This window comes from Pseudophryne corroboree, chromosome 7 (assembly GCF_028390025.1).
Source record: "Pseudophryne corroboree isolate aPseCor3 chromosome 7, aPseCor3.hap2, whole genome shotgun sequence".
NCBI lineage: Eukaryota > Metazoa > Chordata > Amphibia > Anura > Myobatrachidae > Pseudophryne > Pseudophryne corroboree.
Window position 1 is genome coordinate 335581673 of NC_086450.1, and position 144179 is coordinate 335725851.

Below are 144179 nucleotides of genomic sequence, written 5' to 3' on the forward strand. Positions count from 1 at the left end.
GGAGTTGCTGTGGAGGGACCTGTTTCTCCTGATCAGCTCTGTGCAGTCAGGAAAATTGCGCTGAATGCTGCTGGGTCCGTTCTGAGAAGCTCCGCCCCCAAAATGGCGCTGTCTTCCCGCTCTTCCACTGATTATACTGGCTTGAGGATTGAGTGCTGGCTGAGATCCGAGGACCCCGACAGGCTTTGGGACCAGTGTAGGGTGTAGCGCTGGCTCACAGCGCCCCTCACCATGTACCGCTGAGCTTCCCGGAGCGCAGTTAATACTGCGCTCCTACCCTGCTGCCGCCATCTTCACACCGAACCCCCGCTTGCTAGGGAGGGGGGAGGGTCGGTGTCTCACTCGTCACCGATTCTTCAGCTCTGTATGGGGGTGGCGGCATGCTGCTGGGGCGAGCGATCCCCTGCGGCAGGGAGCAATCTGACCCCTCAGGAACTCAGTGTCCTGTCAGCGGAGTAAGTGGCTCAGACCCCGCAGGGCAGACACTGCTCCCCCCCCTTAATCCCACGAAGCAGGGAGGCTGTTGCCAGCAGCCTCCCTGTAAAATAATGAACTCTAAATAAAACTTTTCTAGGGAAACTCTAGAGAGCTCCCCTAGCTGTGACCGGCTCCTCCGGGCACATTTTCTAAACTGAGTCTGATAGAAGGGGCATAGCGGGAGGAGCCAGCCACACTCTCAAACTCTTAAAGTGCCAATGGCTTGTGGTGGACCAGTCTATACCCCATGGTACTAATGTGGACCCCAGCATCCTCTAGGACGTAAGAGAAAAATAAAACTAAAGAAGCTCAAGGAGCTCCCCTAGCTGTGACCGGTTCCTCCGGGCACATTTTTAAAACTGAGTCTAGTAGGAGGAGCATAGAGGGAGGAGCCAGCCCACACTTTCAAGCTCTTAAAGTGCCAACGGCTTCTAGTGGACCCGTCTATACCCCATGGTACTAATATGGACCCCAGCATCCTCTAGGACGCAAGAGAAAACAGACTGTGCAGGCAAGGCAATTTTGACTATCTAGTACAAAGTATGCCAGTCAAAATCGCACATAACCAATATTGCACTGTGTGTATGGACAATATCGGTGCTTCTGGGCTCTGGGGAAGTTCAAGGGAAATTGCATAATCAAATCAGGCATAGACAATATCTCTTAAGTGGCACGCTTACAGATTTATGTACATTTTCTTTAATTGCTTCAAGTTAGAATACTAATTAACAACACTATCCAACAGCCTTCTTTCTTAACTAGATTCACTCCATATCATAAGGCTCAAGCCCTACTGTCGGAAAGGCACGTTAATACATATGCCAATATCTGGGGAAAGCTACTAAATTACTTTCTGCAGGCTTTAGCCCATCTAGAAGCTTCCATAAATACAATTTTATCCCTATTCAGGCTTGTAAGTACATAAATGTGCAGCACACTCCATCAAAGACACTGATTTAGCAACATAGTATTGTGTTAACTGAAGCTGGGCATACACTGGGGGATACTGAACAATTGCTATATTGCGAGCAGGTCGGTAGATTTGTATACCCGATATAACCGTGAACAACGTTGTTCACAGAAATATTGTATCAGCCCTAAAGTACAGCCGATGCCAATATATTGGTGCGTCTGGCTGTGTGTACAGGCCTTTGGCACACTTGTTGCTGGGACTGGTGTCACTGCTGGGCTGGAAAAATTCAAATGCACGTCCAGCTGTGATATAAGGACCTACATATCGAGTGGCCGATCGGTAAGTATATTTACCGGAATTGGCTGCTCTGTTGGCGCAGCGGCGAGTCCACTGTCAAATCGCTCCAGTGTGTACCAAGTTTTTAGTCTTCAGGTACAGTACCACTTTGTGGTATTTTAGAGAATACATTACAGTGCTTACATTTTTATTCTGCTTTAAAAAAAAAAAAAATTACATAAAAATAAAAAACACCCGAAATTTTATAAATTACATGTAATATAAAAAATACAATACAATACAATACAATACAATACAATACTATACAATACAATACAGGATATAAGTCACAGGTGTAATATTGTAGTGTTATGTGCACTTGGAGTGTGGTACTGGCCCCCAACTTTGTGTGCCACCGAGTATGTGTGACTCCATGGTGCTTGACTGCATCGTTTTCATTGGTTTTGGATAAGTATCTGAAAAGCAAGAACAAAGCAGTATTAAAACATGACACATATTAATGGTTTATTTTCACTTCACTTCACATAAACATACTGGACCATAATCCAGGGGTTGCCAAACTGGGTCCTCAATGCACTTTAATGGTCCATGTTCTAAGTATATCCATGCTTGGCCACAGGTGACTTAATTAGTACCGCAGTCAATAGGATTTAACCACCTGTGCTGAGCCATGGGTATCTTTAAAACCTGCATTGTTAAGGTGCCTTAAGAACAGGGGGGCAGATGTATTAAGCCTGGAGAAGAGTTAAAGCAGTGATAAGTGCAAGGTGATAACGCACCAACCAGTCAGCTCCTGTCAATTTACATATTGGAGCTGATTGGCTGGTGCTTGATCACTGCTTTACATCTTCTCCAGGCTTAATAAATCTGCCCCAGAGTTTGGGAACCTCTACCATAGACTGAAGCAGTGTAAACACCTATTTTACAACTGAACCAATCTTCATGAAAAACACAATCTTATCAATTTCCAAGTGAATACAGGAATCCCCTCTCATCCAGTCTTAGAATTTATAGAACAGAGCAATGTTAATATATAAAAAGTACAGCATTGCTTAGAGCCGTAACTAGACATTTCTCTGACGTCCTAGTGGATGCTGGGAACTCCGTAAGGACCATGGGGAATAGCGGGCTCCGCAGGAGACTGGGCACTCTAAAAGAAAGATTAGGTACTATCTGGTGTGCACTGGCTCCTCCCTCTATGCCCCTCCTCCAGACCTCAGTTAGAATCTGTGCCCGGCCCGAGCTGGTTGCACACTAGGGGCTCTCCTGAGCTCCTAGTAAAGAAAGTATTTGTTAGGTTTTTTATTTTCAGCGAGATCTGCTGGCAACAGACTCACTGCTACGAGGGACTAAGGGGAGAAGAAGCGAACCTACCTGCTTGCAGCTAGCTTGGGCTTCTTAGGCTACTGGACACCATTAGCTCCAGAGGGATCGAACACAGGCCCAGCCTCGGTCGTCTGGTCCCGGAGCCGCGCCGCCGCCCCCCTTACAGAGCCAGAAGCAAGAAGAACGTCCTGGAAATCGGCGGCTGAAGACTTCGGTCTTCATTAAGGTAGCGCACAGCACTGCAGCTGTGCGCCATTGCTCCCTATGCACACCACATACTCCGGTCACTGATGGGTGCAGGGCGCTGGGGGGGGGCGCCCTGGGCTGCAATTAGAGTACCTTAACTTTGGCAAACAACACATAATATAGCCTAATAAGCTATATATGTGTAAAAATCCCCTGCCATAATACAATTATAAGAGCGGGAGAAGTCCGCCGAAAAAGGGGCGGGGCTATCTCCATCAGCACACTGGCGCCATTTTCTCTTCACAGTGCAGCTGGAAGACAGCTCCCCAGGCTCTCCCCTGCAGTTTCCAGGCTCAAAGGGTTAAAAAGAGAGGGGGGGCACTAAATTTAGGCGCAAACTGTATATAAAAAAGCAGCTATATGGATAAATCACTTTCTATTAGTGTAAATCCCTGATTAAATAGCGCTGTGGTGTGTGCTGGCATACTCTCTCTCTGTCTCCCCAAAGGACTTTGTGTGGTCCTGTCCTCAGTCAGAGCATTCCCTGTGTGTGTGCGGTGTGTCGGTACGGCTGTGTCGACTTGTTTGATGAGGAGGCTTATGTGGAGGCGGAGCAGGTGCCGATAAATGTGATGTCACCCCCTGCGGGGCCGACACCAGAGTGGGTGGATATGTGGAAGGTATTAACAGACCAGTGTCAACTCCTTACATAAAAGGCTGGATGACGTAACAGCCATGGGACAGCCGGCTTCTCAGCCCGCGCCTGCCCAGGCGTCTCAAAGGCCATCAGGGGCTCAAAAACGCCCGCTACCTCAGATGGCAGACACAGATGTCGACACGGAGTCTGACTCCAGTGTCGACGAGGTTGAGACATATACAAAATCCACTAGGGGCATCCGTTGCATGATTTCGGCAATAAAAAAAAATGTGTTCCACATTTCTGACATCAACCCAAGTACCACTAAAAAGGGGTTTTATGTTTGGGGAGAAAAAGCAGCCAGTGTTTTGTTCCCCCATCAGATGAATTGAATGAAGTGTGTGAAGAAGCGTGGGTTTCCCCCGATAAGAAACTGGTAATTTCTAAAAAGTTACTGATGGCGTACCCTTTCCCGCCAGCGGATAGGTCACGTTGGGAGATATCCCCTAGGATGGATGAGGCGCTCACACGTTTGTCAAAAAAGGTGGCACTGCCGTCTCAGGATACGGCCACCTTGAAGGAGCCTGCTAATAGAAAGCAGGAGGAAATCCTGAAGTCTGTATATACACACTCAGGTTCTATACTGTGACCTGCAATTGCCTCAGCATGGAGGTGTAGTGCTGCTGCAGCGTGGTCTGATACCCTGTCAGATAATAGTGTTACCCTCGACAGGGATACTATTTTGCTAACCATAAAGCATATTAAAGACATCGTCTTATATATGAGGGATGCACAGAGGGATATTTGCCGGCTGGCATCCAAAATTAATGCAATGTCCGTTTCTGCCAGGAGGGTATTATGGACCCGGCAGTGGACAGGTGATGCTGATTCTAAAAGGCACATGGAGATTCTGCCTTATAAGGGTGAGGAATTGTTTGGGGATGGTCTCTCGGACCTCGTATCCACAGCTACAGCTGGGAAGTCAAAAATTTTACCTCCGGTTCCCTCACAGCCTAAGAAAGCACCGTATTATCAGGTACAGTCCTTTCGGCCTCAGAAAAGCAAGCGGGTCAAAGGCACTTCCTTTCTGCCAGAGGCAAGGGAAGAAGGAAAAAGGCTGCACCAGACAGCCAGTTCCCAGGATCAAAAATCTTCCCCCGCTTCCTCTAAGTCCACCGCATGACGCTGGGGCTCCACAGGCTGAGCCAGGTGCGGTGGGGGCGCGTCTCCGGAACTTCAGCGACCAGTGGGCTCGCTCACAGATGGATCCCTGGGTTCTGCAAGTAGTATCACAGGGATACAAGCTGGAGTTCGAGGCGACTCCCCCTCGCCGTTACCTCAAATCAGCCTTGCCTGCTGACCTCAGAGAAAGGGAGGTAGTACTGGCGGCAATTCACAAGCTGTATCTTCAGCAGGTGATAATCAAGGTACCCCTCCTTCAACAGGGACGGGGTTACTATTCCACAATGTTGTGGTACCGAAACCAGACGGTTCGGTGAGACCCATTCTAAATTTAAAATCCTTGAACATTTATATAAAACAGTTCAAGTTCAAAGTACCTCAAGGTTGTGGTACAGGACTGTCATTACCAATTCCAGACGTTGCCGTCTGGTCTGTCCACGGCACCGTGGGTATTTACCAAGGTAATGGCCGAAATGATGATGCTCCTCCGAAAGAAGGGAGTCATGATTATTCCGTACTTCGACGATCTCCTTATAAAGGCGAGGTCCAAGGAGCAGTTGCTAGTCGGCGTGGCACTATCTCAGGAAGTGCTGCATCAGCACGGCTGGATTCTGAATATCCCAAAGTCACAGCTGATTCCTGCGACGCGTCTGCTGTTCTTGGGCATGATTCTGGACACAGAACAGAAGAATTTCTCCCGGAGGAGAAGGCCCAGGAATTATCATCTCTGGTCAGGGACCTCCTGAAACCAAAGCAGGTGTTGGTGCATCACTGCACGCGAGTCCTGGGAAAGATGGTAGCTTCTTACGAAGCAAGTCCCTTCGGCAGATTCCATGCAAGGATCTTCCAGTGGGATCTGTTGGACAAGTGGTCCGGATCGCATCTCCAGATGCATCGTTTGATTACCCTGTCCCCGAGGGCCAGGGTGTCTCTGCTGTGGTGGCTGCAGAGTGCTCATCTGCTCGAAGGCCGCAGATTCGGCATACATGACTGGGTCCTGGTGACCACGGATTCAAGCCTCCGAGGTTGGGGGGCAGTCACCCAGGGAAGAAACTTCCAAGGAAACTTCCCTACACATAAATATTCTGGAACTAAGGGACATTTACAACGCCCTGAGTCAAGCAGAACCCCTGCTTCAAAAACAACCGGTTCTGATTCAGTCAGACAACATCACAGCGGTCGCCCATGTAAACCGCCAGGGCGGCACAAGAAGCAGGGTAGCAATGGCAGAAGCCACAAGGATTCTTTGATGGCGGAGAATCACGTGATAGCACTGTCAGCAGTGTTCATTCCGGGAGTGGACAACTGGGAAGCAGACTTCCTCAGCAGGCACGACCTCCACCCGGGAGAGTGGGGACTTCATCCAGAAGTCTTCCAGCTGATTGTGAACCGTTGGGAACGGCCACAGGTGGACATGATGGCGTCCCGCCTCACCAAAAAGCTAAAAAGATATTGCGCCAGGTCAAGGGACCCTCAGGCGATAGCTGTGGACGCTCTAGTGACACCGTGGGTGTACCAGTCGGTTTATATGTTTCCCTCCTCTTCCTCTCGTACCCAAGGTACTGAGAATAATAAGGAGAGGAGTAAGAACTATACTCATTGTTCCGGATTGGCCAAGAAGAGCTTGGTACCCAGAACTTCAAGAAATGATCTCAGAGGACCCTCGGCCTCTGCCGCTTAGACAGGACCTGCTACTGCAGGGGCCCTGTCTGTTCCAAGACTTACCGCGGCTGCGTTTGACGGCATGGCGGTTGAACACCGGATCCTAAAGGAAAAGGGCGTTCCGGAGGAAGTCATTCCTACGCTGATTAAAGCTAGGAAGGATGTGACCGCAAAACATTATCACCGCATATGGCGGAAATATGTTGCTTGGTGTGAGGCCTGGAAGGCCCCAACGGAGGAATGTCAGCGGGGTCGATTTCTGCACTTCCTACAGTCAGGGGTGACTATGGGCCTAAAATTGGGTTCCATTAAGGTCCAGATTTTGGCTCGGTCGATTTTCTTCCAAAAAGAACTGGCTTCACTTCCTGAAGTTCGGACTTTTGTTAAAAGGAGTGCTGCATATTCAGCCTCCTTTTGTGCCTCCAGTGGCACCTTGGGATCTCAACGTGGTGTTGGATTTCCTAAAGTCGCATTGGTTGAGCCACTTAAAACCGTGGAGCAAAAATATCTCACGCGGAAAGTGGTTATGCTGTTGGCCTTGGCTTCGGCCAGGCGTGTATCAGAATTGGCGGCTTTCTCATGTAAAAGCCCTTATCTGATTTTTCATATGGATAGGGCGGAATTGAGGACTCATTCCCATTTTCTTCCTAGGTGGTATCAGCGTTTCATTTGAACCACCCTATTGTGGTGCCTGCGGCTACTCGGGACTTGGAGGATTCCAAGTTCTGGACGTAGTCGGGGCCCTGAAAATCTATGTTTCCAGGATGGCTAGACTCAGGAATACTGACTCGCTATTTATCCTGTATGCACCCAACAAGCTGGGTGCTCCTGCTTCAAAGCAGACTATTGCTCGCTGGATCTATAGCACGATTCAACTTGCACATTCTGCGGCTGGACTGCCGCATCCTAAATCAGTAAAAGCCCATTCCACGAGGAAGGTGGGCTCTTCTTGGGCGGCTGCCCGAGGGGTCTCGGCTTTACAGCTTTGCCGAGCTGCTACTTGGTCGGGTTCAAACACATTTGCAAAATTCTACAAGTTTGATACCCTGGCTGAGGAGGACCTTGAGTTTGCTCATTCGGTGCTGCAGAGTCATCCGCACTCTCCCGCCCGTTTGGGAGCTTTGGTATAATCCCCATGGTCCTTACGGAGTTCCCAGCATCCACTAGGACGTCAGAGAAAATAAGAATTTACTCACCGGTAATTCTATTTCTCGTAGTCCGTAGTGGATGTTGGGCGCCCATCCCAAGTGCGGATTGTCTGCAATACTTGTATATAGTTATTGCCTAACTAAAGGGTTATTGTTATGAGCCATCTTTTCGTGAGGCTCAGTTGTTATTCATACTGTTAACTGGGTATAGTATCACGAGTTGTACGGTGTGATTGGTGTGGCTGGTATGAGTCTTACCCGGGATTCCAAATCCTTTCCTTATTGTGTCAGCTCTTCCGGGCACAGGTTCCCTAACTGAGGTCTGGAGGAGGGGCATAGAGGGAGGAGCCAGTGCACACCAGATAGTACCTAATCTTTCTTTTAGAGTGCCCAGTCTCCTGCGAAAGCCCGCTATTCCCCATGGCTCTTACGGAGTTCCCAGCATCCACTACGGACTACGAGAAATAGAATTACCGGTGAGTAAATTCTTATTTTTGGTGCCCTGTGCCAGAAAGAGAATTAGTGCCTCGACCCCCCTCCTCCCCCTCCTCATCCACATGCAAAAATAGGGACAGTACTCACAGAAGGCGCACATCAAAAATATAGGGACATGGCTTCATTGGAAGAGGCGTGGTCACAGAATAGTACCAATTCACATTACACCGCACGTAGTGTCCGTTAATTACATTACACCACACAGTAGCATCCATTATTAACATTACACCACACATAGTACCCTACATGCACGTTATGCTGTACAGTAGTAACTCATATATGATACATCACCGTAGAGCTCCTTTATACACGTTACAGTAGAGAACCTTATACACGTTATGCCAGGTAGAGACCCTTATACTTCATTCCTTCTTGTCATCAATCCTCTCCCCCTTTCAGGGTGAAGTGTCAGTGAGCAGAGCGTATGTGTGAGCTGGGGGGGGGGGGGGGGGGCAGTGTGTGTGTGTGTGTGTGTGTGTGTGTGTGTGTGTGTGTCCAGTAGCCAGGATCAGCTGGCCTTTAGCAATAACAGCTCCCAGCACCCCACCAGCACTCCAGAGCCTAGCCGCTGCGTCTCTCTGCTGTGCCCTGGCTCCCAGCTGACCCCGCAGATGCAGCACCAACAGATACGGCTGTCTCATATGCAAGCAATCTCCCATCTCCCCTGGGGACCGCTTCCTCTCTCATCGGATCTGCTCAGGCCGGATCTTGACACCTGCAACGACGGGCTGAACTTCCATTCGGGGTGTATGCAGATGGTGCACCCACAAGGGCAAATGTGCTGTGTGAAAAGCATCGTCTGTACCACCCTAGCTATGGGCCCTAGCATTGGTGTTCCAAAACTGGTTTGTCTGCTAGTCTTTTTCCTACCTCTTATTTGGGTATCAAAGCAATGTATACTTAAATCCTACACACTAAAAGATGACCAAGAGATATATTTACTGAAGTGCAGGTTTACAGAAGTGGAGATGTTGTCCATAGCAACCAAATTCTACTTGTCATTTATCTTGCACCTTATACAAGATAATAGCTAGAATCTGATTGGTTATGGGCAACCTCTCCACTTCTGTAAACCCACACTTTAGTAAATATACCCACAAGCACGAAAATAGTGTTTTTTTTTTTTTTTTTAAATAAATGGAAAATGTAACCCTTGCATCATATAAACAAAACAAGGGGGAAATCTCAAACATTTCCAAGCCCCCTGTAACATCTTCTCATCAAAATAAAAAAGAAAAACCTACTACAACACACACAGCAATTCTGTGGGACAATCATCTGGGGATAAAGATAGTTTACCTTCATTCCTCATTATAACCAAAGGGTGCTTGGATATTGACTTTGTAGCCCTTTTTACCTCAAACAAAATTATAGGTTAAGCAATGTTAACATGTCTACATCCAGTTGTTGACACTGTGAAAAAGTCAACAATACAAAATTTAGGGTTAGGCTCAATGAACCTATTAAAACATACCAAAACCAAACTGAGGAACTAAACGGGATGCGGTCAGGATGCCGCCGGACGGAATCCCGGTGGTCGAAATACTGACGCCGGAATCCCGACCGCCACAATCCCGACATATTCTCCCTCCGTGGGTGCCCACGACACCCATATAGGGAGAATATAATAGTGTGCCGAGCGTAGCGAGGCACCGTGCCCGCAGCGTGGCGAGCGAAGCGAGCCCGCAAGGGGCTTCGTTCCGCTCACCACCCCTGTCGGGATTGTGTGGTCGGGATTCCGGCGTCGGTATTTCGACTGCCGGGATTCCGACCGGCGGCATTTAGTACTGATCCCAACTAAACATAGCAAACTGCCAAGGGCAACTAATCTGCAGCCCAAATATTTGTATAGTACATGTGTGTTCCCAAAACATACTCTGGTTATAATTGTTAGACAACCAATAAAAGAATACAATAAAGAACACCTGAATAATGTATACACAGAAGTACAGTATGTTTGTAGACCAAAGCAAACTACAGCAGCTATTTGGTTTTGTACAATATAGTTCGGCTTAATGCCTCACAGTTCTGGGGCCATGGGTTCTATTCCAACCAAGGCACGAATGTGTGACGTTTTCCTCTCACAGGCCACACACACATAGATAAGTTATGACTTCAGTCAAAATGAATCTTGGTGTGTGTTCATGTGGCAGAGAATTTAGATTAAAATGGTATAATTTTGAAAAGGTAGTGGTCAACCCTACCACTCCTGGCGCTTAATAGTTTAAAGTGGTAACAATACTGTTAGACCAGTGATGGCTAGCAGTGATGACCAGTGATACTCCAGCTTGACACTCCCTGCTACAGTTTTGTTATTTGGCCATGCTAAAACTGATGCAGGGCATGCTGGGATGTGTAGTTTAACAACAGCTGGAGTGTCAAGGTTAGCCATCACTGTGTTAGACTATATATATGAAATCCACCGTAGCCGCACGTACTGTAATCACTGTTTGAAACGCCAAAGTCTGTTTTAAACTCCAAAAAGACGAGCACATAAACAAGCAAACAGATGAATGATTACTGCGCTTGGTGGATGCTTTCTTCGAAGATATACTAGGGTATTCAATTATCCACAAATTCGCGGCAATTTTTCACCCGAAAAATCGGGCGAAAATTGCCGCGAAAACGCTCCGTTTTTCGACCTATTTAATTCCAAACGTGTTTCACGTGAAAATTCTTGCAGTGAAAAGTGCAGGTGAAAATGAGGAAGTCAGCCTGTACCCCAAAAAATGCTAAACTAACATAGGAAAACAGAAGAGAAGTGTGTTAGAGATCATATTAGAGAGTTTTTGGGGACTTAAATTGTGTAAAATGGCTGTTATATGCATTTTTTTTAAAAATGCAAAAAAAATTATAGAAAAAAAGTTTTTTTGAGCAAAATAAATGCTCATTAAATTTGGGGAACATGAAAATGGGTATAAGTATATATTTGGGTCATTTTAGGGTACTTAAAAAAAAAAAGTGGAAACAGACCGATTACTCCCATCTGCAAGCCTAAAAACACCTGTCCCACTCATAAAGCACCCCAATATACCTGTCCCATACCTTGAACCCCAATTTCCATCACTTTGTACTTTTTCACCCCAAAAATGACATGTCATTATTGGGCAATTAAAAATAATTAAAAACTTCAATGCGCCTAATTAGTCATTAAGGGGGGTGTCCCAGGAGTTCTGTACCATATCCAAACATTTTTACCTTAAAATAGTGATTTTTCCCAACTTTTAACCTGCTTCAGAGTAGGTGAAGTGAAATTAGTGAAAAAATCATCACCGATAAATTTTCCCGGAAAATTTAATAGGCTGTAATTGCGTTTCGCGGGAAAAGTCTGTTTTTTTGCGAAAAAATAAGATTTTACTTACCGATAAATCGATTTCTCGTAGTCCGTAGTGGATGCTGGGGACTCCGTCAGGACCATGGGGAATAGCGGCTCCGCAGGAGACAGGGCACAAAAATAAAGCTTTAGGATCAGGTGGTGTGCACTGGCTCCTCCCCCTATGACCCTCCTCCAAGCCTCAGTTAGGATACTGTGCCCGGACGAGCGTACACAATAAGGAAGGATATTGAATCCCGGGTAAGACTCATACCAGCCACACCAATCACACCGTACAACTTGTGATCTGAACCCAGTTAACAGTATGACAAACGTAGGAGCCTCTGAACAGACGGCTCACAACAATAACAACCCGATTTTTTTGTAACAATAACTATGTACAAGTATTGCAGACAATCCGCACTTGGGATGGGCGCCCAGCATCCACTACGGACTACGAGAAATAGATTTATCGGTAAGTAAAATCTTATTTTCTCTAACGTCCTAAGTGGATGCTGGGGACTCCGTCAGGACCATGGGGATTATACCAAAGCTCCCAAACGGGCGGGAGAGTGCGGATGACCCTGCAGCACCGAATGAGAGACTCCATGTCCTCCTCAGCCAGGGTATCAAATTTGTAGAATTTAGCAAACGTGTTTGCCCCTGACCAAGTAAATGCTCAGCAAAGTTGTAAAGCCGAGACCCCTCAGGCAGTCGCCCAAGATGAGCCCACTTCCTTGTGGAATGGGCTTTTACTGATTTTGGCTGTGGCAAGCCTGCCACAGAATGTGCAAGCTGAATTGTACTACAAATCCAGCGAGCAATCGTCTGCTTAGAAGCAGGAGCACCCATCTTGTTGGGTGCATACAGGCTAAACAGCGAGTCAGATTTTCTGACTCCAGTCGTCCTGGAAACATATATTTTCAGGGCCCTGACAACGTCAAGTAACTTGGAGTCCTCCAAGTCCCTAGTAGCCGCAGGTACCACAATAGGTTGGTTCATGTGAAAAACAGAAACACCTTAAGGAGAAATTGAGGACGAGTCCTCAATTCTGCCCTGTCAGAATGAAAAATTAAGTAAGGGCTTTTATATGATAAAGCCGCCCATTCTGACACACGCCTGGCTGAAGCCAGGGCTAATAAAATATTTCACATGGAAGGTGAAGATTCTAAGTCCACAGTGGTGAGTGGATCAAACCAATGTGACTTTAGGAAACTCAAAACAACATTGAGATCCCAAGGTGCCACTGGGGGCACAAAAGGAGGCTGTATATGCAGTACCCCTTTTACAAACATCTGAACTTCAGGCACTGAAGCCAGTTCTTTCTGGAAGAAATTCGACAGGGTCGAAATTTGAACCTTAATGGACCCTAATTTTAGGCCCATAGACAGTCCTGTTTTCAGGAAATGTAGGAAACGACCCAGTTGGAATTCCTCTGTAGGGACCTTCTTGGCCTCACACCACACAACATATTTTCGCCAATTGCGGTGAAAATGTTTTGCGGTTACATCCTTCCTGGCTTCGACCAGGGTAGGGATGACTTCATCTGGAATGCCCTTTCAGGATCCGGCGTTCAACTGCCATGCCGTCAAACGCAGCCGCGGTAAGTCTTGGAACAGACAAGGCCCCTGCTGGAGCAGGTCCTTTCTTAAAGGTAGAGGCCACGGTTCTTCCGTGAGCATCTCTTGAAGTTCCGGGTACCAAGTCCTTCTTGACCCATCCGGAACCACGAGTATCGTTCTTACTCATCTCCTTCTTATGATTCTCAGTACTTTTGGTATGAGATGCATAGGAGGGAACACATACCATGACTGGTACACCCACAGTGTTACCAGAGCGTCCACCGCTATTGCCTGAGGGTCCCTTGACCTGGCGCAATATCTGTCTAGTTTTTTGTTCAGGCGGGACGCCATCATGTCCACCTTTGGTTTTTCCCAACGGTTTACAATCATGTGGAAGACTTCCCGCTGAAGTCCCCACTCTCCCGGGTGGAGGTTATGCTGAGGAAGTCTGCTTCCCAGTTTTCCACTCCCGGAATTAACACTGCTGAGAGTGTTATCACATGATTTTTCGCCCAGCGAAGAATCCTTGCAGTTTCTGCCATTTCCCTCCTGCTTCTTGTGCCGCCCTGTCTGTTTTCGTGGGCGACTGCCGTGATGTTGTCCCACTGGATCAATACCGGCTGACCTTGAAGCAGAGGTCTTGCTAAGCTTAGAGCCTTGTAAATTGCCCTTAGCTCAAGTATATTTATGTGGAGAGAAGTCTCCAGACTTGATCACACTCCCTGGAAATTTTTTCCTTGTGTGACTGCTCCCCAGCCACTCAGGCTGGCATCCGTGGTCACCAGGACCCAGTCCTGAATGCCGAATCTGCGGCCCTTTCATAGATGAGCACTCTGCAGCCACCGCAGAAGAAACACCCTTGTCCTTGGAGACAGGGTTATCCGCTGATGCATCTGAAGATGCGATCCGGACCATTTTCCCAGCAGATCCCACTGAAAGGTTCTTGCGTGAAATCTACCGAACGGGATCGCTTTGTAAGAAACCACCATTTTTCACAGGACCCTTTGTGCAATGATGCACTGATACTTTTCCTGGTTTTAGGAGGTTCCTGACTAGCTCGGATAACTCCCTGGCTTTCTTCTCCGGGAGAAAACATCCTTTTCTGGACTGTGTCCAGAATCATCCCTAGGAACATTAGACGTGTCGTCGGAAAAAGCTGCGATTTTGGAATATTTAGAATCCACTCGTGCTGTCGTAGAACTACTTGAGATAGTGCTACTCCGACCGCCAACTGTTCTCTGGACCTTGCCCTTATCAGGAAAGCGTCCATATTTCTTTTAGGAAGAATCATCATTTCGGCCATTACCTTGGTAAAGACCCGGGGTGCCGTGGACAATCCAAACGGCAGCGTCTGAACTGATAGTGACAGTTCTGTACCACGAACCTGAGATACCCTTGGTGAGAAGGGCAAAATTTGGACTTGTAGGTAAGCGTCCCTGATATCCAGTGACACCATATCGTCCTGGTTCGCTATCACTGCTCTGAGTGACTCCATCTTGATTTGAACCCTTGTATGTAATTGTTCAAATCTTTTAGATCTCACCGAGCCGTTTGGCTTCAGTACCACAATATAGTGTGGAATAATACCCCTTCCCTTGTTGTAGGAGGGGTACTTTGATTATCACGTGCTGGGAATACAGCCTGTGAATTTTTTTCCAATACTGCCTCCCTGTCGGAGGGAGACGTTGGTAAAGCAGACTTCAGGAACTTGTGAGGGGAAGACGTCTCGAATTTCCAATGTACACCTGGGATACTACGTGTAGGATCCAGGAGTCCACTTGCGAGTGAGCCCACTGCGTGCTGAAACTCTTGAGATGACCCCCCACCGCACCTGAGTCCGCTTGTATGGCCCCAGTGTCATGCTGCGGACTTGGCAGAAGCTGTGGAGGACTTCTGTTCCTGGGAATGGGCTGCCTGTTGCAGTCTTCTTCCCTTTCCTCTAACCCTGGGCAGATATGACTGGCCTTTTGCCCGCCTGCCTTTATGGGTACGAAAGGACTGAGACTGAAAAGACTGTGTCCTTTTCTGCTGAGATGTGACTTGGGGTAACAAAAGTGGATTTTCCAGCTGTTGCCATGGCCACCAGGTCCGATGGACCGCCCCTTTATACGGCAATACTTCTATGTGCCGTCTGGAATCTGCATCACCTGACCACTGTCGTGTCTATAAACATCGTCTGGCAGATATGGACATCACATCTACTCTTGATGCCAGAATGCAAATATCCCTCTGCGCATCTCGCATATATAGAAATGCATCCTTAAAATGCTCTATAGTCAATAAAATATTGTTCCTGTCAAGGGTATCAATATTTTCAGTCAGGAAATCCGACCAAGCCCCCCCAGCGCTGCACATCCAGGCTGAGGCGATTGCTGGTCGTAGTATAACACCAGTATGTGTGTATATACTTCTTAGGATATTTTTCAGCTTCCTATCAGCTGGCTCCTTGAGGGCGGCCGTATCTGGAGACGGTAACGCCACTTGTTTTTATAAGCGTGTGAGCGCCTTATCCACCCTAAGGTGTGTTTCCCAACTCGCCCTCACTTCTGGCGGGAAAGGGTATACCTCCAATAATTTTCTATCGGAGGAAACCCACGTATCATCACACACTTTAATTTATCTGATTCAGGAAAAACTACAAGTAGATTATTCCCACCCTACATAATACCCTTATTTGTGGTACTTGTAGTATCAGAAATATGTAACACCTCCTTCATTGCCCTTAACACGTAACGTGTGGCCCTAAAGGAAAAGACGTTTGTTTCTTCACCGTCGACACTGAAGTCAGTGTCCGTGTCTGTGTCGACCAACTGAGGTAAATGGGCGTTTTTACAAGCCCCTGACGGTGTCTGAGACGCCTGGACAGGTACTAATTTGTTTGCCGGCCGTCTCATGTCGTCAACCGACCTTGCATCGTGTTGACATTATCACGTAATTCCTAAATAAGCCATCCATTCCGGTGTCGACTCCCTAGAGAGTGACATCACCAATACAGGCAATTTGCTCCGCCTCCTCACCAACATCGTCCTCCTACCTGTCGACACACACGTACCGACACACAGCACACACACAGGGAATGCTCTGATAGAGGACAGGACCCCACTAGCCCTTTGGGGAGACAGAGGGAGAGTTTGCCAGCACACACCAAAAACGCTATAATTATACAGGGACAACCCCTTATACAAGTGTTTTCCCTTATAGCATTTTCACATATGTAATCATATCGCCAAATAAGTGCCCCCCCTCTCTGTTTTAACCCTGTTTCTGTAGTGCAGTGCAGGGGAGAGCCTGGGAGCCTTCCTCACAGCAGAGCTGAGCAGGAAAATGGCGCCGTGTGCTGAGGAGAATAGGCCCCGCCCCCTAAAACGGCGGGCTCTTCTCCCGGAGTTTGTGAGATCTGGCAGGGGTTAAATACATCCATATAGCCTCAAGGGCTATATGTGATGTATTTTAGCCATAAAAAAGGTATAATACATTGCTGCCCAGAGCGCCCCCCCCAGCGCCCTGCACCCTCAGTGACCGCTGGTATGAAGTGTGCTGACAACAATGGCGCACAGCTGCAGTGCTGTGCGCTACCTTATGAAGACTGAAAGTCTTCTGCCGCCTGTTTCTGGACCTCTGGACCTCTTCAACTTCGGCATCTGCAAGGGGGGTCGGCGGCACGGCTCCGGGACGAACCCCAGGGTGAGACCTGTGTTCCGACTCCCTCTGGAGCTAATGGTGTCCAGTAGCCTAAGAAGCAAATCCATCCTGCACGCAGATGAGTTTACTTCTCTCCCCTAAGTCCCTCGTAGCAGTGAGCCTGTTGCCAGCAGGACTCACTGAAAATAAAAAACCTAAAAACTTTTTCTAAGCAGCTCTTTAGGAGAGCCACCTAGATTGCACCCTGCTCGGACGGGCACAAAAACCTAACTGAGGCTTGGAGGAGGGTCATAGGGGGAGGAGCCAGTGCACACCACCTGATCCTAAAGCTTTATTTTTGTGCCCTGTCTCCTGCGGAGCCGCTATTCCCCATGGTCCTGACGGAGTCCCCAGCATCCACTTAGGACGTTAGAGAAAAGTCCGTTATCGCTGCTAATTGAATATACCCTATAGTCTTAATTAATAGCTGCATGTTCCCAAAGATTAAAGTAATAGGAAACCGTGCTTAGTCTTAAAACCTTTAATAAAAAGACAAATTAAAACATATAAGTAAGACAAAACGACAATTTAAGACTATGCAAAGTGAAGAGCATAAACAAAAAAACTCCTCTCACAGACAGATAGTACAGATTACAAATGTATTCACAATATGTTATTATTTAACTTTTGGGATGCTCTGTAACAATATAGCCAAACCTCTCCACAGACTCCAATAAAGTACATAGTATAAATCCTCCAAGCTTATATATTTGTCAAGCGGTTGCAACATAAATAAAATGTAGCAGTTGTTAGATTTGTGTTTTTATTAAAGGTTTTAAAACTAAGCACGGGTTTCCTATTACTTAAACTTTGGGGACATGCAGTTATAATTAAGAATTATTATTTATTAATTATTATAATCATCATCCTCCTTTATTTATATGGCGCCACAAGGGTTCCACAGCGCCCAATTACAGAGTACATATGCACATAAATCAAAACAGGAAAACAGTGACTTACAGTTAAAGACAATATAGGACAAGAACAGGGTAACTAAGCATAATTACACCAGTAGACGACAGAGATAAGTTTCAAGGTGGCCAAAAAACTGCATGATTTGGGCAGTTGAGGATTATTAAAGTAAGAAAAGGATAAGCACATGAGGGAAGAGGGCCCTACTGGTGAGAGCTTACATTCTAAAGGGGAGGGGCAGACAGACAGGGGTGACACAGATGGGGTAGACCGAGCATGGGACAGAGGGCTAGGATGAGATTTGGCTGGGTTTGGAAAATAAGATTTTACTTACCGGTAAATCTATTTCTCGTAGTCCGTAGTGGATGCTGGGGACTCCGTAAGGACCATGGGGAATAGACGGGCTCCGCATGAGACATGGGCACTTTAAGAAAGAATTTAGATTCTGGTGTGCTCTGGCTCCTCCCTCTATGTCCCTCCTCCAGACCTCAGTTAGAGAAACTGTGCCCGGAAGAGCTGACAGTACAAGGAAAGGATTTTGGTAATCCAGGGCAAGATACATACCAGCCACACCAATCACACCGTATAACTTGTGATAAACTCACCCAGTCAACAGTATGAACAACAACAGAGCATCAGGTCAACCCTGATGCAACCATAACATAACCCTTATTGCAGCAATAACTATATACAAGTATTGCAGAAGAAGTTCGCACTTGGGACAGGCGCCCAGCATCCACTACGGACTACGAGAAATAGATTTACCGGTAAGTAAAATCTTATTTTCTCTAACGTCCTAGTGGATGCTGGGGACTCCGTAAGGACCATGGGGATTATACCAAAGCTCCCAAACGGGCGGGAGAGTGCGGATGACTCTGCAGCACCGATTGAGCAAACACAAGGTCCTCCTCAGCCAGGGTATCAAACTTACAGAACTTTGCAAAAGTGTTTTAACCTGACCAAGTAGCCGCTCGGCACAGCTGTAATGCAGAGACCCCTCGGGCAGCCGCCCAAGAAGAGCCCATCTTCCTAGTAGAATGGGCCTTAACCGATTTTGGCAGCGGCAATCCAGCCGCAGAATGAGCCTGCTGAATCGTATTACAGATCCAGCGAGCAATAGTTTGCTTTGAAGCAGGCGCCCCAAGCTTGTTGGAAGCATACAGGGTAAACAAAGATTCTGTTTTCCTGACCCTAGCCATTCTGGCTACATAAACCTTCAAAGCCCTGACCACATCAAGTAACTCGGAATCCTCCAAAGTCAGTAGTAGCCACAGGCACCACAATAGGTTGGTTTATATGAAAGGATTAAAACCACTTTCGGCAGAAACTGTGGGCGGGTCCGCAATTCTGCTCTATCCGCATGGAAAACCAGATAGGGGCTTTTATGTGACAAAAGCCGCTAATTCTGAAACACGCCTAGCCGAAGCCAAGGCTAGCAGCATGACCACATTCCACGTGAGACATTTCAATTCCATCGTTTTGAGTGGTTCAAACCAGTGGGATTTCAGGAAACTCAACACCACGTTAAGATCCCAATGTGCCACTGGAGGCACAAAAAGGGGCTGAATATGCAGCACTCCCTTTACAGCGTCTGAACTTCAGGTAGAGAAGTCAACTCCTTTTGAAAGAAAATGGATAGGGCCGAAAGCTGGACCTTAATGGAACCCAATTTTAGGCCAAAATTCACTCCTGACTGTAGGACGTGAAGGAAACGGCCCAGCTGGAATTCCTCCGTAGGGGCATTCCTGGCCTCGCACCAAGCAACATATTTTCGCCATATACGGTGATAATGTGGAGTTGTCACGTCCTTCCTAGCCTTTATCAGCGTAGGAATGACCTAATCCGGAATGCCTTTTTCTGCTAGGATCCGGCGTTCAACCGCCATGCCGTCAAACGCAGCCGCGGTAAGTCTTGGAACAGACAGGGCCCCTGTTGCAACAAGTCCTGTCTTAGAGGCAGAGGCCACGGGTCCTCTGTGAGCATTTCTTGCAGATCTGGATACCAAGTCCTTCTTGGCCAATCCGGAACAAAGAGTATTGTTCTCACTCCTCTTTTTCTTATGATTCTCAGCACCTTGGGAATGAGAGGAAGAGGAGGAAATACATAGACCGACTGAAACACCCACGGCGACACCAGTGCGTCCACAGCTATCGCCTGAGGGTCTCATGACCTGGCGCAATACCTCTGTAGCTTTTTGTTGAGGCGGGATGCCATCATGTCCACCTGTGGCAGTTCCCACCGACTTGCAATCTGCGTGAAGACTTCTTGATGAAGTCCCCACTCTCCCGGGTGGAGGTCGTGCCTGCTGAGGAAGTCTGCTTCCCAGTTGTCCACTCCCGGGATGAACACTGCTGACAGTGCGCTTACGTGATTCTCCGCCTAGCGAAGAATTCTGGTGGCTTCTGACTGAATCAAAACCGGTTGGTCGCGAAGCAGGGTCTCCGCTTGACGTAGGGCGTTGTATACGACCCTTAATTCCAGGATGGTGATGTGAAGGCAAGTCTCCTGACTTGACCACAGACCTTGGAAATTCCTTCCCTGTGCGACTGCTCCCCACCCTCGGAGGCTTGCATCCGTGGTCACCAGGACCCAGTCCTGAATGCCGAATCTGTGGCCCTCGAGAAGGTGAGCACTCTGCAGCCATCACAGTAGAGACACCCTGGCCCTGGGGGATAGGGTGATTAACCGATGCATCTGAAGATGTGATCCGGACCACTTGTCCAGTAAATCCCATTGAAAAGGTCCTCGCATGGAACCTGCCGAAGGGAATGGCCTCTTATGATGCCACCATCTTTCCCAGGACTCGAGTGCAGTGATGCACTGACACCTGTTTTGGTTTTAATAGGTTCCTGACCAGTGTCATGAGCTCCTGAGCTCTCTCTATCGGGAGATAAACCCTTTTCTGGTCTGTGTCTAGAATCATGCCTAGGAAAGGCAGATGAGCCTTAGGAACCAACTGCGACTTTGGAATATTTAGAATCCAGCCGTGTTGCCGTTACACTTCCAGAGAAAGTGATACGCTGTTCAGCAACTGCTCTCTTAATCTCGCTTTTATGAGGAGATCGTCCAAGTACTGGATAATTGTGACACCTTGCTTCCGCAGGAGCACCATCATTTCCGCCATTACCTTGGTGAAGATTCTCGGGGCCGTGGGGAGACCAAACGGCAACGTCTGAAATTGGTAATGACAATCCTGTACCGCAAATCTTAGGTACGCCTGATGAGGTGGATAAATGGGGACATGAAGGTATGCATCCTTTATGTCCAGAGACACCATAAAATCTCCCCCTTTCAGGCTTGCGATGACCGCTCTTAGCGATTCCATCTTGAACTTGAACCTTTTCAGGGATTTTAAATTCAATATGGGTCTGACCGAACCGTCCGGTTTCGGGACTACAACATGGTCGAATAATAACCCCCTCCTTGTTGAAGGAGGGGAACCTTGACTACCACCTGTTGAAGATACAATTTGTGAATTGCAGTTAACACTATTTTCCTCTCGTGGGGGTAAGCCGGCAGGGCCGTCGGTGAGAGGGCATCTCCTCAAAGTCCAGCTTGTATCCCTGAGACACAATATCAATTGCCCAGGGATCAAACATGGAGTGAACCCACTTGTGACTGAAATTACGAAGACGTGCCCTCACCGGGCCTAGCTCCGCCTGTGGAGCCCCAGCGACATGCGGTGGATTTTGTAGAGGCCGGGGAGGACTTCTGTTCCTGGTAACTAGCGGTGTTGTGCAGCTTCTTTCCTCTGCCCCTGCCTCTGGCAAGAAAGGACGCACCTCGGACTTTCTTGTTTCTTTGTGATCGAAAGGCTGCATTTGATAATGTCGTGCTTTCCTAGGCTGTGCAGGAATATAAGGCAAAAGATCAGAATTACCAGCTATAGCTGTGGAGACCAGGTCCGAGATCCCTTCTCCACACAATCCTCAGCCTTCCATATGCCTCTTAAGTCGGCATCACCTGTCCATTGCATATTCTACAGGACACGTCAAGCAGAAATCGACATAGCGTTGACTCTAGAACCCAGTAGACTAATGTCTCTTTGGGGATGTTATATATATATATATATATATATATATATATATATATATCTTAAGACAGCATCTTTAATATTTTATATATATATATATATATATATATATATATATATATATATATATATATATATATATATATATATATATATATATATATATATATATATATATATATATATACACATACATACATACATACATACACACACACACACATATACATACTAGGGTCTCAATCTCTGCTGATAAGGTACCTGACCACGCTGCTACAGCGCTATAAACCCATGCCGACACAATTGCCGGTTTGAGTAGTGTACCAGAATGTGCACGCTATCTGCAGGATCCCTGAGGATAGCTGTTAAGTCAGGGCTACCTTTTGGGCAAACGTGACACCCTAGGGGAAGATTCCCATCGTATCCTGGCCCTAGTAGGGAAAGGATACTCCCTGAGAATTCTTTGTGGGAAACTGCAGTCTCTTGTCTGGAGATTCACGCTCTTTTTCATCATGAGAGGAGGGAAATTTACCTCAGCTTTCTTCCCCTTAAACATGTGTACCCTTGTGTCAGGGACAGATGAGTCATCAGTGATATGCAAATCATCTTTTATTACAATAATCATATTGAATACTTTCCTGCCATTTTGGCTGTAACTTTGCATTATTGTAGTCGTGTCTCCGTGTCGATATCGTGTCTCCGTGTCGATATCAGTGTCTATTATTTTGGATAGTGAGCATTGAGAGACTCTGAAGGTCTCTGCGACATAGGGACAGACATGGGTAGATTACCTGTCTGTTCTCTAATCTTTTGTGCAATAATTTCACCTTAGCACTTAATTACACATATCCAAACAGGTGTCGGCGTTGTCGACGGAGACACCCCTCACACACACACACATTTGCTCCATCTTCTCCTTAGGGGAGCCTTTTACCTCAGACATGTCGACACACACGTACCGACACACCACACACTCAGGGAATGCTCATCTGAAGACAATTCCCCCACAAGGCCCATTGGAAAGACAGAAAGGTATATGCAATAGCGGGCGAAATCGCGGCAATTATCGCCGTTTTTTCAATTCGACCAAATTCGCCAGGTGAATTCCGGAAGGTGGCTTCCGGAATTCACCATATGCAATGAAAAACGGATTCGCCAGGGTCGCGGGCGAAAATCGGCCGATTTGGCGGATTTTGCCGCGATTTTTAAAAACGGGAAAAACCCGAAAAAAAAATGGCGTGGGGTCCCCCCTCCAAAGCATAACCAGCCTCGGGCTCATCGAGCTGGTCCTGGTTCTAAAAATGCAGGGGAAAAATCGGGCAGGGATCCCCCGTATTTTTAAAACCAGCACCGGGCTCTGCGCCTGATGCTGGTGCCAAAAATACGGGGGACAAAACGAGTAGGGGTCCCCCGTATTTTTAACACCAGCATCGGGCTCCACTAGCTGGACAGATAATGCCACAGCCGGGGGTCACTTTTATGCCGTGCCCTGCGGCCGTGGCATCAAATATCCAACTAGTCACCCCTGGCCGGGGTACCCTGGGGGAGTGGGGACCCCTTCAATCAAGGGGTCCCCCCCCCCCAGCCACCCAAGGGCCAGGGGTGAAGCCCGAGGCTGTCCCCCCCCATCCAATGGGCTGCGGATGGGGGGGCTGATAGCCTTTGTGATAATAAAAAGATATTGTTTTTTCCATTAGTACTACAAGTCCCAGCAAGCCTCCCCCGCAAGCTGGTACTTGGAGAACCACAAGTACCAGCATGCGGGAGAAAAACGGGCCCGCTGGTACCTGTAGTACTACTGGGAAAAAAATACCCAAATAAAAACAGGACACACACACCTTGATAGTAAAACTTTATTTCATACGCCGACACACACATACTTACCTGTGTTGACACGCCGACTGCAACGATCTCCGACGATCCGAGGGTACCTGTCAAAAAATTATACTCACCTTCCAGCGTCCAGAGGTCCAGGTCCAGAGGTAAATCCACGTACTTTGTAAAAAAACAAACCGAACACCGAGCCATACCGGACTGAAAGGGGTCCAATGTTTTCACATCAAACCCCTTCCCCCGAATGCCGGGACATCACGCGACTCCTGTCACTGATGTCCCTTCAGCCAATCAGGAAGCGCTACTGCCGTGGCGCTCACCTGATTGGCTGGACGCCGTCTGTACTCTGACAGCGCCTCGCAAAGCCGCTCCATTACTTTCAATGGTGGGAACTTAGCGGCTAGCGGTGGGGTCACCCGCCGGTCAGCCGCTGACCGGCGGGTGACCTCACCGCTAGCCGCTAAGTTCCCACCATTGAATATAATGGAGGGAGCTGTGCGATGCGCTGTCACAGCGATCAGCCAATCAGGTGAGCGCAACGAAGTTGCGCTTCCTGATTGGCTTAGAGACCTGTCAGTGACAGCTGTCACTGACAGATCTTAATCGTGGAAAGGTGTCCCATGTGTCAGCATGGGACCCCTTTCAGTCCGTTTTTGGTGCGGGTAAATGCGTTTTCTTTTTTTGCCAAGTACGTGGATTTATCTCTGGACCCTGGTTAAGGTGAGTATATTGAACTTTGCTTTTCAGGTATCCGTGGATTCTACATGGAGAAGAGGACCGATGTCGGCGTGTGAACATAGGTAAGTATGTGTGTGTCGGTAGTGTGAAATAAAGTTTTACTGTCGACGGTGTGTGTGTCCTGTTTTTATTTGGGTATTTTTTTTCCAGTAGTACTACAGGTACCAGCGGGCCCGTTTTTCTCCCGCATGCTGGTACTTGTGGTTCTCCAAGTACCAGCTTGCGGGGGAGGCTTGCTGGGACTTGTAGTACTAATGGAAAAAACAATATCTTTTTATTATCACAAAGGCTATCAGCCCCCCCATCCGCAGCCCATTGGATGGGGGGGGACAGCCTCGGGCTTCACCCCTGGCCCTTGGGTGGCTGGGGGGGGGGACCCCTTGATTGAATGGGTCCCCACTCCCCCAGGGTACCCCGGCCAGGGGTGACTAGTTGGATATTTGATGCCACGGCCGCAGGGCACGGCATAAAAGTGACCCCCGGCTGTGGCATTATCTGTCCAGCTAGTGGAGCCCGATGCTGGTGTTAAAAATACGGGGGACCCCTACTCGTTTTGTCCCCCGTATTTTTGGCACCAGCATCAGGCGCAGAGCCCGGTGCTGGTTTTAAAAATACGGGGGATCCCCTGTCAATTTTTTCCCCGCATTTTTAGAACCAGGACCAGCTCAATGAGCCCGAGGCTGGTTATGCTTTGGAGGGGGGACCCCACGCCATTTTTTTTTCAGATTTTACCGTTCCAGCAATAAAAAAAAATAAAAATAATATTTTAAAAAATATATAAATAATATTTGTGCCTCCCCCAAAAAAAAAAAAAAAAACCTAATCCCTTCTAATATAAATAGATCTGCTATTCCCAAAAAAAAAAACATGTTTAAAATTTTTTTATTTGTTTTCACCCTCCAAAGTGCGGCGGATTGAAAATCGCGAATTTGCTGTCTAAAAGCACTGCAGGCGAATTTCCAAACTTGAATTGAATATGCTGGAGGCGAATTGCAGCATCTGTACCATTGCAGAAAAGGCGAATGCGGAAAAAGGCGAATGCGGAAAAAGGCGAATTGAGAAAAGGCGAATTTTGACGGTCCGTTTTTTTGCGAAAAAGTACTGCACTGCATAGGCGAATTGATTTTTTGAGGCGAAAACGTTCCGGAATTCGCCTTTTTCTGAAATTCGCCCGCTATTGCATATACCCCAGAGAGAGAGTATGCCAGCACACACCCCAGCGCTATTAACCCAGGAATAACACAGTAACTTAATGTTAACCCAGTAGCTGCTGTTTATATTGATTTTTGCACCTAATTATGTGCCCCCCCTCTCTTTTTACCCTCTTCTACCGTGTATCTGCAGGGGAGAGGCTGGGGAGCTTCCTCTCAGCGGTGCTGTGGAGAAAAAACATGGCGCTGGTGAGTGCTGAGGTAGAAGCCCCGCCCCCCTCGACGGCGGGCTTCTGTCCCGCTTAAAAATACATTTTCTTGGCGGGGGCTCATACATATATACAGTGCCCAACTGTATATATGCTAAACTTTTGCCAAAGAGGTCCCAATTGCTGCCCAGGGCGCCCCCCCTGCGCCCTGCACCCTTACAGTGACCGGAGTATGTGAGGTGTGTGTGGGAGCAATAGCGCACAGCTGCAGTGCTATGCGCTACCTCAGTGAAGAACGGAGTCTTCTGCCGCCGATTTTCGAAGTCTTCTTGCTTCTCATGCTCACCCGGCTTCTGTCTTCCGGCTCTGCGAGGGGGACGGCGGCGCGGCTCTGGGAACGGACGACGAGGGTGAGATCCTGTGTACGATCCCTCTGGATCTAATGGTGTCCAGTAGCCTAAGAAGCAGGACCTATCTTCAGAGAGTAGGGCTGCTTCTCTCCCCTCTGTCTCACGATGCAGGGAGTCTGTTGCCAGCAGAGCTCCCTGAAAATAAAAAACCTAACAAAATACTTTCTTACAGCAAGCTCAGGAGAGCTCACTGAACAGCACCCAGCTCGTCCGGGCACAGATTCAAACTGAGGTCTGGAGGAGGGACATAGAGGGAGGAGCCAGAGCACACCAGAATCTAAATTCTTTCTTAAAGTGCCCATGTATCCTGCAGAGCCCGTCTATTCCCCATGGTCCTTACGGAGTCCCCAGCATCCACTAGGACGTTAGAGAAAATAAGTGGGTCTTAAGAGCCCGTCTGAAGTTCTGTAGGGAGATAAAGAGTCTGAGGGGGAGAGGTAAAGAATTCCAGAGAAAGGGAGCAGCACGTGAAAAATCTTGGAGATAGGAGTGGGAGGAAGTAATGAGAAGACAGGAGAGTCGGCGTGCATTCGCAGAGCGAAGAGGACGGGTGGGAGAGTAAAGGAAGATAAGGTCAGAGATGTAAATGGGAGAGGAGTGGGTGAGTGCTTTGTAAGTGAGTGTGAGAAGTTTGAATTGGATTCTGAAAGGGAAGGGAGCCAGTGAAGGGCCTGCAGGAGAGGGGAGGTGGATGTAGTGCGTTTGGTGAGGAAGATAAGCTGCCCAGGCTGCAGCATTGAGGATAAATTGGAGGGGAGAGAGGTAATTGTCAGGAGGCCAGATAAGAGGAGATTACAGTAGTCCAGTCTGGAAAAATAAGATTTTACTCACCGGTAAATCTATTTCTCGTAGTCCGTAGTGGATGCTGGGAACTCCGAAAGGACCATGGGGAATAGCGGCTCCGCAGGAGACTGGGCACAACTAAAGAAAGCTTTTAGGTCACCTGGTGTGCACTGGCTCCTCCCACTATGACCCTCCTCCAAGCCTCAGTTAGGATACTGTGCCCGGACGAGCTGACATAATAAGGAAGGATTTTGAATCCCGGGTAAGACTCATACCAGCCACACCAATCACACTGTATAACTCGTGATACTATACCCAGTTAACAGTATGACAACAACTGAGCCTCTCAACAGATGGCTCAACAATAACCCTTTAGTTAACAATAACTATGTACAAGTATTGCAGACAATCCGCACTTGGGATGGGCGCCCAGCATCCACTACGGACTACGAGAAATAGATTTACCGGTGAGTAAAATCTTATTTTCTCTGACGTCCTAGTGGATGCTGGGAACTCCGAAAGGACCATGGGGATTATACCAAAGCTCCCAAACGGGCGGGAGAGTGCGGATGACTCTGCAGCACCGAATGAGAGAACTCAAGGTCCTCCTCAGCCAGGGTATCAATTTGTAGAATTTTGCAAACGTGTTTGCCCCTGACCAAGTAGCAGCTCGGCAAAGTTGTAAAGCCGAGACCCCTCGGGCAGCCGCCCAAGAGGAGCCCACCTTCCTTGTGGAATGGGCTTTTACTGATTTAGGATGCGGCAGTCCAGCCGCAGAATGCGCCAGCTGAATTGTGCTACAAATCCAGCGAGCAATAGTCTGCTTAGAAGCAGGAGCACCCAGTTTGTTGGGTGCATACAGGATAAATGGCGAGTCAGTTTTCCTGACTCTAGCCATCCTGGAAACATAAATTTTCAAGGCCCTGACTACGTCCAGTAACTTGGAATCCTCCAAGTCCCTAGTAGCCGCAGGCACCACAATAGGTTGGTTCAAGTGAAAAGCTGATACCACCTTAGGGAGAAACTGGGGACGAGTCCTCAATTCCGCCCTATCCATATGGAAAATCAGATAAGGGCTTTTACATGACAAAGCTGCCAATTCTGACACTCGCCTGGCCGAAGCCAAGGCCAATAACATGACCACTTTCCACGTGAGATATTTTAGATCCACGGTTTCAAGTGGCTCAAACCAATGTGATTTTAAGAAACTCAACACCACGTTGAGATCCCAAGGTGCCACTGGAGGCACAAACGGGGGCTGAATATGCAGCACTCCTTTCACAAACGTCTGAACTTCAGGTAGTGAAGCTAGTTCTTTCTGGAAGAAAATCGACAGAGCCGAGATCTGTACCTTAATGGAGCCTAATTTCAGGCCCATAGTCACTCCTGCTTGTAGGAAATGCAGAAATCGACCTAGTTGAAATTCCTCTGTTGGGGCCTTTTTGGCCTCACACCAAGCAACATATTTCCGCCATATGCGGTGATAATGCTTTGCAGTTACATCTTTCCTGGCTTTAATCAGCGTAGAAATGACTTCCTCCGGAATGCCCTTTTCCTTCAGGATCCGGCGTTCAACCGCCATGCCGTCAAACGCAGCCGCGGTAAGTCTTGGAACAGACAGGGCCCCTGCTGCAGCAGGTCCTGTCTGAGCGGCAGAGGCCATGGGTCCTCTGAGATCATCTCTTGAAGTTCCGGGTACCACGCTCGTCTTGGCCAATCCGGAACCACGAGTATTGTTCTTACTCCTCGTTTTCTTATTATTCTCAGTACCCTTGGTATGAGAGGCAGAGGAGGGAACACATAAACTGACTGGTACACCCACGGTGTCACTAGAGCGTCCACAGCTATCGCCTGAGGGTCCCTTGACCTGGCGCAATCTCTCTCTAGTTTTTTGTTTAGGCGGGACGCCATCATGTCCACCTGTGGCCGTTCCCATCGATTTACAATCAGCGTGAAGACTTCTGGATGAAGTCCCCACTCTCCCGGGTGGAGGTCGTGCCTGCTGAGAAAGTCTGCTTCCCAGTTGTCCACTCCCGGAATGAACACTGCTGACAGTGCTAGTACGTGATTTTCCGCCCATCGGAGAATCCTTGTGGCTTCTGCCATTGCCATCCTGCTTCTTGTGCCGCCCTGTCGATTTACATGGGCGACTGCCGTGATGTTGTCTGACTGGATCAGTACCGGCTGGTGTAGAAGCAGGGATTTTGCCTGACTTAGGGCATTGTAAATGGCCCTTAGTTCCAGAATATTTATGTGTAGGGAAGTCTCCTGACTCGACCATAGGCCTTGGAAGTTTCTTCCCTGTGTGACTGCCCCCCAACCTCGAAGGCTGGCATCCGTGGTCACCAGGACCCAGTCCTGTATGCCGAATCTGCGGCCCTCTAGAAGATGAGCACTCTGCAGCCACCACAGCAGAGACACCCTGGTTCTTGGAGACAGGGTTATTAGGCGATGCATCTGAAGATGCGATCCGGACCATTGGTCCAACAGGTCCCACTGAAAGATTCTGGCATGGAACCTGCCGAAAGGAATTGCTTCGTAAGAAGCCACCATCTTTCCCAGGACCCGCGTGCAGTGATGCACCGATACCTGTTTTGGTTTCAGGAGGTCTCTGACTAGAGATGACAGCTCCTTGGCTTTCTCCTCCGGGAGAAACACTTTTTTCTGGACTGTATCCAGAATCATACCCAGGAACAGTAGACGTGTCGTCGGAACCAGCTGTGATTTTGGAATATTCAGAATCCAACCGTGCTGGTGTAGCACCTCCTGAGATAGTGCTACTCCCACCAACAACTGCTCCTTGGACCTCGCCTTTATTAGGAGATCGTCCAAGTACGGGATAATTAAAACTCCCTTTCTTCGAAGGAGTATCATCATTTCCGCCATTACCTTGGTAAACACCCTCGGTGCCGTGGAGAGTCCAAACGGCAGCGTCTGGAATTGGTAATGGCAATCCTGTACCACAAATCTGAGGTACTCCTGGTGAGGATAGTAAATGGGGACATGCAGGTAAGCATCCTTGATGTCCAGGGATACCATGTAATCCCCCTCGTCCAGGCTTGCAATAACCGCCCTGAGCGATTCCATCTTGAACTTGAATTTTTTTATGTATGTGTTCAAGGATTTCAAATTTAAAATGGGTCTCACCGAACCGTCCGGTTTCGGTACCACAAACAGTGTGGAATAGTAACCCCGTCCTTGTTGAAGTAGGGGCACCTTGATTATCACCTGCTGGGAATACAGCTTGTGAATTGCCGCTAGCACAGCCTCCCTGTCTGAAGGAGTAATCGGCAAGGCAGATTTTAGGAACCGGTGGGGTGGAGACGCCTCGAATTCCAGTTTGTACCCTTGAGATACTATTTGCAGGATCCAGGGATCCACCTGTGAGCGAGCCCACTGATCGCTGAAATTTTTGAGGCGGCCCCCCACCGTACCTGGCTCCGCCTGTGGAGCCCCACCGTCATGCGGCGGACTTGGAAGAAGCGGGGGAGGACTTTTGCTCCTGGGAACCTGCTGTTTGTTGCAGCCTTTTTCCCCTACCTCTGCCTCTGGACAGAAAGGACCCGCCTTTTCCACGCCTGTTTTTCTGAGTCCGAAAGGACTGTACCTGATAAAACGGCGCCTTTTTAGGCTGTGAGGGAACATGGGGTAAAAATGCTGACTTCCCAGCAGTTGCTGTGGAAACTAGGTCCGAGAGACCATCCCCAAATAACTCCTCACCCTTATAAGGCAAAACTTCCATGTGCCTTTTTGAATCTGCATCCCCTGTCCACTGGCGAGTCCATAAGCCTCTCCTAGCAGAAATGGACAATGCACTTATTTTAGATGCCAGCCGGCAGATCTCCCTCTGTGCATCTCTCATGTATAAGACTGAGTCTTTTATATGCTCTATGGTTAGCAGAATAGTGTCCCTGTCTAGGGTGTCAATATTTTCTGACAGGGAATCTGACCACGCAGCGGCAGCACTGCACATCCATTCTGACGCAATAGCTGGTCTAAGTATAATGCCCGAGTGTGTATATACAGACTTCAGGATCGCCTCCTGCTTTCTATCAGCAGGTTCCTTGAGGGCGGCCGTATCCGGAGACGGTAGTGCCACCTTTTTAGACAAACGTGTGAGCGCTTTATCCACCCTAGGGGGTGTCTCCCAACGTGACCGATCCTCTGGCGGGAAAGGGAACGCCATTAGTAACTTCTTAGAGATTACCAATCTTTTATCAGGGAAAGCCCACGCTTCTTCACACACTTCATTTAATTCTTCTGATGGGGGAAAAACTACGGGTAGTTTTTTCTCCCCAAACATATAAACCCAGGTACCACTAAAAAGGGTATTATCAGAAATTTGTAACACCTCTTTCATTGCTTCAATCATGCAACGAATGGCCTTAGTGGACATTAGACTAGACTCATCGTCGTCGACACTGGTGTCAGTATCCGTGTCGACATCCGCGTCTGCCATCTGAGGTAGCGGGCGTTTTAGAGCCCGCGATGGCCTTTGAGACGCCTGGACAGGCACGAGCTGAGAAGCCGGCTGTCCCGCATTTGGCATGTCGTCAAATTTTTTGTGTAAGGAGTCGACACGTGCACGCAATTCCTTCCATAAGTCCATCCACTCAGGTGTCTGCCCCGCAGGGGGTGACATCCCTTCTATAGGCATCTGCTCCGCCTCCACATCATTATCCTCATCAAACATGTGGACACAGCCGTACCGACACACCGCACACACACAGGGAATGCTCTAACAGAGGACAGGACCCACAAAAGCCCTTTGGGGAGACAGAGTGAGAGTATGCCAGCACACACCAGAGCGCTATATAATGCAGGGACTAACTGAATTATGTCCCCTATAGCTGCTGTTATATATACTGCGCCTAAATTTAGTGCCCCCCCCTCTCTTTTTTACCCTTTTCTGTAGTGTAGACTGCAGGGGAGAGCCAGGGAGCTTCCTTCCAGCGGAGCTGTGAGGGAGAAATGGCGCCAGTGTGCTGAAGGAGATAGCTCTGCCCCTTTTTCGCGGACTATTCTCCCGCTTTTTTATGGATTCTGGCAGGGGTAATTATCACATATATAGCCTCTAGGGCTATATATTGTGGTATTTTTGCCAGCCAAGGTGTTTTTATTGCTGCTCAGGGCGCCCCCCCCCAGCGCCCTGCACCCTCAGTGACCGGAGTGTGAAGTGTGTATGAGGAGCAATGGCGCACAGCTGCAGTGCTGTGCGCTACCTTGGTGAAGACTGATGTCTTCTGCCGCCGATTTTCCGGACCTCTTGTTGCTTCTGGCTCTGTAAAGGGGGACGGCGGCGCGGCTCCGGGACCGAACACCAAGGCCAGTTCCATGCGGTCGATCCCTCTGGAGCTAATGGTGTCCAGTAGCCTAAGAAGCCCAAGCTAGCTGCAAGCAGGTAGGTTCGCTTCTTCTCCCCTTAGTCCCTCGCTGCAGTGAGCCTGTTGCCAGCAGGTCTCACTGTAAAATAAAAAACCTAATTATATACTTTCTTTTTAGAAGCTCAGGAGAGCCCCTAGTGTGCATCCAACCTCGGCCGGGCACAAAATCTAACTGAGGCTTGGAGGAGGGTCATAGTGGGAGGAGCCAGTGCACACCAGGTGACCTAAAAGCTTTCTTTAGTTGTGCCCTGTCTCCTGCGGAGCCGCTATTCCCCATGGTCCTTTCGGAGTTCCCAGCATCCACTAGGACGTCAGAGAAATTAAATATATATCTTAGAAGAAAGCATCCACTAAGCGCAGTAATCATTCCTCTAATTGCAGAGAATTTAGATTGTAAGATCTAATGAGGGAAGATACAAATGTACAATAATACACACCGCTAATGGCCATAAGAGCCTAATAATAGCTTAAATGAGGTAAAAGTAACTTGGTAAATGATAGGCACCATGTAAAAGGAAAATAAATAGGTTACTTATAACTACTTAAATTCTAGTTACTCTTGTCAAGAGATTGCTCAGTCGGTGATCACTTCCTTGTTACTCAGATAAAGCAGTTAGTCTAAATAACAAACTTAGTCTGTTTAGCAACTGTGTTGCTAAATATTAAGAACAAAAGTATATATTTCAACTTAGAAGCAGGAGCTGCAAAACAGACTCTTTTATTAAAGTCAAAAGGTCATCAACAGAACAATCTGTTTTCAAAGTTAAGAGGTCCAAAAAAAAGGTGTTCTAGATATACTAGAGCTGGGTACACATCAGATGACCAGCAAACAATGCGATGGTCATCCAAATTTCCCTTTAACTCCCAGACAAATGATATAGGGCCTGGGATCCGGTCTGAAGATCGACAGTGTCTAGGTCGACAATGTTTAGGTCGACCTCTATAGGTCGACAGTCACTAGGTCGACATGGATGGAAGGTCGACAGGGTTTCTAGGTCGACATGTGCTCGGTCGACATGAGTTGCACATTTTTTTTTACTTTTTTTGAATTTTTTCATACTTAACGATCCACGTGGACTACGATTGGAACGGTAAAGTGTGCCGAGCGAAGCGGTAGCGGAGCGAAGGCACCATGCCCGAAGCATGGCGAGCGAAGCGAGCCACGCGAGGGGACGCGGTGCACTAATTTGTGATCCCGGTCACTCTACAAAGAAAACGACACCAAAAAAAAAAAAATCCTCATGTCGACCTTTAGACCTGTCGACCTAGCACATGTCGACCTAGAAACCCTGTTGACCTTCCATTCATGTCGACCTAGTGACTGTCGACCTATAGTGGTCGACCTAAACATTGTCGACCTAGACACTGTCGATTTGATGAACCACACCCATAGGGCCTAATTCAGACCTGATCCCAGCAGCAAATGTTAGCTAATGTGCAAAAACGTGTACTGCAGGGGGGCGGGGGGAGATATAACGGGTGTGGATCATTAGATCGACAGTGTCTAGGTCGACAATGTTTAGGTTGACCACTATAGGTCAACAGGGTCTGAAGGCAGACAGGGTTGCTAGGTCGACATGAGTTTTTCATGTTTTTTTAGTGTCGTTTTCTCCGTACAGTGACCGGGAAGCCCAATTAATGCACCGTGTCCCTTTGCATAGCGAGTGAATTCGGGCAAAGTATGAAAAAGTTCAAAAACAGAAAATAAGAATTTACTTACCGATAATTCTATTTCTCGTAGTCCGTAGTGGATGCTGGGAACTCCGTAAGGACCATGGGGAATAGCGGCTCCGCAGGAGACTGGGCACAAAAGTAAAGCTTTAGGACTACCTGGTGTGCACTGGCTCCTCCCCCTATGACCCTCCTCCAAGCCTCAGTTAGGATACTGTGCCCGGACGAGCGTACACAATAAGGAAGGATTTTGAATCCCGGGTAAGACTCATACCAGCCACACCAATCACAGCGTACAACCTGTGATCTGAACCCAGTTAACAGCATGATAACAGAGGAGCCTCTGAAAAGATGGCTCACAACAATAATAACCCGATTTTTGTAACAATAACTATGTACAAGTATTGCAGACAATCCGCACTTGGGATGGGCGCCCAGCATCCACTACGGACTACGAGAAATAGAATTATCGGTAAGTAAATTCTTATTTTCTCTGACGTCCTAGTGGATGCTGGGAACTCCGTAAGGACCATGGGGATTATACCAAAGCTCCCAAACGGGCGGGAGAGTGCGGATGACTCTGCAGCACCGAATGAGAGAACTCCAGGTCCTCCTCAGCCAGGGTATCAAATTTGTAGAATTTAGCAAACGTGTTTGCCCCTGACCAAGTAGCTGCTCGGCAAAGTTGTAACGCCGAGACCCCTCGGGCAGCCGCCCAAGATGAGCCCACCTTCCTTGTGGAATGGGCTTTTACAGATTTTGGCTGTGGCAGGCCTGCCACAGAATGTGCAAGCTGAATTGTACTACAAATCCAACGAGCAATAGTCTGCTTAGAAGCAGGAGCACCCAGCTTGTTGGGTGCATACAGGATAAACAGCGAGTCAGATCTCCTGACTCCAGCCGTCCTGGAAACATATTTTCAAGGCCCTGACTACGTCCCACAACTTGGAGTCCTCCAAGTCACTAGTAGCCGCAGGTACCACAATAGGTTGGTTCAGATGAAACACTGAAACCACCTTAGGGAGAAAATGAGGACGAGTCCTCAATTCCGCCCTGTCTGAATGGAAGATCAGATAAGGGCTTTTACAGGATAAAGCCCGCCAATTCTGACACGTGCCTGGCCGAGGCCAGGGTCAACAACATGACCACTTTCCATGTGAGATATTTTAACTCCACAGATTCAAGTGGTTCAAACCAATGTGACTTTAGGAACCCCAAAACTACATTGAGATCCCAAGGTGCCACTGGAGGCACAAAAGGAGGCTGTATATGCAGTACCCCTTTTACAGACGTCTGAACTTCAGGTAGTGAAGCTAGTTCTTTAAGGAAGAAAATTGACAGGGCCGAAATTTGAATCCTTAATGGACCCCAATTTTAGGCCCATAGACACTCCTGTTTACAGGAAATGCAGGAATCGACCTAGTTGAAATTCCTCCATCGGGCCTTACTGGCCTCGCACCACGCAACATATTTTCGCCAAATGCGGTGATAATGCTTTGCGGTTACATCCTTCCTGGCTTGACCAGGGTAGGGATGACTTCATCCGGAATGCCTTTTTCCTTCAGGATCCGGCGTTCAACCGCCCTGCCGTCAAACGCAGCCGCGGTAAGTCTTGGAATAGACAGGGTCCTTGCTGGAGCAGGTCCCTTCTTAGAGGTAGAGGCCACGGGTCCTCCGTGAGCATCTCTTGAAGTTCCGGGTACCAAGTCCTTCTTGGCCAATCCGGAGCCACGAGTATAGTTCTTATTCCCCTCCGTCTTATAATTCTCAGTACTTTTGGTATGAGAGGAAGAGGAGGGAACACATACACTGACTGGTACACCCACGGTGTTACCAGAGCGTCCACAGCTATTGCCTGAGGGTCCCTTGACCTGGCGCAATACCTGTCCAATTTTTTGTTTAGGCGGGACGCCATCATGTCCACCTTTGGTTTTTCCCAATGGTTTACAATCATGTGGAAGACTTCTGGGTGAAGTCCCCACTCTCCCGGGTGGAGGTCGTGCCTGCTGAGGAAGTCTGCTTCCCAGTTGTCCACTCCCGGAATGAACACTGCTGACAGTGCTATCACATGATTTTCCGCCCAGCGAAAAATCCTTGCAGCTTCTGCCATTGCCCTCCTGCTTCTTGTGCCGCCCTGTCTGTATACGTGGGCGACTGCCGTGATGTTGTCCGACTGGATCAGCACCGGCTGAACTTGAAGCAGAGGTCTTGCTTGGCTTAGGGCATTGTAAATGGCCCTTAGCTCCAAAATATTTATGTGAAGTGATGTCTCCAGGCTTGACCACAAGCCCTGGAAATTTCTTCCCTGTGTGACTGCTCCCCAGCCTCGCAGGCTGGCATCCGTGGTCACCAGGACCCAGTCCTGAATGCCGAATCTGCGGCCCTCTAGAAGATGAGCACTCTGCAACCAACACAGGAGAGACACCCTTGTCTTTGGTGACAGGGTTATCCGCTGATGCATCTGAAGATGCGATCCGGACCATTTGTCCAGCAGGTCCCACTGGAAAGTTCTTGCGTGGAATCTGCCGAATGGAATTGCTTCGTAGGAAGCCACCATTTTTCCCAGGACCCTTGTGCACTGATGCACTGACACTTGGCCTGGTTTTAGGAGGTTTCTGACTAGTTCGGATAACTCCCTGGCTTTCTCCTCCGGGAGAAAACACCTTTTTCTGGACTGTGTCCAGGATCATCCCTAGGAATAGAAGACGTGTCGTCGGGATCAGCTACGATTTTGGAATACTGAGAATCCAACCGTGCTGCCGCAGCACTATCTGAGATAGTGCTACCCCGACTTCCAATTGTTCCCTGGATCTTGCCCTTATCAGGAGATCGTCCAAGTAAGGGATAACTAAAACGCCCTTCTTTCGAAGGAGTATCATCATTTCGGCCATTACCTTGGTAAAGACCCGGGGTGCCGTGGACAATCCAAACGGCAGCGTCTGAAACGGATAGTGACAGTTCTGTACCACAAACCTGAGGTACCCTTGGTGAGAAGGGTAAATTGGGACATGTAGGTAAGCATCTTTGATGTCCAGAGAGACCATATAGTCCCCTTCTTCCAGGTTTGCAATCACTGCTCTGAGTGACTCCATCTTGAATTTGAATCTTTGTATGTAAGTGTTCAAGGATTTTAGATTTAAAATTGGTCTCACCGAGCCGTCCGGCTTCGGTACCACAAATAGTGTGGAATAGTACCCCTTTCCCTGTTGCAGGAGGGGTACCTTGATTATCACCTGCTGGGAATGGCTTGCAATACTGTCTCCCTGTCTGAGGGAGACGTCGGTAAAGCAGACTCTATAAAACGGCGAGGGGGAGACGTCTCAAATTTCTTGAGACGGGCCCCCACCGTGCCTGAGACCGCTAGTAAAGCCCCAGCGTCATGCTGAGGACTTTGCGGAGGCGGGAGAGGGCTTTTGTTCCTGGGAATTGGCTGTTTGCTGCAGCCTATTTCCTCTCCCTCTGCCACGGGGCAGAAATGAGGCGCCTTTTGCCCGCTTGCCCTTATGGGGCCGAAAGGACTGCGCCTGATAATATGGCGTCTTCTTAGGTTGAGAAGCTACCTGGGGTAAAAATGTGGATTTTCCAGCCGTTGCCGTGGCCACCAGGTCTGTTAGACCTACCCCAAATAACTCCTCCCTTTTATAAGGCGATACTTCCATATGCCTTTTGGAATCAGCATCACCTGACCACTGTCTTGTCCATAACCCTCTTCTGGCAGAAATGGACAGCGCACTTACTCTTGATGCCAGTCGGCAAATATCCCTCTGTGCATCACGCATATATAGAAATGCATCCTTTAAAATGCTCTATAGTTAGTAATATACTGTCCCTATCTAGGGTATCAATATTGTCAGTCAGGGAATCCGACCAAGCCACCCCAGCACTGCACATCCAGGCTGAGGCGATTGCTGGTCGCAGTATCACACCCGTGTGAGTGTATATACATTTTAGGATATTTTACCGCTTTCTGTCAGCAGGTTCCTTAAGGGCGGCCGTATCCGGGGACGGTAGTGCCACCTGTTTAGACAAGCGTGTGAGCGCTTTATTCACCCTAAGGGGCGTTTCCCAACGTGCCCTATCCTCTGGCGGGAAGGGGTATGATGCTAATAACTTTTTAGGAATTAACAGTTTTTATCGGGGGAAACCCACGCATCATCACACACTTCATTTAATTCCTCAGATGCAGGAAAAACTACAGGCAGTTTTTTCTCACCCAACATAATACCCTTTTTAGTGGTACTGGTATTATCAGAAATGTGTAAAAACATTTTCCATAGCCTCAATCATGTAACGTGTGGCCCTACTGGAAGTCACATTCGTCTCTTAATCGTCGACACTGGAGTCAGTATCCGTGTCGGCGTCTGTATCTGCCATCTGCGATAACGGGCGTTTTAGAGCCCCAGATGGCTTTTGAGACACCTGGACAGGCACAGGCTGAGTCGCCGGCTGTCTCATGTCATCAATCTTTTGTAAAGAGCTGACACTGTCACATAATTCCTTCCATAAGCTCATCCACTCAGGTGTCGACTCCTTAGGGGGTGACATCTGTTACAGGCAATTGCTCCGCCTCCACCTCATTTACCTCCTCATACATGTCGACACAACGTACCGACACCCAGCACACACACAGGGAATGCTCTGATAGAGGACAGGACCCCACTAGCCCTTTGGGGAGACAGAGGGAGAGTATGCCAGCACACACCAGAGCGCTATATATATATATATATATATATATATATATATATATATATATATATATATATATATATATATATATATATATATATATATATATATATATATATATACACATACATACACAGGGATAACCTTATATGTGTTTTTCCCCTTATAGCTGCTGTATTGTTATACTGCGCCTAATAGTGCCCCCCTCTCTTTTTTAACCCCTTTCTATAGTGTAGTAACTGCAGGGGAGAGCCAGGGAGCTTCCCTCCAACGGAGCTGTGAGAGAAAATGGCGCCAGTGTGCTGAGGAGATAGGCTCCGCCCCTTTCTCGGCGGCCTTTTCTCCCGTTTTTCTGTGGAATCTGGCAGGGGTTAAAATTCATCCATATAGCCCTGGGGGCTATATGTGATGTATTTTCGCCAGCCAAGGTGTTTTTATTGCTGCTCAGGGCGCCCCCCCCTAGCGCCCTGCACCCTGAGTGACCGAAGTGTGAAGTGTGCTGAGGAGCAATGGCGCACAGCTGCAGTGCTGTGCGCTACCTTGGTGAAGACAGGATGTCTTCTGCCGCCGATTTTTCCGGACCTCTTCTTGCTTCTGGCTCTGTAAGGGGGCCGGCGGCGCGGCTCTGGGACCGAGCTCCGAGGCTGGGCCTGTGTTCGGTCCCTCTGGAGCGAATGGTGTCCAGTAGCCTAAGAAGCCCAATCCACTCTGCACGCAGGTGAGTTCGCTTCTTCTCCCCTTAGTCCCTCGATGCAGTGAGCCTGTTGCCAGCAGGTCTCACTGAAAATAAAAAACCTAAAACTAAACTTTTCACTAAGCAGCTCAGGAGAGCCCCTAGTGTGCACCCTTCTCGGCCGGGCACAAAAATCTAACTGAGGCTTGGAGGAGGGTCATAGGGGGAGGAGCCAGTGCACACCAGGTAGTCCTAAAGCTTTACTTTTGTGCCCAGTCTCCTGCGGAGCCGCTATTCCCCATGGTCCTTACGGAGTTCCCAGCATCCACTAGGACGTCAGAGAAATAAATAAAAAAATAAAAAAACCTTGAAAAACTCATGTCTACCTTTTGACCTGTCGACCTAGAAACCCTGTCGACGTAGACAGTGTCGATCTTCAGACCGGATCCCGATATAACATGTGCTGAGAGTTAGATCTGGGTGGGTTATTTTGTTTCTGTGCAGGGTAAATACGGCCTGCTTTATTTTTACACTGCAATTCAGATTTCACTTTGAACACACCACACCCAAATCTAAGTCTCTCTCTCTCTCTCTCTCTCTCTCAACATGGTTTTGCCCATTAGCTAACAAATTTGCTGCTGCCATCAGGTCTGAATTAGGCCCATAGTGCATACACACTGTGCAATCTTGCAAAAGACCTAGATATATTGTCAGAGGCCTCATCCAGGAGTATGCTGCCGTTGACAATATCCTCAGATTGAGCAGAATATAGGGTCGACCTGAAGATGCGATGGACGACGACGACGCAGGAGTGCGCATACTGCATACACACTGAATGGTCCTTCCGAGTCAAGCTCGGCCAAATCATTCAAAATATTGTCTAGTGTGTAGCCAGCTGTAGTGTACACTTCAATTCTAAAAGACATTTACAGCTTAAACAAATCTACAATATATTACATTTTAGGATTACCATGCAAAGACAAATCTGATTGGTTGAAACATCCAAATGTGTGCTGACATTTACCCGTTCAGATTCCCAAGTTTGAGCAGATCTGATTAAGCTGGATGGAGTTTGATGAGCCAGCGACCTGTATTTATATAGAGCAAATGCATTATGCAGCATTCTACAAAAAATGTTTTTAATCAGCCTCTGACCCAGAAGTGTCCACTCTAAATTCTCCCTCCACACAAATACACACTAACAATAACCTGGCCACAGGTTTTTGGACTGTGATTGAATACCCATGCAAATATAAGAAAAACATGCAAATGAGACTAGATACATGTATTTATCAGACATCCACGTTGCATGGGGCCAGTTGAAATCGGATTGATTTGTATTACTATGGGTGTCCCAAGCCAGGCAGTTTGAGCGGAATCGGTATGGGATCCTGGTGGTCATAATACAGATGTCGGAATCCCTAGTGTGGATTCAGGGCCCTGGTCGGGATTCTGACCCGCGGGTTTCCCATTAATGCTGGGATTCCGGCGTCGGTATTATGACAGTCGGGAAACTAACTGCTTCCCATTTGAGCAAATAAAAGTTATCATGTATATAGGGAAGGGGCTCTAGACTGCACACCCCATGTAGTAAGCTTTAGCGTTAGTCTAGAAGCCATGGTTTTCAAACAGTGTTCAAAACAGCTGTCTAGATTAGCGTGCAAGTGTAGTGCTGTCCACAGCGCTGGAGGCATTTTTCCTCAGTCCACCTCCTGCACTCTGCAGATTGACAGGGGGCTGGGCTTTCACTACGCGGGTCTGTGTCAGCTTCACATATGGCAATGAAGGCGAGCTCTTGCATGGGCGCTGCTGAGGGTGGGGTTTTGGAGGACACGTGGTTGGGAGGGGGGGCGGTCAGAGCCAGATTAAGGGGGGTGCCCAGGGGGTCAGTACCCTGGGCCCCCGTCTTAAGGCCCCCCCCCCCCTGCCCCCGCCGAAGCTCTGCACTGCTTTTCAGGCTGCTGGGGCAGGAGGGATCCACGCTGCAGGGGGTGAAGTGCGGCTGTGCATGCGGCTTCCTCCCCCCTCCTCTCGGGCAGCACGGTCAGGGACTGAGTCAAGCAATCTCCAGCCTTCGCTGCTGCCAGGAGAGATGCTGCTGGTTGCGTAAGCTGGAGATTGCTTGTCCCCGACCGAACTGCCCGAGTAGAGGGGGGAGGAAGCCGCATGCACAGCTGCACTCCTGCCCAGCAGCCTGGTCTCTTCTCTTCTCTCCCTGCTGCAGCACGGCTCCCGTTGCCTGTGACCAGGGGAGGTGAGCAGCGCGTGCAGCCAGGGGGGTCGGCAGGGGGGGGGGGGTAAAGGGAGCCTCCCGTCTTTCCGAGGGCTTAAGTCGGTCCTGGGTTCGGCAGTGCCTGGAAAGAGCAGGTGCTATAAATGATAGCTAGAATTGTATTGGTTGCTATCGCCAACATTTCCGTAAATCTACCTCTTATATACAGCCGTGGCAAAAAATGTTTTTAGAATGACGCAAGTATTGCTTTTCACAAAGTTTGCTGCTTCAGTGTTTTTAGACCTCATTGTCAGATGTTACTATGGTATACTGAAGTAAAATTAGAATTATTTCATAAGTGTCAAAGGCTTTTATTGATAATTACACTAAGTTTATGCAAAGATTCAGTATTTGCAATGTTGTCCCCAAAGAGGGAATTTGCAATTAATTGCAATTCATCTGATCACTCTTCATGACATTCTGTATGTGCAAATTGTCATCATAACTGAGGCAGCAGACTTTGTGAAAATTCATATTTGTGTCAATCTCTAAACTTTTGGCCATGACTGAACTCGCTACACACTGACCATTATGGTTAGCGCAAGTGTTACAATACTGTACCTTTGCTCAGATGTCACTAAATGCATGCTGGCTCAAAGATAAAAATAGGATTTTAATTACCTACCGGTAAATCCTTTTCTCGTAGTCCGTAGAGGATACTGGGGTCCACTTAGTACCATGGGATATAGACGGGTCCACTAGGAGCCATGGGCACTTTAAGAATTTGATCATGTGGGCTGGCTCCTCCCTCTATGCCCCTCCTACCAGTCTCAGTCTAGGAAACTGTGCCCGAGGAGATGGACATACTTTGAGAGAAGGATACATAAGGATAGTGGTGAGATTCCGAACCAGCACACACAAGAGGAAAGCCAAGCTAACCAAACTTGAAACATTAACAGCAACGGCTGAACCAACATTGCTTAACCAAGTAACAGTGCAGGAAGAACGAAGCACAGGGCGGGCGGGCGCCCAGTATCCTCTACAGACTGCGAGAAAAGGATTTACCAGTGGGTAATTGAAATTCTATTTTCTCTTACGTCCTAGAGGATACGGGGTCCATTTAGTACCATGGGGATGTACCAAAGCTCCCAAACCGGGTGGGACAGTGCTAAGGTTCCTGCATAACTGATTGGCCTCTGAGGACCTTCAGTGTAGTCAAAGTATCGAACTTGTAGAACTTAGTAAACGCGTTCGAACCTGACCAAGTAGCTGCTCGGCAGAGCTGTAAAGCCGAGACACCCCGGGCAGCTGCCCAGGAAGAACCCACCGACCTAGTAGAGTGGGACTGTACTGATTTTGGACATTGCAAACCTGGCGTGGAATAAGCATGCTGGATAGCAAGTCTGATCCAGCGTGCAATTGTCTGCTTTGAAGCAGGACACCCAATCTTATTGGGATAATGAAGAACAAACAGCAAGTCCGTTTTTCTGTGACGAGCTGTTCTTTTCACATACACCTTCAAAGCCCTCACAACATCCAAAGACTTTGAAGTAGCAGAGGTGTCTGTGACAACCGGAACCACAACAGGTTGGTTGATATGAAATGCGGACACCACTTTAGGAAGAAATTGCTGACGAGTTCAGAGTTCAGCTCTGTCCTCATGGAAAATTAGATAGGAACTTTTGTGAGACAACGCCCCCAGAGCTGACACACGTCTTGCGTAAGATATTTTACGTCCACCTCCGGTAACGGTTTAAACCAGTTGGATTGGAGGAACTGCAGCACCACATTGAGATCCCAAGGTGCCGTGGGAGGCACAAAGGGAGGTTGGATGTGCAGAACACCTTTCAAGAACGTCTGGACCTCAGGGAGAGGAGCCAAATGTTTCTGAAAGAAAATGGACAAGGCCGAAATATGGACTTTTATGGAGCCCAGACACAGGCCCACATCCACGCCTGCAGAAAAAGCAGGAAACGTCCCAGATGAAATTCTACTGCAGATTCATTTCTGCTCTCACACCAAGAGATGTATTTCTTCCAAATACGATGATAATGCTTAGACGTTACCCCCTTCCTGGCTTGGATCATAGTCGGGATAACCTTTTTAGGGATCCCACTCTTGGCTAGAATCAGCCGTTTAACTTCCATGCCGCCAAACGTAGCCACGGTAAGTCCTGATAGACGAACGGGCCCTGTTGCAGAAGATCCTTGCAAAGAGGTAGAGGCCATGGATCTTCGGAGGAGCATCTCCAGAAGGTCAGCGTACCAGGCCCTTCTTGGCCAGTTCGGAGCAATGAGTATTACTTGAACCTTTTCCCTTTTTAATCGCTTTAGAATTCTTGGGATCAGAGGAAGTGGAGGAAACACGTTCACCATCTGATAGACCCATGGAGTTGTCAGGGCATCTATCGCCACCGCCTGTGGGTCTCTCGACCTGGAACAATACCACCTAAGATTCTTGTTGAGACGAGAGGCCATCATGTTGATCTGTGGATATCCCCATCGACTTGTCAAGAACCTGAACACTTCCGGGTGAAGGCCCCACTCCCCCAGGTGCAGGTCGTGTCTGCTGTGGAAGTCTGCTTCCCAGTTGTCTACTCCCGGAATGAAGACTGCTGACAACGCGACAGTGTTTCTTTCTGCCCAGAGGAGAATTCTTGACACTTCTGACATTGCTGCTCTGCTTTTCGTTCCGCCCTGTCGGTTTGTGTACGTTACTGCCGATCTTGAAGAAGATGCGAGGCATGCAGAAGGGCGTTGTATATGGCCCTGAGTTCCAGAATGTTGAATGGAAGGATGACTTCCTGACGACCATCTTCCCTGAATCTGCACCCCGAGTGACTGCTCCCCAAACTCGGCGGCTTGCGTCTGTGGTTAACAGAATCCAGTTCTGAATTCCAAACCTCCATCCTGCGACGAGGTGAGAAGACTGCAGTCACTATAGAAGGGAGATCCTGGCCTTTGGCGACAGACGGATCCTCTGGTGCATGTGAAGATGCGATCCGGACCATTTGTTCAACAGGTCGAGCTGGAAGGGTCTTGCGTGAAACCATCCGTTTTAAAGTGCTTATTAAGAGGCCAACATTTTCCCCAGAAGGTGAATGCACAGATGCACCGACACCCGGGTTGGCTTCAGGACATACCGAACCATCAACTGGATTACCAATGCCTTTTCCAACAGAAGGAACACCTTTTGTGACTCCGTGTCCAGTATCATTCCCAGGAATGGGAGCCTCCGTGTTGGCTCTAGGTGAGATTTCGGAAGGTTCAGAATCCACCCGTGATCCTGGAGGAGTTTGGTTGAGAGACCAATGCTGTCCAGCAACCTCTCTCTGGACGGCGCTTTTATCATGAGATCGTCCAGGTACGGAATTATGTTCACTCCCTGTTTGCGGAGTAGAAACATCATCTCTGCCATCACCTTGGTGAACACCCTCGGTGCCGTGGAGAGGGCCTGGAACTGGTAGTGACAGTCCTGCAGTGCAAACCGTAGATAAGCCTGATGAGGCGGCCAGATCAGAATATGAAGGTACGCATCCTTGATATCCAGAGACACTAGGAATTCCCCCTCCTCCAGACCTTAGATCACTGCTCTCAGAAACTCCATCTTGAACTTTTAACTCGTAAGTACGAGTTAAAAGACTTGAGGTTCAGAATCGGTCTTACCGAACCCTTCGGCGTCGGTACTACGAACAAGTTGGAGCAGTATCCCTTGTTTAGTAGAGGAGGTGGAACTGGAACAATGACCTGAGTCTGTACCAGTTTTTGGATGGCATGCTGTAAAGTTATATTTGCCTGTTGTGAAACTATTCTTGGGAAAGGGGAATGGGAAAACTACTGCACCAGTAATTTGATGTATGTTTTGTTTCTAAACCCCATATTATTTTCTATTTCATAAATTTGAATTGATTATGGGGGTGCTGCCACAGTCTGTATTGTTGCCAATATTTGGAAACTTGTTCACAAGAGAAGGGAAAGGATTGGTCTTGGGTGGCACACAAAAATAAATGGATACATAAAATATAACTTTTAATCTAATATTGTTAAGAGACCTATAACTGAAATATTAAAACCAACATGCAACGACAAGACAAAGTGTAACATATATTGTTAAAAATGCACACTGTACTCAAAGTGTCGTGCACTGCTCATGTAATTAATTAATGGGTACCATGACCTCTATTACTATTGTGTGTACTGTTGAATGGTTTATAAATATAAAGACTTATTACAATACTTGTTTTGCATTTGTTCACTTTTTATGCTAGTTTCCTTCAAACCAAGCTCTCTAATAAATTATAAGATGTTATAATTTTAGAAGGATTTCCAATAGGTATAAAGCATTTCACATTAATACTATGAGAATTTTTAAACTGCTGGCTAGTGTTCCACTTTCACATATACCCACATGTTAAACCAGAGTACATGTATAGTAAATTGATTCCAAGAGTCTGCTACTGGCCGTATATGCTGCTCAAGTGTGTTATAGCAGATCAGATGATTTCAAATGAGTATTACTCTGAACATCCAATTTAACTTTTAGTGATTATGTCACTGACCAGCGCTCTCAATCCTCGTAGTCAGCGCCGTCAGTGAAATCTAATGATCTATTGTCAGGGTAAATACTGTGTCATGTATCACTGTTGGCATAGTCCGCCTTTTAATACAGTGAACATGGCTTGTAATCTTAATTCAAATAGCATTCACTTGACAGCAATCAGTCACTGTTGCGTAATGTGCTATAATTTATTTATATATAACACACCCAATTATTGCAGAGAATTGGTAATTGTTATCAGAGATTGTTAAAGGGGATCCACTGCACTATATTCGCAGTTTTAAATAGGAATGGATTAAATTGAAATGTTTCCTCAGCATATAATATAGTGTATAGGTTGAACTCTCTCTGGAGACTTGGTTATTTCAGTAACAAATATATTGCAACTATCTGTACTACGTGTAGAGCATGAGGGTTAGCAAATCATTGTAATGGTTAAGTATCAGCCCTCTGCCACTCTCCTCAAGTTGTTACTCAATTGCTCACTATGTATCCTAAGCAGCTTCATGTAACTAGATGCTAGATGTTAGTGTTAGTGTTTTCCTATCCAGTGACAGGAAACGTCAGCTTTATACACCTAGATCAGTGATTTTCAACCTTTTTTGACTTGCGGCACACCTAACAAGACATTAAAATTGCCAAGGCACGCTATCCGTCTCCCACGGGAGGGGGGGACCACACACATTGGCCCCCACAGTTCTCAAACACATTGGCCCCCACAGTTCTCAAATACATTGGCCCCCAAAGTTCTCAAATACATTGGCCCCACAGTTATCAAGCACAATGGCCCCCACAGTTATCAAACACATTGGCCCCACAGTTATCAAACACATTGGCCCCACAGTTATCAAGCACATTGGCCCCCAAAGTTATCAAGCACATTGACCCCCAAAGTTCTCAAATACATTGGCCCCACAGTTATCAAGCACAGTGGCCCCCAGTTATAAATCAACACTGGCCCCCACTGTTTTTCCACACTGCCACCCCCCCACATACAGTAATTCCACACTGCCCCCCTCTGTAATAGTACACACTGACCCCCCACAGTAATCGCAACCTGCAGTCCTGTTTATTCTGGGGCAGACAGAAGAGCAGGGTAGTCCACAGGCAGCAGCACACATCAGTAGGCAGGTGGGAATGTGACATAGCGTGCGTGACCTATGTGTCACAGCACGTCACCATAGGTCATGGGCCGGGCAGCGGAATACACTGCCCGAGCCCGACGGCAGACGTACCCAGGTATCTCTGGCATGCGGAGGGTGGCAGCGGAGCACTGTCGGTGGGTGGTGGAGCACTGTGTAGAACATCTCTGGTGGGTGGCGGGCTGCGGCACACTAGTGTGCCGTGGCACAGCGGTTGAAAAACGCTGACCTAGATAATAATGTGTAATTGTATTATGTTCAATCCGTCATTGATAACTGCATATAACTGAATGCTCAATACCGGTAGGAAGTAGCAAATACTTAATACAATGTAACAGTAATTACAATGTTATTCTCAATATATCACACGCAGCTGCATGTCATTAAATACCGAATATGGTCAGTGATAGTCTTCCATTCAGTGAGAGGGGGCCGTGGCTATATCCAATATAATGTTTTACTATTGTATGCTTTTATAATGCACCATAAACATCTATGTAAGAATATACAGGATACACCAGGCTCTGGGTCTCAATATAGTGTAATGCCATTGCCATATGTTAAACTGTTTGATTGCCTGTGTTGGTAAATAATTAATTCAGCATTGGATTCCATAATCTGAGCCCTATATGCATCGCTCTACATTAGGAGTACATTCTAATCTAAATCACATTTAGACATTAACACACATAATTAGCATGCATGAATTATTAACACTTTGGTACAGTGGAAACTAGCATAAGAAGTGAACAAATGCAACAGAAGTATTGTAATAAGTCTTTATTTATATTAATAAACCATTCGACAGTACACACAATAGTAATAGAGGTCATGGTACCCATTATTAATTACATGAGCAGTGCACGACACTTTGAGTACAGTGTGCATTTTTAACAATATATGTTACACTTTGTCTTGTCATTGTATGTTGGTTTTAATATTTCACAGTTATAGGTCTGCTGTGAAACTAGCAAGCCCGATTTGAAGAATCTGTGAGGTGGGAGCTTTTGGAACTCCAGTCTGTAGCCCTGGGAAATAAGATCTATGGCCCAGGGATCCTGGCACGAATTTGACCAGATCTGACTGAAGAATTGTAGTCGGGCTCCCACCTGACAGCCTTCCAGGCATTCCGGTCCACCGTCATGCTGTAGTCTTGAGGAAGCAGAGCCTGAGCTCTGTTCCTGAGCACCTGCAGTTGCCGGTTTGCGTGGTTTACCTCTTGCGCCGCTAGAGGATGTAGAAGCACCTCTGGATTTGCCCTGTAAACTTGGCCGTCCAAAAGGACTGCAACTTAGAAGCTGAATAAGTCTTCTTGGTTGGGTATGGCTGCGAAAGGAAGATACGTAGACTGAACCACAGTAGCTGTCGAGATCCATTAGTCTAGTTCATCTCCAAACAAGGCCTCTCCTGTGAATGGTAGGCCTTCCACGCCTTTCCTGGAGTCCGCACCAGCAGTCCACTGGCATAGCCACAAGCCCCTGCGTGCCGACACTGCTATAGAATTGGTGCGTGCGTTAAGCACACCTATTTCCTTTATGGCTTCCACCATAAAGTTTGCAGGGTCCTGTATATGCTGCAGGAGTACGACAACATCCCCCCTACATAAGGAATCTAACCCCTCAATTAGATTACCAGACCATTTCGCAATGGCTTTAGTGATCCAAGCACATACAATAGTGGGTCTTGGGGCCACCCCAGCAGCTGTGTACAATGATTTGAGTGTAGACTCAATTTTACAATCAGCCATGTCTTTTAGGGGGGCTGCACCAGGAACAAGCAATACAATTTTATGTGACAGCCTAGAGACTTATGCGTCCACTATTGGTGGATTTTCCCATTTTTTCCTATCCTCCAGAGGAAAAGATGACAGCAACCTTTAAAGGATCTGAAACGTCTCATCAGGATTAACCTATGGTTCTTCAAGCAGGGTATTCAATTCCTTTGACGCAGGAAAAGTAACTGAGGACTTCTTCTTTACATTAAAATAAGATTCCTCACTCTCCTCTGACACCTTATCAGGAATATGCAGAACATAGCCTCTATAAGAGCCTCTATTCCCTGTGACAGAGCCACATATCCCCCCCTCCAAATCTACCTCACTCTCCTTCAAGTCTGACCCATCAGCGTCAGATTGCAGGATATGGGCCAGAGATCGCTTTTGCGGACAAATGGGAGGGGGTCGAGACACTTTTTGGGGGGCAGAGTCTCCGTTCATAAATTCATCCACAGTCTGTTTTAAGTATTGCGTCTCTTTCTCATTGCGGGACAATTTTGTAGAAAGAGTGGAAATAATTTTTTGAGAGAATTAACCCACTCCGGTTCAGCCCCGCTAGCTTGTGAACCCTGAGTACCCAGTAGTGAGCCCCCCTGGTGAAGAGGAACACTCCGCTGTACAAGAAACACACTCTTTGCCTGACATAATGTAAATGTGACAGCACATACACACAGGAAAAGGTTAAGCACAATTAACCCACAAAGAGCCCTTCAGGGATACACAGAGTTGTTTGGAGCCAGCCTCCACCGCGCCCTTATCTCCAATGCCAAGCTTAGCCGGGTCACAGACTAAGAACCCTGTTAGGGGACTTAGTACACGAATAGTCACTCCCCTCTGCTATGATTCCCTGGTACCGCTGAGGTAATCCGGAGTCACACCGGAGGAGCTGCGTGTCCCTGTTCTGTCAGCATCTGTGTCCACTGCAGAGGGAAAATGGCGCTGGTGAGCTGCTAGATCCTCTCATAGTGAAGCCCCGCCCCTTCAATGGCACGCAGTCTTCCCGCTTTTTTTATACTGGCTGAGGAATCTGGTGCTTAAAATGGAGAGAAACCGTTTTAAGGCCGTGTTGCCAGTCTGGGTACTGTGTACAGTGTACTGAGACGCAGTTGTGTACTGTGTCTGGAGACGCATTCCACCCCGTTTAGAAGCTGTGTGTCTCCATACCCTCATTCCGCCATAATGGCCAGCGCCCAGCTAATCGGGACGCCGGCTCAGTACTCTCCACTCTTCTGGCTTTGTTAGGGGTGGCGGCGTGCTGCGGGAATGTATGCTCGCCGTGGTGGGGCTTGCAAATAGTTTTCTCAGGAAATTAGTGTCCTGTCAGCGGGGAACGGGATCATTAACCCTTCAAGAGGCTGGGACGTTCTCCTCCTCCTCCTCCCCCCCCCCCCCCCCCCCAAGTCCCACAAAGCAGGCAGGCTGTGGTGCCACCCAGCCCTGCCTGAAATCAACAAACATAGAAAATAAATGCAGAAAATACTTCAGTAGCTTCCTTCAGTGTGACCGGCTACTCCAGGCACATTTACTAAACTGAGTCTGGTAGGAGGGGCATAGAGGGAGGAGCCAGGCCACACTATCAAATTCTTAAAGTGCCCATGGCTCCTAGTGGATCCGTCTATACCCCATGGAACTAAATGGACTCCTGTATCCTCTAGGACGTAAGAGAAAACAACAGAATCTACAATCCACTTTGGGAGGCTAATATTATTCCCAGGGAAAGTGATGTATAAAGAAGATGTGAAAACTGTTCTGTCACATGGATTAAAATACATGACAGGGGGCAAATTGCATCATAAGTAACAATAGTGACTTTTCTGCCTAAATTTTATATTCTTCAAGGACCTCCAAAATATGTCCATCTCTCCATAAAAAGCATTTATATTGTGGCTTGTCTAATCATCACACAGCTTCTAGTATTTAACACTGAAAAGAACTTGTGCTGTGCTGCTAGCTACGCTGTACTGAAGTTGGAGACCACCCTTAGAACCACTTGGTAAGACGTTTCCCGGGACTTTATTACATCACCAGTAGCAATAAGGAGTTGGACTGTCATTACCATCCCTCCATCTGAAATAGCAGACTTGGCTTTGTGTTTTAATGTATGGAATTTTTTTTGCTACGGTTTTAAGAATTGTTAACCCTTGAAATTCCATTGTAAGTACGGAGTGATGTTTCTGGGTGAACCAGCACTAATGAAACCTTGATGAGCGGATTACTTATAGCATGGATGGGGAACCTTTGGCCCTCCAGCTGTTGTTAAACTACATATTCCAGCATGCCTTGCTACAGTGTTGCTATTTGGCCATGCTAAAACTGTTGCAGGGCATGCTGGGATGTGTAGTTCATCAACAGCTGGAGGGCCAAAGGTTCCCCATTCCTGACTTATAGAGTTGAAGTGAGCGTCCATGTGAGCACCTGACACACAAAGATACCTTGATATGTTTCTTCCCTCTAGTTTCATGTAAGAATTTAAAGTGAGCATCATTTCCCTGCATAGATCACTGTCCCATTACCAAGGGGTTTTCCTCCAATTTTCTGTGTATTGTTTCTGAACGTACTACACCATATGTATTTTCTCAGTTTCTCTTTACATACATACTCGAAAGGAATAACTATGGATCAAAAATCTGATCCATAGAAGAATTTGGTTGTTATTCAACAGGGAAGTATACGATTATATTTATGTGTGAAGCCTAAACATATTTGCTGTATAAGATCACGTACTGTTTTTCCTATCAGTAGAGCACTGAATGTTTTTTTTTCCTATATCACTAAAAAGAAATGGTCATCGTCATGGAGAATGAAGCCTCTCCAATGCAAATACAATTAATTGCCGATAAGCCCAGGTGAAACATCTTATTAGTAACACTATTGAAGCCATAAGGGGTAGTGGGGAGGGGGCAAATGAATATAGCACATTCCACTCTTTAGTCCCTTGGATGTGCAGTCTAAACAATGTTCTACATGGTGCACTGAATTGTGAAACGTGACTGGGCACTGAGGCTTCCACATCCACAGACCAGAATTACAGGGGGGGGGGGGGGGGGGGAAGAGTTTAAAATGGTCAGATACATAGCTCCCCCTAATGGATACAATTAAATACTTTAGGTTCTCAAGCAAATATTTTATGTTAGGATGTACAGTATGTGTGCTATATTTTTAGTAACCTAGAAAATAGATTATCATTTTACAGCCTCTGAGCGGGTTAATTTAATTAAATTATAGTAAACACAGCGCACACCCTTGCACCGATTGGGATGAAACAAACATGAGGTGGTTCAGTTGGATCCTGGCCAGGGTTTAGGGGGGTTAGGGTCCCAGTCAGACCGCCCGTTGGTGTACACTGGGCAGGACTTTGACCCAGGAAGTCTGTTCAGGGCCTTCCACTGGATGGATTTGGATGAAAACTTCACAGAGTGGTAACATTGGATCCTAGAAAACATACTAGGGGGTTGGGGTCCCGGTTGGACCTCCTGTTAGTGTTCGCCAGGCAGAACTTTGACCGGTGAGCCAGTTCAGGGCCTTCCACTGGATGGATTTAGATTAAAATTTTAATGAACTGTTTTAACTGAATGAAATAACCATAATTCAAGGACCTGAAATAACGGAGTGAAATAACTGAAATGGAGGTGAGAAGACAAAAAATATGGTGTACTCAAAAAGCCTTGGAATAGCAACATTGATAACAGATAAGAAACTATTTGCAGTTTATAAGAAAAAAAATAAGAATTTACTTACCGATAATTCTATTTCTCATAGTCCGTAGTGGATGCTGGGGACTCCGTCAGGACCATGGGGAATAGCGGCTCCGCAGGAGACAGGGCACATCTAAAGAAAGCTTTTAGGATCACATGGTGTGTACTGGCTCATCCCCCTATGACCCTCCTCCAAGCCTCAGTTAGGTACTGTGCCCGGACGAGCGTACACAATAAGGAAGGATCTTGAATCCCGGGTAAGACTCATACCAGCCACACCAATCACACCGTACAACTTGTGATCTGAACCCAGTTAACAGTATGATAACAAACGAAGTAGCCTCTGAAAAGATGGCTCACAACAATAATAATAACCCGATTTTTGTAACAATAACTATGTACAAGTATTGCAGACAATCCGCACTTGGGATGGGCGCCCAGCATCCACTACGGACTATGAGAAATAGAATTATCGGTAAGTAAATTCTTATTTTCTCTAACGTCCTAGTGGATGCTGGGGACTCCGTCAGGACCATGGGGATTATACCAAAGCTCCCAAACGGGCGGGAGAGTGCGGATGACTCTGCAGCACCGAATGAGAGAACTCCAGGTCCTCCTTAGCCAGAGTATCAAATTTGTAAAATTTTACAAACGTGTTCTCCCCTGACCACGTAGCTGCTCGGCAAAGTTGTAATGCCGAGATCCCTCGGGCAGCCGCCCAAGATGAGCCCACCTTCCTTGTGGAGTGGGCCTTTACAGATTTAGGCTGTGGCAGGCCTGCCACAGAATGTGCAAGTTGGATTGTGCTACAGATCCAACGCGCAATCGTCTGCTTAGACGCAGGAGCACCCATCTTGTTGGGTGCATACAATATAAACAACGAGTCAGATTTTCTGACTCCAGCTGTCCTTGAAATATATATTTTTAATGCTCTGACAACGTCCAGTAACTTGGAGTCCTCCAAGTCGCTAGTAGCCGCAGGCACCACAATAGGCTGGTTCAAGTGAAAAGCCGAAACCACCTTAGGGAGAAAATGAGGACGTGTCCGCAGTTCTGCCCTGTCCGAATGGAAAATCAGATATGGGCTTTTGTACGATAAAGCCGCCAACTCTGAAACTCTCCTGGCTGAAGCCAGGGCCAGTAGCATGGTTACTTTCCATGTAAGATACTTCAAATCTACAGATTTGAGAGGCTCAAACCAATGAGATTTGAGAAAATCCAAAACTACGTTTAGATCCCACGGTGCCACTGGGGGCACAATCGGGGGCTGTATATGTAGTACATCCTTGACAAAAGTTTGTACTTCAGGCACTGAAGCCAATTCCTTCTGGAAGAAGATTGATAAGGCCGAAATTTGAACTTTAATAGACCCCAATTTGAGGCCCATAGACAATCCTGCCTGCAGGAAATGTAAGAATCGACCCAATTGAAATTCTTCCGTTGGGGCCTTCTTGGCTTCACACCACGCAACATATTTTCTCCAAATGCGGTGATAATGTTGTGCGGTCACTTCCTTCCTAGCCTTAATCAAGGTAGGAATAACTTCCTCTGGAATGCCCTTTTCTTTTAGAATCCGGCGTTCAACCGCCATGCCGTCAAACGCAGTCGCGGTAAGTCTTGGAACATACAAGGTCCCTGCTGAAGCAGATCCCTTCTTAGAGGTAGAGGCCACGGATCCTCCGTGAGCATCTCTTGAAGTTCCGGATACCAAGTTCTTCTTGGCCAATCCGGAGCCACTAGTATTGTTCTTACTCCCCTTTTCCGAATAATTCTCAGTACCTTTGGTATGAGAGGCAGAGGAGGAAACACATACACTGACTGGTACACCCATGGTGTTACCAGAGCGTCCACAGCTATTGCCTGAGGGTCTCTTGACCTGGCGCAATATCTGTCCAGTTTTTTGTTGAGGCGAGACGCCATCATATCCACCTTTGGTTTTTCCCAACGGTTCACAATCATGTGGAAAACTTCCGGATGAAGTCCCCACTCTCCCGGGTGAAGGTCGTGTCTGCTGAGGAAGTCTGCTTCCCAGTTGTCCACTCCCGGGATGAACACTGCTGACAGTGCTATGACATGATTTTCCGCCCAGCGAAGAATCCTTGCAGCTTCTGTCATTGCTCTTCTGCTTCTCGTGCCGCCTTGTCTGTTTACGTGGGCGACTGCCGTGATGTTGTCCGACTGGATCAACACCGGCTGACCCTGAAGCAGCGGTTTTGCCAAGCTTAGAGCATTGTATATCGCTCTTAGCTCCAGTATATTTATGTGAAGAGACGTCTCCAGGTCTGACCATACACCCTGGAAGTTTCTTCCCTGTGTGACTGCTCACCAGCCCCGTAGGCTGGCATCCGTAGTCACCAGGACCCAGTCCTGTATGCCGAACCTGCGGCCCTCTAACAGATGGGCACTCTGCAACCACCACAGGAGAGACAACCTTGTTCTTGGTGACAGTGTTATCCGCTGATGCATGTGCAGATGCGATCCGGACCATTTGTCCAGCAGATCCCACTGAAATGTTCGTGCATGGAATCTGCCAAATGGAATTGCTTCGTAAGAAGCCACCATCTTTCCCAGGACTCTTGTGCATTGATGTACTGACACAGTTCCTGGTTTTAGGAGGTTCCTGACCAGTTCGGATAACTCCCTTGCTTTCTCCTCCGGGAGAAACACCTTTTTCTGAACCGTGTCCAGAATCATTCCCAGGAACAGCAGACGTGTTGTCGGGGTCAATTGAGATTTTGGAAGATTCAGAATCCACCCGTGTTGCTGAAGCACTACTTGGGTTAGTGCTACACCGACTTCCAGCTGTTCTCTGGACTTTGCCCTTATCAGGAGATCGTCCAAGTAAGGGATAATTAATACGCCTTTTCTTCGTAGAAGAACCATCATTTCGGTCATTACCTTGGTAAAGACCCGAGGGGCCGTGGACAAACCAAACGGCAGCGTTTGAAACTGATAATGACAGTCTTGTATCCCGAACCTGAGATACCCTTGGTGTGAGGGGTAAATTGGGACATGCAGATAAGCATCTTTTATGTCCAGGGACACCATGAAGTCCCCTTCTTCCAGATTCGCTATCACTGCTCTGAGTGACTCCATCTTGAACTTGAATTTCTGTATGTACAGGTTCAAGGATTTCAGATTTAGAATAGGTCTTACCGAACCGTCCGGCTTCGGTACCACAAATAGTGTGGAATAATACCCCTTTCCCTGTTGTAGGAGGGGTACCTTGACTATCACCTGCTGAGAATACAGCTTGTGAATGGCTTCCAATACCGTCGTCCTTTCTGAGGGAGACGTTGGTAAAGCAGACTTTAGGAACCGGCGAGGGGGAGACCTTTCGAACTCCAACATGTAACCCTGAGATACTATCTGCAGGATCCACAGGTCCACCTGTGAGCGAGCCCACCGATTGCTGAAAATCTTTAGTCGACCCCCCACCGCTCCTGAGTCCGCTTGTAAAGCCCCAGCGTCATGCTGATGGCTTTGTAGAACCCGGGGCGGGCTTCTGGTCCTGGGCAGGGGCTGCTTGCTGCCCTCTCTCACCCTTTCCTCTGCCTCGCGGCAGATAAGACTGTCCTTTTGCTCGCTTGTTTTTATAGGAGCGAAAGGACTGCGGCTGAAAAGACGGTGTCTTTTTCTGTTGGGAGGGGGTCTGAGGTAAAAAAGTGGATTTGCCGGTAGTTGCCGTGGCCACCAGATCCGATAGACCGACCCCAAATAATTCCTCTCCTTTATATGGCAATACTTCCATATGCCTTTTGGAATCCGCATCACCTGACCACTGTCGCGTCCATAAACTTCTTCTGGCAGATATGGACATCGCACTTACTCTTGATGCTAGAGTACAAATATCCCTCTGAGCATCTCGCATATAAAGAAACGCATCCTTTAATTGCTCTAGAGTCAATAAAATACTGTCCCTATCCAGGGTATCAATATTTTCAGTCAGGGAATCCAACCACACTACCCCAGCACTGCACATCCAGGCTGAGGCTATTGCCGGTCGCAGTATAACACCAGTATGAGTGTATATACTTTTCAGGGTAGTTTCCAGCCTCCTATCCGCTGGATCCTTGAGGGCGGCCGTATCAGGAGACGGCAACGCCACTTGCTTTGATAAACGTGTGAGCGCCTTATCCACCCTAGGGGGTGTTTCCCAGCGCGTCCTAACCTCTGGTGGGAAAGGGTATAATGCCAATAACTTCTTAGAAATTAGCAGTTTTCTATCTGGGTTAACCCACGCTTCATCACACACGTCATTCAATTCCTCTGATTCTGGAAAAGCTACAGGTAGTTTTTTCACCCCCCACATAATACCCCTTTTTGAGGTACCAGCAGTATCAGAGATCTGCAAAGCCTCCTTCATTGCCGTGATCATATAACGTGTGGCCCTGTTGGAAAATACGTTTGTTTCTTCACCGTCGACACTAGATTCATCTGTGTCGGTACCCGTGTCGACTGACTGAGGTAAGGGACGTTTTACAGCCCCTGACGGTGTCTGAGACGCCTGAGCCGGTACTGACTGGTTTTCCGGCCGTCTCATTTCGTCTACAGATTTTTGTAATGTACTAACATTATCACGTAATTCCATAACTAAAGCCATCCATTCCGGTGTCGACTCCCTAGGGGGTGACATCACCATTACCGGCAATTGCTCTGCCTCCACACCAACATCGTCCTCATACATGTCGACACACACGTACCGACACACAGCAGCCACACAGGGAATGCTCTAATCGAAGACAGGACCCCCTTAGCCCTTTGGGGAGACAGAGGGAGAGTTTGCCAGCACACACCAAAAGCGCTATAAATGTATATAAACAACCCTAAAAGGTGTTGTTTTTGTTATAAGCGCTTTTAATATATAAATATCGCCAATTTATGCCCCCCTTCTCTTTGTTACCCTGTTTCTGTAGTGCAGTGCAGGGGAGAGTCCTGGGAGCCTTCCTCACAGCGGAGCTGAGCAGGAAAATGGCGCTGAGTGCTGAGGAGAATAAGCTCCGCCCCCTTTTCGGCGGGTTTTTCTCCCGGGTTTTGAGAAATCTGGCCTGGGTTAAATACATACATATAGCCTTAATGGCTATATGTGATGTATTCTTTGCCACTAAAGGTATTTAATATTGCTGCCCAGGGCGCCCCCAGCAGCGCCCTGCACCCTCCGTGACTGGTCAGTGAGAAGTGTGTAGCAACAATGGCGCACAGCTGCCGTGCTGTGCGCTACCTTCATGAAGACTGAAGAGTCTTCTGCCGCCTGTTTCCGGACCTCCGATCTTCAGCATCTGTAAGGGGGGTCGGCGGCGCGGCTCCGGGACGAACCCCAGGATGACCTGTGTTCCGACTCCCTCTGAAGCTATGTCCAGTAGCCTAAGACTCCAATCCATCCTGCACGCAGGTGAGTTGAAAATCTCTCCCCTAAGTCCCTCGATGCAGTGAGCCTGTTGCCAGCAGGACTCACTGAGATTTAAAACCTAAAAAAACTTTTTCTAAGCAGCTCTTTAGGAGAGCCACCTAGATTGCACCCTGCTCGGACGGGCACAAAAACCTAACTGAGGCTTGGAGGAGGGTCATAGGGGGAGGAGCCAGTACACACCATGTGATCCTAAAAGCTTTCTTTAGATGTGCCCTGTCTCCTGCGGAGCCGCTATTCCCCATGGTCCTGACGGAGTCCCCAGCATCCACTAGGACGTTAGAGAAATATTAATAATAGATCCAATGCAAACTTTATACATTTGTAACTACAATAGCAGTTAATGATTCATATCACCATGGATCAATTAGTAATGCAAGGACAAGATAATTTGGCTATATCCTGCCTGTACATCGGGATGCCGTTCCTGGTGACATAAATACGACTTACCATGGCAATGCAGAAGTCTGGTTTTTCTGCATTGCTAAAACACAAATAGTTGTGCAAATCACAGGGACAGGGCAGATACCCACAATATATCTATCTTTCTCACAGTGCTGTAATCCAGAGTTCCGTCGCCTTTCTCACTACAAAATATTATTGTTCTCAATGTTACCTTTGGTAACTCAATCTGTAACGTATCCAAAATGCCTCTGTGTGGGGTTCTCTGATGCCGGCTTTAGTACCACGGGACATGGAACCTCTTTGTGCCCATGTAAAAAGTGAGACACCATCCCATATAGTATTGGTCTGGAGAAACAAAGATAAAATGATAACAGCTAAACATGAATGCATGACATGCACAGTGACATGATAAATGAGTTGTGATGAGAGAGAGAGAGAGAGAGAGAGAGAGAGAGAGAGAGAGAGAGAGAGAGAGAGAGAGAGAGAGAGAGAGAGAGAGAGAGAGAGAGAGAGAGAGAGAGAGAGAGAGAGAGAGAGAGAGAGACTCATAATTGGTGCTAGAAAAGAAGAATTTGCACCACAAAAGGGGTGTAGCTTCATTAAAATGGGTGTGGCTTCGCTGAAAGGGGCGTGGCATTGCAGGAAGAAACTACCTTATACCCCACAGAAACCAGAATTTTGAATACTGCAATACATCACAAGCGATTAAAAACGTTAATACAATATCACCAAAACGTTCCTTTTGGGTTGAATGTGGCGTTTTCTTTATCTGAATTTTTTCTTTAGTTCAGACCATTTGGATGTGAAGTCTCCAGCAGAGATAATATGAAATAAAACAGACGTAACAAAAAACACCAATGTGTAGTAAATCTTTGTTAACACTTGTAGTAATGAAATATGTATTAATGTCTCTTAAAAACTGAAGAGGATCCAAAGCGTACCCCACTCACACTTTAAATGGGGGTAATAAACACATCAAGGTTTCTGTTATAGGGATGATGACTTCTACCACTTTTTTTTTTTACACCCGGTGTGGATCTCAAAGGATTCAACCAAACAGAGCTGTGACTTTTATAGTTCTTAGATGAGGGAGATTGATGCGTACCCCAACACTCACACTAGGAGGGCAGATGTAAAACCTATCAAGGTATCTTTTCCTCCTTAAGGTGGAGATGGTGATCCGGTGCAGCGTATTCCAACTCACAATTCAGGTTAAGGGGATTTTTGGGATGTTTGAAATGTGCGCAGGGCAGCTTTAACAAGTATAAATTGTCTAATGGAATGCCACCACACCCCACAGAAACAGAAATTGCATACAAAAGGAAGACAATTTTTTCTCAGTATAAGCGCCCAATGTAAATGTCAATAATAAAAATAACATATACGTCCCTTGAGGGTATTCGGTATGGTGATCCTCAGTAGTTCAACGAATGTCCTCAGTTGATGTAATTAGTGTCCAGTCATTATTACATGGAAAGAAACAGACATACAATGTGTACTAATGTTTTTTAAATAATATTAAATACACAAGAAGTGCTTTATCCCATCAGCATAGCAGAAAGGCAGTAGCATGGATAGGGGATCTGTATAAAGTGTGTACCCCAACTCACACTAGGAAGAACGGATATGTGCACATAAAGGTTTCTTTTAGAATTCTTCACCCTTGCTGTGTATCCTCCACCATGAAGTATGCATAGATGAGCATACCTAAACTCACTTAAAAATGAAGATGAACCAAGTGTATAAAAGGTATCTTTCACATCTATTTCTATATCAAGAAAGGTGCGTACCACACTCACAGAATGAAGTGTGGAGATGTTCCTATCAAGGTATCTAAAATAAAAAACTGGAATTTGCAGCAGCAAAAAAAACTTAAAATTTCTAAAAAATCCAATACTTTGTATAAAGTGCATCAAGTGATGAAAATACCTTAAAGGCTGGTTTTTAGGAATTGCACAGTGCCCAAAATTGTCAACGCGTTTCGGCTCAGCAGGAGCCTTCCTCAAGACATGTTTTTTATTTTTTTGGATTCTCCTTTTGAGGAGTGTTTGTACATATGTGTATCTCTCTCCCAGCTATGGGATTTTGTATTAAAACATTTAAAAAAAATAAATGGATTGATTGGCACCATTTTTCTCATTCCTTTTGGATTTATAACTGTCCAACCACGCACTGGCATCCTGAGGTCTGAAATACTTGCGGATCCAAAAGATACCTTGATAGGAACATCTCCACACTTCATTCTGTGAGTGTGGTACGCACCTTTATTGATATAGAAAATAAGATTTTACTTACCGATAAATCTATTTCTCGTAGTCCGTAGTGGATGCTGGGGACTCCGTAAGGACCATGGGGATATAGCGGCTCCACAGGAGACAGGGCACAATAATAAAAGCTTTAGGATCAGGTGGTGTGCACTGGCTCCTCCCCCCATGACCCTCCTCCAAGCCCCAGTTAGGATACTGTGCCCGGACGAGCGTGCATAATAAGGAAGGATATTGAATCCCGGGTAAGACTCATACCAGCCACACCAATTACACCGTACAACCTGTGATCTGAACCCAGTTAACAGTATGATAACAACGAAGGAGCCTCTGACAAGATGGCTCACAACAAGAATAACCCGATTTTTGTAACAATAACTATGTACAAGTATTGCAGACAATCCGCACTTGGGATGGGCGCCCAGCATCCACTACGGACTACGAGAAATAGAATTATCGGTAAGTAAAATCTTATTTTCTCTGACGTCCTAGTGGATGCTGGGGACTCCGTAAGGACCATGGGGATTATACCAAAGCTCCCAAACGGGCGGGAGAGTGCGGATGACCCTGCAGCACCGAATGAGAGACTCCATGTCCTCCTCAGCCAGGGTATCAAATTTGTAGAATTTAGCAAACGTGTTTGCCCCTGACCAAGTAACTGCTCGGCAAAGTTGTAAAGCCGAGACCCCTCGGGCAGTCGCCCAAGATGAGCCCCCTTCCTTTTGGAATGGGCTTTTACAGATTTTGGCTGTGGCAGGCCTGCCACAGAATGTGTAAACTGAATTGTATTACAAATCCAGCGAGCAATCGTCTGCTTAGAAGCAGGAGCACCCATCTTGTTGGGTGCATACAGGCTAAACAGCGAGTCAGATTTTCTGACTCCAGCCGTCCTGGAAACATATTTTTCAGGGCCCTGACAACGTCAAGTAACTTGGAGTCCTCCAAGTCCCTAGTACCCGCAGGTACCACAATAGGTTGGTTCATGTGAAAAACAGAAAACACCTTAAGGAGAAATTGAGGACGAGTCCTCAATTCTGCCCTGTCAGAATGAAAAATTAAGTAAGGGCTTTATATATGATAAAGCCGCCAATTCTGACACACGCCTGGCTGAAGCCAGGGCTAATAGCATCGTCACCTTCCATGTGAGATATTTTAAGTCCACAGTGGTGAGTGGTTCAAACCAATGTGACTTTAGGAAACTCAAAACAACATTGAGATCCCAAGGTGCCACTGGGGCACAAAATGAGGCTGTATATGCAGTACCCCTTTTACAAACATCTGAACGTCAGGCACTAAAGCCAGTTCTTTCTGGAAGAAATTCGACAGGGCCGAAATTTGAACCTTAATGGACCCTAATTTTAGGCCCATAGACGGTCCTGTTTTCAGGAAATGTAGGAAACGACCCAGTTGGAATTCCTCTGTAGGGGCCTTCTTGGCCTCACACCACGCAACATATCTTCACCAAATGCGGTGAAAATGTTTTGCGGTTACATCCTTCCTGTCTTTGACCAGGGTAGGGATGACTTCATCTGGAATGCCCTTTCAGGATCCGGCGTTCAACCGCCATGCCGTCAAACGCGGCCGCGGTAAGTCTTGGAACAGACAAGGCCCCTGCTGGAGCAGGTCCTTTCTTAAAGGTAGAGGCCACGGGTCTTCCGTGAACATCTCTTGAAGTTTCGGGTACCAAGTCCTTCTTGGCCAATCCGGAACCACGAGTATCGTTCTTACTCATCTCCCTCTTATGATTCTCAGTACTTTTGGTATGAGAGGCATAGGAGGGAACACATACTCTGACTGGTACACCCACAGTGTTACCAGAGCGTCCACCGCTATTGCCTGAGGGTCCCTTGACCTGGCGCAATATCTGTCTAGTTTTTTGTTCAGGCGGGACGCCATCATGTCCACCTTTGGTTTTTCCCAACGGTTTACAATCATGTGGAAGACTTCCCGATGAAGTCCCCACTCTCCCGGGTAGAGGTCATGCCTGCTGAGGAAGTCTGCTTCCCAGTTTTCCACTCCCGGAATGAACACTGCTGAGAGTGTTATCACATGATTTTTCGCCCAGCGAAGAATCCTTGTAGTTTCTGCCATTTCCCTCCTGCTTCTTGTGCCGCCCTGTTTACGTGGGCGACTGCCGTGATGTTGTCCCACTGGATCAATACCGGCTGACCTTGAAGCAGAGGTCTTGCTAAGCTTAGAGCATTGTAAATTGCCCTTAGCTCCAGTATATTTATGTGGAGAGAAGTCTCCAGACTTGATCACACTCTCTGGAAATTTTTTCCTTGTGTGACTGCTCCCCAGCCACTCAGGCTGGCATCCGTGGTCACCAGGACCCAGTCCTGAATGCCGAATCTGCGGCCCTTTCATAGATGAGCACTCTGCAGCCACCGCAGAAGAAACACCCTTGTCCTTGGAGACAGGGTTATCCGCTGATGCATCTGAAGATGCGATCCGGACCATTTTTCCAGCAGATCCCACGGAAAGGTTCTTGCGTGAAATCTACCGAATGGGATCGCTTTGTAAGAAACCACCATTTTTCACAGGATCCTTGTGCAATGATGCACTGATACTTTTCCTGGTTTTAGGAGGTTCCTGACTAGCTCGGATAACTCCCTGGCTTTCTTCTCCGGGAGAAAACATCCTTTTCTGGACTGTGTCCAGAATCATCCCTAGGAACAGTAGACGTGTCGTCGGAAAAAACTGCGATTTTGGAATATTTAGAATCCACTCGTGCTGTCGTAGAACTACTTAAGATAGTGCTACTCCGACCTCCAACTGTTCTCTGGACCCTTGCCTTTATCAGGAAAGCGTCCATATTTCTTTTAAGAAGAATCATCATTTCGGCCATTACCTTGGTAAAGACCCGGGGTGCCGTGGACAATCCAAACGGCAGCGTCTGAACTGATAGTGACAGTTCTGTACCACGAACCTGAGGTACCCTTGGTGAGAAGGCAAATTTGGACATGTAGGTAAGCGTCCCTGATATCCAGTGACACCATATCGTCCCCTTCTTCCTGGTTCGCTATCACTGCTCTGAGTGACTCCATCTTGATTTGAACGCTTGTATGTAAGTGTTCAAATATTTCGGATCTCACCGAGCCGTCTGGCTTCAGTACCACAATATAGTGTGGAATAATACCCCTTCCCTTGTTGTAGAAGGGGTACTTTGATTATCACCTGCTGGGAATACAGCCTGTGAATTGTTCCCAATACTGCCTCCCTGTCGGAGGGAGACGTTGGTAAAGCAGACTTCAGGAACTTGTGAGGGGGAGACGTCTCGAATTTCCAATGTACACCTGGGATACTACGTGTAGGATCCAGGAGTCCACTTGTGAGTGAGCCCCCTGCGTGCTGAAACTCTTGAGATGACCCCCTACCGCACCTGAGTCCGCTTGTACTGCCCCAGCGTCATGCTGCGGACTTGGCAGAAGCTGTGGAGGGCTTCTGTTCCTGGGAATGGGCTGCCTGCTGCAGTCTTCTTCCCTTTCCTCTACCCCTGGGCAGATATGACTGGCCCTTTTGCCCGCCTGCCCTTATGGGGACGAAAGGACTGAGACTGAAAAGACTGTGTCCTTTTCTGCTGAGATGTGACTTGGGGTAACAAAAGGTGGATTTTTCAGCTGTTGCCATGGCCACCAGGTCCGATGGACCGCCCCTTTATACGGCAATACTTCCATGTGCCGTCTGGAATCTGCATCACCTGACCACTGTCGTGTCTTCGTCTGGCAGATATGGACATCACATTTACTCTTGATGCCAGAATGCAAATATCCCTCTGCGCATCTCGCATATATAGAAATGCATCTATAGTCAATAAAATCTTGTCCCTGTCAAGGATATCAATATTTTCAGTCAGGAAATCCGACCAAGCCCCCTCAGCGCTGCACATCCAGGCTGAGGCGATTGCTGGTCGTAGTATAACACCAGTATGTGTGTATATACTTTTAGGATATTTTTCAGCTTCCTATCAGCTGGCTCCTTGAGGGCTGCCGTATCTGGAGACGGTAACGCCCCTTGTTTTTATAAGCGTGTGAGCGCCTTATCCACCCTAAGGTGTGTTTCCCAACTCGCCCTAACTTCTGGCGGGAAAGGGTATACCGCCAATAATTTTCTATCGGAGGAAACCCACGTATCATCACACACTTCATTTAATTTATCTGATTCAGGAAAAACTACAAGTAGTTTATTCACACCCTACATAATACCCTTATTTGTGGTACTTGTAGTATCAGAAATATGTAACACCTCCTTCATTGCCCTGAACATGAAACGTGTGGCCCTAAAGGAAAATACGTTTGTTTATTCACCGTCGACACTGGAGTCAGTGTCCGTGTCTGTGTCAACCGACTGAGGTAAATGGGCGTTTTTACAAGCCCCTGACGGTGTCTGAGACGCCTGGACAGGTACTAATTTGTTTGCCGGCCGTCTCATGTCGTCAACCGACCTTGCAGCGTGTTGACATTATCACGTAATTCCTAAATAAGCCATCCATTCCAGTGTCGACTCCCTAGAGAGTGACATCACCAATACAGGCAATTTGCTCCGCCTCCTCACCAACATCGTCCTCCTACATGTCGACACACACGTACCGACACACAGCACACACACAGGGAATGCTCTGATAGAGGACAGGACCCCACTAGCCCTTTGGGGAGACAGAGGGAGAGTTTGCCAGCACACACCAAAAACGCTATAATTATACAGGGACAACCCCTTATACAAGTGTTTTCCCTTATAGCATTTTTATATATGTAATCATATCGCCAAATAAGTGCCCCCCCTCTCTGTTTTAACCCTGTTTCTGTAGTGCAGTGCAGGGGAGAGCCTGGGAGCCTTCCTCACAGCAGAGCTGAGCAGGAAAATGGCGCCGTGTGCTGAGGAGAATAGGCCCCGCCCCCTTTTCGGCGGGCTCTTCTCCCGGAGTTTGTGAGATCTGGCAGGGGTTAAATACATCCATATAGCCTCAAGGGCTATATGTGATGTATTTTAGCCATAAAAAGGTATTATACATTGCTGCCCAGGGCGCCCCCCCCAGCGCCCTGCACCCTCAGTGACAGTTGGTGACTGTTGGTGAAGTGTGCTGACAACAATGGCGCACAGCTGCAGTGCTGTGCGCTACCTTATGAAGACTGAAAGTCTTCTGCCGCCTGTTTCTGGACCTCTGGACCTCTTCAACTTCGGCATCTGCAAGGGGGGTCGGCGGCACGGCTCCGGGACGAACCCCAGGGTGAGACCTGTGTTCCGACTCCCTCTGGAGCTAATGGTGTCCAGTAGCCTAAGAAGCAAATCCATCCTGCACGCAGGTGAGTTTACTTCTCTCCCCTAAGTCCCTCGTAGCAGTGAGCCTGTTGCCAGCAGGTCTCACTGAAAGAAAAAAACCTAACTTAAACTTTTATTCTAAGCAGCTCAGGAGAGCCACCTAGATTGCACCCTTCTCGGCCGGGCACAAAAATCTAACTGGGGCTTGGAGGAGGGTCATGGGGGGAGGAGCCAGTGCACACCACCTGATCCTAAAGCTTTTATTATTGTGCCCTGTCTCCTGCGGAGCCGCTATATCCCCATGGTCCTTACGGAGTCCCCAGCATCCACTAGGACGTCAGAGAAATAGATGTGAATGATACCTTTATACACTTGGTTCATCTTCATTTTTAAGTGAGTTTAGGCATGCTCATCTATGCATACTTCATGGTGGAGGATACACAGCAAGGGTGAAGAATTCTAAAAGAAACCTTTATGTGCACATATCCGTTCTTCCTAGTGTGAGTTGGGGTACGCACTTTATACAGATCCCCTATCCATGCTACTGCCTTTCTGCTATGCTGATGGGATAAAGGACTTCTTGTGTATTTAATATTATTTAAAAAACATTAGTACACATTGTATGTCTGTTTCTTTCCATGTAATAATGACTGGACACTAATTACATCAACTGAGGACATTCGTTGAACTACTGAGGATCACCATACCGAATACCCTCAAGGGACATATATGTTATTTTTATTATTGACATTTACATTGGGCGCTTATACTGAGAAAAAATTGTCTTCCTTTTGTATGCAACTCACAATTCAGACTATGAAATCTCCAGAAAAGATGACATGAAAGAAGAAAATGGCAGGAGACAACCAATGTGTAGTATGTTCTGTTAACACTATTAGTAGTCAGTGAGGTATGTATTAAATGCCTCTAACTAACTAGAGTGATTCCAAAGCGTACCCCACTCACACTTTGAACAGGGATCATAAGACACATCAGGGTTTCTTTTTATAAAGATAATGACTTCTACCACTTGTATTACACCCGGTGTGGGACTCAAGGAATTCAACCAAACAGAGATGTGATGAGAGAGACTGATGTGTACCCCAACACTCACACTCAAAAGGCAGGTGCAAAACCCATCAAGGTATCTTTCTCTCCTTGAAATTAAAAATAATGATCCAATATGGCGTACCCCAACTCACAGTTTGAGATACTGGATGACTCCCATAAAGGTATCTTTAAGGTTCCAGATGGGGAATGATATTTGAATGAATGAAATATCATTCCCCATCTGGAACCTTAAATATACCTTTATGGGAGTCATCCAGTATCTCAAATTGTGAGTTGGTGTACGCCATATTGGATCATTATTTTTCATTTCAAGGAGAGAAAGATACCTTGATGGGTTTTGCACCTGCCTTTTGAGTGTGAGTGTTGGGGTACGCATCAGTCTCTCTCATCACATCTCTGTTTGGTTGAATTCCTTGAGTCCCACACCGGGTGTAATACAAGTGGTAGAAGTCATTATCTTTATAAAAAGAAACCCTGATGTGTTTTATGATCCCTGTTCAAAGTGTGAGTGGGGTACACTTTGGAATCACTCTAGTTAGTTAGAGGCATTTAATACATACCTCACTGACTACTAATAGTGTTAACAGAACATACTACACATTGGTTGTCTCCTGCCATTTTCTTCTTTCATGTCATCTTTTCTGGAGATTTCATAGTCTGAATTGTGAGTTGGAATACGCTGCACCGGATCACCATCTCCACCTTAAGGAGGAAAAGATACCTTGATAGGTTTAACATCTGCCCTCCTAGTGTGAGTGTTGGGGTACGCATCAATCTCCCTCATCTAAGAACTATAAAAGTCACAGCTCTGTTTGGTTGAATCCTTTGAGATCCACACCAGGTGTAAAAAAAAGTGGTAGAAGTCATCATCCCTATAAAAGAAACCTTGATGTGTTTATTACCCCCGTTTAAAGTGTGAGTGGGGTACGCTTTGGATCCTCTTCAGTTTTTAAGAGACATTAATATATATTTCATTACTACAAGTGTTAACAAAGATTTACTACACATTGGTGTTTTTTGTTATGTCTGTTTTATTTCATATTATCTCTGCTGGAGACTTCACATCCAAATGGTCTGAACTAAAGAAAAAAATTCAGATAAAGAAAACGCCACATTCAACCCAAAAGGAACGTTTTGGTGATATTGTATTAACGTTTTTAAGCGCTTGTGATGTATTGCAGTTTTCAAAATTCTGGTTTCTGTTTGTATATCTAAATGTGGTGACATTTATTCGAAATCTGTTACATCTAAGCTGCTTAGCGCCAGTTCGGACTGCTCCCTAAACATATTTTCTACCTTATACCCCAGTTTTGCAGCCTGCACGCCGAGACATTGGCGACCACAGGAAAAAAATTGTATTTTAGTACCTACCGGTAAATCCTTTTCTCCTAGTCCGTAGAGGATGCTGGGGACTCCAAAAGGACCATGGGGTATAGACGGGATCTGCAGGAGCTTGGGCACACTGAAAAGACTTTGACTGGGTGTGAACTGGCTCCTCCCTCCATGCCCCTCCTCCAGACCTCAGTTATAGGAACTGTGCCCAGGAGAGACGGACATTTCGTGGAAAGGATTTTTGTTTAAACTAAGGACGAGAAAACCTACCAGCCCACACCACAAACATACCGTACAACCGGAGTATCAGGAAACCAGATAACAGTATGAATTAACAACAGCAACAAGCTGAATACAACTAATACACAACCCGCGTGTAAACGAATTTAACCAGCAATAATACACTGCAAGTAACAGTCCGCACTGGGATGGGCGCCCAGCATCCTCTACGGACTAGGAGAAAAGGATTTACCGGTAGGTACTAAAATCCTATTTTCTCTTACGTCCTAGAGGATGCTGGGGACACCAAAAGGACCATGGGGTCTATACCAAAGCTCCAGAACGGGTGGGAGAGTGCGGACGACTCTGCAGCACCGATTGAGCAAACATGAGGTCCTCATTAGCCAGGGTATCAAACTTATAAAACTTAGCAAAGGTGTTTGAACCCGACCACGTAGCTGCTCGGCAAAGCTGAAGTGCCGAGACCCCTCGGGCAGCCGCCCAAGACGAGCCCACTTTTCTGGTAGAACGGGCCTTTACCGACTTCGGCACCGGTAGCCCAGCCGAAGAATGAGCCTGCTCAATCGTACTACAAATCCAGCGTGCAATAGTCTGCTTAGAAGCAGGATTTCCAATCTTGTTGGAAGCATACAGGACAAACAGAGCCTCTGTTTTCCTGGCAAGAGCCGTTCTGGCGACATAAATTTTCAAAGCTCTTACAACATCAAGAGACTTTGGAACTGCCACAGCATCCGTAGCCACAGGTACCACAATAGGTTGGTTAATGTGAAACGAAGAAACCACCTTCGGTAGAAATTGTTGACGAGTCCTCAATTCTGCTCTATCCGAATGGAAGATCAAGTATGGACTCTTGTGAGATAAGGCCGCCAACTCTGACACTTGTATCTGAGACTCCGATTTATCCAATCTCTTAGACAATGAGGCCACATTTGCATTAAGTGCACTTAACATCGTAACCAAATCAGGTGTCGGCTGTGCCGACAGAGCCATCTCCAGTCCCTTTTCTGCGCCCCCAGCAACCTCCTCTGGGGAGTAACACTCGGCCTCAGACATGCCGACACGTAGTACTGACACACCACACACACACACAATGCCTCAGCTAGGTGACAGACCCACAAGGAAGCCCGGAGAGAGAAAACACAGAGGGAGTATGCCAGCTCACACCCCAGCGCCCATATATCACACCAAACAATATATGTGGAAAAGCGCTGCTCTTTATTAAAATATATATATATATATATATATATATATATATATATATATATATATATATATATATATATATGCACCAAATATCTGTGACACCCCTATTTGCTCTCTTTTACTTGAATGGAGCTTGGAGGTCCCGGGCCAGCGTCTCATGCAGCGGCTGTGGATGAGAGAAAATGGCGCTGGTGAGCTGTGCGGCTAAGCCCCACCCCTTCCCGCCACGCTTCAGTCCCGCAAAAATTCAAAATGTTATGCTGGCGGGGGTATGGAAAACGGGGCCCGGGCACCGAAAATGCCTGTCTGCCAGCCCTTTAAGACCCCAGTAACATGCTACCCAGGGCGCCCCCCCACCCAGCGCCCTGCACCCGCAAGTGCCGTTGGTGAAGTGTGTGGGAGCATGGAGCGCAGCGCTACCGCTGCGCTGCTACCTCGTTACTGAAGTCTTCTGCCGTCTGATGTCTTTGGATCTTCACATACTCACACGGCTTCTTTCTTCTGGCTTCTGTGAGGGGGGTGACGGCGCGGCTCCGGGAACCAGCAGCTAGGCGAACTAAGTGATCGAACCCTCTGGAGCTAATGGTGTCCAGTAGCCTAAGAAGCAGAGCCTTTAACGAAGTAGAAGTAGGTATGACTTCTCTCCCCTCAGTCCCTCGATGCAGGGAGCCTATAGCCATAAAAATACCTAACAAAAGTATTTTCTAGAGAAACTCAGTAGTAGAGCTCCCCTAGTGTGTGTCCAGTCACTCCTGGGCACAAAGTCTAACTGAGGTCTGGAGGAGGGGCATGGAGGGAGGAGCCAGTTCACACCCAGTCAAAGTCTTTTCAGTGTGCCCAAGCTCCTGCGGATCCCGTCTATATCCCATGGTCCTTTTGGAGTCCCCAGCATCCTCTAGGACGTAAGAGAAAAATAATTAATCCTGATTCATGCCCCTTACATTATTTGTCATTATTCTTCCCTATAGTAATGCCCCTTACACATTATGCTACACGCTGCAATGGCCCTTAGACATTATGCCACACACCGTAATGCCTGTTATTAATCATGCCACACACTGCAGTGTCCGAGACATTATACCACACACCATAATGCCTATGACACATTATGCCACACACCGCAATGCTTTTTATACATTATGCTACCTCTACAATGCCCCTGAGATATTATACCACATACAATGCCCGTTATACATTATACCACACACTGCAATGCCCCTGAGATATTATACCACATACAATGCCCGTGATACAGTATACCACACTCCGTCATGCCTGTGACACATCGCAATGCCCGGTATATATTATACCACAATGTCCGTGATACATTATGCCACACATCGCAATGCCAATTACACATTAAGCCCTACTATAAGGTTTCTAATTACTTTTAAATTACCTAATCGTTGCCAAGGGTTTAATGGCAAGGGTTTCCAGCATGTCTCCTCCATGGAAGCGGCCATTTTGGAAGTGCATGTAAGTGCTAGTCCGCATGTAAATCTGCTCTGAATCAGGGGCGGCGCCTCCGCAGTGGCTGCGGGGGTGGGAGTTACGCTACTGCTTAAGGGCAATATGCTACCACAATAAAGTAAAAATAACATTATTTTTAACATAGCACCTACATATTGCACAGTGCTTTACAGAGAATATTAAAATCACACACCTCACTGGTGCTTACACTCTATATTCCCTACCACACATGGACGCCAGCACTAGGGTAAATTTAATCGGTATCCATATTTCTTTGGGGTGTGGGAGGAAAGCAGGGCACCCACAGGAAATTCATGCAGACTTCAGGAGAACACACAACTCCACACAGACTGGTTAGAAAGTAACCCATGACCCCAGCGCTGTTAGGCAGCAATGCTACCTGCTGTGGTGTCCAATGATCAATGCGATACATACAGCACTAGTAACATAAGCGTATATGAATAGAAAGACTCTGAATAGGATGGTAAAGTTCATGCTAATATTGTAGTTTACACAAAAACACAACATCGCTAAATGGATGCAAGAAAATCCAACAGTCCAAATACACAGACAGCAAACTAAAGACCTTTACTACTTACACTGACTGCGCGCTGGAATCTTCCACAAGGTGTAGCTCTCTGGCTAGGAAGGAATGATCCAAAGGAATATCAGGCAGACCAGTTTCTACAAAACACAATAAGTACATGTTCTTATTTCTGTGAACAAAGAACCAGTGCAAATAAACTGTAACAACAACAGTTTATAATAAGTTTAATGGACTGGGGGGGGGGGACACCACGTGATAACAGATAAAAATAAATTCAGCATGCCCAGCTGGAAAAGACAACGCAACGCACTATAGTACCAATATGAAGATAAGAATGGTGCCATAAAAATGCGCTCAAGTTAAAATAAATATTGTAAGGTTACAACCGCAATGTAACCGTCACTGTTTGCATAAGGGATGTTAAGACTATGCAGCTCTGTTATACAAATATCTACATCGTCTCGAAGTGTGGGGAGAAGGAAGCCTCGTGGTACTGTCTGTGTTAAACGTTTTTATTGGTTTAAGAACATTTTTTTTTTTATATTGTTTGACGGATTCTTGGTTAAGTACTAATCTTTCTCCCTACTGACTGGTCGCAGAAACATGCCCCTGTACACTCAGTAAAGGCCTGATTCAGGCCTGCAAACAATACCAATACGGTTACAAATGGCCGATGGTGTCAGGACTGCGCATGCACCGAGGCATGTACTGCAATGTTACTGTCATCCCAGTTGCAATGCCCTGGAGGCTGCAGCATGATTGACATACTGCAGGCATTTGGGGAAGGAGATGGGAGTGTTCCTCAAAATGGAGGTACGTCGGATAGGTTTTCTGTACGTTCTGAAACCAGTGGCTTCGGACGCAGTTTCATTGGACCCAGCAGTGTACTTTTGCCGGACATCCTGAGTAACAGGAGAGTAATTCAGATGTCCGATGCTACCACAGATGGCTGCGATGTTGATCCGATGCTGCGCCTTGATCGCAACCAGTGGATCAGAGAAGCCGGCAAAGGGCCTTCTACAGAAGATGCCTCCTGCGGCTTACACATACAGCATGTTCACATAGATTTGCATCCACATCGGAGTTTGTTCCCAGTTAAGATGTCAGAAAGTCTCAACAATGTTTTTGGAAATTGCATTTGAAGATCCTGAATAGCAGTGCAAAATGAAATTCATTTAATACTAAATGAACATTTTTTTTATTTATTTTTTACGGATGTTACAAGGAGTTTATGAACGGAGGCCTCAAAGATCCAGAATTCTTTCCAAGCATGGTTTGTTTTTGTTGGAAAGCTAGATGGTACCTGTCTAGAATTTCAGCATAAACCACAAACTATTGCTGTGCAATGTACGATATGGCGCTTACAGGATCTCCAAAAAACGGTGATGACCTACAATGCATTTGTTAGCTACTGGTTTTTAAAAATGTATACTATGATAGACCTGCCAAACTTAAAAGCCCTCCAGATGTTAAGAATTAGAGCTTGTCCTAAATCTACACTTAGGGTTATTAACTTACTATGACCTTGAAGTAAATAACTATTACATTACTAAAAACGTAAATGCGATTATTACTCTTAGAATAGAAACAAAACTTGCACCATACTATGCCATGCCAATTGCAACACACTTTAGCCTCCCCATTAATCACTTAACTGCCAACTTTTTTTTTCTCCCAAAAACCACTCACAAAATGTCTTTTTTTTTTGTTTTTTTGAGTGAATTAGGTGTAGAACACATATTCAAATTTGCACAGAACAACAATAGGTATCACTTATCCGGCGCTGTGATTTGTAGATCCGCCAGGGAAATACTGGTCTGACTCACTTCCGGAGTAATGTTAGTTATATCCGGATAATATGTGGGTAAAAAAAAATAAGAATTTACTTACCGATAATTCTATTTCTCATAGTCCGTAGTGGATGCTGGGGACTCCGTAAGGACCATGGGGAATAGCGGCTCCGCAGGAGACTGGGCACATCTAAAGAAAGCTTTAGGACTAACTGGTGTGCACTGGCTCCTCCCCCTATGACCCTCCTCCAAGCCTCAGTTAGGATACTGTGCCCGGACGAGCGTACACAATAAGGAAGGATTTTGAATCCCGGGTAAGACTCATACCAGCCACACCAATCACACCGTATAACTTGTGATCTGAACCCAGTTAACAGTATGATAACAGAGGAGCCTCTGAAAAGATGGCTCCCAACAATAATAACCCGATTTTTGTAACAATAACTATGTACAAGTATTGCAGACAATCCGCACTTGGGATGGGCGCCCAGCATCCACTACGGACTATGAGAAATAGAATTATCGGTAAGTAAATTCTTATTTTCTCTAACGTCCTAAGTGGATGCTGGGGACTCCGTAAGGACCATGGGGATTATACCAAAGCTCCCAAACAGGCGGGAGAGTGCGGATGACTCTGCAGCACCGAATGAGAGAACTCCAGGTCCTCCTCAGCCAGGGTATCAAATTTGTAGAATTTAGCAAACGTGTTTGCCCCTGACCAAGTAGCTGCTCGGCAAAGTTGTAAAGCCGAGACCCCTCGAGCAGCCGCCCAAGATGAGCCCACTTTCCTTGTGGAACGGGCTTTTACAGATTTTAGCTGTGGCAGGCCTGCCACAGAATGTGCAAGCTGAATTGTACTACAAATCCAACGAGCAATAGTCTGCTTAGAAGCAGGAGCACCCAGCTTGTTGGGTGCATACAGGATAAACAGCGAGTCAGATTTCCTGACTCCAGCCGTCCTGGAAATATTTTCAGGGCCCTGACAACATCCAGCAACTTGGATTCCTCCAAGTCCCTAGTAGCCGCAGGCACCACAATAGGTTGGTTCAGGTGAAAACGCTGGAACCACCTTAGGGAGAAACTGAGGACGAGTCCTCAATTCTGCCCTGTCCGAATGGAAAATCAGATAAGGGCTTTTACAGGATAAAGCCGCCAATTCTGACACGCGCCTGGCCCAGGCCAGGGCCAACAGCATGACCACTTTCCATGTGAGATATTTTAACTCCACAGATTTAAGTGGTTCAAACCAATGTGACTTTTGGAACCCAAACTACATTGAGATCCCAAATTGCCACTGGAGGCACAAAAGGAGGCTGTATATGCAGTACCCCTTTTACAAACATCTAAACTTCAGGGACTGAAGCTAGTTCTTTTTTGGAAGAAAATTGACAGGGCCGAAATCTGAACCTTAATGGACCCCAATTTCAGGCCCATAGACACTCCTGTTTGCAGGAAATGTAGGAATCGACCCAGTTGAATTTCCTCCGTCGGGCCTTACTGGACTCGCACTACGCAACATATTTTCGCCAATTGCGGTGATAATGTTTTTGCGGTTACATCCTTCCTGGCTTTAGATCAGGATATGGATGACTTCATCCGGAATGCCTTTTTTCCTTCAGGATCCGGTGTTCAACCGGCATGCCGTCAAACGCAGCCGCGGTAAGTCTTGGAATAGACAGGGTCCTTGCTGGAGCAGGTCCCTTCTTAGAGGTAGAGGCCACGGATCCTCCGTGAGCATCTCTTGAAGTTCCGGTTACCAAGTACTTCTTGGCCAATCCGGAGCCACGAATATAGTGCTTTCTCCTCTCCATCTTATCAATCTCAGTACCTTGGGTATGAGAGGCAGAGGAGGGAACACATACACTGACTGGTACACCCACGGTGTTACCAGAGCGTCTACAACTATTGCCTGAGGGTCTCTTGACCTGGCGCAATACCGGTCGAGTTTTTTAATCATGTGGACGACTTCTGGGTGAAGTCCCCACTCTCCCGGGTGGAGGTCGTGCTGAGGAAGTCTGCTTCCCAGTTGTCCACTCCCGGAATGAATACTGTTGACAGTGCTATCACATGATTTTCCGCCCAGCGAAGAATCCCTGCAGCTTCTGCCATTGCCCTCCTGCTTCTTGTGCCACCCTGTCTGTTTACGTGGGTGACTGCCATGATGTTGTCCGACTGGATCAACACCGGCTGACCTTGAAGCAGAGGTCTTGCTAAGCTTAGAGCATTGTAAATGGCCCTTAGCTTAGGATATTTATGTGAAGTGATGTATCCAGGCTTGACCCTAAGCCCTGGATATTCCTTCCCTGTGTGACTGCTCCCCAGCCTCTCAGGCTGGCATCCGTGGTCACCAGGACCCAGTCCTGAATGCCGAATCTGCGGCCCTCTAGAAGATGAGCACTCTGCAACTACCACAGGATGGATACCCTTGTCCTTGGTGACAGGGTTATCCGCTGATGCATCTGAAAATGCGACCCGGACCATTTGTCCAGTAGGTTCCACTGGAAAGTTCTTGCGTGGAATCTAACGAATGAGATTGCTTCGTAGGAAGCCACCATTTTTACCCAGAACCCTTGTGCATTGATGCACTGAGACTTGGTTCGGTTTTAGGAGGTTCCTGACTAGCTTGGATAACTCCCTGGCTTTCTCTTCCGGGAGAAACACCTTTTTTCTGGACTGTGTCCAGGAACATCCCTAGGAAACAGAAGACAAGTCGTCGGAACCAGCTGCGATTTTGGAATATTGAGAATCCAATCGTGCTGCCGCAACACTACCTGAGATAGTGCTACACCGACTTCCAACTGTTCCCTGGATCTTACCCTTATCAGGGAATCGTCCAAGTAAGGGATAACTAAAATTTCCTTCCTTCTAAGGGATATCATTTCGGCCATTACCTTGGTAAAGACCCGGGGTGCCGTGGACCATCCCTACGGCAGCGTCTGAACTGATAGTGACAGTTCTGTACCATAACCTGAGGTACCCTTGGTGAGAAGGGTAAATTTTGACATGAAGGTAAGCATCCTTGATGTCCCGAGACATCATGTAGTCCCCTTCTTCCAGGTTCGCAATCACTGCTCTGAGTGACTCAATCTTGAATTTGAACCTCTGTATGTAAGTGTTCAAAGATTTTAGATTTAGAATCGGTCTCACCGAGCCGTCTGGCTTCGGTACCACAATAGTGTGGAATAATACCCCGTTCCCTGTTGCAGGAGGGGTACCTTGATTATCACCTGCTGGGAATACAGCTTGTGAATGGCTTCCAAAACTGCCTCCCTGTCAGAGGGAGACGTCGGTAAAGCCGACTTTTGGAAACGGCGAGGGGGAGACGTCTCGAATTCCAATATGTACCCTTGAGATATTACCTGAAGGATCCAGGGGTCTACTTGCGAGTGAGCCCACTGCGCACTGAAATTCATTGAGAACGGGCCCCCACCGTGCCTGAGCTTGTAAGGCCCTAGCGTCATACTGAGGGCTTGGCAGAGGCGGGAAAGGGTTTCTGTTCCTGGGAACTGGCTAATCTCTTCAGCCTTTTTCCTCTCCCTCTGTCACGAGCAGAAAAGAGGAACCTTTTGTCCGCTTGCCAACAAAGGACTGCGCCTGATAATACGGCGTCTTATTTTGAGAGGAGACCTGGGGTACAAACGTGGATTTCCCAGTTGTTGCCGTGGCCACCAGGTCTAAAAGACCGACCCCAAATGTCCCTTTTCAAAGGCAATATTTCCAAATGCCGTTTGGAATCCACATCACCTGACCATTTTACTGGTAGAATTGGACAAACGCACTTATACTTGATGCCAGTCAGCAAATATTCCGCTGTGCATCATGCATATATAGAAATGCATCTTTTAAATGCTCTATAGGCAATAATATACTATCCTTATCTAGGATATCAATATTTCCAGTCAGGGAATCCGACCATGCCAACCCAGCACTGCACCTCCAGGCTGAGGCGATTGCTGGTCGCAGTATAACACCAGTATGTGTGTGAACACATTTTTGGATACCCTCCTGCTTTCTATCAGCAGGATCCTTAAGGGCGGCCATCTCATGAGAGGGTAGAGCCCTTGTTCTTACAAGCGTGTGAGCGCCTTATCCCCCCTAGGGGGTGTTTCCCGACGCACCCTAACCTCTGGCGGGAAAGGGTATACACCAATACTTTTTAAGAAATTATCAATTGTTATCGGGGGGAAACCCACGCATCATCACACACCTCATTTCATTTCTCAGATTCAGGAAAACTACAGGTAGTTTTTCCCTCACCGAACATAATACCCCTTTTTGGTGGTACTCGTATTATCAGAAATGTATAAAACATTTTCCATTGTCTCAATCATGTAACGTGTGGCCCTACTGGAAATCACGGTTGTCTCTTCACCGTCGACACAGGAGTCAGTATCCGTGTCGGCGTCTGTATCTGCCATCTGAGGTAACGGGCGCTTTAGAGCCCCTGACGGCCTATGAGACGTCTGGACAGGCACAAGCTGAGTAGCCGGCTGTCTCATGTCAACCACTGTTTTTTTATACAGAGCTGACACTGTCACGTAATTCTCAACAGTACATCCACTCAGGTGTCGACCCCCTAGGTGGTGACATCACTGTTACAGACACTCTGCTCCGTCTCCACATCATTTTTCTCCTCATACATGTCGACACAAACGTACCGACACACAGCACACACACAGGGAATGCTCTGATAGAGGACAGGACCCCACTAGCCCTTTGGGGAGACAGAGGGAGAGTATGCCAGCACACACCAGAGCGCTATATCTATATATATATATACACAGGGATAACCTTATATAAGTGTTTTTCCCCTTATAGCTGCTGTATGTTTTAATACTGCGCCTAATTAGTGCCCCCCTCTCTTTTTTAACCCTTTCTGTAGTGCAGGGAAGAGCCAGGGAGCTTCCCTCCAACTGAGCTGTGAGGGAAAATGGCGCCAGTGTGCTGAGATAGGCTCCGCCCCCTTTTCGGCGGCCTTATCACCCGTTTTTCTGTATATTCTGGCAGGGGTTAAATGCATCCATATAGCCCAGGAGCTATATGTGATGTATTTTTTTGCCATGTAAGGTATTTTTATCATGTTTTATTGCGTCTCAGGGCGCCCCCCCAGCGCCCTGCACCCTCAGTGACCGGAGTATGAAGTGTGCTGAGAGCAATGGCGCACAGCTGCAGTGCTGTGCGCTACCTTATTGAAGACAGGAACGTCTTCTGCCGCCGATTTTTCCGGACCTCTTCGCTCTTCTGGCTCTGTAAGGGGGCCGGCGGCGCGGCTCCGGGACCCATCCAGGCTGGGCCTGTGATCGTCCCTCTGGAGCTAATGTCCAGTAGCCAAGAAGCCCAATCCACTCTGCACTCAGGTGAGTTCGCTTCTTCTCCCCTTAGTCCCTCGATGCAGTGAGCCTGTTGCCAGCAGGTCTCACTGAAAATAACAAACCTAAACTAAAACTTTCACTAAGAAGCTCAGGAGAGCCCCTAGTGTGCACCCTTCTCGTCGGGCACAGAAATCTAACTGTGGCTTGGAGGAGGGTCATAGGGGGAGGAGCCAGTACACACCAGTTAGTCCTAAAGCTTTCTTTAGATGTGCCCAGTCTCCTGCGAAGCCGCTATTCCCCATGGTCCTTACGGAGTCCCCAGCATCCACTTAGGACGTTAGAGAAAAAGGGTTTGTATAGTGAAGTACAGTAAAAACACCTTTTTAATTTACATATTATTACATAGAAAAAATCCTGCTCCACATAAAACAAATATACAGCGAATTCATCCAGCACAGATATAGTGAGCGCAATTACCAGAGTTTTAGTTCAAAACAGCATAATATAGGCGAGTCCCGGGCACCCTCGGTGTTAGGAAATGCTGCAACCAATCGTCCGGTATCACCGTCACACGTCCGTCCTGGGTGGCCTCTGCTGTCACAGACGGACGTGTGAAGGTGTTTTTACTGTACTTCACTATACAAACCCTTTTGTTCTACCCACATATTATCCGGATATAACTAACATTACTCCGGAAGCGAGTCAGACCAGTATATCCCTGGCGGATCTACAAATCACAGCGCTGGATAAGTGATACCTATTGTTGTTCTGTGCATGTTGTGGTGGAGGTTGGAGGAATCCTCCTGATTTGGTATTCACATATTTGGCTGCATAGTGGTACTTTTTAGCGCACCATACCATAGTGTCACATCTTTCTTTGTACACATATTCAAATTTATCCAAAGTGATTTTATTTTTTAACATTTTATTTATTTATTTATTAATATTTGTAAAAAATATATATACCATTTTTTTCCCAAACAACAGAACATCGGTCGACACCATCAGAAACATTGCGGCTTTAATTTTAAAAGCAGACACAGCCACCGGGTACACAGAGGGGGCTTGTGGAGGTTAATTTACACTTTTCCAGTGACTGCCATTGTCTGCAGCCACTGAGTGGGGGATCCTGGGGAGGGTGTGGGAAGTAACAGGGTCCTTCTGGTCCCCCAGAGAGCGGCAGCATCAGGCAGTTTCTCTTCCCTGCAGCTGTAAACACTATATCTGACTGGTCGCATCCTGTGCGACCAGGTCTGATAAAGCACTTGCTGGTGTTGTCGCATCTAAATGCAACCATGCCAGGCAAGTGGTTAAAGAACATTTAGAAAACAATGTATCATGAATAGCTCTACATTTCCCAAACTCGGTCCTCAAGGCCCCTGAACAGTCCAGGTTTTAAAGATATCCATGGCTCAGCACAGATGGTTCCTCACAGATGGCGAAATACAGCTGTAGTTGCGCTCATCGTGGCTACATCTCAGCGTGATCTAAGACGCGCACGATTCGCATGAATGGGAGCAGCTAAATACGCAGATTAGCACGGTTAAGCGCGGGCGTGCCTAGTAGCGCCAAGACTGCCCATTTGCCACAGATGTAGCCACGATAAGCGCAGCTACAGCTGTACTAATTAAAATCACCTGCGCCCAAGCATGTATAAATAAGAATTTACTCACCGGTAATTCTATTTCTCGTAGTCCGTAGTGGATGCTGGGGACTCCGTAAGGACCATGGGGAATAGACGGGCTCCGCAGGAGACTGGGCACTCTAAAAGAAAGATTCGGTACTATCTGGTGTGCACTGGCTCCTCCCTTTATGCCCCTCCTCCAGACCTCAGTTATGGAAACTGTGCCCGGAAGAGCGGACATTACAAGGAAAGGATTTTGGAATCCAGGGTAAGACTCATACCAGCCACACCAATCACACTGTACAACTTGTGATAAACTTACCCAGTTAACAGTATGAACAACAACTGAGCATTACTCAACCGATGCTACATAACCATAACCCTTTGTTAAGCAATAACTATATACACGTATTGCAGAAAGTCCGCACTTGGGACGGGCGCCCAGCATCCACTACGGACTACGAGAAATAGATTTACCGGTGAGTAAAATCTTATTTTCTCTAACGTCCTAGTGGATGCTGGGGACTCCGTAAGGACCATGGGGATTATACTAAAGCTCCCAAACGGGCGGGAGAGTGCGGATGACTCTGCAGCACCGAATGGGCAAACACAAGGTCATCCTCAGCCAGGGTATCAAACCTGTAGAATTTTGCAAAAGTGTTTGAACCCGACCAAGTAGCAGCTTGGCAAAGCTGTAATGCCGAGACCCCTCGGGCAGCCGCCCAAGAAGAGCCCACTTTCCTTTGCCGAATGGGCTTTCACTGATTTCGGCTGCGGCAATCCCGCCGCAGAATGAGCCTGCTGAATCGTGTTACAGATCCAGCGAGCAATAGTTAGCTTTGAAGCAGGAGCACCCAGCTTGTTGGATGCATACAGGATAAACAGCGAGTCAGTCTTCCTGACTCCAGCCGTTCTGGTTACATAAATCTTCAAAGCCCGGACTACGTCCAGCAACTTGGAGTCCTCCAAGTCACGAGTAGCCGCAGGCACCACAATAGGTTGGTTCAAATGAAAAGATGACACCACCTTTGGCAGAAACTGCGGATGAGTCCGCAATTCTGCCCTGTCCATATGGAAAACCAGATAGGGGCTTTTACATGACAAAGCCGCCAATTCTGACACACGCCTAGCTGAAGCTAAAGCCAACAGCATGACCACTTTCCACGTGAGATACTTTAGTTCCACGGTCTTAAGTGGCTCAAACCAGTGGGATTTCAGGAAATCCAACACCACGTTAAGATCCCAAGACGCCACTGGTGGCACAAAAGGGAGCTGAATATGCAGCACTCCCTTAACAAACGTCTGAACCTCAGGCAGTGAAGCCAGTTCTTTTTGAAAGAAGATGGATAGGGCCGAAATCTGGACCTTTATGGACCCTAAATTTAGGCCCATAGTCACACCTGACTGTAGGAAGTGCAGGAATCGACCCAGCTGGAATTCCTCTGTAGGGGCCTTCCTGGCCTCACACCAAGCAACATATTTTCGCCATATACGGTGATAATGCTTTGCTGTCGCGTCCTTCATAGCCTTTATCAGCGTAGGAATAACTTCATCCGGAATGCCCTTTTCTGCTAGGATTCGGCGTTCAACCGCCATGCCGTCAAACGCAGCCGCGGTAAGTCTTGGAACAGACAGGGCCCCTGTTGCAACAGGTCCTGTCTGAGAGGCAGAGGCCATGGTTCCTCTGCGAGCATTTCTTGCAGTTCCGGGTACCAAGTCCTTCTTGGCCAGTCCGGAACAATGAGTATTGTTTTCACTCTTCTTTTCCTTACGATTCTCAGTACCTTGGGTATGAGAGGAAGAGAAGGAAACACATAGACCGACTGGAACACCCACGGTGTTACCAGTGCGTCCACAGCTATCGCCTGAGGGTCCCTTCACCTGGAGCAATACCTTTTTAGCTTTTTGTTGAGGCGGAACGCCATCATGTCTACCTGTGGCAGTTCCCACTGACTTGCAATCTGCGTGAAGACTTCTTGATGAAGTCCCCACTCTCCTCGGTGGAGGTCGTGCCTGCTGAGGAAGTCTGCTTCCCAGTTGTCAACTCCCGGAATGAACACTGCTGACAGTGCTTGCACGTGATTCTCCGACCAACGAAGAATCCTGGTGGCTTCCGCCATCGCCACTCTGCTTCTTGTGCCGCCCTGGCGGTTTACATGAGCCACTGCGGTGATGTTGTCTGACTGAATCAGCACCGGTTGGTTGCGAAGCAGAGGCTCCGCTTGACTCAGGGCGTTGTATATGGCCCTTAGTTCCAGGATATTTATGTGCAGATAAGCCTCCTGACTTGACCACAACCCTTGGAAGTTTCTTCCCTGAGTGACTGCCCCCCATCCTCGGAGTCTCGCATCCGTGGTCACCAGGACCCAGTCCTGTATGCCAAACCTGCGGCCCTCGAGAAGGTGAGCACTTTCCCCCCATTACCTTGGTAAATATTCTCGGTGCCGTGGAGAGCCCAAACGGCAACGTCTGGAATTGGTAATGACAGTCCTGTACCACAAATCTGAGGTACTCCTGATGAGGTGGATAAATGGGGACATGCAAGTAAGCATCCTTGATGTCCAGAGACACCATAAAATCCCCCTCTTCCAGGCTTGCAATGACCGCTCTGAGCGATTCCATTTTGAACTTGAATTTCTTCAGATAAATGTTCAGGGATTTTAAATTCAAGATGGGTCTGACCGAACCGTCCGGTTTCGGTACTACAAACATAGTGGAATAGTAACCCCTTTCCTGTTGAAGGAGAGGAACCTTTACGACCACCTGCTGGAGGTATAACTTGTGAATTGCTGCCAGCACTACCTCCCTTACCATGGGGGAAGCTGGCAAGGCCGATTTTAGGTAACGGTGAGGGGCGTCACCTCGAATTCCAGTTTGTATCCCTGAGACACAACTTGTATAGCCCAAGGATCCACCCGTGAGCGAACCCACTGGTGGCTGAAATGTCGGAGACGCGCCCCCACGGCTCCTGGCTCCGCCTGTGGAGCCCCAGCGTCATGCGGTGGATTTAGTGGAAGCCGGGGAGGACTTTTGTTCCTGGGAACTAGCTGCGTGGTGCAGCCTCTTTCCTCTACCCCTGCCTCTGGCAAGAAAGGATGCACCTCTGACTTTCTTGCTCTTTTGCGAACGAAAGGACTGCATTTGGTAATACGGTGCTTTCTTAGGCTGTGGCGGGACATAAGGCAAGAAATTTGACTTCCCAGCCGTAGCTGTGGAAACTAGGTCTGAGAGACCGTCCCCAAACAATTCCTCACCCTTATAAGGTAAAACCTCCATGTGTTTTTTAGAGTCGGTATCCCCTGTCCATTGCCGAGTCCCTAAGACCCTTCTGGCAGAAATGGACATTGCGTTTACTCTAGAGCCCAGCAGGCAAATGTCCCTCTGGGCATCCCGCATATATAGGACCGCGTCCTTTATATGTGCCAGGGTCATTAGAACAGAGTCCCTGTCCAGGGTATCTAACTCCTCAGACAGAGTATCCGTCCATGCTGCTACCGCACTACACATCCAGGCCGAAGCAATTGCTGGCCTCAGCAGCGTACCAGAATGTGTGTAAACAGACTTCAGGATAGCTTCCTGCTTTCTATCCGCAGGATCCTTTCGGGCGGCCGTATCCTGAGACGGCAGGGCCACCTTCTTAGATAAGCGTGTCAATGCCTTGTCTACCCTGGGGGAGGATTCCCAGCGTAACCTGTCCGTTGGCGGGAAAGGATACGCCATCAGCAATCTCTTGGAAATTACTACCTTCCTATCATGGGAATCCCACGCTTTTTCACATAATTCATTCAATTCATGTGACGGGGGAAAAGCCACTTCTTGCTTTTTCTCCCCATACATATAAATCCTCTTGTCAGGGACAGGATTTTCCTCAGAAATGTGTAACACATCCTTCATTGCCACAATCATGTAGCGGATGGCTTTAGTCATTTTAGGCTGCAACTTTGCATCATCGTCATCGACACTGGAATCAGATTCCGTGTCGACGTCTGTGTCAACTAACTGGGATATTGGGCGCTTTTGAGACCCTGACGGCCTCTGCGCTGTGGGCGCAGGCATGGGTTGAGACCCCGACTGTCCCAAGGCTACAGCTTTATCCAATCTGTTATGTAAGGAGCTTACATTATCATTTAACACCTTCCACATATCCATCCAATCAGGTGTCGGCCCCGTCGGGGGCGACACCACATCTATTTGCACTTGTTCTGCCTCCACGTATCCTTCCTCATCAAACATGTCGACACAGGCGTACCGACACACCGCACACATACAGGGAACGCTCTGACTGAGGACAGGACCTCACAAAGGCTTTTGGGGAGACAGAGAGAGAGTATGCCAGCACACACCCCAGCGCTATATAACCCAGGGATTACACTGTACCTTAGTGTTTACCCAGTAGATGCTGAAATATATATATATATATCTGCGCCTAAATTTATGTGCCCCCCCCCTCTCTTTTTTACCCTCTATTGCACCTGTATACTGCAGGGGAGAGCTTGGGGAGCGTCCTTCCAGCGGAGCTGTGAAGAGAAAATGGCGCTGGTGTGCAGACAAGAAGGCCCCGCCCCCTCAGCGGCGAGCTTCTGTCCCGCTTCTCATGTGTAAAAATGGCGGGGGCTCGCACATATATACAGTGCCTGACTGTATATATGTATACTTTTGCCATCAGGTATCTTAATTGCTGCCAAGGGCGCCCCCCCTGCACCCTACAGTGACCGGAGTGTGTGGGTGTGCTGCGGGAGCAATGGCGCACAGCTGCAGTGCTGTGCGCTACCTTAAGTGAAGACAGGAGTCTTCTGCCGCCGATTTCGATGTCTTCTTGCTTCTGCTGCTTCTGTACTTCTGGCTCTGCGAGGGGGACGGCGGCGCGGCTCCGGGAACGGACGATCAAGGTTAGGTACCTGTGTTCGATCCCTCTGGAGCTAATGGTGTCCAGTAGCCTAAGAAGCGCAACTTAGATGCAGTGAGTAGGTGTGCTTCTCTCCCCTCAGTCCCACGTAGCAGAGAGTCTGTTGCCAGCAGAAGCTCTCTGAAAATAAAAAACCTGACAAAATACTTTCTTTCTAGCAAGCTCAGGAGAGCCCACTAGGAGCACCCAGCTCTGGCCGGGCACAGATTCTAACTGAGGTCTGGAGGAGGGGCATAGAGGGAGGAGCCAGTGCACACCAGATAGTACTGAATCTTTCTTTAGAGTGCCCAGTCTCCTGCGGAGCCCGTCTATTCCCCATGGTCCTTACGGAGTCCCCAGCATCCACTAGGACGTTAGAGAAATAATGGATTGTCAAAGTCGGAAAAATATCATGCTACACGTTGCCATATATTCACCTCATGCGCGTGCCTGCTGCACGTGCACATTCTCTCCCGTGCGTACGGATACTCGCAGCTGCGTGATGGCGCCTCCTCGGCCATGCGCTCGAGCGCGTGGCATGTGCATTTACGGTAGAGTTCGTGTGCGTCTAGCGGGCGACTCAATCGTTAAATAATAAAACCAAATAGTATGTTTTATAGATAATGTTCCCCTTAATAATGACTGTAAGTTTGTTTAATGTAAAGGGTCGCTGGACAGAGGAATCCCTCTTTGCATGGTACGAAGGGTCAGACAGGGTTTGAGCAGCTGTGTCTGGTACCTAACTAAAGAACATTTTATTAGAAACAATCCGGTGCTGGTTAGGTAAAGATTAATCGCTCCAGCGTATAGTTATGGCCATTAGTATTTTCTGGACATATACTATATTTGCGATTCATTACCCATTCGTCGGGAATCTTCAGATTCCCTCCCACCTGAGCAGTTTGATATAGTCACAGCCCACCTGTTCAAACTAACCTATGACCTTTTGTTATGATGCGAGGAGACATTCCTGTGTCCAATGAACAATGAGATTATAGGTCCCTTTGTAGTGTACTGTACGCAGTGTATATAAGATCAGCCAGCCTGGGCAGCTCTCGCACTCTCCACAAACGGTTTTCATCTTGACTAACTTGGAGCTGGTACCAGAAGCTGCGCAGCGATCGTTCCCAGTGTGTGTAAGTTATTCTCTGTAACCAACTTGTTCTCTGTTTGTATTGGCCATACTCTCTCTCTCTGTTATAGTATAGGATTGTGACGCTATTGTATATTTCTGTCTAGATATTCTGTTAGAATGATATGTTAGCTTGTAGTGTATGACTTGTAAACTGTTTCCCCTTTTCGATATAACTAAAAGCTTGTTAGTAAAGGTGTTGGAACCTTAGCAAGGTATCGTGTGTTTATTATATTGCAGAGGGTAATAGGAGCGTCTCAAACGCTCAAGCAGCTTTAGCATTAACAAGGTTAAGCAGCGTTACATCGCTACAGTATTTCAGTACAAGGTTTACAGTATAAGAGTATCCTTTCTGTGTGTTACATTCAAGGTTTACTGATTGTCATCCCGTGAGCGTCTGCGCCGCTCGTGTTCTCCTCGTGGACTCGAGCGTCCGCTACGCTGGTAGCGTAGCATTGCGGTAGTCGGCCGCCTATAGCGTGCTCGACACCACGCATTAAGCTGTGAGCGAGCGTGTCGCATGTGCGTCTCGATCACGGCCGAGCGTATGCTACGCTAAGTGCGTACCCTTACGGTACCCCACACGCCAATTGCGTACTGAGTCTCTTACCCATTTATAGTGAATGTTATAAGATAAATAGTTAGCTTTATCAGGATATACCTAAAATCTGGACCATAAGGGTGCCTTGCGGACCGAGTTTGGGAACCACTGCTCTACACAATCACCCATATGTAGCAGTCATCAGAATATGCTTGATTCAAAACATGATGCCATGAGACACAAAAGGTGGCAGGTAAGACATAACCATTCCACCCCCTGCCACATCACTTTCACATCTTCCATTGGCACTCGGCAATATAAACTATTCACAATGTACTGCAGCCTGTTTCTGAAGGTGCACAAGCACACATCACAGTGCAGAACACTCAATACAAATAATCCACAAGTTAGGTAGCTGACCCCTGGTTTTAAAGCAGGGTGAAAAACTGAAGTAACGGTTTCCAGGCAGAATTCATTGCTCAAGGTCAGCAAAGTGCCCCCCTTCCCCCCCAAAAAAACATGCCTGGGCGGGCAGAACGCTGGCACCACACTGCCAGAACATTGGCAAGTTTCCTACGCACATCATAGAGACGTGCAGGAAACAGCGATTTGGGGCTGCTGTATTTTCCTGGGGATGTGTGAAGCAGTACATGGGCGATAATGTAATTCCCCACTGAATCCGCATAGGACGTTACACAGATCGCTAATCTGAATAGAGCACAGAAGATACGCGTTTACGCCAGCAGGGCTGAATGTGGTGGGGAACCATACCTGCTGATAAAACAGATGCTGTGTATTTGTACTTGTTGAATGCCAAATACTCCCTGATCATTTCATTAATAAGGAGGTTCTCATGTGACAGTATTGGCCTGGGTTCACTCTGATCATCCAAAGCGGCAAAGACCTCTGCGCGGACCCGGGCTTTAACTTGTCCCAATACGCCTCTTTTATCCAATGTATCCGTTAGAACTGCAGAAACATTAGAGTTGATTAGGATTGTGGTCAGATCTTAGAAACAAAGGAGACATTACCATGGCAACACATACAGCGTTACATTACACTGCTTTGTGCAGGGTGACAGTCATTGGCAATGTTGCAAAAGCAGCAGACCTAACGGCAAGTTAGTCACTGTGATTGAGAATCTCTGGACTGTAAGCTCCTCTAGCTCAGGGACCCATGGGAATCATCAATCTTTATAACGTGTTGGGTTACTTATAATATGGTTATAGTTTGTTATATACAGTCATCAATCTACATACAGATTGGTTATTTATGTATTTCACATTTACCATTTTCAGGATGTTAAAAGAAAATCAAGTAACATTCACACATCATTATATCTTCTGTTGCTGCAAAATGTACTATGGACTGTAGAGTTACAGCAGACGCCGAGCACACACAGCCTGAGTAGTAACAATACAGCATTTGTCTCCCGCACCTGGACAAGATCAGCAGGACTAGTTATAATACCGGACAGTCAATAGGTCTGCAGATAGATCGGGGTCTGGCAGCTAATATTCCCGGATAATAAGCTCTCACAGGACTGTTAGCAGAGAGGCATTGCTGCTGCTAGAGACCATACTCACCGGCTTTTAGATCTGACACAGCCGCCATAACGCTTCCAGCACTCACAGCTGTTGTGTATACACTGTAATGTTACGTTACTAGACTCAAATAAAACAGTAACCGCCACAGCATCGCGCATGCGTAGTTCCTTCTACTCCGCCCTGCATTACTAAGGCTAAAACTAGAGGGCTAAATGGGACTGTTTTCACTTGTTTAAAGTGTCTTCGCTGCTGCAGCCATTTTTGCAGAGATCACTGTTCGCTTCTTCTGCTTTATTGTGAGGGTTGATGCTAGATTCAAGTGGGCTAAGGGTCCTTTTCCGTCTGGGGGAGGAGCCACGAAACAAGGGGGAGGAGCTAGGCCAGCGGGATAGTTCCTCTACTATCCACGCCACCAACTATTACCTCAGACCCTCCAACATGACCCGCCCCACTAGGTACAAAATGCTTTGTTCCTGGACTTCCCTCTTAATTTATGATTTCCATCAACTGTGTTGAACTAGTTAGATGATAAGAAAGCTGTTTCTTCACAGGTGATTGCAATAATAAATTAAAAGGGAAGTCCAGAAACAGAGCATTTTGTACCTAGTGGGGCGGGTCATGTTGGAGGCTCTGTTACCTTTAGTGATTAGGTGGCGAGCGGAGCGGAGTGAGCCACTGAGCCCGAAGCGTGGCGAGCGAATCGAGCCCGCAAGAGTACTTTTCGGGTACCCTGTTCGGCTGTAGCTCCTCCCCCTGGTGACGTGTCTCCTCCCCTAGTACGTCAGAAGGTCCCTTCTCTCACTCCGATATAGAATCAACCTTATTGTGAGACATGATCAGGGCTTCCAAGAGAAATCCTGGGCCCCCGTACAGTAACCCCCTGCAGTGGGTGTGGCCACACTCTGTTAGTTGCATTGCTGCGCCACTCTAGGGGCATGTCTAGCACACGAGATGTCCCCACTCACATATCTCCCAACATGACCCTCTCCAGGAGGGACAAAATGCTTTTCTTCTGGATTTTTCTCTTAATGTATGATTGCCGGCACCTGTGTTGAACAGGTAATAGATAAGAAAGGTGTTTCACTACAGGTGATGGCAATCATACAGTAAGAAGGAAGTCCAGAAGCAGAGCATTCTGCCCCTCCTGCAGAAGGTCATGTTCGGAGGTATGCACTCACAGTAGCATGACATACCTCCCAGCAGTTGTGACAAAAATATTCACTATTAGGATGGTGGGACAGTCACATAAAAGCTGCATTGGTTGCAGAGCACATTTCCTGGAACACCATCAGTTTGTGAAAATGGATCGATTGTAATTTGTGGATAAAAGATGTCCTATAGCGTGTAAGTGCAATCACTGTATACACACACACATATTTCTCTTACGTCCTAGAGGATGCTGGGGTCCACATTAGTACCATGGGGTATAGACGGGTCCACCAGGAGCCATTGGCACTTTAAGAGTTTGAGAGTGTGGGCTTGCTCCTCCTTCTATGCCCCTCCTACCAGACTCAGTTTAGAAAATGTGCCCGGAGGAGCCGGTAACAGCTAGGGGAGCTCTACAGAGCTTCTTTAGTAAAAGTTTTTTTAGAGTTTGTTATTTTACAGGGAGGCTGCTGGCAACAGCCTCCCTGCATCGAGGGACTGAGGGGGGGAGCAGTGTTCGCCCTGTGGGGTCTGAGCCACTATCTGGATACTGAGCTCCAGAGGGGATAGATCGCTCCCCGCCACAGGGGAACGCTCACCCTGGCAGCATGCCGCCACCCCCTTGCAGAGCAAGCGGGGAGCCGATGTGAAGATGGCGGCTCCAGGGTAGGGAGCGCAGTACTCACTGCGCTCCGGTGGCTCAGCGGTACATGGTGCGGCGCTGTGAGGGGTGCCCTGAGCCGGCGCCTTAACCCTACACTGACCAGAAAGCCTGTCGGGGTCCTCGGATCTCAGCCAGCAGAAAATCCTCAGGCCAGTATAATCTTGGACGAGCGGGAAGACAGCGCCATTAAGGGGGCGGAGCTTCTCCTCAGAGCGGACCCAGCAGCAGGGTTTCTTGTTTGCAATATATATTTGCTGTGATATTTCTTTTCTTCTCACTAACAATATATATGATACATGTGATGCCTATGCAATAAATTCCAAATGCAAGTTGACCTTGTGTGAATTCATCCCTAAACATATAAGTAAATTATGATTATAGTGTATTGGATGTTATTTTATTGTGAACACTGGATTGTCTGCATCTTGTAGGCACTACCTATATGTATTGGATGTGTTGTTTTCCATACCATTACAGCATTATCCAAATCATTACACACACAAGATATTCTAATTAAACAAATACTAAAGAAAGATTACTAATAACAAGTCTTACCCTAGCAGCTAATGCTGCTTTCACATCGCAAAACCTGCTTTTGAAACGGTTTTTTAAACGGTTCTTAAAACGGGTCTGAGCAGTTAAACCCCCTTCACATCGCATGTTGTAACCAGTATATTACCATTTCATTACCGTTTTGGTACCTTTCACACTGAACCCGTTTCACCCATACAAAACAGTGGTTGTCATTTTAAATGTTTATTTCCTGCTTCTGCCTTGTGAGATCACACATGGAGACAGCCTATCACCTTCTGGGGCTTGCAAATACCGTTTCAGACCCTTTCACACTGCACAATTAAACCGGTCTGAAACGGGTAGGACCCTGCTTTTTTACCGTTTCAAAATACCGGTATTTTGTAAACGGTAAATTGAAGGTGACCCTTTCACATCACAGCTCGAACCGTTTAGGAAGCCAGTAAAAACGGCAAATTACCGGGTACAAGCTGCGGTGTGAAAGGGGTATAACTAGCAGCAGCATGCTATGGATTAGAAGTGTGTATGATCATGTGCTGCTGTCTCTTTCTCCTGTCAGGGTTCCCACAAGAGGGGATAATGAGAGTCATCAGCAGTGACTCCTGAGCAACTACAGCAAATTTCTGTTCTTGCAAATAAACTCCTTATGCTGCTTTCACATCGCAAAACCTGCTTTTGAAATGGTTCTTTAAACGGTTCTTAAAACGTGTCTGAGCAGTTAAACCCCCTTCACATTGCATGTTGTAACCAGTATATTACCATTTCATTACCGTTTTGGTACCTTTCACACTGAACCCGTTTCACCCATACAAAACAGTGGTTGTCATTTTAAATGTTTATTTCCTGCTTCTGCCTGGTGACATCACACATGGAGACAGCCTATCACCTTCTGTGGCTTGCAAATACCGTTTCAGACCCTTTCACACTACACAATTAAACGGGTCTGAAACGGGTAGGACCCTGCTTTTTTACCGTTTAAAAATACCGGTATTTTGTAAACGGTAAATTGAAGGTGACCCTTTCACATCGCAGCTCGAACCGTTTAGGAAGCCAGTAAAAACGGCAAATTACCGGGTACAAGCTGCGGTGTGAAAGGGGTATTAGTGTCACTAGCAGAATCTGAAGAATCCGGGAGATGTGACCTACAAAGCAGGGCAGCAGGAGATTAATGGCTGAAATGGTAGGCAACTATGCCACAACGTCAGTACTTCATACTTGCCTACTTTTGAAAACTAGTTTCAGGGAGATTCCAGGTGGTAACAGAATGGCGCGCTGTTACAACGGTGTGTCATGCTCCTCCCAAAGGGCGTGTCTAGCTACACCTATGGGCGTGTTCATTGCCACTCAGGGGTGCGTCCTGCAGTGGCAGGTGAAGGCTATAGTACTAAAAGCAGCAATAAAGATGCACTACATATTAATGTACCATGGCCCTCATTCCGAGTTGATCGGTCGCAAGGCGAATTTAGCAGAGTTACACACGCTAAGCCGCCGCCTACTGGGAGTGAATCTTAGCTTCTTAAAATTGCGACCGATGTATTCGCAATATTGCGATTACTAACTACTTAGCAGTTTCAGAGTAGCTCCAGACTTACTCTGCCTGTGCGATCAGTTCAGTGCTTGTCGTTCCTGGTTGACGTCACAAACACACCCAGCGTTCGCCCAGGCACTCCCACTGTTTCCCCGGCCACTCCTGCGTTTTTTCCGGAAACGGTAGCGTTTTCAGCCACACGCCCCTGAAACGCCGTGTTTCCGCCCAGTAACACCCATTTCCTGTCAATCACATTACGATCGCCGGAGCGAAGAAAAAGCCGTGAGTAAAAATACTTTCTTCATAGTAAAGTTACTTGGCGCAGTCGCAGTGCGAACTTTGCGCATGCGTACTAAGCGGATTTTCACTGCGATGCGATGAAAAAGAACGAGCGAACAACTCGGAATGAGGGCCCATATACATTTGTTAGAAGAAACAAATAGAAAATCTATATACACTGGTGCAGCATTGTGTGTTTGCATACACACATGCACAATATATATATATATATATACACACACACTCTGTGTGTGTGAGAATGTGTGTGTGTGTGTGTGTGTGTGTGTGTGTGTGTGTGTGTGTATGCACATATATATATATATATATATATATATGAATGATTTGGCAACGGCAATATATGGAACTATATATATATATATATATATATATATATATCAGACAGTTAGAAAATTGACTGCGCTATCCTTAGAATATATTTTTTTTTGGCCCTGCGGCAGGAGAGAACAGTAGTATATGTGCCTGGTTTACACCAGAAGAGAGCAGTAATATATGTGCCTGGGTTACACCGGGAGAGAGCAGTAGTATATGTGCCTGGGTTACACTGGGAGAGAACAGTAGTATATGCACCTGGGTTACACCGGGAGAGAACAGTAGTATATGTGCATGGGTTACATTGGGAGAGAACAGTGGTATATGTGCCTGGGTTACACTGGGAGAGAGCAGTAGTATATGCGACTGGGTTACACCGGGAGAGAACAGTAGTATATGTGCCTGGGTTACACCGGGAGAGAACAGTAGTATATGTGCCTGGGTTACACCAGGAGAGAGCAGTAGTATGGGTTACACTGGGAGAGACCAGTGGTATATGTGCATGGGTTACATTGGGAGAGAACAGTGGTATATGCGCCTGGGTTACACCGGGAGAGAGCAGTAGTATATGCAACTGGGTTACACCAGGAAAGAACAGTGGTATATGCGCCTGGGTTACACCGGGAGAGAACAGTAGTATATGCAACTGGGTTACAACAGGAGAGAGCAGTAGTATATGTGCATGGGTTACATAGGGAGAGAACAGTAGTATATGTGCATGGGTTACATTGGGAGAGAACAGTAGTATATGTGCCTGGGTTACATTGGGAGAGAACAGTAGTATATGTGCCTGGGTTACATTGGGAGAGAACTGTAGTATATGTGCCTGGGTTACATTGGGAGAGAACAGTAGTATATGTGCCTGGGTTACACCGGGAGAGAACAGTAGTATATGTGCCTGGGTTACACCTGGAGAGTGCAGTAGTATATGTGCCTGGGATGACACCAAGAGAGAGCAGTAGTATATGTGCCTGGGTGTTACTCCACACAGGGTACTGAACTCACAGGTGTGTACCCAGCATATGCACAATTTCTGCTCAGATAACACTGACAATTGTTCCTAGCAAGCAATATTTCAAAATAAATGTTTGTTAGAGAAGGAAATGTGTACTCACAGGTCAAGCACCAGGGGCCGCATGTCTAGGCCACCCTGCCTGCTATAGTGAGGGGCCAAAACACAAAAGGGGGAAAGAAAACTCCTTGGGTGGAGGCACAACTTATTTACTAATGTAAAATCCTTTATTATAATACGTTTGAAAAAGACATGTATTACACTTATTGACAAACTCCCTGGCTTCGTTAGGTTATTAATATAATTAAGATTTTTATATATAATAGTGGTCTCCACTCGGAAAAAAATGATCAATGAAATTCCAAAATGGTTGTGATAGCTTGTGTGACTGCTACAGTGTTTTATTCAGTCACCATCTTGAGAAATCATAGATACACAAGTATAGTTTTGCGAGAAAACTGTTTTGAACAATTAGACATATTTGCAGGAATATTACTACTAGGAAAAATCCTAAAGCATCTTTTGGGATCCACACTTATACAGTGATTCCAATAAACCTCCACATATTCCAAAAATCTTTAAATACCTTAAATTTCCATAAGAAGTAAATAGTTGCACATTTACCTAAAACACATAATTATGCTAATCGAGATTATAGGTAAACATATTGTATTTCAGGCAGGGTATTCAAGAATATGTGGTAAGACAAGTATTGATCTCTCCAAGGTTATATACTGCAGCCTTACTGTATATCATTAAAGCTGTTGGCAAATGTATAACTTTTCTGAAGCAAAGATTCAATAAACAAAAAACAATGGGGATAATTCAGAGTTGATCGTGGATGTGCTAAATGTAGCACATCTACGATTAGTTGCTCTGACATATGGGGGGACGCCCAGCACAGGGCTAGTCTATCCTGCATGTCAGGCGCCCCCCCCCCCCCCCCCCCCCCCTCCCCACACACACACACACAGGTACAAAAGCATTGCATGGCGGTGATGCTTTTGTACCTGGCAAGTAGCTCCCTACCTGTACAGCTTCTGCGCGCTGGCAAGGAGTTGCCTGCCGCGTTCCGTGTCGCAGCGGCTGCATGTGACGTCTTGCAGTTGCCGCACCCCCTTCCCCAATGGCTGGACACGCCTCCGTTGTCCGGACAGCGTCCTGCCAACGGCGTTCTGACACTGTTGGCACATCCCCTCCCGGCCCGCGACCGCCTCTGCCTGTCAATCAGGCAGAGGCGATTGCAGCCAGTGAGATGCTGATAGCATCTCACTGGGCTCCCGGGGTGCGCAGGCGCACTCCACAAAGTAATTCAGACTGCGATCGCTGCCGTGATGCAGCCTGAATTACTCCAAATGTGTCTATTTGTGCCTCTCAGTGAGTTCAAGAACTGACACTACAGGCAGATTGAAACAGTGATTGTTAATTGTATCTAGTTAAGGATGCTGGTTACACTGTTTCCGACTTTGCTCAAAGAAGTGAAGTTTGAAAAGAGACCCCAGAAAGGGGATAGTGAGTAGCTACTGTGTACATGTGTCATATGCATTGATGTAAATGAGTGCACTCAGAACCTTCTCTGGTGAATATAACAGCAAAGACAGATTGGCAGAGAGGGAATTTTGCAGGGGATGCAGTCAATATACCGGCTGTTGAGGTCATGGCATTCAGGAGACCGTCGCTGGAATTTCGACAGCCAGTGGAATACAGACGACCAGAATCCTGACAAATGCTCGGTACTCCCACACAGTTGGTGGGTCCACGCTACCAACCGAGTGGCAACAGAACCTGTGGCGAGCGAATGCGTGAAAAGCGCAGCGAGCCCACGAGGGGACTCGCTGCCGGGATTCCAGCAGATGGGATGCCGCTGTCAGTATAGTGACAGCCGGCATCCTGTGTGACGGGATATCATGTGTTCTTTTTGCAGGGTGAGCGGTGCATACCTTCTGCTGTTTCTCTTACTTGTGTGCACAAGTATAGGATAGGGCAAAAGTGAGAGTGATACTTTCGCACCTGAACTGCAAAGTGCATGCTGCTTCTGCCGTCACAGAGACACCAGTTGCAGGGTTGTGGTGTCTTCTGATGAGAGAGCATTGACTGGATACAAAAGTGGAATCTTACTTTTCAGGTCACTGGTGGATCTAAGATGCACGGGTCCCGCTGTGTGCTCATCTCGTGTGTGCCTTATATGCAGAAATACGCTTTTTTTGCAAGCACATTTCTTTTGCAGTTTATTCCCATTTTACTTCCAACTATGCATCGGCCTCAATACGCACATAAACCACCCTACTCCAGATTATAGTTCTGATAAGTGTCAGTCTCCTGAATTAACAACCTTGACTTTTTCATATATTTCAAACACAGAATAAAATGGACTAAAATTATTAGGCAGCCCACCCCCAAGCCAGAGACATCTGACATGACAAGTGATGCACCCACAGTGAGCTCAATTAATACTGTGTGTATAATGGTGACACCATTCCTTACTGTATCTGCAATATAAGCATGGGTAAAGCCATATAAAACAAGGAAGCTGAGTGACTACACAAATGATTCCTGACATGGACAGATGTCACCAAGCGATGCTGATAATAGGAGGTGGAAGAGCAAAGGGACAGTCTGAGATACAAGGCCTGCGCTAGGGTGTTCGCCGCCTACCTGCAAACTGTAAATTTGCGCCCTCTGTCCCATACTTTGTAATAGATCAACAGAATGCTCCAAAGGCGCACGCCGCAAAAAAAGTGTTGTCTCACAAGAAAGGGGCATGGCCACACAGTAATACCCCCAATTCAAATGACACCACACAGTAACACAATCTTATACACATAACGCCGCACATAGGAGGTCATACAAGTGACGATTGGTGCAAAATACTGATTTTCAGTAGGACCAGTTCTGCGTGTGTGCAAACGGGTCCTGCGGCTTAGGACGCAGGCTGGCATAAGACTGTCATTGATTGACAGTCTGATGCTGTTTCGGGGGTAGGGGCGGCGATTGGCTCCGTTTGGTAAAAACTGAGGCGTGTCTCCACATGCAGTGGGGCCTCGGCTACTAGAAGGCTGTTGAAGCAGGAAAAAAAAATCCTATCTACAGCAGCAGTGGGGGATCGGCACTGAAGCTCCTTGATGCTGCTGCTCTCTGTCTATAGCTTGACAGGCACAGCAGCAGTGATCGGCAGCAGAGAGTGGGGGAAAGGTGTGATACGCTGTGCCGGCAGTCTGGATGCCGGTGGTCAGAAGACTGACTGCCGCATCCTGATGGAGAGAATCCCAACAGGGGTTAGGTAAGTATAATTACCCTTACCCAATACCCCCTAACCCTTGCTACCCTGCAGCCTAACCCTAACCCTCCCTGGGTGTACCTAAACCTAACCCCTCTCCCCGCAGCCTAATCCTAACCCTCCCCGGGGGTGCCTATACCTAACCACCCTTCCCTCTCCTATGACCTAACACTAACAGTGCCTGAACATTTGGGGTGCCAGGAGTTGGGATTCAGGGATCTGCATTTGGTCCGATGTCAGCATTCCGGCGCCAGTCTTCTGCTTACGTGTCGGGATTCTGGGGACGGGCCTCTGACTGCTGGTATCCTGACTGCATTCTGAGTGGGTTTAGTACCTCTCCAGCAAGGAGCCTCCCTGCATTGCTGCCCTTGCCAAGTGCATTATGCCAACCCTGCCTACAGGGTCTGTAAATCAAATAAACACTTTCCAGTATGTGCTGTGTGAGTTACTAATACCCCTTTCACACCGCACAAATAACCCGGTATCAACCCGGCATATTGCCGGGTCAACACGGCTCGGCGTGCGGTGTGAAAGGGGCATTGCCGAAATCGCGGGTTGTCTGACCTGGCAATTCAACCCGGGTATAAATCAGTGTTATTCCTGGATTGAATACCGGGTCAGTTGCTGCGTAAACGGGCTCCTGGGTCGACGCGACCCGGGACCCGTTTACTAGATAGGGAGAGGCGGCGCGGAGATGAGCTTATCTCCCAGCGCCGCCCCCGGCTCCTCCCACCCGCTGCTATGGCAACCCGCACAGCTTATTGCCGGGTCAGGGTAGCCAGCAGCAGCTGCCAATGCCGGATCTCACCCGCTTCCAATTCCCAGGTGGGATCCAGCATTGGCAGTGTGAAAGGGGTATTACTGTATGTGCTTCATCCTGTGTCAGGGATGCCAGGCTTCAAGCATACCCTTCAACATTTTACACATAAAAACTGGTACATATTAGGAAAGGGGGCGTGTTCACGGATAAAGGGTACATGGCCACGCCCCCTTTCCTATACTTTCAATGGGAATTTAGAGCGTCAAAAATTGCCCTTTTTGGCAAGTACAGACCATAGAAAAAGGTACTGTACCTGCCAGAAAAGTACAGTCAAAGGGTATGCTTCAAGGACACAAATCAGAGAGTTTACAGACAGAACACATATTGTAATTTTAATGGAAAAAATACTGGACCCCCTACACTGACAATATAAGTCATGATGTTTTCTAGCCTTATCATATAGGGGACTACACAGAGCTCTTACCTGCAGGAGATGTATGCCAGATCCTCATAGCTGGCAGTGGACTGGAGAAAATTACGGGCCGTGGGAGGGGCAGAGCCTGTGAGAGGGGTGGGGCCTCGGCTTCTGGGTAGCTGCCGCTGCTGTACCAGGAAAAAAAACATTTCCCATCTCTAAGGGGGGAAGGAGACCCAGGTACCAGGGAAATCGGCACTGAAGTGACTCCATACTGCTGTTCTGCAACAGCTGATCGTTGCAGAGCAGGGTGAGCGCCTCCATGCATTGGTAACCACGCCCATCCCTGCCGGCCTCTCACAGTGCACACCCCGATCCAGTCCTTACTTGAAGCTCCCGTCCCACACTGGTGACGGCTGAAGTGAAGAGCCGCCTCTGCAGGACTCTCACACCTATTGGCAGTGATGTCTCCCATGCAGGCCCCGCCGTCCATCGTTTCTGGACTCACGCATGCGCAGTCCAAATTTTACGGAGGGACCCGTAAAAACCGGGAGTTAAACCAAGGTTTGCGGGGCAGCGGGAGACTCAGGGTAAAAACGGGAGCCTCCCGCTAAATGCGGGAGAGTCGGCAAGTCTGCAGTACTTACTGGCAGGATCTGTTGGGATTCGATCCTTCTGGATTCCGCTGTCGGTCTTCTGGCTGTCGGGATCCTGACTGCCTGGATTTTGACTGCATCCCTGTCCCATATATTATGTATAATCACCTGGAGAAAACGACATACACTATGGGGCCTATTTATCATTAATCTCACATTAATTGTGATCTGGGCACGTTATTAGCAATGTGTTCAGTGAGCTGCATAAAAACCTAGGGGGGATGCGGCTGCCGGCTGGAATGGAGAGATAGCAGTAGGTATCAGCCCTCCTACATACATTCAGGGGATACTTATTATTTGCTGTTAACCCCGGAAAACAGGTGTTTTCGAGACTATAGTTGCAAATATTTTTTGATAAATGGGCTTCTATATCTCCTATTTTATTAACCCTTTAATAAAAAAATCTCCATTTAAGAAAATATTATCTGATGGTTTAAGTAGTGCCGGAAATGACGCATTATTTCCATATAATTTTCCAGAATCCAATTGAAAGGCTCCTGCTGTTCATGTCTGCATATCTTATTCCATCAGGCCCACAGTGGCCCTTGGTGCTAGCAATCCCCCATTTCTTTAATTTAACATGTAAGCGCAGGCATTCTAGTGTAGTAATTTTCTGGGTTTTGTTCTCCAAAGTAAATGTTAATTTTATGATACTAGGAAACAAGATTAAGATGATTATTTTATGCTGCTAAATCATCCATAAATTTGTCTGAGAAGCAGGCAGTCAGCACCTTGATATTCCATCACATTTTATAAACCTTGGTTTTAAACTGGCCTGTATATTGGCCCACATGCATGATACTCTGAAACAGAGGAGGCACATACATACTGTAGAAAGATAAAAAAAAATGTGAGCATTCTCATCAAACACTTTCTGGAGCATATAGTTGGAGGCACTAATGGGCCGGCATGACAGCTTTTTCCAGAGAGCAGCGAAATGATAGATTATGTTCTTCACATTCCAAGGCCATATATGATTTTTCAGGGACAGGCAGCAATAGTGTATGGATGTGTCATTATTTCATGGGGGGCATGTCATGTGGCCACACCCTCACCCCCCTCAGCGAGACTCCTCCTCTTTTTGGGTACAGGTACTTGATTTCCCATTCTGAAAAATTGTGAGGTATGCATGAATGTAGCCCATACACTTATACAATATGGCATACAGGTGGTCATTCCGAGTTGATCGCTAGCTGCATTTGTTCGCTGTGCAGCGATGAGGCAAAAAAAGGCACTTCTGCGCATGCGTATGCAGCACAATGCGCACACACGAAGTACTATTATAACGAACGATGTAGTTTCACACAGGGTCTAGCGAAGCTTTTCAGTCGCACTGCTGGCCGCACAGTGATTGACATGAAGAGGGCGTTTCTGGGTGTCAACTGACCGTTTTCAGGGAGTGTTAAAAAAAACGCAGGCGTGCCAGGAAAAACGCAGGCGTGGCAGGGCGAACGCAGGGCGTGTTTGTGACGTCAAAACAGGAACTGAACAGACTGAAGTCATCGCAAGTGCTGAGTAGGTATTGAGCTACTCTAAAACTGCACAAAAAAAATTTGCCACCGCTCTGCCATCCTTTCGTTCGCACTTCTGCTAAGCTAAAATACACTCCCAGTGGGAGGCGGCATAGCGTTTGCATGGCTGCTAAAAACTGCTAGCGAGCAAACAACTCGGTATGACCACCACAATCCTTTGATTTTGATCGCATCTGTGCGATCAATCGCATGATTGTATGCACATATTGAGCACCATGCGACGCGATGCACGGGCACGCCGCTCGAATATTCTGTTGCAAAATAGTAAGTGCTGCACTCAATAGTTATCACATCGCAGTGCGATTGCATGTGTTTTTAAAAACACATGCGATATATCACACTGCGATGCGCGATGGTCACCCGCCGGGAGCGGCAGGAGGCAGCTCCCACTCGGCGGTGCCGTGCCCATCACATGATTACCATGCGATCTATCGCATGGTAATCACTTTGGCAGTTCAGATGCGATTTCATTGCACCTGAACTGCCGGTGCGATGCCCCGTAATGTTGCGTTGCGGGGCATCGCACAAGTGTATGGGCACCATAACATTCTGCATAGATATACATGATTTGACATAACTCATCCCAATAGGTTATATACATTTACAAGAGAAAGCTGACATTAAGCACTGACTGACATATTGATGACAAGGCCCATACTGCAGTAACGTATCAGACCACTTAGTATAGAAAACATCTACTTCTATCAGACCCGAGGTTATATGCTAACTGAAGTCTTTCTTTGTAATGTACACCCATGCTTAATGCACGCATTTCATTGCAAACATTACTAAAAGGTTCTGGTTTCTTTCTATTAATCTTTATCACAAGTGCATTTAATGAGGAAATAAAAAGTATCTGCCCTTGGTGAATAGACCATCAATGTGAAATAAATAGCTGCAGCAGCCAGGGGCGGATTGGGAACAAAAAGCGGCCCTGGAAAAATTTGTACTAGTGGCCCCACATGGGCAGCACCTGTGGTGTAAGGTCTAGCCATGGGCCATGGCAGCAGCACCCTCTCCCCCCAAGACTTTCCAGATAGTGGGGATGTCCAGCATCAAAGGGAAGTTAAAAGGAAATAAAATTAAATATTATAAGCACATTATATGATACACCTTCAGAATTTAGGAAACTATATCATTCTTTAGAAAGATATATTTTCTTGTTTATTACATCAACCGTATCCCAATCACTATTCACTCAATCTTATATGTCAGCCAAGCAGGCAGACAGAGCATACACTAGATCAGAGGTCCTCGTGGGCCCACACAGTGCATGTTTTGCAGGTAACCCAGCAGGTGCACAGGTGTATTAATTACTCACTGACACATTTTAAAAGGTCCACAGGTGGAGCTAATTATTTCACTTGCGATTCTGTGAGGAGACCTGCAAAACATGCACTGTGTGGGCCCACGAGGACCGAGTTTGAGAACCTCTGCACTAGATCATCTGCAATCACAGGCTAAGTGGCAAAGTCATTTTCATATATGCAAATTGTTTGGCATCTTATTCATTATGTCTATAAAAAGGACCACATGTCCTCAAACAAAACAGGCCCCACAGGTGCGTCGGCCCACCGGGAATCTTCCCTGTAGACCCTATGGCCAATCCGCCTCTGGCAGCAGCTCTTTGTGCAACTCATACAAGTCTTTTTCAATAGGCCTGATAATTACCTCTTAACATTATTTTTTATTCAATATGAAGTTCGTCAATCATTCAAAGCACTTAAGGTGCATACACACTGGGCTATTTTCCCCCCTGCCCAGCGATGTCAGCGGGGGTGAATGGCTTTCCATAGCAGGATGTTATGGAAAGCTGTTCAACCCGCCGTTCATCTGCTGGTAATACCAGCAGAAGAACAGTGGCCGCCAGCGATGAAGCGGGAGCGCGCCTCAGCGCTCATCGCCGGGGCATACACACTGGCCGGTTTTGAGCTGAAAGCAGCTCAACACACCAAAAGTGACCTGCTTTCAGCTCAAAATCGCCCGGTGTGTATGGGCCTTTAGTGTACACTGAATATCCATACCTATTCTCCAGCTCACTGCCTATTGCTGAAGAAATGCTGTTCTGTTGCAGTATCACAACATAACCTTATTCCAGTTACCCCTGGTTTCTTATGTACCTCTTTATCCATGGAATGCTGGATTTATCTAAGGGGCTAATTCAGACCTGATTGCTGGTGTGCATATTCGCACAGCGGGCGATCAGGTCTGAACTGCGCACGTGCAGGCGCCGCAGTGCACCGGCACATGCCAGAGATGCTATCGGCATCTCAGCCCAGCGATCGCCTCTGCCTGATTGACAGGCAGAGGTGGTCGCTGGGTGGGAGGGGGCGGGCCGGCACCATTGGGACGCCGTTTTGGGGGCATGGTCCAGGCAACGCAGACGTGCCCAGACCGCGCGGGGGTGGGCCGTGACGGCTGTGTGATGCACACGCAGCTGCTGCGACCCAGACAGCGACTGGTAGCTCCCTGCCAGCACGCAGGAACTGCGCTGGTAGGGAGCTACTCTTCAGGTACAAAAGCATCGCCGCTGTGCAGCGGGGGGAGGGCCAGACATGCGAGGCAGACTAGCCCTGTGTTGGGCGTCCCCCGCATGTCAGGGCGGCTGATCGTAGCCGTGCAAAATTTCCCTGTATTGGTTATAAGGCACAAATGATCCCTATGGCTACATGCATTTAATTAAAGTTTCTTGTGGCCACTTACAGTATATGGAACCTCTTGTAAAACACAATACACAAACAAATCCTGCAAAATATTAGTGTCTTTTCTTCAACAAGTAGATCTTACTAACTGTGGGGCTCATTCACATTTGGATGTAAGTCATTTTCATGACACGCCTCTCAGCTGTAGCAGCACGTGTCCGCGCTGATAGGTGTTTCTCAACACACATCAAACCCCTCTTATACATTTCTAATAGGCCAATGTTTCTGGAATACTTGCTCTTCACTGTGGGCCTTATTCAGATATGGTTGGAGGGAGTTCCACCCTCCGTCGAAAAATACCAATAATCAGTACTTTACTCATGCACAGGACCTGTTCTGCGTGTGTACAAACGGGTCCTGCGATGCAGTAGAGACACTGCCATCTGGTGGGTGGGGAGGGGATGGCGACGGCATGGAGACGTATCATTATCATTTAGGGCAGTGATTTTCAACGTTTTTTTACTCGCGGCACACCGAACAAGGGCCCTCATTCCGAGTTGATCGGTCGCAAGGCGAATTTAGCAGAGTTACACACGCTAAGCCGCCGCCTACTGGGAGTGAATCTTAGCTTCTTAAAATTGCGACCGATGTATTCGCAATATTGCGATTACTAACTACTTAGCAGTTTCAGAGTAGCTTCAGACTTACTCTGCCTGTGCGATCAGTTCAGTGCTTGTCGTTCCTGTTTGACGTCACAAACACACCCAGCGTTCGCCCAGGCACTCCCACCGTTTCTCCGGCCACTCCTGCGTTTTTTCCGGAAACGGTAGCGTTTTCATCCACACGCCCCTGAAACGCCGTGTTTCCGCCCAGTAACACCCATTTCCTGTCAATCACATTACGACCGCCGGAGCGATGAAAAAGCCGTGAGTAAAATTACTTTCTACATAGCAAAGTTACTTGGCGCAGTCGCAGTGCGAACATTGCGCATGCGTACTAAGCGGATTTTCATTGCGATGCGATGAAAAATACCGAGCGAACAACTCGGAATGAGGGCCAATATTTTAAAATTGCCAAGGTACACCATCAGTTCCCCACAGTAAAAAAAACAAAAAAAACACACTTTGGCCCTCATAGTAAAAAAAAATCCACACATACATTGGCCACAGTTGCCGACTTCTGGGCTGCTCTCTCCGGGAGAGAGCAGCCCGTTGGCTCAGCAGGGGGGGCGGGCAGTGAGGTGACGTGACAGGGGGGCGGGCCAGAGGCGGAACGGAGACGGGCCAGAGGTGGAACGGGGCGTGGCTTCTGGACCGCATCATTTAAGCCACGCCCCCCACTGTGTAATGCCGCGATTACCGGCATTATACAGCAGGGGGCGTGGTTACGATGACGCGATTCAACAAGAATCACGTCATCGCCTGCCCGGACCGCCCACTTTACTCGTTAAGTGGGCGGCGGGCAGGGGGTGACCCGCGGATATCGGGAGACTTGCCTGCTCTTCCGGGGGGCCGGGAGGGTCACCCGTTTTTCGGGAGCTTCCCGGCCATTCCGGGAGGGTAGGCAAGTATGACATTGGCCTACACAGAAAAAACAATCACATTGCTCCCCACATAAATCATATTGCTCCCCATATGAATTCTTCACATTGTTTCCCCCATAAATCCTTATTTTCCCCACATAAATCCTATTGTTCCCCACAGGAGAAAAAAACAACAACATATATTAGCCCCTACCGGTCAGCTGTCCTCCTTCCTGTCCCTCAGTGGTGGGGATTGTTCATAGTGGAGTGCTGCGAATACTGAGCAGCAGGCAGGTGTGGATGTGGGTGGGCAAGGAAAGCTGTGTATGCAGGCAGGAACTGGAAGATGTGTATGCAGTCGGGTGGGCTGCCTGGGTCGTGAGACGCAGCGGCCGTTACCTATGATATCACACCGCCGCGTCTTCAAGACACACGTCACAGCCGGAGCACGACTGATCCTCTAAGAAGAAACTGAGCCAACAGTTCACTCTGAAGCTGCTCTGGCTCCGCGGCACACCTTGCAACTGGTCGCGGCACACTAGTGATTTAGGGGGTGGGAAAAGGCCAGGGATTTCCGGCGTAGGACAAAGATTCCCTGGCCTCTGCGACGGGTGGCTTGTACGGTACCATGGGTGCCACAAGCCAACTGATAGTAAGTCAGTGATCTGATGAGGTTGGATCACTGCTGCAGCAGGAGGTGTTTGTTTGAAACAGTGATAGCAGCTCCAACCACATATGAATAATGCCCTATGAGCCATTTTGCTCAGATTATCATTATTTTTTATTTTTACTTTCCTATATATATCTCTCTAAGGGGTGTATTTAATAGTTATCGGATTTTAGACCTGATAATTAGAATTTCACTTATCACATTAACATTTGAAGGAATGTACTAACAATCACATGCAGAGAGAGCCTATCCCTGCGATGTGAAAAGAAGTGAAATGATTGCAAAAGCAATCCCTTCACTTCTATAGCTTGAGCCTGGGCCGTTCTGTGCCGGGGACATGCAGTCAAGGGAGGCAGGGGAGGCACTGCCTCCCCTGTCATTCTCCCCTGTCATTAATGATTACAATAATATAAAGAAGATACTTATGACACATATTCTGTGTCCTAAGAATATGCTTTATATTATTGTAATAATTTCTACATTTTAAAACAGGTTAAACATTTTATTAGAGGCACCGAGAGCGGTACCTCCTGTGGATAATGACAAAGGGCCCGAAGTGGGGGGTGGGCAGGGGGCAGGGCCAAGGACAGAGCTGTAAAAGCCCATTAAAAAATCCAGGATAAGCGGCACTAGTATAAGTGCCCCAGTGACAGGGGCGTGCTTTCAGCCCATATGAAAGCACACCCCTGTCACTGATGCAAATATGATTGGACACTAGAATTTGAGCTCACCGTGTGGACCAGCCTACTTTCGCTGTCCGATCAACGGCTACTACCGACTCAAGTCCCGCTGGACGCTTCCGTTCCTCCGGCCAGACCCTGGCGGCCTCTGCTGCTCCCCTGACCTCTCCTGACAAGGCGGCTGCGTAGAGCGATGGGCGCTGCTGAATTCACCCCCCGCTCAGCGCCGCTAATCACCTGCTCACCGCTGGCACCGCTCATCACCGCCCCTGCTCACCGCCAGTGCCCCACCCCGCTCACTGCTGGTGGCGCTTACCACCCCTCCCCCCGATCACCGCCAGTGCTGCTCACATACCCCCCCCCCCCCCGCTCACAGCCAGTGCCCCCCCTGCTCACTGCTGGTACCCCTCATCACCCCCCCGCTCACTGCCAGTGCCGCTCATCACCCACCCCCGCTCACCACCAGTGCCCCCCCCACTCACCGCTGGTGCTGCTCATCACCCTGCTCACCGCCAGTGCCGCTCATCACCAAACACCCCCCCCCCCCCCCGCGCTCACTGCTGGCTGGCGGCTCGAGTGTTGGCTGGGGGAAGCTGCAGTGCTGTGCCTCGGGCTCCGCTGACACTGCTGTGCTCACCCCCACTTGCGACTCATGTGATCTATGTATACACCACATGAGCCGCCAGCGGGGGTGAGCGCAGCATAATCATACACCTGATGAGCCACCAGCGGGGGTGAGCGGGTGACTATAAGGACCTGTATATGGCCAGGTGGACCCATGGGTGCTCATCATTTCCGTGGGTGCGTGCTATTTTGCCTTCTCTCCCCTCAGCTCCATCCCTTCCTCCAAGCAGCTCTTCCGTAGTGTAACGTGTGTAAGCGGCTCTCCTGTGGTGTAACGTGTATAAGCGGCTCTCCTGTGGTGTGATGTGTATAAGCGGCTCTTCCGTAGTGGAGCGTGTATAAGCGTCTCTACTGTGGTGTAACGTGTATAAGTGCCTCTTCAGTGGTGTGATGTGTATTAGCGTCTCTACTGTGGTGTAACGTGTATAAGCGTCTCTACTGTGGTGTATCGTGTATAAACGGCTCTTCTGTGGTGTATCACATATAAGCGGCTCTTTTGTGGTGTGACGTGTATAAGCATCTCTACTGTGGTGTGAAGTATAAGCACCTCTACTGTGGTGTGACGTGTATAAGCATTTCTTCTGTGGTGTAACGTGTATAAGCATCTCTTCTGTGGTGTGACGTGTATAAGCGTCTCTTCTGTGGTGTGACGTGTATAAGCATCTCTACTGTGGTGTGACGTGTATAAGCGTCTCTTCTGTGGTGTAACGTGTATAAGCGGCTCCACTGTGATGTAACGTGTATAAGCGTCTCTTCTATGGTGTGACTTGTATAAGCGTCTCTTCTGTGGTGTAACGTGTATAAGCGGCTCCACTGTGATGTAACGTGTATAAGCGTCTCGTCTGTGGTGTGACTTGTATAAGCGTCTCTTCTGTGGTGTAACATGTATAAGCGGCTCTTCTGTGGTTTATCGTGTATAAGCGGCTCCACTGTGATGTAACGTGTATAAGCGTCTCTTCTATGGTGTGACTTGTATAAGCGTCTCTTCTGTGGTGTAACGTGTATAAGCGGCTCCACTGTGATGTAACGTGTATAAGCGTCTCTTCTGTGGCGTGACTTGTATAAGCGTCTCTTCTGTGGTGTAACATGTATAAGCGGCTCTTCTGTGGTGTATCGTGTATAAGCGGCTCCACTGTGATGTAACGTGTATAAGCGTCTCTTCTATGGTGTGACTTGTATAAGCGTCTCTTCTGTGGTGTAACGTGTATAAGCGGCTCCACTGTGATGTAACGTGTATAAGTGTCTCTTCTGTGGTGTGACTTGTATAAGCGTCTCTTCTGTGGTGTAACATGTATAAGCGGCTCTTCTGTGGTTTATCGTGTATAAGCGGCTCCACTGTGATGTAACGTGTATAAGCGTCTCTTCTGTGGTGTGACTTGTATAAGCGTCTCTTCTGTGGTGTAACATGTATAAGCGGATCTTCTGTGGTGTATCGTGTATAAGCGGCTTTTCTGTGGTGTGACTTGTATAAGCGTCTCTTCTGTGGTGTAACGTGTATAAGCGTCTCTTCTGTGGTGTAACATGTATAAGCGGATCTTCTGTGGTGTATCGTGTATAAGCGGCTTTTCTGTGGTGTGACATGTATAAGCGTCTCTTCTGTGGTGTAACATGTATAAGCGGATCTTCTGTGGTGTATCGTGTATAAGCGGCTTTTCTGTGGTGTACCGCTCCTGATAAACTGCTGGTCCGCAGTAGATTTGAAATAGTAGCGCCGCATTCATAGGAGCCACAGTGCCGCTGACCACAGCCTCCTCCTCCTTGCACCGCCACCACCCTCTGCCTCCTCCTCGCTACACCTCCACCACCCTCAACCGCACGGCCGCCGTCAGTCCTTCTCTGCACCTCTGCCTACTCCGCACTATGCCGACCACAGCCTCCTCATCCACCGCACCGCAGACCACAGCATCCTCAGCACCGCCGCTACTAAAGAGGTAATCTTATCCTGCTGCCTTTCTCTCTTCCTAGTCCCTACTGTATGCCCTTGCTGTCCCTCTCTCTCACTCTCCCTGTCCCTATGTCCCTTCTGTCACTTTCCCTGTCCCTCTCTATGTCACTCTCCCTGTCCCTATGTCCCTGCTGTCACTTTCCCTGTCCCTCTCCATGTCAGTCTCCCTGTCCCTATGTCCCTGCTGTCAATTTCCCTGTCCCTCTCCATGTCACTCTCCCTGTCCCTATGTCAATGCTGTCACTTTCCCTGTCCCTATGTCCCTGCTGTCACTCTCCCTGTCGCTCTCTGTCACTCTCCCTGTCCCTATGTCCTTGCTGTCACTTTCCCTGTCCCTCTCCATGTCACTCCCCCTTTCCCTATGTCCCTGCTGTCAGTTTCCCTGTCCCTCTCACTGTCACTCTCCCTGTCCCTATGTCCCTGCTGTCACTCTCCCTAAAGTTTTTCTCATTCCATGTAGCATAATGTGAATTTCGACTCATACCGTGTGCTATAATGTGAATTTTGGCTCATACCGTGTGCTATACTGTGAATTTCGGCTCATTCCGTGTGCTACAGTATAATGTGAATTTTGGCTCATTCCGTGTGCTACAGTATAATGTGAATTTCGGCTCATACCGTGTGCTATAATGTGAATTTCGGCTCATTCTGTGTGCTATAATGTGATTTTCGTCTCATACCGTTTGCTATAATGTGAATTTTGGCTCATTTTGTGTGCTATAATTTGAATTTTGGCTCATTTTGTGTGCTATAATGTGAATTTCGGCTCATTCTGTGTGCTATAATGTGAATTTCGGCTCATACCGTGTGCTAGAATGTGAATTTCCGCATATACTGTGTGGTATAATGAGAAATGGGCACCAGTACTAGACAGTATAAGGGGTCCTACTATTGTGGTGTATAAGGGGCATATGGTGTGGTAAACTACACTGAAGGACACGTCCCCTTGTGAGTGACCACACCCCCTTATCCGGAGCGCACGCACCTTCGGAGCGCACATAATTGCAACCTTCACTTTTCCATATCCCCACTTCAAAATTCCACTTCAATCACTGTGAGGGATGGTATCAGAATCCTGGCGCTTGAGATGACGACGGTCAGAATGCCGACAGCGTCATCCCGATGTGCTTGATCCCGACAACCCCCCCTAACCCTCCCTGCCTGCAGCCTGTTCCTAAACTGCGCCAGGTAGAGCCCATTCCTAAACTGGTACTGCTGGCCAGGGATGACTCTGCTTGCCTCCAGCCTCCACCACAAGTAGCAGCTCTCCCAGCAGCAGTTCAGCTGTTGGGAGACCTGCTGCTGCTGGTGGAGAATGGAGGTGAGCAGAGTCTGTCCCCATGCTGCCCAAAAGGAGGCTCCAGAATCTGCCCCCTACTGCTTTAGTGCAGGTAGAAGGAGACACAAGCACAGCAGGCACAGCCAGGGGCGGTGATGACATGATATAGTGCTATGGATTGTATGAGGAAGGGGGCCCCAAATCGGTGTTGCTTAGGGCCCCATGAGGTCTAAACTCGCCTCTGGCAGCGGCCATAGCGGCGGCTTTATTGGGCATGCCTCACCAGCCACTGACCTCACTGCACGCCACTGTTCTGTGCATGTGCGACCTGCTGACCATGGCCATAGCCAGCGAGGGTTCCAGAGGAACCCCCTTCTCAAGGTTATTTTTGGGAAATAGTAGCCCGTAGGCTACTATTGAAACCAAGCTATGGAATGCTGGGTAAATTTGGCAGCACTGCAGCCGCCATAGAAACCTCTGGGGCTGCATTTGCTGATAAGAATGGAGGGATAACGGCCGATATTGGAGATATATGCTGCCATCCCTCCATAGTACATCTGTGAGATACTTAATATTTGCCGGTAGCCCCACAAAAACTGTTTTGAGGTAATATCCTGCAAATATTTAATGATAAATAGGCCCCTGAGCACTATGAAGTCTACTTACCAAAGACTGTAATCTGATCTTCAGTCACTAAAAACAACAAAGTAACCCCCTACAGTACCACGCAGAGAAGTACAGAACTGAAAATGTTAAGACGCTGGGAACACATGGGTAAAGGCAGCTCTGAACCCTTTAAGATTATTTGATACCTTAAGTGAAAGCGTGGAAATTATCAGTGCCATACCTAGACATTTTAGCGCTGTGTGCAAGAAACAGCATTGGCGCGCCCCCCCCTACAACATCATATTTAAAATAGGACCAGTGCGCTCCGTAGGCGTGTGCCAAAAATATAGGGGTGTGGCTTCATAGGGAAGAAGCGTGGCTACAAAATAATACCAAGTCATATTATGCCACACTGTAGTGCCACTTACACATATTACGACAGGCAGAGTCCCCCTTTTACACATTCCGGCAGGCAGAATCCCCCTTTTACACATTACGGCAGGCAGTGTCCCCCTTTTAACATTACGGCAGGATAGGTCCCCCTTTTACACATTGTGGCAGGCAGAGTCCCCTTTTACACATTACGGCAGGCAGATTCCCCTTTTTACACATTACGGCAGGATAGGTCCCCCTTTTACACATTATGGCAGGCAGAGTCCCCCTTATGTGCAGTACAGCAGGCAGAGTCCCCATTTTACACATTACGGCAGGCAGATTCCCCCTTACATCCCCCCTGCCCTTAGAGTGTAGTAGAATGTTATGTAGTATAGTGTAGTGTAGTGTAGTGTAGTGTAGTGTACTGTAGTGAAGTGTAGTGTAATATAGTGTAGAGTGTAGTGTCTGTGTAGGCACTTACGTGTGGTTTACGTTCTTCCTGCGCTGTTGCCGGCTCCTGTACAGAACTGACTCCTCTGCAGAGTCTGTACACTTCACAGACAGAGAGGGGGCAGGCCGCAGGAGCGCAAAAGGACAAGGGGGATATCCTGTCCAGCGCTGCTGCTGACTTTACACAGCGATCATCTGCTCCAGCTGGTCGGAGCTTGGGGCTGCTGCGGGTGCCAGGCACAGGGGAGCGGGAGGGCGGCCGTCAGCGGGAGGGATATGCTGCCACTCAGTGTGTATGTAGAAGGTGCGCCAACAGGGCAAGTGCGCTGTGGGTAATGCACCTTCTGCACACACCTAGTTACGGCCCTGTCATTAATATTCAGTTACAATATACTGCCATACCTGGGATTCAGACCTATAACCTGTTGAACTGTAACCAAACACCTTACTCATTGAGCTATTTGATCTAGAGATGAGCGGGTTCGGTTTCTCTGAATCCGAACCCGCACGAACTTCATGTTTTTTTTCACGGGTCCGAGCGACTCGGATCTTCCCGCCTTGCTCGGTTAACCCGAGCGCGCCCGAACGTCATCATGACGCTGTCGGATTCTCGCGAGACTCGGATTCTATATAAGGAGCCGCGCGTCGCCGCCATTTTCACACGTGCATTGAGATTGATAGGGAGAGGACGTGGCTGGCGTCCTCTCCATTTAGATTAGGAGAGAGAGAGAGAGATTGACCTGAGGCTGATACTGTAGAAGAGAGTGCAGAGTTTAGTGACTGACCACAGTGACCACCAGCAGTGCAGTTGTTTTATTTAATATATCCGTTCTCTGCCTGAAAAAAACGGTACACACAGTGACTCAGTCACATACCATATCTGTGTGCACTGCTCAGCCCAGTGTGCTGCATGCCTGCATCATCTATGTATATATTATATATCTGACTGTGCTCAGCTCACACAGCTTATAATTGTGGGGGAGACTGGGGAGCACTGCAGTGCCAGTTATAGGTTATAGCAGGAGCCAGGAGTACAAGACAGTCACATACCATATCTGTGTGCACTGCTCAGCCCAGTGTGCTGCATCATCTATGTATATATTATATATCTGACTGTGCTCAGCTCACACAGCTTATAATTGTGGGGGAGACTGGGGAGCACTGCAGTGCCAGTTATAGGTTATAGCAGGAGCCAGGAGTACATATTATATTAAAATTAAACAGTGCACACTTTTGCTGCAGGAGTGCCACTGCCAGTGTGACTGACCAGTGACCTGACCACACTGACCACCAGTATAGTTAGTAGTATACTATATTGTGATTGCCTGAAAAAGTTAAACACTCGTCGTGTGACTTCACTTGTGTGGTGTTTTTTTTTTTTATTCTATAAAAAACTCATTCTGCTGACAGACAGTGTCCAGCAGGTCCGTCATTATATAATATATATACCTGTCCGGCTGCAGTAGTGATATATATATATTTTTTATATCATTATTTATCATCCAGTCGCAGCAGACACAGTACGGTAGTTCACGGCTGTAGCTACCTCTGTGTCGGCACTCGGCAGTCCATCCATAATTGTATACCACCTACCCGTGGTTTTTTTTTCTTTCTTCTTTATACATACATACTACTACATCTCTTTATCAACCAGTCTATATTAGCAGCAGACACAGTACAGTACGGTAGTTCACGGCTGTGGCTACCTCTGTGTCGGCACTCGGCAGTCCGTCCATAATTGTATACCACCTAACCGTGGTTTTTTTTTCTTTCTTCTTTATACATACATACTACGACATCTCTTTATCAACCAGTCTATATTAGCAGCAGACATAGTACAGTACGGTAGTTCACGGCTGTGGCTACCTCTGTGTCGGCACTCGGCAGTCCGTCCATAATTGTATACCACCTAACCGTGGTTTTTTTTTCTTTCTTCTTCATACATACATACTACGACATCTCTTTATCAACCAGTCTATATTAGCAGCAGACACAGTACAGTACGGTAGTTCACGGCTGTGGCTACCTCTGTGTCGGCACTCGGCAGTCCGTCCATAATTGTATACCACCTAACCGTGGTTTTTTTTTCTTTCTTCTTTATACATACATACTACGACATCTCTTTATCAACCAGTCTATATTAGCAGCAGACACAGTACAGTACGGTAGTTCACGGCTGTGGCTACCTCTGTGTCGGCACTCGGCAGTCCGTCCATAATTGTATACCACCTAACCGTGGTTTTTTTTTCTTTCTTCTTCATACATACATACTACGACATCTCTTTATCAACCAGTCTATATTAGCAGCAGACACAGTACAGTACGGTAGTTCACGGCTGTGGCTACCTCTGTGTCGGCACTCGGCAGTCCGTCCATAATTGTATACCACCTAACCGTGGTTTTTTTTTCTTTCTTCTTTATACATACATACTACGACATCTCTTTATCAACCAGTCTATATTAGCAGCAGACACAGTACAGTACGGTAGTTCACGGCTGTGGCTACCTCTGTGTCGGCACTCGGCAGTCCGTCCATAATTGTATACCACCTAACCGTGGTTTTTTTTTCTTTCTTCTTCATACATACATACTACGACATCTCTTTATCAACCAGTCTATATTAGCAGCAGATACAGTACAGTACGGTAGTTCACGGCTGTGGCTACCTCTGTGTCGGCACTCGGCAGTCCGTCCATAATTGTATAGCACCTACCCGTGGTTTTTTTTTCTTTCTTCTTTATACATACATACTACTACATCTCTTTATCAACCAGTCTATATTAGCAGCAGACACAGTACGGTAGTTCACGGCTGTAGCTACCTCTGTGTCGGCACTCGGCAGTCCGTCCATAATTGTATACTAGTATCCATCCATCTCCATTGTTTACCTGAGGTGCCTTTTAGTTGTGCCTATTAAAATATGGAGAACAAAAATGTTGAGGTTCCAAAATTAGGGAAAGATCAAGATCCACTTCCACCTCGTGCTGAAGCTGCTGCCACTAGTCATGGCCGAGACGATGAAATGCCAGCAACGTCGTCTGCCAAGGCCGATGCCCAATGTCATAGTACAGAGCATGTCAAATCCAAAACACCAAATATCAGTAAAAAAAGGACTCCAAAACCTAAAATAAAATTGTCGGAGGAGAAGCGTAAACTTGCCAATATGCCATTTACCACACGGAGTGGCAAGGAACGGCTGAGGCCCTGGCCTATGTTCATGGCTAGTGGTTCAGCTTCACATGAGGATGGAGGCACTCAGCCTCTCGCTAGAAAAATGAAAAGACTCAAGCTGGCAAAAGCAGTAGCACCGCAAAGAACTGTGCGTTCTTCGAAATCCCAAATCCACAAGGAGAGTCCAATTGTGTCGGTTGCGATGCCTGACCTTCCCAACACTGGACGTGAAGAGCATGCGCCTTCCACCATTTGCACGCCCCCTGCAAGTGCTGGAAGGAGCACCCGCAGTCCAGTTCCTGATAGTCAGATTGAAGATGTCAGTGTTGAAGTACACCAGGATGAGGAGGATATGGGTGTTGCTGGCGCTGGGGAGGAAATTGACCAGGAGGATTCTGATGGTGAGGTGGTTTGTTTAAGTCAGGCACCCGGGGAGACACCTGTTGTCCGTGGGAGGAATAGGGCCGTTGACATGCCTGGTGAAAATACCCAAAAAATCAGCTCTTCGGTGTGGAAGTATTTCACCAGAAATGCGGACAACAGGTGTCAAGCCGTGTGTTCCCTTTGTCAAGCTGTAATAAGTAGGGGTAAGGACGTTAACCACCTCGGAACATCCTCCCTTATACGTCACCTGCAGCGCATTCATAATAAGTCAGTGACAAGTTCAAAAACTTGGGCCGACAGCGGAAGCAGTCCACTGACCAGTAAATCCCTTCCTCTTGTAACCAAGCTCACGCAAACCACCCCACCAACTCCCTCAGTGTCAATTTCCTCCTTCCCCAGGAATGCCAATAGTCCTGCAGGCCATGTCACTGGCAATTCTGACGAGTCCTCTCCTGCCTGGGATTCCTCCGATGCATCCTTGCGTGTAACGCCTACTGCTGCTGGCGCTGCTGTTGTTGCTGCTGGGAGTCGATGGTGTCAAAGTCAGAAAAATATCTCTATGCACGTTGCCATATTTGCACCGCACACTGGTCCGCGCTGCGCATGCGTACGCTCTCCCGTGAAGGCGCATACCCGCAATAGCGTGCACCCGCGGGCGCACGGTATGCATATTTACGGTAGAGTTTATGTAGTCGTAGCGTGCGACTCATTCGTTACACATTTTCATAATTAATGTAGTTTATAGATCATGATCCCTTTAATGGTTTCTGAAAGTTTAGTTAACATAGAACGTCCCTGAACGGAGGAATCCCTCTTTGTATGGTACGAAGGGTCTAACAGGAATCATATAGCAGTGTTTGGTACCCATCGGAAGAGTATTTAATTAGCAATATTCCGGTGTTGGTTTGGAGCGTATTAATCGCTCGTGCGAATAGTTATGGACATAAGAAGTTTATGTCCATTTCTATTATTTACTCATACTCAGGTATGCGGCGGGAAACCCAGTTTCCCACCCACCTGAGCTGTTGGAAATCGTCACAGCCCACCTGTATGAATCAACCTATGACCTTTTGTTATGATGCGAAGCCGAATTCCTGTGTCCAATGGACGACAAGATTGTAGGGACCATTGGATTGCATTGTGTGTGGGGCATAAATAGGCAGGCCGACCACATCCAGCTCTCACTCTTCAACGGTTCTCATTGCTGAAAATCGGGTGCTGGATGTCCAGGCGCATGCGATCGTTTCCCCTTGTGCGTAAGTTTTCTCTCCGTAATCATTGTCTTACTGTGAGCCAATTTCTCTCATCTCTCTTTCTCTCTCTCTCCTTTCTCTTTTCTCTCACATCTCCCCTAGACTAGTATTGAATTGTATTAGATAGTATTGAATTTTGGTTAGGAAGTATCTGTTATATTGTAGTGTATCATTTGTACTGTTATCCCCTTTTACAAGTATATTAGATAAAATACAGTTAATAGGCTTTGGACCCTAAACCAGTATCTGTGTATTTCCTATAGTGTTGTGTTCACTTGAGCGTCGGAGACGCTCAAGCAGCTTTGTAGTTAGTCAGGTTACACAAGGTTGCACTTACACCCTGTATTCACATTAAGGTATTCTGTGCATTTCATTGGTATAACGTTTAGACATAAAGGTATAGCGTTGTGAGCGTCAGCGCCGCTGGTGATCTCCTCGTGGTCTCGAGCGTCCGCTACGCCATAGCGAATCATTACTCTAGTCATAGCCAACAACGTGCTGTCCTGTGATCACTGGGCCGTGAGCGAACGTGACGCTTGAGCGTCTCGCCTACGGCTGAGCGATCGTTACGCAACTAGCATACCCTTCCGGTACTTCTTAAGTGAACAGCGTATAGTGTTCTTAGACTTCATTAAGGGTTTTTTTATACGACAAAGGAATTTAGCATTGTCAATTGGGGACTCGTCCTATCCTTCTCATATCTGCACTAGGTAGATCAGCAGACATTATCCCCCCAGCAAAGGGTGGGAGGTTGTCTCGCAGTGCTGAACGGATAAGCGTCTGCTTCGCTTAGATAAAGAGTGCTGAAGGAATCCGGGAACCGGAAGTAAGAACAAAACGCTTGTGTCTTTTAAAACTGTTTATTTCTCTTCTGTCTTGCGTATACACGCACGCATACATATATCTGCATTTCTTTTTCAAATTTCGTATATCACTATTCCTGTTTGCCAATTTTTATAGTTGATAGAAAGTGCTAAAAGAGATTTGCTGTTATTTCATAGTAGAGGTAATAGTTAAAGTATAGACCAACACACGGCTTGTCTGGGAGACAAGGCAGTCAGTGTGGTGTGCGGTAGATGATCAGGGATCATTTACATTGATAAAAGTAGAAATTGTGTCACGGTGGATCTTTGTTTTGCGTACACGTGTCCCTAACAAAAGACTTGCGTACGCAATCCAAAGGCAGACGCACGCAGCGTACATTACGCAACGTAGCGTCCGGTTACGCCCACGTAGCTCAAAGTCACGAAAAAGGTGAATTAGCGCAAAGCGATAGTTAGCGCAAAGGCGATAAGTAACGCACAGCGGTAGATAACGCGACGCGGTAAATAACGCAAATCTATTTTTGGAAAAACTGAAATTTAGTTTAACAGATCCTGCTCCTAATTGGTAACACCGCTGGGCTGAAGAAAAATTTCTGCGCAGAAATAGGAGTGGAAGCAAAAGTGTACATGTGTTGAGTGAGTGTGTTTTTGTATACAAGTTATACAACTTAGAGGTTGAACCAATAGAAATCTGGTAGGACACACGTGTAAGTGACATATACGGTGGCTAAGGAGGCATCCTTGGTTGAATAATATTTGAGCAAGTAGAGTATAGCGGACTACAAGGTAACAAGACCAGGAGGTCACAAGGTAACAAGACCAGGAGGTCATAAGGTACAAGTAGGTCCGCTATATAAACATACAAGAGGCACAACCCCGGGGGTTGGTGCAGAACCCATATAGGCCATAAGCTCTTGCTGAAGGAATCGCGGCCGGAAACATCGATTCCACTGATCTCTCAGTACATAACAGGTAGTGCTTATGTACTGAACGATTGTACCGCACGTAATTGTGTGCAGTAGTTAGTAATCTGACCTAATACCATTAGAGTAAAGTGGTCACAAACGCTATTTGTACATTCTGACGTGATTTGTGTAATTTTTTATTTTTAAGGGAAGTTCGCTGGTCACTCAGGAACTATCTAACAACCCCACCTTTACTGGAAAGAGTAAGTGTCCTGCGGGTAACCCTCATATGTTCCAGTAAACCGAAGGTTCTTTTGGTAGGGCCCTGTATCGAGTACGCCAGCACCACGTCGGTGTGATCAGGTCGTATTGGTCGAGGTGGGCGAGTGAGTGGGGTACTCGGTAAACCGCCACCGCCGGCCTATTGTGAATAATTTGGTTTGCTGTAAGGGTTCGCTGAAGACCTTGATTTAAAGATCTAAGGAGTAGTAAGCAACACCTGCAGATTATGGGGGCCAATTGTTCAGGTAGGGGGCGATCAACCTCGGTTCGGGTTGATTCAGAGAACCGACCAGTCGGGTCGGCAAGATACATCATGTGTGAAAAATACGGAAGTCACACAGAGGTTTTATGTGATGAATGGGAGAGAATGACTGTACAAGACAGGGACAAATTCCCAAGAATAGGTAGCTTCAGTCCAGAAGTGTTACAAAATTTAAGGAGGAGGATATGTCTCATAAAATCAACAAAGAGACGAATTCAGCATCATGATTATTTACAGTTATGGCACCAGGAAGGTGAGATACAGAGAGGTTTGGCTCTGGCGGCGGGATCTGGGGCAGTAAGGAAACTGATAGCCACAGCCCCGCCGCCACCATATATAGCAGGAGAGAAGTTGATTGTGGAGAGAAACGCACTGGGTTGTAAAACACAAACACTTAGTAACCCTGTAAATGTAAATGATGGTAACCAAGTAACTCATGCAATTATTAACCCGTGCAAGTTGTACCCTGTTTTGAACTTTCCTCAGGAGTGTGATCAAGAAGACGATTCAGCAACAATTTCAGCCCTCTCTCTTGCGGCCACCATAGCAGAGACCACAGTAGGCACAGCAACACCCACGAGATTAGCGAAAGCCCCTAGCGGAGGGATAGGTGAGGTCGTGTCAACGGGTAAGTACGGCACCATGCACTACACTGAAACAATTGTACCACAACAAGCTGTAGAATCTACACAGGAAGAGGCTGTTAGAATTGCTCCTGTAAGGGTAATAGCAGTTCCCAATGGAAAAACAGATGTGTCTGGAGCCACTCCCATAAGGAACATTGCCATGTACACTCCATTTTCCCGAATGGAATTAAGAACAATAGTGTCCGAATTTCCTGACCCCAGGAAAGACTTAGTTGCTAGCCAAAAATACATCAGGGATCTAGGTAACACTGTAGAACCCAACAACAAGGATTGGCAGATACTGCTGAGAGCTTGTTTACCTTCCAATGTCGACTCAGTTCAATTCTTAGCTGATTGTGGACTAGATAAAGATGTACCGCTTACAGACGTGTACAACAAGGATAATGTAAAAAGGATAAATTTACAGCTAAAGGAGTATTTCCCAGCCGTTGTTAAATGGAACAAGATATTCTCCATTAGACAAAAAGAGTCCGAAACGGCAGCAGAATATTTCCACCGGGCACTATTAGAAATGGCAAAGTACACTGGAATAGAAGACATTAAGACCAACCCAAACCATCAAGACGTAGCAGTATCCGTACTGATGGATGGTTTAAAGGAAACATTAAAGACTAGGGTCCAGACCACGCAGCCATGTTGGCGAGGTCTGTCGGTGTCCACATTGAGAGAGGCTGCTATTGATCACGACAGAAACATCACTAGGCACAGGGAGTCGCAAAGTGATAAGTTGATGTCAGTAAGTATACAGGCGCTGACCACAAGGCAGCCTGCGTATGTACCACCGAATCCTGTGGGTAAGGCAAGTGTAATAACATGTTTTTCTTGTAACAGACAGGGACACTATGCACGAGACTGTAGAACAAAGAGTGTACAAAGATCTTTTCAACCCCCTAGACAACGACATGACACACGACATTGGGAGCAGGGTCCACAGAGGCGGAGTTTTGAGCCACATACAGGGGAAACAAAAAGATATCCCCCGAACAGAGACTGGCATGCCTCTGATAGTTCCCAACTAACTCCCTCACAAGTAGTTGCTGCCAGCGGGATTCAGGGAGGTCAGCATACCCAATAGGGGTGTGGCCATACCTGTAATCTGCAGCCAGTTAAATTGATTGCCAGTCTTGGAAGTGAACCAGAGATTGCAATCAATGTAGCTGGTAAAACTTTAAACTTTCTTGTAGACACAGGGGCGGCCAAGTCAGTGATAAATTCGACAGTGGGCATGAGAACCACTGGTAGGACAGTTCCAGCCATGGGAGTAACAGGAGTAGTCCAGCACTACCCTGTTAGCAAACCAGCCGAGATTACAATAGGGCCTTTGCATACCAAGCATTCCTTTTTGCTGGCTGCATCTGCACCAACCAATCTCCTGGGTAGAGACCTACTATGTAAAATGGGGTGCGTCATTTATTGTACTCCTGAAGGTGTATTCTTGGACATTCCTGAGAATCACGCTCAGGAAGTGCGAGACATGTTAGACTCCCCATCAAAATTAATGTCACACACCATTATGACAAATAGGAATCCATCCCAAGTAGAAGAGATGACATCGCAGATACCAGAGTCACTTTGGACAAAAGATGGACAGGACACTGGATTAATGGCAAACGTAGCTCCAGTAGTTGTACAAGTAAAAGATGGTAGGATAGCTCCAAAAATCCCACAGTATCCTCTGAAGCCAGAGGTGGAGTTAGGAGTTTTCCCAGTAATAGAGCGCTTGCTACAACAGGGCATTCTAGTAAGAACGTCCAGCACAGCAAATAGTCCCATCTTCCCTGTTAAAAAGAGTGGGGGGAGGGGTTACAGGCTAGTGCAGGATTTAAGGGGGATTAACAAAATAGTGGAGAGTCAGTTCCCCGTAGTGCCAAATCCAGCTGTCATCCTAATGCAAATTCCTCCCACTGCCAAATTTTTCACTGTTATTGACCTCTGCTCCGCATTCTTTTCGGTACCTCTGCACCCTGACAGCCAATATCTATTTGCATTCACATACAGAGGAGTCCAATACACGTGGACTCGGTTACCCCAAGGTTTCATAGATAGTCCAAGTATATTTTCTCAGGCTTTGCATGATTGTTTACAGTCTTTCCAACCGGAGAGTGGATCAGTGTTGATACAGTACGTGGATGATCTACTACTGTGTTCTGATTCATTGGAGGCATCCCTGAAGGATACGAAACAGCTCCTGTTTCATCTTTCAGACACAGGACACAAGGTTTCCAAAGACAAGTTGCAATTATGCCAAACTAAGGTAAAATATTTGGGACACTGTCTAACACAAGGACTGAGACACCTGACCGCTGATAGAATCCAAGCCATTAGAGACATGACACTGCCACAAACCCAGCAACAGATCAGGACGTTTTTAGGAATGTGTGGGTATTGCCGTAATTGGATCCCAGGGTTTTCCATATTGGCGTTACCTTTGCAGGAAATGGTCTCTTCAAACAAACCTGATCGGATTTCGCATACAGACGAATCCGAAACAGCATTTGAGAGACTTAAACAGTGCCTAACGCAGGCGCCAGCACTAGGTATGCCAGATTATGGGAAACCCTTTGAACTATACGGAACAGAAAGTGCTGGGTGCGCAGCAGGTGTACTAACCCAAAAACACGGTGACGCCAGCAGGCCAGTCGCATACTACAGCGCTCAGCTAGACACAGTAGCGCGATCCCTCCCCACATGCTTGCGTAGCGTTGCGGCGATAGCATTGCTAGTGACAAAAAGCGAAGATGTCGTGCTAGGCCACAACCTCACAATCCATACACCGCATGCGGTATCTGCCTTATTGAATTCTGCCCAAACCAGACACGTCTCATCTGCAAGGTTTACAAGATGGGAATTGGCATTAATGGCCCCAGTAAACATCACCATAAGGAGATGCAGCGCATTAAATCCTGCAACATTTCTCCCAGGTGTGCCTGGTCAGACACAAAGGGTGGAAGGTGAGAGTGATGGGGAAGGAGGATTTAATGCAAAGGAAGATACACATGATTGCATGGAATATTTGACCCAAAATTTTACCGCAAGGCCTGACATCAGTGACAATCCACTGGAAGATGCAGAACTCACGTTCTACACTGACGGTAGTTGTCATAGACAGTCAGACTCGGGAGACCTGTGTACTGGATACGCAGTCGTAGATGACCAAGACACCATAGAAGCGGAACCGCTAGGCCCACCTCACTCAGCCCAAGTTGCTGAACTGGTCGCCCTAACCAGAGCATGTGAATTGGCTAAGGGTAAGTCAGCCAATATCTACACCGATTCTAGATACGCCTTCGGGGTAGTACACGATTTCGGAGCCCTATGGCGCCTCAGAAATTTCATGACGGCAGCTGGTACACTGATAGCGCATGCAGCTTATATAAAAAGGCTTCTAACAGCGATACAGGAACCCGACAGAGTGGCTGTTATCAAATGTAAAGCACATACATATAGCCAAGACCCAGTATCCCTTGGTAACAGCCGAGCAGACGAAGCCGCAAAGCTTGCAGCTGCTACCCCCATACAGACAGACACCACACAACTGATGGTATTTAATACCATCAACACACAGAAGTTGTGTGAGATGCAGAATTTGTGTTCCACACAGGAAAGAGCAGTCTGGAAGGCAAAGGGATATGGCCAGGAGTCCTCAGGGCTCTGGACGGATGGACATGGTAAACCAGTGGCCCCCAGAGCATACCTTCCATGTCTGGCTGAAGCAGCTCACGGGCTGACTCATCTAGGCAAGGAGGGGATGTGCAAATTGGTAAGAGCATACTGGTGCGCCCCAGGATTCTCCTCTCATGCGAGCAAAAGAGCAATGTCATGCCTTACCTGTCTGAGAAAGAATATTGGAAAGGCAATACCTACAGAACCATCCCATATCCCACCTGCCGGCGGCCCTTTCCAGGTAATACAAATTGACTTCATTCAATTACCCCCATGTCGAAATTTGAAATATGTACTTGTCTGTATAGATGTTTACTCAAATTGGGTCGAAGCATTTCCAGCAGCTACAAATACCGCTATGTTTACAGCTAAGAAAATTGTGCAGGAATTTGTATGTAGATACGGTATCCCTAGAATCATTGAAAGTGATAGGGGTACCCATTTTACCGGTGATGTCTTTCAAGGAATGTGTAAGTTGATGGGAATTGATAGCAAGCTGCACACTCCGTACCGTCCACAGGCGAGTGCGAAGGTCGAAAGAGTGAACAGCACTATTAAAAATAAATTGAGTAAAGTAATGGCAGAGACAGGATTGACGTGGCCAGAAGCTTTACCCATTGTTTTGTATAGCATCAGAACCACTCCCAGGTCCCCTCTTAATCTGTCTCCTTTTGAAATCTTGTTTGGTCGACAACCGCATGTCATGATTAACCCTCAGGATGATTTGAAATGTAACAATGAAGTAACTGTAAAATACTTGATTAACATGAGTAAGCAGTTGAGGAATCAAAATGATAATCTGAAGTTGGTGATTCCTGATTTACCAGATAGTAATTGTCATGACATTGAACCTGGGGATTATGTAATGATACGAAATTTTCTACGCTCAGGTTGTCTTATTGATAGATGGGAAGGACCATACCAGGTCTTATTGACTAGCACCACAGCATTGAAGGTTGCTGAGAGAGAGACTTGGGTCCATTCATCCCACTGCAAGAAGGTTGCTGATCCAGAGAAGTCCCGTGATAAGGAACAGACGGTAGAGGTTGTATCACTGGAGTGTCTGTTCCAGGAGGACTGAGGCGGCACCTGAGCCTTGAAGACCGAAAGCAGTTGTCGACTCCCCAATCCCTTTTATTGTTTTTCTCCACTTCCCATCCCCTCTCCCTTGAAATATCTTTTTCCCCCTTCTCATACTTCTCCATTTCCTCCTCAAAGATGGACTTGCCCCAAGAGACTGTGATCCGGATTTTCCTGTTGACCATGATGTTGACCAGAGCAGTCTGTTCCGGCGAGAGTACCATAGAGGTCGAGAGAGGTTCTGGAATGGGTTCCGATTATGATGATGGAGGCGTAGTTTTCCAAGATCAACCTAACCAACAAGCAAAGGCGAGTATCAGAAAACGATCCGATAGAAGAAATTGTGATGGATTGTTAGCTGAAGAAAATTGTATCTGTAGGCTTTGTGACAATTTGATTGAAGATGGATGCATAAAGAAATGCCAATCCAGTTTTAATATCCATATGGACCGGCATCCATTGAGTGACTATCACTCCTTAGTGGGTAACGTATTAAACCAAACAGATTGTTGGGTATGCTCTCAAGTACCTCAGGGTCATAGCAAATCAGGGCTAGTACCATTTCCTTTAACGTTAGGGGAGGTACTTGAGCTAAGTGGTGGGAGACCGGTGGACCGGAGGTTTAACATCTCCAGCCCTCCTAGTTTGAAGCTCCACCAATACCATGTGGATAGGTCCCTCTTATGTTTTAATATCTCCAATCCCCGTAAACCGGGAAATTGGGAAGTGTCATGGAGCAACCTTACCATGACCTTTTCACATAGAGCAGATAGAATGCCTACAGATACAGAGCTTGTACGCCACATAGCCAGTAGAGGAAAATCTTTCCGGTATCGATATACCTTAGGAAATAGGATTACTAGAGTTGGAGAGGTATCACCAGGATACTGTGCACATATCGTACAAACTGATACGTGCATTAAGCAGATGGAAGAATTAGGGTCAGGAGAGTTCACCTGGAAGGTGTGTAACATGGTAATGTCCTTCTCCGTCCCATATGTTCTCCCCGATGATGCATATTTCATATGCGGGAGAAAGGCGTACAAGTGGCTTGCCCCAAACTCTGAAGGATTGTGTTATATTGGAAAAGTATTGCCTGAAGTGATGACTGTTACACATGACAAAATGAAGGATATACACCGTGGTGCCCAAGCTCCTTATACTCACACCCATTACGAGCACCGAGTTAAAAGACAACTGTCAGAAAGGTTAGAGCATCCGGCCTCTGATCTTATCCATGAATCCACCGGGATTCAGGTTCTGGTAGCGTTAGATTTCACTCGCACCGCTCGAGGAGTGATGAATTATAGATACATTTCCGCACTCGCCAATTTGTTAGATAATATCACTGAAATGTATGATGACACGTTTAGATACACTGGAAGAGAACTTCAAGCCTACAAAACAGAACTAGTTCAGCATAGGATGGTTCTTAATTATCTTACAGCAGTAACAGGCGGATATTGTGTTACATTGGCAACACAGTACGGCATAAAGTGTTGCACGTATATCACAAATAGCACCGAGGATCCGGTAGAGGTCATAGACCAAAAGATGGACGATATTCTGCAATTAAAGTGGGAATTTCGTCGAAAACACAATCTCACCCTTGCTGCTGTAGGTAATGAGCTGACTGGTTGGGTGTCATGGTTGAACCCGCGAAATTGGTTCTCCGGTTTAGGAGACTAGGCTCAAGGAGTCATAATGGATGTTGGAAAGTTTCTACTATGTATCTTGGGTGTTGTTATATCCATTGGATTGATATTTAGATGCGGGCAGGCTTTAATGAGGTGCAAACAAAGTACAAAAGTGATGAGCTTGAGGAGTGAGGAAACCGTAATTAACCTGGATCTGATTTATGACCCAATGATAGAAACCAGGATGTGATGAAAATGCGATTATACGGTCCGTTTCTTTCACCTGTTTTTTTTCTGCTTTTCTCCAAGATAACAAGACCCCCTTGGACGAGGAAGTTGACGAGACGCTATACAGACAACGGATGGACCAAAGAAAGAGTTTTGACCACTTGAGAAATGGACACTTGATGAACTTTGCCATGGATCCCCAGTTTCCCTAGTATTTTTAAACTCACGCTAGCCCAACATTCTTTGTAAATCTGATGGCACTGACAAAGCTATTTGCTCATGCCTAAGGAGCAAAACAGCGCAAAGAAGACGACTTTCAACTGATACCGAACAAAACTTCGACGACAGATGTACATTTACCTGACATAGAATATCATTGCATTTTCCATAAGTGTTCTTCATTTTCATCTCTACAACCCTCAGGTAATAACACACATAGTATAGGGAATACAGGCACAGATATCAACAATCACATATTCCCCCATTCATGTATCATCAACTAAAATGTGCTCCCCATTTTGTTCAAAAAAAAAAAAAAAATCCGAAAAGAGCTCGGTAAAGTTTGACAGCCCATCCACAGACCTGTACCACAGGATAAGAAGGAATTCAAATGTATACTTCGCAATACTTCGAAGCTTGATTTACCACACGTACGGCACGATGATACATGACCCTCCAAACATGGACTCATACACACATGCTTCTGCTTTCTCACTAGGTCATACCCTCTTCACACCTACTCCACTCTTCTCCCCTACCCAACCATGGAAATGAATTAACCCCTGACATATATTTTTCTCCTTTTGAAATGTTTTAGAAGGTGGCAGTTATTATTGACTGCCAAAGGGTGGACTGTCAAAGTCAGAAAAATACCTCTATGCACGTTGCCATATTTGCACCGCACACTGGTCCGCGCTGCGCATGCGTACGCTCTCCCGTGAAGGCGCATACCCGCAATAGCGTGCACCCGCGGGCGCACGGTATGCGTATTTACGGTAGAGTTTATGTAGTCGTAGCGTGCGACTCATTCGTTACACATTTTCATAATTAATGTAGTTTATAGATCATGATCCCTTTAATGGTTTCTGAAAGTTTAGTTAACATAGAACGTCCCTGAACGGAGGAATCCCTCTTTGTATGGTACGAAGGGTCTAACAGGAATCATATAGCAGTGTTTGGTACCCATCGGAAGAGTATTTAATTAGCAATATTCCGGTGTTGGTTTGGAGCGTATTAATCGCTCGTGCGAATAGTTATGGACATAAGAAGTTTATGTCCATTTCTATTATTTACTCATACTCAGGTATGCGGCGGGAAACCCAGTTTCCCACCCACCTGAGCTGTTGGAAATCGTCACAGCCCACCTGTATGAATCAACCTATGACCTTTTGTTATGATGCGAAGCCGAATTCCTGTGTCCAATGGACGACAAGATTGTAGGGACCATTGGATTGCATTGTGTGTGGGGCATAAATAGGCAGGCCGACCACATCCAGCTCTCACTCTTCAACGGTTCTCATTGCTGAAAATCGGGTGCTGGATGTCCAGGCGCATGCGATCGTTTCCCCTTGTGCGTAAGTTTTCTCTCCGTAATCATTGTCTTACTGTGAGCCAATTTCTCTCATCTCTCTTTCTCTCTCTCTCCTTTCTCTTTTCTCTCACATCTCCCCTAGACTAGTATTGAATTGTATTAGATAGTATTGAATTTTGGTTAGGAAGTATCTGTTATATTGTAGTGTATCATTTGTACTGTTATCCCCTTTTACAAGTATATTAGATAAAATACAGTTAATAGGCTTTGGACCCTAAACCAGTATCTGTGTATTTCCTATAGTGTTGTGTTCACTTGAGCGTCGGAGACGCTCAAGCAGCTTTGTAGTTAGTCAGGTTACACAAGGTTGCACTTACACCCTGTATTCACATTAAGGTATTCTGTGCATTTCATTGGTATAACGTTTAGACATAAAGGTATAGCGTTGTGAGCGTCAGCGCCGCTGGTGATCTCCTCGTGGTCTCGAGCGTCCGCTACGCCATAGCGAATCATTACTCTAGTCATAGCCAACAACGTGCTGTCCTGTGATCACTGGGCCGTGAGCGAACGTGACGCTTGAGCGTCTCGCCTACGGCTGAGCGATCGTTACGCAACTAGCATACCCTTCCGGTACTTCTTAAGTGAACAGCGTATAGTGTTCTTAGACTTCATTAAGGGTTTTTTTATACGACAAAGGAATTTAGCATTGTCAATGGTCATCCCAGAGGGGAAGTCGTAAGCCCACTTGTACTACTTCCAGTAAGCAATTGACTGTCCAACAGTCCTTTGCGAGGAAGATGAAATATCACAGCAGTCATCCTGTTGCAAAGCGGATAACTGAGTCCTTGACAACTATGTTGGTGTTAGACGTGCGTCCGGTATCCGCCGTTAGTTCACAGGGAACTAGACAATTTATTGAGGCAGTGTGCCCCCGTTACCAAATACCATCTAGGTTCCACTTCTTTAGGCAGGCGATACCGAGAATGTACACGGACGTCAGAAAAAGACTCACCAGTGTCCTAAAAAATGCAGTTGTACCCAATGTCCACTTAACCACGGACATGTGGACAAGTGGAGCAGGGCAGGGTCAGGACTATATGACTGTGACAGCCCACTGGGTAGATGTATGGACTCCCGCCGCAATTACAGCAGCGGCGGCACCAGTAGCAGCATCTCGCAAACGCCAACTCTTTCCTAGGCAGGCTACGCTTTGTATCACCGCTTTCCAGAATACGCACACAGCTGAAAACCTCTTACGGCAACTGAGGAAGATCATCGCAGAATGGCTTACCCCAATTGGACTCTCCTGTGGATTTGTGGCATCGGACAACGCCAGCAATATTGTGTGTGCATTAAATATGGGCAAATTCCAGCACGTCCCATGTTTTGCACATACCTTGAATTTGGTGGTGCAGAATTATTTAAAAAACGACAGGGGCGTGCAAGAGATGCTGTCGGTGGCCAGAAAAATTGCGGGACACTTTCGGCGTACAGGCACCACGTACAGAAGACTGGAGCACCACCAAAAACTACTGAACCTGCCCTGCCATCATCTGAAGCAAGAAGTGGTAACGAGGTGGAATTCAACCCTCTATATGCTTCAGAGGTTGGAGGAGCAGCAAAAGGCCATTCAAGCCTATACAATTGAGCACGATATAGGAGGTGGAATGCACCTGTCTCAAGCGCAGTGGAGAATGATTTCAACGTTGTGCAAGGTTCTGATGCCCTTTGAACTTGCCACACGTGAAGTTAGTTCAGACACTGCCAGCCTGAGTCAGGTCATTCCCCTCATCAGGCTTTTGCAGAAGAAGCTGGAGACATTGAAGGAGGAGCTAACACGGAGCGATTCCGCTAGGCATGTGGGACTTGTGGATGGAGCCCTTAATTCGCTTAACAAGGATTCACGGGTGGTCAATCTGTTGAAATCAGAGCACTACATTTTGGCCACCGTGCTCGATCCTAGATTTAAAGCCTACCTTGGATCTCTCTTTCCGGCAGACACAAGTCTGCTGAGGTTGAAAGACCTGCTGGTGAGAAAATTGTCAAGTCAAGCGGAACGCGACCTGTCAACATCTCCTCCTTCACATTCTCCCGCAACTGGGGGTGCGAGGAAAAGGCTCAGAATTCCGAGCCCACCCGCTGGCGGTGATGCAGGGCAGTCTGGAGCGACTGCTGATGCTGACATCTGGTCCGGACTGAAGGACCTGACAACGATTACGGACATGTCGTCTACTGTCACTGCATATGATTCTCTCACCATTGAAAGAATGGTGGAGGATTATATGAGTGACCGCATCCAAGTAGGCACGTCACACAGTCCATACTTATACTGGCAGGAAAAAGAGGCAATTTGGAGGCCATTGCACAAACTGGCTTTATTCTACCTAAGTTGCCCTCCCACAAGTGTGTACTCCGAAAGAGTGTTTAGTGCCGCCGCTCACCTTGTCAGCAATCGGCGTACGAGGTTACATCCAGAAAATGTGGAGAAGATGATGTTCATTAAAATGAATTATAATCAATTCCTCCGCGGAGACATTGACCAGCAGCAATTGCCTCCACAAAGTACACAGGGAGCTGAGATGGTGGATTCCAGTGGGGACGAATTGATAATCTGTGAGGAGGGGGATGTACACGGTGATATATCGGAGGGTGATGATGAGGTGGACATCTTGCCTCTGTAGAGCCAGTTTGTGCAAGGAGAGATTAATTGCTTCTTTTTTGGGGGGGGTCCAAACCAACCCGTCATATCAGTCACAGTCGTGTGGCAGACCCTGTCACTGAAATGATGGGTTCGTTAAAGTGTGCATGTCCTGTTTTGTTTATACAACATAAGGGTGGGTGGGAGGGCCCAAGGACAATTCCATCTTGCACCTCTTTTTTCTTTTATTTTTCTTTGCGTCATGTGCTGTTTGGGGAGGGTTTTTTGGAAGGGACATCCTGCGTGACACTGCAGTGCCACTCCTAAATGGGCCCGGTGTTTGTGTCGGCCACTAGGGTCGCTAATCTTACTCACACAGTCAGCTACCTCATTGCGCCTCTTTTTTTCTTTGCGTCATGTGCTGATTGGGGAGGGTTTTTTGGAAGGGACATCCTGCGTGACACTGCAGTGCCACTCCTAAATGGGCCCGGTGTTTGTGTCGGCCACTAGGGTCGCTAATCTTACTCACACAGTCAGCTACCTCATTGCGCCTCTTTTTTTCTTTGCGTCATGTGCTGATTGGGGAGGGTTTTTTGGAAGGGACATCCTGCGTGACACTGCAGTGCCACTCCTAAATGGGCCCGGTGTTTGTGTCGGCCACTAGGGTCGCTAATCTTACTCACACAGTCAGCTACCTCATTGCGCCTCTTTTTTTCTTTGCGTCATGTGCTGATTGGGGAGGGTTTTTTGGAAGGGACATCCTGCGTGACACTGCAGTGCCACTCCTAAATGGGCCCGGTGTTTGTGTCGGCCACTAGGGTCGCTTATCTTACTCACACAGTCAGCTACCTCATTGCGCCTCTTTTTTTCTTTGCGTCATGTGCTGATTGGGGAGGGTTTTTTGGAAGGGACATCCTGCGTGACACTGCAGTGCCACTCCTAGATGGGCCAGGTGTTTGTGTCGGCCACTAGTGTCGCTTAGCTTAGTCATCCAGCGACCTTGGTGCAAATTTTAGGACTAAAAATAATATTGTGAGGTGTGAGGTATTCAGAATAGACTGAAAATGAGTGGAAATTATGGTTTTTGAGGTTAATAATAATATGGGATCAAAATGACCCCCAAATTCTATGATTTAAGCTGTTTTTTAGTGTTTTTTAAAAAAAACACCCGAATCCAAAACACACCCGAATCCGACAAAAAAAATTCGGTGAGGTTTTGCCAAAACGCGGTCGAACCCAAAACACGGCCGCGGAACCGAACCCAAAACCAAAACACAAAACCCGAAAAATTTCAGGCGCTCATTTTGATCCTGCATAAATACTATGAACACTATATGAAGCTACTGGTACTTTGTAAAAAAAATAATCAGTACTGCAATTGAGCAGGTCTATGTAGTGTGTAGCCACACATCCAATCTCTTGCAGTCACACAATAAATAGATCTGCTCAGCTGCAATGCTGATATTTTTTTCACAAAGTACAAGGTAAGCTTCAAACAGTTAGAATTCTCTAGCTTTCTATGTAAGGGCAGATAGCTCAATGAATAGAGTGTCTGACTGCAATGCCTCAGGCAATGGGCTCAAATCCCGGTTATGTCAGCAACTTCAAATGTAATAAAGGACAGTGTGACTATCACTGACCTGGTTTGGGAGTGTTGTGGACTCGGGGCTTCTTCCGATGACCGGGAAGAGGAACCGCCACTGGGTCGTAGTAGAGATGGCCGGATGTAGGTCTTCCTCATGCAGAACTAAGACGGCAGGCGGGAGGCCCAGAGGAATTCTTGTAGGTCTCCTGTAAGACAAGACTTGTAGAAATAATGAAGGCTGGGGTACTGAGATATTGGAGACACTGTGGTATTGAAGGCACTGAGGTACTGGGAGTACAGGGAGTGCTGGGAGACCCTTGGAGGCACGGAGGTGTTTGGAGGCACGGAGGTGCTTGGAGGCACGGAGGTGTTTGGAGACACCGAGGTGTTTGGAGGGACGAGGTGCTTGGAGGCACGAGGTGCTTGGAGACACGGAGGTAACTGGAGGCACGGAGGTGCTTTGAGGCGCGGAGGTGCTTGGAGGCACGGGGTGCTTGGAGGCACGAGGTGCTTGGAGGCACGGAGGTGCTTGGAGGCACGGAGGTAACTGGAGGCACGGAGGTAACTGGAGGCACGGAGGTAACTGGAGGCGCGGAGGTGCTTGAGGCGCGGAGGTGCTTGGAGGCACGAGGTGCTTGGAGGCACGAGGTGCTTGGAGGCACGGAGGTGCTTGGAGGCACGGAGGTGCTTGGAGGCACGAGGTGCTTGGAGACACGGAGGTAACTGGAGGCACGGAGGTGCTTGTAGGCACAGGATGCTTGGAAGCACAGGTTGCTTGTAGGCACAGGATGCTTGGAGGGACAGGATGCTTGGAAGCACAGGATGCTTGCAGGGACGAGGGAGCTCTGGATCATAGCTTCCACAGGAGAAACGAAGATACTCAGGCATCGGATCTCTGCCTGGTATCTGATTTTAAATTCCCCGCCCTAGCCTGATTGGCGGAGCAGGCAGGTGACGTCAGACCTGCTCCGCCTCCTTGCCCTTGCTTGTGATGGCGGCGCCCTTGCTTCCGGGAAGCCGCCGGAGAGCAGCGCCGACCCGCCGCTGAAGCCGGAGACTGACAGGGGAAGAGAGGCGCCGGGCAGACCAGGCCACCCGCAGGGACAAGCGCGGTCGCCGCTGCCCGAGGTTCGTGACAGTACCCCCTCCTCCAGGAGTGGCCCCTGGACACTTCCCGGGCTTAGTCGGATGTCTGGAGTGGAAGATCCGAATCAGGCGAGGAGCCGTTACTTCAGTAGCCCCAATCCAACTTCTCTCCTCAGGTCCATAACCCTTCCAGTCCACCAAGTACTGTAATTTTTTATGAAGATAACGAGAGTCCAGAATAGCTTTGATTTCAAACTCCGCTCCAGCTTCTGCCACTACGGACGTTGGCCTTGGGAGTGCTGAGTGGAATCGATTCAGTATGAGGGGACGGAGTAGAGAAACATGGAAGGCGTTAGGTATGCGAAGATGGGCAGGCAAACCCAGTTTACAGACCACAGGATTTAAGACTTGTAGCACAGGGTAAGGACCGATGAACCTTGGAGCGAATTTCATGGTGGGCACCTTCAACCGGAGATTCCGTGTGGATAGCCATACCCTGTCCCCAACTTTATATTGAGGTGCGGCTTGCCGTTTCTTATCTGCAAAGAACTTGTACCGAACAGAAACCTGCTTAAGATTAGCATGAACCTTTCTCCAAATTTGTCCAAAGTGTCGTAGAGTGGACGCTACAGCAGGAACCTCTATTATCGGAAGGCTTGGAAATTCCGGAACACGGGGATGGAACCCGTAGTTGACGAAAAATGGTGATTCCCCAGTGGAAGAATGAAACAAATGGTTATGGGCAAACTCCGCCCAAGGCAACAACTCCACCCAGTTGTCCTGTGAAGGAGAGAGATACAACCGAAGAAAAGTCTCTAGATCTTGATTGACTCGTTCCGTTTGTCCATTTGTTTGGGGATGATAAGCCGACGAAAACTTAAGTTTAATGTGTAGAGTTGAACAAAGGGCTTTCCAAAACCTGGCGGTGAACTGTACTCCACGGTCAGAAACAATCTCTTGTGGCAACCCATGCAAACGAAAATGTTCTCGGATAAACAATAGAGCCAGTTTCGGTGCTGTCGGAAGACCAGTCAAGGGCACAAAGTGTGCCATCTTCGAAAAACGGTCAACGATAACCCAAACGGTGTTGCAACCCTTGGAACAGGGCAAGTCAGTGATGAAGTCCATGGAAATGTGAGTCCAGGGTCTCACAGGGATAGGCAGAGGACGAAGTAACCCTGCAGGAGGCAGACGAGGAGATTTATGTTGTGTACATTGGGGACATGAATTAACGCAATCTTGTACATCCTTCCTCATGGTGTTCCACCAGTAAGACCTTTGCAGAAACTTGTACATCTTCTGAGCGCCGGGATGACCGGAAAACTTGGAGTTATGGACCCACCGTAGTATTCCTGGGCGGAATCTAGCTGGTACGGACATTCTTCCAGGAGGAGGAGCTGGAGTAGTTAAAGCAGCAGAGACAGAAACTGGATTCAGAATTAAACCCCGCTCCGGAGGTTCATCCTCGTCTGTGGGAACCTGTGAACGGGAAAGCGCATCTGCTTTAATATTGAGAGTCCCGGCACGGTACTTGATAATGAACGAGAATCGGGAAAAGAAAAGTGCCCATCTCGCCTGGCGAGGATTCAAACATTGTGCGGATTTGATGTACAGTAAATTCTTGTGATCCGTGTAGATGGTAAACACATGTTTAGCCCCTTCTAGAAGATATCTCCATTCTTCCAAGGCAGATTTGATTGCCAAGAGTTCCTGGTCTCCAATAGAGTAATTTCGTTCGGCTGGAGAGAATTTACGAGAGTGGAAGCCACACGGATGTAATTTCTTATCAGAGGAATGCTGGGAGAGGACAGCCCCCACCCCGACTGAAGATGCATCAACTTCTAAGAAGAAGGGTTCCTCGAAATTTGGTTGTTGGAGAACTGGAGCCGTCGTGAAAGCTAACTTTAAGCGAGAAAAAGCTACAATGGCTTCCGGAGGCCACAAACTAGGATTAGAACCCTTTCTCGTCAGGGCAGTAATGGGTGCAACAATGGTGGAGAAACCTTTAATGAATTTCCTGTAGTAGTTCGCAAAGCCCAGGAACCTTTGTATTGCTTTCAGGGAAAGAGGCTGAGTCCAATCACGAATGGCCGACAACTTTTCCGGATCCATGCGAAGCTCCGTCCCCGAGATGACATAACCGAGGAACGGAATAGATGTTACTTCAAAGGTACATTTGGAAAGCTTGGCGTAGAGATGATTCTCTTGTAAACGGTGTAGCACCTCTTTGACTTGAGTCCTGTGTTCGACAAGATTCTTGGAAAAAATCAGTATGTCGTCCAGATATACCACAACGCTCTGATACAGCATATCACGAAAGATTTCGTTGACGAATCCCTGGAAAACCGCGGGAGCATTACTAAGACCAAACGGCATCACCAAGTATTCGTAATGCCCATCTCGGGTATTAAAGGCAGTCTTCCATTCATCCCCCTCTCGGATGCGTATAAGATTATAAGCTCCTCTCAAGTCGAGTTTTGAAAAAATGCGGGCACCACGAACCCTATCAAATAACTCTGTGATTAGTGGCAAGGGGTATTTATTCTTAATAGTAATGTCGTTTAGGCCGCGGTAGTCGATGCATGGTCTCAACCCCCCGTCCTTTTTCTTCACGAAAAAGAAGCCTGCACCAGCAGGGGAGGAAGAGGGGCGAATGAATCCCTTGAGCATATTGGACTTAATATACTCCGACATGGCTTGAGTCTCGGGAAGAGACAGAGGATATGTGCGACCACGAGGTGGCGTCTTCCCTGGGACAAGGTCAATAGGGCAGTCCCAAGGCCTGTGAGGTGGTAACAGGTCAGCAGCTTGTTCCGAAAATACGTCCTTGTACCCTTGATATGCCTCCGGAATGTGCTCTTCATCCGTTTTGGAGGTAACACGGAGCGGACAAACAGGAGTAAGACAATTAGTGTGACAAAAGGAACTCCAGGACAGAATTTGTGACGACTTCCAATCGATGTGGGGGTTATGACTTTTCAGCCAAGGCATTCCAAGAACCAGATCATGGGGCATTTCTGGGATTACCAAGAGTTCCAAATCTTCCTGATGTAGAGCCCCGACCCGCAGCTTAACTGGCCCCGTGCGCCACATTATGAGACCTTTGGAAATTCTAGTCCCGTTGATAGCCGTCAGTGAAATTGGCCGCTCGATAGGCCGTAACTTTAAACCCAAACTTTGGGCACAGAAGGAAGAAACGAAGTTCCCTGCAGCTCCGGAATCCAATAGGGCTTCACAAGACCTGGAGACTGAATTGGAGACTAGAGTTACTGGAAGCAAGCAGTCCGAAGTTGGAGAAGCTTTTGTCGTAACTCCCAGCTTGACTCCTCCGGAACAAGCTAGGTCTGCCCGTTTCCCGGACGGACTTTACAAGATTTAAGAAAATGATCTGCGGCTCCACAGTAAAGGCAGAGTTTACCCTCACGACGACGCTGTCGTTCTTCCGGAGACAGTCGGGAGCGGTTAATTTGCATGGGCTCATCTGAGCTAGGTGAGGCCACCGGCCTAGGAGTAGGATTCCGGAACCTGGAACGATCCGAACGGTTACGTTCTCTTCCACGCTCCTGCATCCGAAGATCCACCTTGACGCAAAGGGAAATCAAATCTTCTAATGGATCCGGCAGATCTCTAGTAACCAGCTCGTCTTTCAGCCGGTCGGAAAGACCGTTCCAGAAGGCAGCTCTCAGGGCATCATTATTCCAGCGTAGTTCGGAAGCAATGGTCTGGAAATGAACCACGTACTGGCCCACGGAACGGGCGCCCTGCCGAACACGGAGCAAATCGGAAGAAGCAGTGGTCATTCTGCCGGGCTCGTCGAAAATCCTTCGAAAGGACGAGATGAAGTTGGTGTAGTTGGAAACCATGGGATCAGATCGTTCCCATAATGGAGACACCCAATCCAAAGCAGAACCTTCCAACAGAGAAATAATATATGCTACCTTGGACCGGTCTGTAGGAAAGTTGTGTGCAAGTAGCTCGAAATGTACCTCGCACTGGTTCAAGAAACCACGACAATTTTTGGGATTCCCATTATAGCGGGACGGAGTAGGCAACTGAAGGCGTGGAGTGACACCGGCCGATGGTTGAACATTGCTGGCAACGGCAACTGGTGCGACTGCTGGAACAGGAGCCGGAATTACTGAGGCCAGAGACGCCTGAATCTGATCCAGACGCCCGGACAACTGCTGGAGGTACTGCATCACCTGACCTTGTGCTGCTTCCTGACTTTGCACTCGAGAAGCCAGGTTCTGGATGGCACTAGAGTCCGTGTTCCGATCCCCCGAGTCCATGAGGCCTGAGTATACTATCACTGACCTGGTTTGGGAGTGTTGTGGACTCGGGGCTTCTTCCGATGACCGGGAAGAGGAACCGCCACTGGGTCGTAGTAGAGATGGCCGGATGTAGGTCTTCCTCATGCAGAACTAAGACGGCAGGCGGGAGGCCCAGAGGAATTCTTGTAGGTCTCCTGTAAGACAAGACTTGTAGAAATAATGAAGGCTGGGGTACTGAGATATTGGAGACACTGTGGTATTGAAGGCACTGAGGTACTGGGAGTACAGGGAGTGCTGGGAGACCCTTGGAGGCACGGAGGTGTTTGGAGGCACGGAGGTGCTTGGAGGCACGGAGGTGTTTGGAGACACCGAGGTGTTTGGAGGGACGAGGTGCTTGGAGGCACGAGGTGCTTGGAGACACGGAGGTAACTGGAGGCACGGAGGTGCTTTGAGGCGCGGAGGTGCTTGGAGGCACGGGGTGCTTGGAGGCACGAGGTGCTTGGAGGCACGGAGGTGCTTGGAGGCACGGAGGTAACTGGAGGCACGGAGGTAACTGGAGGCACGGAGGTAACTGGAGGCGCGGAGGTGCTTGAGGCGCGGAGGTGCTTGGAGGCACGAGGTGCTTGGAGGCACGAGGTGCTTGGAGGCACGGAGGTGCTTGGAGGCACGGAGGTGCTTGGAGGCACGAGGTGCTTGGAGACACGGAGGTAACTGGAGGCACGGAGGTGCTTGTAGGCACAGGATGCTTGGAAGCACAGGTTGCTTGTAGGCACAGGATGCTTGGAGGGACAGGATGCTTGGAAGCACAGGATGCTTGCAGGGACGAGGGAGCTCTGGATCATAGCTTCCACAGGAGAAACGAAGATACTCAGGCATCGGATCTCTGCCTGGTATCTGATTTTAAATTCCCCGCCCTAGCCTGATTGGCGGAGCAGGCAGGTGACGTCAGACCTGCTCCGCCTCCTTGCCCTTGCTTGTGATGGCGGCGCCCTTGCTTCCGGGAAGCCGCCGGAGAGCAGCGCCGACCCGCCGCTGAAGCCGGAGACTGACAGGGGAAGAGAGGCGCCGGGCAGACCAGGCCACCCGCAGGGACAAGCGCGGTCGCCGCTGCCCGAGGTTCGTGACAGTGACTGAATAACAAAGAAATCTCAAGTTGAGTTCATGAATGTTGTATAGGTATTAGCGACAGAAGGGGTCAGGGTAGGAGACAGGGACGGTCAGGAGATGCCAGGCTTAAAAAAGGCGGGAAGCTCAAAGTGAAAGTAATTAAAACAGATAATTGACAAATGCCACCAACTGCGGCCCCTACCCTGCAGCGCTATGTGCGGTGCCCCCTCCGCACACACCTAGTTACGGCCCTGGAAATTATGGATGAGCTCTTTTTAGCTTTCTCTGGAAATAGCAGAATATGAAATACAGAAATATACATTTTGGTGATTTTTTTACAAAAATAATATATATGGGACAAGAACTTTTCATTTATATTGTTGTTTATTTGTGTAACAATCCCTAAATGCAGGGTTGCTCTTTTTTACATACTGTATATAGCTGTTAATTTAGCAATAATTCTGTATAAGTACATGCATATCCTATATAATAAAGGGGTAACGCCACTCAACTCTATGGGGGGACTTCAAGTGTTTTGCGCAGCAGCGGCCACTAGATGGCACCCGATGGAGCAATTCAATTGCAGCTGCTGGCGCTATCATCACTGTTATGTTATTTTGTCATTTTGACAGGCTGGTAACTAGTACGGGAATAAAATCTGAATATCCACCAAGGCTACACAGTTCCAGAAGCCAAAATGTGTTGTGGCATTTACAGCTACACAATACAACAAGACTCATAAGTAATAACTGATCAAATACAACTATTAATAAAATGACAAAGGCTTTAGAATGTGGTGAACGTGGTGTGCCAGGCAGTGTCGGACTGGGACATGTAGGGCCCACCGGGGAAATGCACTGGTAGGGGCCCATGTTAGGGGTGTGGCCAGTCTGCAGAGGGGGTGTGGCCTGCCACCTCATTGGTTTGACTAACCATTAGAGAGTGCAACTTTTGGGCCCCTTCATAAATATATACAGTAAATTCAGCTGCTGCATGCACGATAACGTACCAGATTAATAACAGATTAATAACAGTAATGCACTGTAGAAAATACACCATAGTCCAGTATAAGCTAATATATGTATAATGTATAATTCAAGTGCACAGTCTGGAACCTGAACCTTAGAGCAGGAAGTGGGGCCCTCCGGTGGTTTCCCCTGTACCCCTGTGGGCCAGTCCAAGCCTGGTGCTAGGCGACATATCAGGGAAATTATGGTGTGTTGTCGGTACCATTGAGTACACTGGGCCTAATTCAGACCTGATCGTTGCCCTGCAAAATTTAGCAGGGCTACGATTAGGCACAAAGAAATGCGTGGGGGACGCCCAGCACAGGGCTAGTCCGCCTCGCATGTCAGGCCCATTCCCCTCGCCGCAGAAGTACAAAAGCATGGCACAGCGGCGATGCTTTTGCACTAAAGGAGTAGCTCCCGGCCAGCGCAGCTTTTGCATGCTGGCTGAGAGCTACTCGTTGCTTGCCCGGGTCATAGCGGCTGCGTGTGACGTCACGCAGCCGCTGCGGCCTGCCCCCCGCACGGCCCAGCCACGCCTGCATTGGCCAGGCCACGCCCACAAAACGGCGGACAAACGCCACCCCTCCTGCCCAGCGAACACTTCTGCCTGTCAATCAGGCAGACGGCGATCGCTAGGCAATGGCAGCCGTCGGCTGTCAGCCATGCGGCGCCGGCGCATGCGCAGTTCTGACCTGCGATGAATGGCAGCGTGCAATCAGGTCAGAATGACCCCCATTATGTGTCTACTCCAGGAACAACATAACATCCTTCTCTAACTTGAATTTCCAGTTTTGTAACACCTTGTAACACCCAGTAACTTACACAAGTAACTTCTAGAACAGCATAGTCAGTGTAAATAAACACTTATAACTATGGATTATCCCTAATGATAAAGTGACATTATTAGCCATATTTTCGGAAAACTTTGCTTGTGATAAAAGACAATAAATTCAAGAAGGACCAGGCGGCAGCCTTGGGCTCTGAGACTTTGCAGCTCTGAGTCCAGGTAGCACTGCAGCTCAAACTATAGTAACTTCATAATTATACAGTAGCTCAGGCATTCCCAACCACGGTCCTCAAGGCACACGAGAGGGCCCTACACACTGGCCGATCCGCCGCCGAGCTGCCCGACGGCGGATACGGCCGACGAGCGACCCGGCAGCGGGGGGGCAGTGACGGGGGGAGTAAAGTTTCTTCACTCCCCCCGTCACGCGGCTCCATTGAAGTGCAGGCAAATATGGACGAGATCATCCATATTGGCCTGCGTGCACAGCCGACGGGGGACCAGCGATGAACGATCGCGGGGCCGCGCATCGTTCATCGCTGGAGCCTCCACATTTATGAACGAGATCGTTCATATCTTTCAAACAAATCGCCCAGTGTGTAGGGCCTATAACAGTGCAGGTTTTTGTGATATCCAGGCTACAGCACAGGTGACTTAATTAGTAGCTCAGTTATTTTGATTTAACCATCTGTGCTGCAGTCTGGATATCACTAAAACCTGCACTGTTAGTGTGCTTTGAGGACCGTAGTTGGGAATGCCTGAGTTAATGTATTGGTTGCAGGCATGCCTCCCAACATGACCTATTCCAGGAGGGACAAAATGCTCTGTTCCTGGACTTCTCTCTGAATGTATGCTTGCCATCACCTGTGCTGAGCTAGCTAATTGATAAGAAAGGTGTTTCCCCACAGGTGACGACAATCATACACTTACGAGAAGTAAGTCCAGAAGCAGGGCATTGTGTCTCTCCTGGGGTGGGTCATGTTGGGAGGTATGGTTGCCTGCACAGAAGGGATTCCAGATGATGTAGTGTTGAACTGGGAGGGGACAAGAACTTGGTGTGCAGTTCGGGGGGCTTAGAGCTTAGTGCTCAAGGTGCATGGGGTGCTTGAGTGTGCATACCTCAAGTCCCGTACTGTGCACGCACTTTGCGTACACACGCCGGAATAGCCGTGCAGCTTACACTCAGTGCATACACACAGACCGACACGCTGAGAGCACGAGGCAGCTCTAGGTGTGGCAATTACACTATACAAACGCTCAACAGAAACTGAATGCGACACCAGTATTTGATTGTATGTTGTGGTCCAAAGCAGCAACAAGTAATAATATATTTGTAAAAGGGGATTACAATAAGTTAAAATATAAATGGTACAACACAATACAATTCAATCACAGAGAGAGAGTCACACCCAATGATACGTACGTTTGTTCGCCTGCGCAACCCGGATCCGGTCCTCTAGTCGATCTGGCAAGATGACCTTAGAGCAAGAGAGAGTGTGACCGGCCCAGGTGCAAGGTTTATATACCCTTGCCCAAAATACAATACAATGGGGTTGTATGCTCTCCACCGTTTGATTGGTTGGAGGGATGGTCGTTTACAGTACAGGAGAGGTCATTGGTCGGTTTGAAGAGATGGGCGATGCCTTGATCCAGGGGTGTGTACTGCTGGTCAGCTCTGGATTCCCACCGCATACCAAGTACATAATAAACACAAATATACCTTTAATCTGCCTTTGCGAATAACTATTTGCAACGACATGCGATCATCTCCAAACCAACACCGGATTATTACTCATAATTATCCGAACACGTAGATACCAGGCATGATGCTCTGATCAGTTACTGTCCCCTCGCATACTGTAAAGGTGTATAATTCCCTTGTTGTGCCTTGTAAATAAGTAAAAGTTGCATGAGGGGAAAGGGGAGACTATGTGTAATGTGTGTACTAAGTTTGGGAAATATGTAATGTGTGACAGATATTTCCATGTTCATTAGGTTACTTTGTTATGTTATCTCCAGGCAACATGATCCTACACATGAAATGACCAACCATTCTCAAGATACACACACACACATATATATATATATATATATATATATATATATAAAAGTGTTTCTCTGCTATTATATCAAAGGTTTTCTAGACTGCAGGCTACCTGTAGTACTAATTTGAAAACGCAGGCTTATGTGTATCTATTGGGATATTTGTCTCCCATTGTTCTGGCTCCCACCAAACGATGACTTTGTTCGGTTTGTGTTTGTCTTTCTTCACAGACCAGGGGGTCTGTTCAAACATTGGAGTGAACAAGACATTGTTTTGGAAGGATGTGCATGTTTGGTTAGATTAGTGTGTGTGTGTGAACAGTGACTCGAGACAGGCTGGGTACTGTGGCATGTGTCTAATCATTTCCATTGCAAGTAAGAATCTTTCTGTAATAGCTCATACCATGCCCGTACGCGCACTCCCGTGGGAGGCAATTGTACGCAATTTGCGAGTATGCGCACGCACGGCAGACTGAGTACATGCATGGATGCCATCTGTGTGGTGTTTGCATGTGGTGTGTGTATTGCAATATTTTCCGACTTCGACAGTCCACCCTTTGGCAGTCAACAATAACTGCCACTAATATTAATAACAGAAAAAAAAATATTTACATGCTTTACATTACAATGGGCGAGTATGTACCTTGGAAGAGGGAGAAAAGATCATAGGTGAGAAATGGATGGCCTAGTGTGCTAGGAAAAACGTGTATGTATGAGTAACTGCCTGAGGGGGATGTATCATCGTGCATCACTAGCTTCTAGGCTTTGCAAAGTATTCATTATATTCCTTCTCATCCCGTATTAAGGGTCTGTACATGGTCCAACAAACTCCACTGAGCTATATGATAAATGGGGAGCACATTTATCTGATGATACATCGTGGGGATCCATATGTGTGAGCAATTATGTGTCCCTATTATCTAATGACTATGTGTGTTTCACTAACCTAGCCCTACAGAGATGAACAGAAGACATGTAACGGTACATACAACAATAAAATGAAATTTTTGGTGATTGATTAGTTGGGTTCCGGTTTGTGGATTTCCTTTTTCTGATGCTAGACTTGGCGAAAGTGATACGCTGATCCTGGGGTCCTACCAACCCGTACTCTCCATCAGAACTCACTCCAGATCCTTGCTCAACGTCTCGGGGGCCCTCACAAAAACAAATTGTCCTGCACAAAAACAAAACCACCAGAAAAAGCCGGAATACAGTCTCTTGGGATGGATCCATTTCGTTAGGGACAAAAATAGGAAGATGAGGGGGGAAAACAAAAACAAAGAGAAAGTAGTGGGGAGGTGAAAAAAGAAAAACTGGTGCGACAACCTTCCTTGATCTTTGTTAACCGTCTCTGGCTGCCTTTTTAGTTCTCCCGGAATAGCTGCTCCAGCGAAACAAGGTTCTCTTCACCTTTCTCCTTATCACAAGCTGTCTCCGGGTCTGCAACTTTCTTGCAATGGGGCGAGTGGACCCATGTCTCTCTTTCGACGACCTTTAGTGCTGTTGTACTGGTCAATAAAACTTGGTACGGTCCTTCCCACCTGTCAATGAGGCAACCTGAGCGTAGAAAATTTTGAATCATCACAAAGTCCCCATGTTCAATGTCATGACAATTATTGTTTGGTAGGTCAGGAATCACCAGCTTTAGATTTCTTTGTTGATTTCTGAGCTGCTGGCTCATCCTAACCAAATATTGCACAGTCACTTCATTATTACATTTCAAATCATCCTGGGGGTCAATCATTACGTGAGGTTGTCGCCCAAAAAGAACTTCAAAGGATGATAGGTTAAGTGGTGACCTGGGAGTGGTTCTGATGCTGTACAACACTAGTGGCAATGCCTCTGGCCACAACAATCCAGTTTCAACCATCACTTTGCTAAGCTTGTTCTTAATAGTGCTATTCATTCTCTCCACCTTTGCGCTCGCCTGTGGCCGGTATGGAGTATGTAGCTTGCTCTTAATACCCATCAGTTTGCACATGACCTGAAAGACTTCACCTGTAAAATGGGTACCCCTATCACTTTCAATTATTCTAGGGATACCATATCTACACACAAATTCCTGCACAATTTTCTTTGCAGTGAACGTAGCAG

The 144179-nt window shown here is 47.4% G+C and overlaps 1 protein-coding gene across 1 annotated transcript; it reads right to left on the reverse strand.

The window, feature by feature from the left end:
- Nucleotides 1–1927: 1927 nt before the first annotated feature.
- On the reverse strand, nucleotides 1928–89093 carry CEP20 (centrosomal protein 20). The gene is made up of 5 exons (XM_063934376.1): nucleotides 88811–89093; nucleotides 87996–88193; nucleotides 71993–72077; nucleotides 58766–58899; nucleotides 1928–2142 (listed from the first exon to the last, which is right to left on the reverse strand). The coding sequence occupies exons 1-4, from the start codon at nucleotides 88836–88838 to the stop codon at nucleotides 58776–58778; spliced, it is 435 nt and encodes a 144-aa protein (XP_063790446.1). The 5' UTR covers nucleotides 88839–89093; the 3' UTR covers nucleotides 1928–2142; nucleotides 58766–58775.
- Nucleotides 89094–144179: the final 55086 nt, after the last annotated feature.

Bases quoted from the DNA above. Each gene is read 5' to 3' on its own strand.
- CEP20 (XM_063934376.1), bottom strand. From the start codon at position 88,838: ATGGCGGCTGTGTCAGATCTAAAAGCCG. The intron at 88,194-88,810 runs GTGAGTATGGTC...ATGTTTCTGCAG, and splicing joins TGTGTCAGATCTAAAAGCCG to TTCTAACGGATACATTGGAT. The intron at 58,900-71,992 runs GTAAGTAGTAAA...TTGTTTCTCCAG, and splicing joins GATTCCAGCGCGCAGTCAGT to ACCAATACTATATGGGATGG.